A 115904-nucleotide genomic window follows, 5' to 3' on the forward strand; every position below is an offset into this window, starting at 1 on the left:
ATTACATACTCGCTGCGGTCGTTTAGACCGCAGCAAGTATGTAGTGTATGGGAACTGACAGGACCTGCCGGGCTCGCAGCGAGAATCTCGCTGCGAGCCCGCCCGTGTGAATATACCCTAAGTCTAGGAGTCTTAAAACATTGACTGGCAATGCTAAGCCAAAGAGTGTAGTAGATGTGATCTGCAGTCCTATGTAACAGCACAGATAACACAGTCATATCTCTAAGTACAGATAATGTAGTAGTTGTCACCTGCAGTCCTATGTAACAGCACAGATGACACAGTGATACCTCTGAGTACAGATAATGTAGATGTAACCTGCAGTCCTATGTAACACCACAGATAACACAGTGATACCTCTGAGTACAGATAATGTAGTAGTCACCGGCAGTCCTATGTAACACCACAGATAACACAGTGATACCTCTGAGTACAGATAATGTAGTAGATGTCCCTGCAGTCCTATGTAACACCACAGAGAACACAGTGGTATCTCTGAGTACAGATAACGTAGTAGATGTCACCTGCAGTCCTATGTAACACCACATAACACAGTGGTATCTCTGAGTACAAATAATGTAGTAGCTGTCACCTGCAGTCCTATGTAACAGCACAGATAACACAGTGATATCTCTGAGTACAGATAATGTAGTAGTCACCTGCAGTCCTATGTAATAGCACAGATAACACAGTGATATCTCTGAGTACAGATAATGTAGTAGCTGTCGCCTGCAGTCCTATGTAACAGCACAGATAACACAGTGATGTCTCTGAGTACAGATAATGTAGTAGTTACCTGCAGTCCTATGTAACACCACAGATAACACAGTGATATCTCTTGAGTACAGATAATGTAGTATATGTGACCTGCAGTCCTATGTAACACCACAGATAATGTAGTAGATGTCACCTGCAGTCCTATGTAACAGCACAGATAACACAGTGATATCTCTGAGTACAGATAATGTAGTAGTCACCTGCAGTCCTATGTAACAGCACAGATAACACAGTGATATCTCTGAGTACAGATAATGTAGTAGCTGTCGCCTGCAGTCCTATGTAACAGCACAGATAACACAGTGATATCTCTGAGTACAGATAATGTAGTAGCTGTCGCCTGCAGTCCTATGTAACAGCACAGATAACACAGTGGTATCTCTGAGTACAAATAATGTAGTAGCTGTCACCTGCAGTCCTATGTAACAGCACAGATAACACAGTGATATCTCTGAGTACAGATAATGTAGATGTCACCTGCAGTCCTATGTAACACCACAGATAACACAGTGATATCTCTGAGTACAGATAATGTAGTAGTCACCTGCAGTCCTATGTAACATCACAGATAACAGTGATATCTCTGAGTACAGATAATGTAGTAGATGTCACCTGCAGTCCTATGTAACAGCACAGAAAACACAGTGATATCTCTGAGTACAGATAATGTAGTAGTCACCTGAAGTCCTATGTAACAGCACAGATAACACAGTGATATCTCTGAGTACAAATAATGTAGTAGATGTGACCTGCAGTCCTATGTAACAGCACAGATAACACAGTGATATCTCTGAGTACAAATAATGTAGTAGCTGTCACCTGCAGTCCTATGTAACACCACAGATAACACAGTGATATCTCTGAGTACAGATAATGTAGTAGTTACCTGCAGTCCTATGTAACACCACAGATAACACAGTGATATCTCTTGAGTACAGATAATGTAGTAGATGTCACCTGCAGTCCTATGTAACACCACAGATAATGTAGTAGATGTCACCTGCAGTCCTATGTAACAGCACAGATAACACAGTGATATCTCTGAGTACAGATAATGTAGTAGTCACCTGCAGTCCTATGTAACAGCACAGATAACACAGTGATATCTCTGAGTACAGATAATGTAGTAGATGTCGCCTGCAGTCCTATGTAACAGCACAGATAACACAGTGATATCTCTGAGTACAGATAATGTAGTAGTCACCTGCAGTCCTATGTAACAGCACAGATAACACAGTGATATCTCTGAGTACAGATAATGTAGTAGCTGTCGCCTGCAGTCCTATGTAACAGCACAGATAACACAGTGGTATCTCTGAGTACAAATAATGTAGTAGCTGTCACCTGCAGTCCTATGTAACAGCACAGATAACACAGTGATATCTCTGAGTACAGATAATGTAGATGTCACCTGCAGTCCTATGTAACACCACCGATAACACAGTGATATCTCTGAGTACAGGTAATGTAGTAGCTGTCGCCTGCAGTCCTATGTAACAGCACAGATAACACAGTGATATCTCTGAGTACAGATAATGTAGATGTCACCTGCAGTCCTATGTAACACCACAGATAACACAGTGATATCTCTGAGTACAGATAATGTAGATGTCACCTGCAGTCCTATTTAACACCACAGATAACACAGTGATATCTCTGAGTACAGATAATGTAGTAGTCACCTGCAGTCCTATGTAACATCACAGATAACAGTGATATCTCTGAGTACAGATAATGTAGTAGATGTCACCTGCAGTCCTATGTAACAGCACAGAAAACACAGTGATATCTCTGAGTACAGATAATGTAGTAGTCACCTGAAGTCCTATGTAACACCACAGATAACACAGTGATATCTCTGAGTACAAATAATGTAGTAGATGTGACCTGCAGTCCTATGTAACAGCACAGATAACACAGTGATATCTCTGAGTACAAATAATGTAGTAGCTGTCACCTGCAGTCCTATGTAACACCACAGATAACACAGTGATATCTCTGAGTACAGATAATGTAGTAGTCACCTGCAGTCCTATGTAGCACCACAGATAACACAGTGATATCTCTTGAGTACAGATAATGTAGTAGATGTCACCTGCAGTCCTATGTAACACCACAGATAATGTAGTAGATGTCACCTGCAGTCCTATGTAACAGCACAGATAACACAGTGATATCTCTGAGTACAGATAATGTAGTAGTCACCTGCAGTCCTATGTAACAGCACAGATAACACAGTGATATCTCTGAGTACAGATAATGTAGTAGTCACCTGCAGTCCTATGTAACAGCACAGATAACACAGTGATATCTCTGAGTACAGATAATGTAGTAGCTGTCACCTGCAGTCCTATGTAACAGCACAGATAACACAGTGATATCTCTGAGTACAGATAATGTAGTATATGTCATCTGCAGTCCTATGTAACAGCACAGATATCACAGTGATATCTCTAAGTACAGATAATGTAGTATATGTGACCTGCAGTCCTATGTAACACCACAGATAATGTAGTAGATGTCACCTGCAGTCCTATGTAACAGCACAGATAACACAGTGATATCTCTGAGTACAGATAATGTAGTAGTCACCTGCAGTCCTATGTAACAGCACAGATAACACAGTGATATCTCTGAGTACAGATAATGTAGTAGTCACCTGCAGTCCTATGTAACAGCACAGATAACACAGTGATATCTCTGAGTACAGATAATGTAGTAGCTGTCGCCTGCAGTCCTATGTAACAGCACAGATAACACAGTGATATCTCTGAGTACAGGTAATGTAGTAGCTGTCGCCTGCAGTCCTATGTAACAGCACAGATAACACAGTGATATCTCTGAGTACAGATAATGTAGATGTCACCTGCAGTCCTATGTAACACCACCGATAACACAGTGATATCTCTGAGTACAGGTAATGTAGTAGCTGTCGCCTGCAGTCCTATGTAACAGCACAGATAACACAGTGATATCTCTGAGTACAGATAATGTAGATGTCACCTGCAGTCCTATGTAACACCACAGATAACACAGTGATATCTCTGAGTACAGATAATGTAGTAGTCACCTGCAGTCCTATGTAACACCACAGATAACACAGTGATATCTCTGAGTACAGATAATGTAGTAGTCACCTGCAGTCCTATGTAACATCACAGATAACAGTGATATATCTGAGTACAGATAATGTAGTAGCTGTCACCTGCAGTCCTATGTAACACCACAGATAACATAGTGATATCTCTGAGTACAGATAATGTAGTAGTCACCTGCAGTCCTATGTAACACCACAGATAACATAGTGATATATCTGAGTACAGATAATGTAGTAGATGTGACCTGCAGTCCTATGTAACAGCACAGATAACACAGTGATATCTCTGAGTACAGATAATGTAGTAGATGTGACCTGCAGTCCTATGTAACACCACATAACACAGTGATATCTCTGAGTACAGATAATGTAGTAGATGTCCCTGCAGTCCTATGTAACACCACATAACACAGTGATATCTCTGAGTACAGATAATGTAGTAGTCACCTGCAGTCCTATGTAACAGCACAGATAACACAGTGATATCTCTGAGTACAGATAATGTAGTAGTCACCTGCAGTCCTATGTAACAGCACAGATAACACAGTGATATCTCTGAGTACAGATAATGTAGTAGCTGTCGCCTGCAGTCCTATGTAACAGCACAGATAACACAGTGATATCTCTGAGTACAGGTAATGTAGTAGCTGTCGCCTGCAGTCCTATGTAACAGCACAGATAACACAGTGATATCTCTGAGTACAGATAATGTAGATGTCACCTGCAGTCCTATGTAACACCACCGATAACACAGTGATATCTCTGAGTACAGGTAATGTAGTAGCTGTCGCCTGCAGTCCTATGTAACAGCACAGATAACACAGTGATATCTCTGAGTACAGATAATGTAGATGTCACCTGCAGTCCTATGTAACACCACAGATAACACAGTGATATCTCTGAGTACAGATAATGTAGTAGTCACCTGCAGTCCTATGTAACACCACAGATAACACAGTGATATCTCTGAGTACAGATAATGTAGTAGTCACCTGCAGTCCTATGTAACATCACAGATAACAGTGATATATCTGAGTACAGATAATGTAGTAGCTGTCACCTGCAGTCCTATGTAACACCACAGATAACATAGTGATATCTCTGAGTACAGATAATGTAGTAGTCACCTGCAGTCCTATGTAACACCACAGATAACATAGTGATATATCTGAGTACAGATAATGTAGTAGATGTGACCTGCAGTCCTATGTAACAGCACAGATAACACAGTGATATCTCTGAGTACAGATAATGTAGTAGATGTGACCTGCAGTCCTATGTAACACCACATAACACAGTGATATCTCTGAGTACAGATAATGTAGTAGATGTCCCTGCAGTCCTATGTAACACCACATAACACAGTGATATCTCTGAGTACAGATAATGTAGTAGATGTCACCTGCAGTCCTATGTAACACCACAGATAACACAGTGATATCTCTGAGTACAGATAATGTAGTAGATGTCACCTGCAGTCCTATGTAATACCACAGATAACACAGTGATATCTCTGAGTACAGATAATGTAGTAGATGTCGCCTGCAGTCCTATGTAACAGCACAGATAACACAGTGATATCTCTGAGTACAGATAATGTAGTAGATGTCACCTGCAGTCCTATGTAACAGCACAGATAACACAGTGATATCTCTCTGAGTACAGATAATGTAGTAGTCACATGCAGTCCTATGTAACAGCACAGATAACACAGTGATATCTCTGAGTACAGATAATGTAGTAGATGTCACCTGCAGTCCTATGTAACACCACAGATAACACAGTAATATCTCTGAGTACAGAAAATGTAGTAGTCACCTGCAGTCCTATGTAACAGCACAGATAACACAGTGATATCTCTGAGTACAGATAATGTAGTAGCTGTCACCTGCAGTCCTATGTAACACCACAGATAACACAGTGATATCTCTGAGTACAGATAATGTAGTAGTCACCTGCAGTCCTATGTAACAGCACATATAACACAGTGATATCTCTGAGTACAGATAATGTAGTAGTCACCTGCAGTCCTATGTAACAGCACAGATAACACAGTGATATCTCTGAGTACAGATAATGTAGTAGTCACCTGCAGTCCTATGTAACAGCACAGATAACACAGTGATATCTCTGAGTACAGAAAATGTAGTAGTCACCTGCAGTCCTATGTAACACCACAGATAACAGTTATATCTCTGAGTACAGATAATGTAGTAGCTGTCACCTGCAGTCCTATGTAACACCACAGATAACACAGTGATATCTCTGAGTACAGATAATGTAGTAGCTGTCACCTGCAGTCCTATGTAACACCACAGATAACACAGTGATATCTCTGAGTACAGATAATGTAGTAGTCACCTGCAGTCCTATGTAACACCACAGATAACACAGTAATATATCTGAGTACAGGAAATGTAGTAGTCACCTGCAGTCCTATGTAACACCACAGATAACACAGTGATATCTCTGAGTACAGATAATGTAGTAGTCACCTGCAGTCCTATGTAACACCACAGATTTCAGTGATATCTCTGAGTACAGATAATGTAGTAGTCACCTGCAGTCCTATGTAACACCACAGATAACATAGTGATATCTCTGAGTACAGATAATGTAGTAGATGTGACCTGCAGTCCTATGTAACAGCACAGATAACACAGTGATATCTCTGAGTACAGATAATGTAGTAGATGTGACCTGCAGTCCTATGTAACACCACATAACACAGTGATATCTCTGAGTACAGATAATGTAGTAGATGTCCCTGCAGTCCTATGTAACACCACATAACACAGTGATATCTCTGAGTACAGATAATGTAGTAGATGTGACCTGCAGTCCTATGTAATACCACAGATAACACAGTGATATCTCTGAGTACAGATAATGTAGTAGATGCCACCTGCAGTCCTATGTAACAGTACAGATAACACAGTGATATCTCTGAGTACATATAATGTAGTAGCTGTCGCCTGCAGTCCTATGTAATAGCACAGATAACAGTGATATCTCTGAGTACAGATAATGTAGTAGTCACCAGCAGTCCTATGTAACAGCACAGATAACAGTGATATCTCTGAGTACAGATAATGTAGTAGTCACCTGCAGTCCTATGTAACAGCACAGATAACACAGTGATATCTCTAAGTACAGATAATGTAGTAGTCACCTGCAGTCCTATGTAACACCACAGATAACACAGTGATATCCCTCTGAGTACAGATAATGTAGTAGTTACCTGCAGTCCTATGTAACAGCACAGATAACACAGTGATATCTCTGAGTACAGATAATGTAGTAGTTACCTGCAGTCCTATGTAACAGCACAGATAACACAGTGATATCTCTGAGTACAGATAATGTAGTAGTCACCTGCAGTCCTATGTAACAGCACAGATAACACAGTGATATCTCTGAGTACAGATAATGTAGTAGTCACCTGCAGTCCTATGTAACACCACAGATAACACAGTGATATCTCTGAGTACATATAATGTAGTAGATGTCACCTGCAGTCCTATGTAACACACTGTGACACATGATATGAGTATGAGTTGTGCTGAGGGCTGGCTGGGAGTTGTAGTCCATGTATGGAGTGGGTGACACTCCCCGTGCAGGTGGTGTGCAGTGTTTACCCAGCAGCGGAGTGGGAGGGGGCACAGGTACAGGCTATTCTGTACTGACAGGACGGGCAGGTCTGACTTCATTCCCATTGGCATTGTGGGTATTCTGTAATGTTGTATCTGACACTCGGGGTTCTGCAGCCGATTACATGGGGGGAGCCGACACAGACGCCCGCCACACACACAGGTAAGACCCCCAGGTACACAGGTAAGACCCCAGGTACACAGGTAAGACCCCAGGTACACAGGTAAGACCCCAGATACACAGGTAAGACCCCAGGTACACAGGTAAGACCCCCAGGTACACAGGTAAGACCCCAGGTACACAGGTAAGACCCCAGATACACAGGTAAGACCCCAGGTACACAGGTAAGACCCCCAGGTACACAGGTAAGACCCCAGGTACACAGGTAAGACCCCAGATACACAGGTAAGACCCCACACACACAGGTAAGACCCCAGATACACAGGTAAGACCCCACACACACAGGTAAGACCCCAGATACACAGGTAAGACCCCAGGTACACAGGTAAGACCCCCCACACACAGGTAAGACCCCAGATACACAGGTAAGACCCCATGTACACAGGTAAGACCCCACACACAGGTAAGACCCCACACACACAGGTAAGACCCCAGATACACAGGTAAGACCCCACACACACAGGTAAGACCCCAGATACACAGGTATGACCCCAGGTACACAGGTAAGACCCCACACACAGGTAAGACCCCACACACACAGGTAAGACCCCAGATACACAGGTAAGACCCCAGATACACAGGTAAGATCTCCCACACACAGGTAAGACCCCAGGTACACAGGTAAGACCCCACACACACAGGTAAGACCCCAGATACACAGGTAAGACCCCAGATACACAGGTAAGACCCCACACACACAGGTAAGACCCCAGATACACAGGTAAGACCCCACACACAGGTAAGACCCCAGGTACACAGGTAAGACCCCCCACACACAGGTAAGACCCCAGATACACAGGTAAGACCCCAGATACACAGGTAAGACCCCACACACACAGGTAAGACCCCCAGATACACAGGTAAGACCCCACACACACAGGTAAGACCCCCCACACACAGGTAAGAGCCCCCACACACAGGTAAGACCCCACACACACAGGTAAGACCCCCCACACACAGGTAAGACCCCCAGATACACAGGTAAGACCCCACACACACAGGTAAGACCCCCCACACACAGGTAAGACCCCACACACACAGGTAAGACCCCACACACACAGGTAAGACCCCCAGATACACAGGTAAGACCCCACACACAGGTAAGACCCCCCACACACAGGTAAGACCCCACACACACAGGTAAGACCCCCAGATACACAGGTAAGACCCCACACACACAGGTAAGACCCCCCACACACAGGTAAGACCCCAGATACACAGGTAAGACCCCACACACACAGGTAAGACCCCACACACACAGGTAAGACCCCAGGTACACAGGTAAGACCCCAGGTACACAGGTAAGACCCCACACACACAGGTAAGACCCCCAGATACACAGGTAAGACCCCAGATACACAGGTAAGACCCCCCACACACAGGTAAGACCCCACACACACAGGTAAGACCCCACACACACAGGTAAGACCCCCAGATACACAGGTAAGACCCCACACACACAGGTAAGACCCCCCACACACAGGTAAGACCCCACACACACAGGTAAGACCCCACACACACAGGTAAGACCCCCAGATACACAGGTAAGACCCCAGATACAGAGGTAAGACCCCACACACACAGGTAAGACTCCACACACACAGGTAAGACCACCAGGTACACAGGTAAGACCCAAGATACACAGGTAAGACCCCCCACACACAGGTAAGACCCCAGGTACACAGGTAAGACCCCACACACACAGGTAAGACCCCAGATACACAGGTAAGACCCCACACACACAGGTAAGACCACCAGATACACAGGTAAGACCCCCAAATACACAGGTAAGACCCCAGGTACACAGGTAAGGGGCAGCCATGTAGGAGCCTGAGCACCGCACACCTGTACACACTCTACCTGTGTATATATGGGGCTGTTTCTGCAGCACGTGTATATATATATGTGTGTGTGTGTGTGTTTGTATATGTGTGGGTGTGTGTATATACTGTATGTGTGTGGTATATGTATATGTATATATATATGTAAACACTGTAGCTGAAAAGCTGTATACTCCCCCCTACTGTACAGGCTGGAGGTGACAGGGGTCACATGTGTCATGTAGGTAATTACAGGTGACATCAAACCCTGCGACCTGCTGCAACACGTCACTGTACAGGTGATATATACAGGATTGTACAGATGACGTTCACATGGATGTATATATTGTACAGATATGATTGTACAGATGAGATACATATGGTTGTATAAATTGCACAGATATGATTGTTAATATTGTACAGATGACATATTGTACAGGTTTGGTTGCACAGATATGATTGTACAGGTGATATATATATATATATATATTTTATATATATATATATATATATATATAGTTGTATATATTGTACAGATATGGTTGTACATGTATATATATATGGTTGTATATATTGTACAGATATGGTTGTACATGTATATATATATATGATTGTATATATTGTACAAATATGGTTGTATATATTGTACAGATATGGTTGTACATGTATATATATATATATGGTTGTATATATTGTACAAATATGGTTGTGTTGATGTGACATACAGTGCAGCTTTGCATGTTCTGGCTGTTGTGTTTGGTAATAATAATCTGTAGGGTCCCCCCTTATATCTCCTACCTATCCTCAGGGGCGGTCTTGGCATTTCTGGGGCCCCAAGCGAAGTTATGTCCGGGGCCTCCCCCCCCTCGACACGCGTTCCAAAACAATAGACCGCTGTGTGTTGCCCCCAGTAGTATATACCCCTTGTGCGCTACCGCCAGTAATATATACTCCTTGTGTGCTGCCCCCAATAGTATATACCTCTTGTGTCCTGCCCCCAGTAGTATATACCCCTTGTTTGCTTCCCCCAGTAGTATATAGACCCCTGTGTGCTCCCTCAGTTATATATAGCCCCCCGTGTGCTCCCCAGAAGTATATAGACCTCCTGTGTGCTGCCCCAGTTGTATATAGACCCCCTGTATGCTTCCCCACTAGTATATAGCCCCCCTGTGTGCTCCCCCACTTGGATATAGACCTCCTGTGTGCTCCCCCACTTGGATATAGACCCCTGTGTGCTCCTCCAGTAGTATATAAACCCCCTGTGTGGTTCCCCCAGTAGTATATAGACCCCCTGTGTGCCCCACCAGTATTATATAGACCCCTTGTGTGCTGCCCCAGTAGTATACAGACCCCTGTGTGCTCCCCCAGTTATATATAGACCACCTGTGTGCCTCACAAGTAGTATATAGACCCCCTGTATGTTCCCCCAGTAGTATATAGACCCCCTGTGTGCCCCACCAGTAGTATATAGACCCTTGTGTGCTCCCCCAGTAGTATATAGCCCCCCTGCGTGGTCCCCCACTTGGATATAGACCTCCTGTGTGCTCTCCAAGTTGTATATAGACCCCATTCTGCTGCCCCAAGTAGTATATAGATCCACTGTGTGCTGTTCCCAGTAGTATATAGACCCCTTGTGTGAAGCCCCAGTAGTCTATAGCCCCCCTGTGTGCTCCCCCTGTTATATAGCCCCCCTGTGTGCTCCCCCTATTTATATAGCCCCCCTGTGTGCTCCCCCTATTTATATAGCCCCCCTGTGTGCTCCCCCTGTTATATAGCCCCCTGTGTGCTCCCCCCATTTATATAGACCCCCGATGTGTGCTCCCCCAGTTAAACAGACCCCTGTGTGCTCCCCCTCCCATATAGTATATAACACAATAAAACAAACACTTATACTCACCTGGGTCCGGGCGTCTCCTCTTCTCTTCACTCTTGTGGCCGCAGGAAGGGTTGTCCCTGCGGTCACAAGAGGCCGCACATCCCTTGTCCTGGCGCCGATGCTCCAGTGATGTCACTGGAGCGCCGGCACCACAAGGACAAGGCTGCCACTTGTGACCGCAGGGAAAACCCTTCCTGCGGCCACAAGAGTGACTGACAGGAAGGGAGCCAATGTCTCCCGCCCTGTCAGTGCTGCTGCATGTAACTATGAGCGCTCATTACGACTGCTCATAGTTACAGTTCAGATGGCAGCAGCGAGCGGGGCAGCGGCCCTGTCCAGCGGACTTGAGTACAAGAGCGGGCAATGGGGGCCCCCCTGGATGTTGGGGGCCCCAAGCGATCGCTTGGGGTGCTTGGTGTCAAAGACCGCCACTGCCTATCCTCTGTGGGTGCAGATTACACAGCGCTGATAAGTTGGGCAATTGCCTGAGTCCCTCCAGCATTAGGGGCATCTACCCCCCTGCCCCCCCCCCCCCCCCACACACACACACGCACACACTTGTCTCCTGGCGCTGACTGTGGTCACTGCACCGGGTGGCGGCATTATGTAGCTCTTATATGTTCCTGTTCCATGAGTAGTGACTGGCAGTATTATAAGGGCGCTGTGCAGCACTGTATGTATTATAGACGTATCATGTGGATGTAGCCACTATATGGTACTATAATTAGTAGTCAGGCGATATATGATAATGTTCTGTGACACATACATGACCATAGTATAGGCATGCTGTATGTGACCGTTATTTACCACTATATAATGCTGTCCAATTGTTTGGTAGTGTATGGTACTGTATCTGTATAGTGATGTTATTTCAGCAGTGGATGGCGGTATTATATAGGCAGTGTATAGTACTGTATCTGTATAGTGATGTTATTCCAGCAGTGGATGGCAGTATTATATAGGCAGTGTATGGTACTGTATCTGTATAGTGATGTTATTTCAGCAGTGGATGGCGGTATTATATAGGCAGTGTATGGTACTGTATCTGTATAGTGATGTTATTCCAGCAGTGGATGGCGGTATTATATAGGCAGTGTATAGTACTGTATCTGTATAGTGATGTTATTCCAGCAGTGGATGGCAGTATTATATAGGCAGTGTATGGTACTGTATCTGTATAGTGATGTTATTTCAGCAGTGGATGGCGGTATTATATAGGCAGTGTATGGTACTGTAACTGTATAGTGATGTAATTCCAGCAGTGGATGGCGGTATTATATAGGCAGTGTATGGTACTGTAACTGTATAGTGATGTTATTCCAGCAGTGGATGGCAGTATTATATAGGCAGTGTATGGTACTGTATCTGTATAGTGATGTTATTCCAGCAGTGGATGGCAGTATTATATAGGCAGTGTATGGTACTGTATCTGTATAGTGATGTTATTCCAGCAGTGGATGGCGGTATTATAGAGGCAGTGTATGGTACTGTATCTGTATAGTGATGTTATTTCAGCAGTGGATGGCGGTATTATATAGGCAGTGTATGGTACTGTATCTGTATAGTGATGTTATTTCAGCAGTGGATGGCGGTATTATATAGGCAGTGTATGGTACTGTATCTGTATAGTGATGTTATTCCAGCAGTAAATGGCGGTATTATATAGGCAGTGTATGGTACTGTATCTGTATAGTGATGTTATTCCAGCAGTAAATGGCGGTATTATATAGGCAGTGTATGGTACTGTATCTGTATAGTGATGTTATTCCAGCAGTAGATGGCAGTATTATATAGGCAGTGTATGGTACTGTATCTGTATAGTGATGTTATTTCAGCAGTGGATGGTGGTATTATATAGGCAGTGTATGGTACTGTATCTGTATAGTGATGTTATTCCAGCAGTGGATGGCGGTATTATATAGGCAGTGTATGGTACTGTATCTGTATAGTGATGTTATTTCAGCAGTGGATGGCAGTATTATATAGGCAGTGTATGGTACTGTATCTGTATAGTGATGTTATTTCAGCAGTGGATGGTGGTATTATATAGGCAGTGTATGGTACTGTATCTGTATAGTGATGTTATTTCAGCAGTGGATGGCGGTATTATATAGGCAGTGTATGGTACTGTATAGTGATGTTATTTCAGCAGTGGATGGCGGTATTATATAGGCAGTGTATGGTACTGTATAGTGATGTTATTTCAGCAGTAAATGGCGGTATTATATAGGCAGTGTATGGTACTGTATCTGTATAGTGATGTTATTCCAGCAGTAAATGGTGGTATTATATAGGCAGTGTATGGTACTGAATCTTTATAGTGATGTTATTTCAGCAGTGGATGGCGGTATTATATAGGCAGTGTATGGTACTGTAACTGTATAGTGATGTTATTCAAGCAGTAGATGGCGGTATTATATAGGCAGTGTATGGTACTGAATCTTTATAGTGATGTTATTTCAGCAGTGGATGGCAGTATTATATAGGCAGTGTATGGTACTGTATAGTGATGTTATTTCAGCAGTGGATGGCGGTATTATATAGGTAGTTTATGGTACTGTATAGTGATGTTATTTCAGCAGTGGATGGCGGTATTATATAGGCAGTGTATGGTACTGTATCTGTATAGTGATGTTATTCCAGCAGTGGATGGCAGTATTATATAGGCAGTGTATAGTACTGTATCTGTATAGTGATGTTATTCCAGCAGTGGATGGCGGTATTATATAGGCAGTGTATGGTACTGTATCTGTATAGTGATGTTATTCCAGCAGTGGATGGCAGTATTATATAGGCAGTGTATGGTACTGTATCTGTATAGTGATGTTATTCCAGCAGTGGATGGCAGTATTATATAGGCAGTGTATAGTACTGTATCTGTATAGTGATGTTATTCCAGCAGTGGATGGCAGTATTATATAGGCAGTGTATGGTACTGTATCTGTATAGTGATGTTATTCCAGCAGTGGATGGCGGTATTATATAGGCAGTGTATGGTACTGTATCTGTATAGTGATGTTATTCCAGCAGTGGATGGCAGTATTATATAGGCAGTGTATAGTACTGTATCTGTATAGTGATGTTATTCCAGCAGTGGATGGCGGTATTATATAGGCAGTGTATGGTACTGTATCTGTATAGTGATGTTATTCCAGCAGTGGATGGCGGTATTATATAGGCAGTGTATAGTACTGTATCTGTATAGTGATGTTATTCCAGCAGTGGATGGCGGTATTATATAGGCAGTGTATAGTACTGTATCTGTATAGTGATGTTATTCCAGCAGTGGATGGCAGTATTAGGCAGCGTTGTGAATTCCATCTCAGTTTATACCCATGGCTTCTTTTACAATGGGTAAAGGTCACATTCCGCTCCCTGTATAGCGATAGCTTGGCGGTGTAGCAGAGAGGATGTGGTTGTCAGGACGGAGCTGTCAGGTGTGTAGGTGCCCAGCCATGAGACCTGATCCCAGGTGAGTCCTGTCTCATCTCTTATATTGACCTCTATCATATACAGGAAATCTCCCTATTATCCTGCACTCAGTGGCCGATAGCGACAACGGTCGGATATATCTGATTGCCGCAATATCTGACAATAACAAAGAAAGGTGAAACAACAAGCGTTCCCTGTGATGTACAGCTATGTCATGTGTTCAATGAGTTCTCCATGGTGCTGAACACTGAGCTCAGCGCTGGATCCAATCCTTAGGAACTTTTCATCAGTTTTGAGCCTTAAATAATATTGCAAATTTGACCTGCGGCAATCGATTTCCAATACAGCCCTTATCTTCTCTCATCTGCTACATTACCAGCATCACACTGGCAAAAACCTGCCCATATCCAAGATGGCGGCATTCATGATGTTACTGGTGTAATTTATCACATATATGTGGGGAGCGATGATGTCACTGCTGTAATATATCACTTATATGTGGGGAGCGGTGATGTCACTGTAATATATCACTTATATGTGGGGAGTGGTGATGTCACTGCTGTAATATATCACTTATATGTGGGGAGCGGTGATGTCACTGTAATATATCACTTATATGTGGGGAGCGGTGATGTCACTGCTGTAATATATCACTTATATGTGGGGAGCGGTGATGTCACTGCTGTAATATATCACTTATATGTGGGGAGCGGTGATGTCACTGTAATATATCACTTATATGTGGGGAGCGGTGATGTCACTGCTGTAATATATCACTTATATGTGGGGAGCGGTGATGTCACTGTAATATATCACTTATATGTGGGGAGCGGTGATGTCACTGTAATATATCACTTATATGTGGGGAGCGGTGATGTCACTGCTGTAATATATCACTTATATGTGGGGAGCGGTGATGTCACTGCTGTAATATATCACTTATATGTGGGGAGTGGTGATGTCACTGCTGTAATATATCACTTATATGTGGGGAGCGGCGATGTCACTGTAATATATCACTTATATGTGGGGAGCGGTGATGTCACTGTAATATATCACTTATATGTGGGGAGCGGTGATGTCACTGTAATATATCACTTATATGTGGGAAGCGGTGATGTCACTGCTGTAATATATCACTTATATGTGGGGAGCGGTGATGTCACTGCTGTAATATATCACTTATATGTGGGGAGCGGTGATGTCACTGCTGTAATATATCACTTATATGTGGGGAGCGGTGATGTCACTGCTGTAATATATCACTTATATGTGGGGAGCGGTGATGTCACTGTAATATATCACTTATATGTGGGGAGCGGTGATGTCACTGCTGTAATATATCACTTATATGTGGGGAGCAGTGATGTCACTGCTGTAATATATCACTTATATGTGGGGAGCGGTGATGTCACTGTAATATATCACTTATATGTGGGGAGCGGTGATGTCACTGTAATATATCACTTATATGTGGGGAGCGGTGATGTCACTGTAATATATCACTTATATGTGGGGAGCGGTGATGTCACTGTAATATATCCCTTATATGTGGGGAGCGGTGATGTCACTGTAATATATCACTTATATGTGGGGAGCGGTGATGTCACTGTAATATATCACTTATATGTGGGGAGCGGTGATGTCACTGTAATATATCACTTATATGTGGGGAGCGGTGATGTCACTGTAATATATCACTTATATGTGGGGAGCGGTGATGTCACTGCTGTAATATATCACTTATATGTGGGGAGCGGTGATGTCACTGAAATATATCACTTATATGTGGGGAGCGGTGATGTCACTGTAATATATCACTTATATGTGGGGAGCGGTGATGTCACTGCTGTAATATATCACTTATATGTGGGGAGCGGTGATGTCACTGCTGTAATATATCCCTTATATGTGGGGAGCGGTGATGTCACTGTAATATATCACTTATATGTGGGGAGCGGTGATGTCACTGTAATATATCACTTATATGTGGGGAGCGGTGATGTCACTGCTGTAATATATCACTTATATGTGGGGAGCGGTGATGTCACTGCTGTAATATATCACTTATATGTGGGGAGCGGTGATGTCACTGAAATATATCACTTATATGTGGGGAGCGGTGATGTCACTGTAATATATCACTTATATGTGGGGAGCGGTGATGTCACTGCTGTAATATATCACTTATATGTGGGGAGCGGTGATGTCACTGCTGTAATATATCCCTTATATGTGGGGAGCGGTGATGTCACTGTAATATATCACTTATATGTGGGGAGCGGTGATGTCACTGTAATATATCACTTATATGTGGGGAGCGGTGATGTCACTGCTGTAATATATCACTTATATGTGGGGAGCGGTGATGTCACTGCTGTAATATATCACTTATATGTGGGGAGCGGTGATGTCACTGAAATATATCACTTATATGTGGGGAGCGGTGATGTCACTGTAATATATCACTTATATGTGGGGAGCGGTGATGTCACTGTAATATATTACTTATATGTGGGGAGCAGTGATGTCACTGCTGTAATATATCACTTATATGTGGGGAGCGGTGATGTCACTGTAATATTTTACTTATATGTGGGGAGCGGTGATGTCACTGTAATATTTTACTTATATGTGGGGAGCGGTGATGTCACTGCTGTAATATATCACTTATATGTGGGGAGCGGTGATGTCACTGCTGTAATATATCACTTATATGTGGGGAGCGGTGATGTCACTGTAATATATCACTTATATGTGGGGAGCAGTGATGTCACTGCTGTAATATATCACTTATATGTGGGGAGCAGTGATGTCACTGCTGTAATATATCACTTATATGTGGGGAGCGGTGATGTCACTGCTGTAATATATCACTTATATGTGGGGAGCGGTGATGTCACTGTAATATATCACTTATATGTGGGGAGCGGTGATGTCACTGTAATATATCACTTATATGTGGGGAGCGGTGATGTCACTGCTGTAATATATCACTTATATGTGGGGAGCGGTGATGTCACTGCTGTAATATATCACTTATATGTGGGGAGTGGTGATGTCACTGTAATATATCACTTATATGTGGGGAGCGGTGATGTCACTGCTGTAATATATCACTTATATGTGGGGAGCGGTGATGTCACTGCTGTAATATATCACTTATATGTGGGGAGCGGTGATGTCACTGTAATATATCACTTATATGTGGGGAGCGGTGATGTCACTGTAATATATCACTTATATGTGGGGAGCGGTGATGTCACTGTAATATATCACTTATATGTGGGGAGCGGTGATGTCACTGTAATATATCACTTATATGTGGGGAGCGGTGATGTCACTGTAATATATCACTTATATGTGGGGAGCGGTGATGTCACTGTAATATATCACTTATATGTGGGGAGCGGTGATGACACTGTAATATATCACTTATATGTGGGGAGCGGTGATGTCACTGCTGTAATATATCACTTATATGTGGGGAGCAGTGATGTCACTGTAATATATCACTTATATGTGGGGAGCGGTGATGTCACTGTAATATATCACTTATATGTGGGGAGCGGTGATGTCACTGTAATATATCACTTATATGTGGGGAGCGGTGATGTCACTGTAATATATCACTTATATGTGGGGAGCGGTGATGTCACTGTAATATATCACTTATATGTGGGGAGCGGTGATGTCACTGCTGTAATATATCACTTATATGTGGGGAGTGGTGATGTCACTGTAATATATCACTTATATGTGGGGAGCGGTGATGTCACTGCTGTAATATATCACTTATATGTGGGGAGCGGTGATGTCACTGCTGTAATATATCACTTATATGTGGGGAGCGGTGATGTCACTGGTGTAATATATCACTTATATGTGGGGAGCAGTGATGTCATTGCTGTAATATATCACTTATATGTGGGGAGCGGTGATGTCACTGTAATATATCACTTATATGTGGGGAGCGGTGATGTCACTGTAATATATCACTTATATGTGGGGAGCGGTGATGTCACTGTAATATATCACTTATATGTGGGGAGCGGCGATGTCACTGTAATATATCACTTATATGTGGGGAGCGGTGATGTCACTGCTGTAATATATCACTTATATGTGGGGAGCGGTGATGTCACTGCTGTAAGATATCACTTATATGTGGGGAGCGGTGATGTCACTGCTGTAATATATCACTTATAGGTGGGGAGCAGTGATGTCACTGCTGTAAGATATCACTTATATGTGGGGAGCGGTGATGTCACTGCTGTAATATATCACTTATATGTGGGGAGCGGTGATGTCACTGCTGTAATATATCACTTATATGTGGGGAGCGGTGATGTCACTGTAATATATCACTTATATGTGGGGTGCGGTGATGTCACTGTAATATATCTCTTATATGTGGGGAGCGGTGATGTCACTGTAATATATCACTTATATGTGGGGAGCGGTGATGACACTGTAATATATCACTTATATGTGGGGAGCGGTGATGTCACTGCTGTAATATATCACTTATATGTGGGGAGCGGTGATGTCACTGTAATATATCACTTATATGTGGGGAGCGGTGATGTCACTGTAATATATCACTTATATGTGGGGAGCGGTGATGTCACTGCTGTAATATATCACTTATATGTGGGGAGTGGTGATGTCACTGTAATATATCACTTATATGTGGGGAGCGGTGATGTCACTGCTGTAATATATCACTTATATGTGGGGAGCGGTGATGTCACTGCTGTAATATATCACTTATATGTGGGGAGCGGTGATGTCACTGGTGTAATATATCACTTATATGTGGGGAGCAGTGATGTCATTGCTGTAATATATCACTTATATGTGGGGAGCGGTGATGTCACTGTAATATATCACTTATATGTGGGGAGCGGTGATGTCACTGTAATATATCACTTATATGTGGGGAGCGGCGATGTCACTGTAATATATCACTTATATGTGGGGAGCGGTGATGTCACTGCTGTAATATATCACTTATATGTGGGGAGCGGTGATGTCACTGCTGTAATATATCACTTATATGTGGGGAGCGGTGATGTCACTGCTGTAAGATATCACTTATATGTGGGGAGCGGTGATGTCACTGCTGTAATATATCACTTATAGGTGGGGAGCAGTGATGTCACTGCTGTAAGATATCACTTATATGTGGGGAGCGGTGATGTCACTGCTGTAAGATATCACTTATATGTGGGGAGCGGTGATGTCACTGCTGTAATATATCACTTATATGTGGGGAGCGGTGATGTCACTGCTGTAATATATCACTTATATGTGGGGAGCGGTGATGTCACTGTAATATATCACTTATATGTGGGGAGCGGTGATGTCACTGTAATATATCACTTATATGTGGGGAGCGGTGATGTCACTGTAATATATCACTTATATGTGGGGAGCGGTGATGTCACTGCTGTAATATATCACTTATATGTGGGGAGCAGTGATGTCACTGTAATATATCACTTATATGTGGGGAGCGGTGATGTCACTGCTGTAATATATCACTTATATGTGGGGAGCGGTGATGTCACTGCTGTAATATATCACTTATATGTGGGGAGCGGTGATGTCACTGCTGTAATATATCACTTATATGTGGGGAGCGGTGATGTCACTGGTGTCACATGACTCATGTCGGTGATATATATCCTTCCATAAGTTCAGCTGATGGCAGCTATTACAGGTGGCGGGTGATGTACGGGGTGAGCGGTCAGGGTCACATAATGAACAGGTTCTTTTATCATTGGATTTGCAGTAATTTCTGAGCCGCTTCCAATGAATTATTGATTGTTTGATCTGTAAACAGACAATGAAGGAGCAGAGATTAATGTGCAGCTGTGCCAGGTCATGCTGAGTGATGTCTGTGCCTGTATCATATGATTAGAAGGTTTTATACTGGTGTGTACTGGGGGATCTGGGGGGAATAATTATATTAATTTAATAATAACTCTTAAAATAAAATGTACAGTTGTATGTGGTACCAGGGGCCCCAGGGGGTGCAGTTGATTGGCGGATGCTCTATGGGCCCCCGGGTCTACCAGGACTCTATCAGGGGCCCCAGGGGGTGCAGTTGATTGGCGGATGCTCTATGGGCCCCCGGGTTGTACCAGGACCCTCAGGGGTCTATCTCTCTCTCTATGTATGTGTGTTACTTATGTGTATACAGATATGTTTCGGTATTTGTCCGTGTTTGTGTGTACGCCGGGGCTGTAGGCTGGGACGGTTCTTTTACCTCCTCCATTGTACCGTACTGTGCACAGAGGTGGCGGCTTGTGGTGGTGAATGTGGGGGATCTGGTTCTGTGGTATTCACTATGACAGGTCACAGACAGGTGGGAAGAGTATGGCGGGGGGAGAGGCCTGCATTGTCAGCAGACTGTGACCGACACCACATAACTCCCACTATATGGGGGGGGGGGGTCATATATAACTGTTATATAACATACTAATATGGCTGCCGAGGGGTGACTGGGAGGTCAGATGGGACACAGACGGCTCTGCTATTCCTTCACTTGTGGCCCTGTTGTGTACTCAGCACAGGTATATATGTATACAGGCTGATGCTTGTTCGGGCCTCTCTCATACCGGGCAGATGTACAGACATGAGCTGGCCTGACTGTAAACCATGGGCGTCAGCCGCTCTCATTGTGTATGATGGGCTGAGATACATGAGTCAGGCCTGAGATACAAGAGTTAGGGCTGAGATACATGTGTCAGAGCTGTGATACATGATTTAGGGCTGAGATACATGAGTCAGGGCTGAGATACATGAGTCAGGGCTGAGATACATGAGTCAGGCCTGAGATACATGAGTCAGGGCTGAGATACATGAGTCAGGGCTGAGATACATGAGTCAGGGCTGAGATACATGAGTCAGAGCTGTGATACATGAGTCAGGGCTGAGATACATGAGTCAGGGCTGAGATACAAGAGTCAGAGCTGAGATACATGAGTCAGAGCTGAGATACATGAGTCAGTGGTCTCAGCCTGTAGAGTTAGATAATCCAGAGTCGGACATTACTGCTGTGTATAGTGATGAGGAGATATGATGGTGGGGGACTGTAGCTGGTGGATTGGCCGTCACATAGATACTAGGCCTGGCCTGAAGCCCATGAAGGTCCTGGTACAGTGAACGTTACTCCCCACTCTGGAGAAGAATCACTGATTTTAAATCAACGGGTGTCAGAAAGTTATACAGATTTGTAATTTACTTCTATTTAAAAATCTTCCAGTACTTATCAGCTGCTGCATGTCTTGTAGGAAGTGATGTATTCTTTCCAGCCTGACACAGTGCTCTCTGCTGCCACCTCTGTCCATGTCAGGAACTGTCCAGAGTAGTAGCAAATCCTCATAGGAAACCTCTCCTGCTCTGGACAGTTCCTGACATGGACAGAGATGGCAGCAGAGAGCACTGTGTCAGACAGGAGAGAATACACCACTTCCTGCAGGACATACAACAGCTGATAAGTACTGGAAGACTGGAGATTTTTGTATAAATCTGTGTAACTTTTTGACACCAGTTGGTTTGGAAATGTTTTTTCTCTCCAGAGTGCCCCTTTAAGGCAAACGATTCCCTGGAGATGCATCTTATTTTTTCCACCCAGGAGCTGCAGGGTTAAGTAGACGGCGACCCAGAATTAGTGAGAACATTCCGGGGCCCTCCAGGTTGAGCTCGGGGTATGAATATTACATGAGCTGTGAGAGTAGTGATCTGGAAGGCCGCCCCGTGCACAGTCATCATGGAGAGGTGTAATACCCCCATTATCCGCTGCTAGACAAAGCACAATGGGAAATTCCAATAATCCAGAGCGGCACGGCGAGAAGCTTCCAGATTATCAGGCGGATACATCATGCAGAACAATCACTCATGTCGAATATTCTGTAAAGGAATGTGACTGTGTGCGGGCGCTGTCTCCGCCGTGTATGTCATGTGATCTCACCCATGCTTCAGGTTAAAGGTCACTGCTGAATGTAAATACGGGAGACTGAATGAAATGTTTACCTGGGTTATGTCACCTTATATAACACGGCCGCGGCCGACCATAGACTGACATACTGCTGCCACTTATATCCGATTCCATGACTGCAGAGGAGGCAGACATATTATACTATAAGCTATCAGCTGTACTGACAGGGGCGGGGCTGTGACTACCTCTATATACATGATATACAGGGGGCGGGGCTGTGACTACCTCTCTATACAGGGGGCGGGGCTGTGACTACCTCCCTATACACATGATATACAGGGGCGGGGCTGTGACTACCTCTCTATACACATGATATACAGGGGGCGGGGCTGTGACTACCTCTCTATACACATGATATACAGGGGGCGGGGCTGTGACTACCTCTCTATACTCATGATATACACTGGGAGGGGCTTTGACTACCACTCTATACACATGATATATAGGGGGCGGGGCTATGACTACCTCTCTATACACATGATATACAGGGGGCAGGGCTATGACTACCTCTCTGGCTGGTTGACAGCAGTAATAATGTTACCCGTTTTCTCCCGCTCTCCAGATGAATAGACAAGGACTAGATCCGTCCATCATCCAGACAGACTGGGGCTCGGCCATGTTCCCGGGGTATGAGGAGGACAGTAACAGCAGCTGTGGGTCTCTGGGGGTCTCCACATTGAACCTCAGGACAGGAGAGAGTGAAGACAATGACCCCGACGCTGAGGAGAGACTGTGCTCTGTGTGCGGGGATAAGGCCAATGGCTACCACTTCCATGTCCTGACCTGCGAGGGCTGTAAGGGATTCTTCAGGTAAATTAAAGTGATAATGTTACGGTGTATGGTATTGTATTATAGCATGGTATGTCTGTATTACATCATGTTATTGTACGGTTATATTACAGTGATAATGTTACGGTATATGGTATTTTATTATAGCACAGTATGTCTATATCATGTTATTGTACGGTTATATTACAGTGATAATGTTACGGTATATGGTATTGTATTGTAACACCCCCTAATGGAGATTCCAGTGTAAGGAGGGGGGTTTTGGTTTGTTTCACCTTCTCACTCAGCGCAGTGCCTCCACCTGAGTCTTGACAAGAGCTTGCTTGGTATGCAGGAGGTTGTCACTCTTCTGCCAGGGGCTGACTCAGGAAACCCCCACCTAGCTCGGTACACACTCAATACACTATAAGTGATATACTCACAGAGAGAAGTAACATGGAAACAGGAACCAATTTAATGCTTGGTAAAATCAATACTGGGCTTGACAATGGGGTATGAATAAACAGGGAATGGATATGACATAAAAATAAATGTGGCAACACAGAACTCTCCCCCTGAAAGTTGAACACTTTATTTGCAAGAAGGGGGGTTGTTTGGTAAAAAGGGTGACAAGTGTGAGCACTACAACAATTTAGACTCTAGGAGGTGACTCTCATCACACACAGTCACTGCACACCAGGCCGCCGGCACATACATCCACACTGACTATATGTAATAAGTGAGGCTGCAGCCATATAGTAAGATAAATGTCTATACGCTGGGGCCCAGTTGCCGCGGACGTTGGCGCGCTTTAGAAGTTGTTGGTGCACTTAATAACAAAGGAGTTGTATCTGGAACAATCCACCAGGTCACAGCTCTTGTGAACAGAACAGATCCAAGAAGTTCTAAGCTGTGGATCTTTATTTGTCACTGTCCAGTCACAGCTTCACCAGCCAGGATACAAAGGGTTACTCACTCTTTTGCTGCTGATCTACACACCAGGCTCAGTCCAGGTTTCCAACATGGAGCAGCAGCATTTAGGAAGGATCTCACGGGGGGGGGGGCAGGATCCTCCTCACTGGACACACAGGAGCTGGGGGGTCCTGTCTGGGCTCAGTCCTTCCTCTCTCAGCTGTCAGGTCTCTCTCTGTTACCTCTGACACATCCCCGCAGCCCGCCGGCCGCCGCTGAGAGCATACATTACCTGCTCCTCGGCGCAGCTGCTGGGATGATGCGGGCGGGCTGTGAGGATGATTCGGGATGCGGGCGGCGATCGGGGATGCGTGCGGGCTGCAGGGATGATGGGGGATGCGGGCGGGCGGCGATCAGGGATGCGTGCGGGCTGCAGGGATGATGGATGTCAATCCCGCTGCGGGTATGTGCTAGCATTAAGGTGAATGGTACCAGATCCGCAGTGGATCTCGCTCCGAATTCGCAGAAGTGAGATCCGCTGCTGATCCGGTAGGTGTGAAGGCACCCATAATGTTTCGGTATATGGTATTGTATTATAGCATGGTATGTCTGTATTATATCATGTTATTGTACAGTTATATTACAGTGATAATGTTACGGTATGTGGTATTGTATTATAGCATGGTATGTCTGTATTATATCATGTTATTGTACGGTTATATTACATTGATAATGTTACGGTATATAGTATTGTATTATAGCATGGTATGTCTGTATTACATCATGTTATTGTACGGTGAGTTATATTACAGTGATAATGTTACGGTATGTGGTATTGTATTATAGCACGGTATGTCTGTATTATATCATGTTATTGTACGGTTATATTACATTGATAATGTTACGGTATGTGGTATTGTATTATAGCACGGTATGTCTGTATTATATCATGTTATTGTACGGTGAGTTATATTACAGTGATAATGTTACGGTATATGGTATTGTATTATAGCACGGTATGTCTGTATTATATCATGTTATTGTACGGTTATATTACAGTGATAATGTTACGGTATATTGTATTATATTTTATGTATGTCTGTTCCTCCATGTTTTCCTCAGGCGCTCCATGACTAAAGGATTGTCCTTCACCTGTCCCTTCACCCGCTCCTGCCCAGTCACCAAAGCCAAGCGGAGAAGGTGCCAGGCCTGCCGCCTGCAGAAATGTCTGGAGGTGGGGATGAGGAAAGACAGTAAGTTCTCCGGGGCGGGTGGATACCCCCCTCCCCATAGGGAAGACATGATGGACCTTAAAGGGGTTATCCAGCGCTACAGAAACATGGCCACTTTCCACCTACTGTTGTCTCCAGTTTGGCTGGGGTTTTGGAACTCAGTTCCATTGAAGTAAATGGAGCTTAATTGCAAACCGCACCTGAACTGGAGACAACAGTAGGGGGAAAGTGGCCATGTTTTTGTAGCGCTGGATAACCCCTTTAGGCTGGGTTCACACACAGTATATTTCAGGCAGTATTTGGTCCTCATGTCAGGTCCTCATAGCAACCAAAACCAGGAGTGGATTGAAAGCACAGAAAGGCTCTGTTCACACAATGTTGTAATTGAGTGGATGGGCGTCATTTAATGGCAAACAACAGCTTTTGTATTGAAATAAAAGCAGTTAATTACTGTTATATGACGGCCATCCACCCAATTTCAACAGTGTGTGAACAGATCCTTTCTGTGCTTTCAATCCACTCCTGGTTTTGGTTGCTATGAGGACCTGACATGAGGACCAAATACTGCCTGAAATATACTGTGTGTGAACCCAGCCTTAAAGTGACTGTACCACTAGGCCCAGGCTGAAGCATCGGAGGCGGCCGACCCACCCTTAGTAGGAAGAAACTCCAGCCCCTCCATGACATGACTCCTTTAGAATCAATGGAACCCTATCATAGAGGGGCTAGGGTTTCCTCCCACTAAGGGTGGGTCGGCTGCCTCCAGTGCTTCAGCCTGGGCCTGGTGGTACAGTCACTTTAAAGGGGTTATCCAGCCCTACAAAACATGGCCACTTTTGCACCACTCTTGTCTCCAAATTGGGTGGGTTTTGAAACTCAGTTCCATTGAAGTAAATGGAGCTTGGAGACAAGAGTGGGGCAAAAGTGGCCATGTTTTTGTAGCGCTGGATAGCCCCTTTAGGAAAATGTTTTCCTGTGTAATCAGCCAATGAACAAAGATATACTGTCATCAACTGATCACATGGTGTAGAGGCCTACAGATCCTCAGCTGATCACATGGTGTAGAGGCCTACAGATCCTCAGCTGATCACATGGTGTAGAGGCCTACAGATCCTCAGCTGATCACATGGTGTAGAGGCCTACAGATCCTCAGCTGATCACATGGTGTAGAGGCCTACAGATCCTCAGCTGATCACATGGTGTAGAGGCCTACAGATCCTCAGCTGATCACATGGTGTAGAGGCCTACAGATCCTCAGCTGATCACATGGTGTAGAGGCCTACAGATCCTCAGCTGATCACATGGTGTAGAGGCCTACAGATCCTCAGCTGATCACATGGTGTAGAGGCCTACAGATCCTCAACTGACCACATGGTGTAGAGGCCTACAGATCCTCAGCTGATCACATGGTGTAGAGGCCTACAGATCCTCAGCTGATCACATGGTGTAGAGGCCTACAGATCCTCAGCTGATCACATGGTGTAGAGGCCTACAGATCCTCAGCTGATCACATGGTGTAGAGGCCTACAGATCCTCAGGAAATGGTGGGAGGGGGTGCAGGATCATTATAATGTTATTGCTCTCAGGCAGAAGATCCCAGCTTAGTGCAGAAATGAGTGAAGTATTGATGTGAGGGTTTATCCCAGGACATGTCCCGGCCTGAGCAGCGTTATATAATGATTGCAGTAGTTATAGTCCAGGATTACACAATGATCTGCATGTTATAACAATAGAAAGTCTAAAGGCAAGACGTATGATGAAGGCAACAGCGACATAATACCAGAAGTAACATAATAAGGGTAAAAATGTAAAAACAACAATATAAAATAATAAGATATAGATACTGAAAACAATTGCAGTGTCCTACTACGCGGACAGGCGTGTTGGTTGTCAGATATTCGCCTTTATTATGAATGCTTTAAAGGGGTATTCTGGGCGGACAGCTGCTTCTGCCCTGTTCTGTGTGTAGTCTGGGTGGGTGCTGATCACGGGGGTGCTGGATGTCGGCATCTCGCTGATCAGTGACCAATGACCTATCCTGAGGACAGCTCATCCGTCTGTTTTTTTCCGGTACAAGGTGTAAAGTACAAGGTGTGTGATGTGGAAGCATACGTGAAAAACCAAGGTGTATAAAAGGGGATTATGGATTCAGTATGGAGTCTCCCTTTAAATATATGTCATCTCTCCATGGTGTGTGATTCACAGTGATTCTGTCGGAGGACGCATTGATGGCGCGACGTGAGCTGAGAATGAGGAAGAAGCAGGAACGTTTGAAGAGGATACCGCAGGTGGAGGAGGCGAAATCCCTGAGCGAGGAGCAGAATCAGCTGATCTCAATCCTCATTGACGCTTACAGGAAACACTTTGATACCAGTCTGGAAAATTTTGTGGATTACAGGGTGAGGGGCGCTGCGTGCTGAACCAGTGTATCTAATCCTGCTGAACCAGTGTATCTAATCCTACTGAACCAGTGTATCTAATCCTATCATGTGTGATAACGTCTGCAGAACTGCTGTATCTAAGGCCGGGGTAACACATAGTATCTTTAAACCAAACCAGGATTGGGTCCTAACCCCAGGAACAGGGCTGATCTTTCCATTATAGTTATATATAGTTGTCTCTGTGTGGGTTTCTCTCCTGGTTTTGGCTAAATACTGATCAGCGTGTTATATGTGACCGTAGCCCCAGACTTCTATGCTACTTCATGGTGCCGCCCTCCATATCTGCCACCCGCTCACCCAGCACGACCTTTGAGCTTGTGTGATATCGTGTAGAAACCTTCATCGGTAATCAGTAACCCAGGAGCAATTTCTTGGCAGGAACATTGAGTACAAATCGGTGGCACTAGGCGACCACAGCCAGATGGCACAGGATCCTCCATCTCCACTATGTGACTTATTAGCTGGAGATTGGGAGATAACCTGACCCCGTTTGCTGTTATAACAGATGGGAATCTCCACCCGACTTAAAGGGGAAAATCATCTGACTTTTTAAAGTGTATTTTCAGCAGCAGATGTTGTGTAGAGCTCCGCATGTACGGGAATCCACAGAGATGCCCTCTATTACCGCACACTGGCAGGATTTCAGGGTAGTGCCATGGTCAGTGGGAGCGGCCATTGTGCTGTGAGATTGTTTGTATGATACATTCAAGAAAATCTCCATCTAGTGGATGACAATCAGTATTACATGTATATCTTTTTCAGCCACAGCCTATTTTAAGGGTCGAATGGGAAAACTTTAAGCAGAATGGGTCGTTGTCCTCTCGGGAGTCTAGTCCGGGGGCCGTGGATCAGTCTCCCACCCCACAACACATTTCTGGCTGCGTCATTGAAGGGGAAACTCTGAAGGAGGTCCCACATTTTGCAGACCTCAGCACTTATATGATTCACCAAGTCATCAATTTCGCCAAGGAGATCCCGGACTTCCGGTGAGTCCTCATAGTCTGCACGTGGGTTCAGTGTACAGAGCGGGACTTTATAAAGTAATATAATAGATCATATTACATTACTATATACTATATTATTATAATAGATAATATTACATTACTGATCCTGAGTAACATCCTGTATTATACTCCAGAGCTGCACTCACTATTCTGCTGGTGAAGTCACTGTGTACATACATTACATTACTGATCCTGAGTTACATCCTGTATTATACCCCAGAGCTGCACTCACTATTCTGTTGGTGGGGTCACTGTGTACATACATTACATTACTGATCCTGAGTTACATCCTGTATTATACTCCAGAGCTGCACTCACTATTCTGCTTGTGAGGTCACTGTGTACATACATACATTACTGATCCTGAGTAACATCCTGTATTATACTCCAGAGCTGCACTCACTATTCTGCTGGTAAAGTCACTGTGTACATACATTACATTACTGATCCTGAGTTACATCCTCTATTATACCCCAGAGCTGCACTCACTATTCTGCTGTCGGAGAGGCTGTGACAACCTCTTACACTCATCTCCTCCAGGACATTCATTATATGACCTTCTCTCCTATCAGAGCTTTGACCATAGACGACCAGATCTCTCTGCTGAAAGGAGCCACAATGGAAGTCTCCCACTTGCAGTTTAACACAGTCTTCAACCTGGAGACCAACATATGGGAGTGCGGACGTATTAAGTTCAGCATAGAGCTCGGTGTCATGAGTAAGTATGTGCCATCTGGAGGTGCCCATAGTCATACCATTCACTTACAGTGGGGGAAAGAGTATCTGATCCTCCACATAGAATGGAGAGGTAGGTATATACACACTCATAAGGGGGGGGGATGTTGGCGCTTATATTTATGGTCGGTAACTTCTCTTCTGAGGGAGAGAATCTATAGAACATTCCAGATAATCACATTGTAGGGTTTATAAATAATTATTCTGCATTTTATTCCGTGAAATAAGGGGGTGATACAATAGAAGAAGAGAAGTTGCTATTTGGTGCAGAAAGATTTGTGTGCAGTTACAGAGGTCGGACGTTTCCTGGGGGTCTTGACCAGGTTTGCAGCAGGGATTGTGTCCCCCTCAATACACATCTTCTCCACATCTTTGCGGTTTCTGGACCGTCACTGGGCAACATTGAGTTTCAGCGCCTTCCAAAGATTTCAGTTGTGGAGATCGGCTAGGCCACTACAGGACCAAGAAATGCTTCTGGAACTGCTCCTTAGTTGTCCCGGCTGTGTGTCTCCTCCTTGGTTGTCCCGGCTGTGGGTCTCCTCCTTGGTTGTCCCGGCTGTGGGTTTCCTCCTTGGTTGTCCCGGCTGTGGGTTTCCTCCTTGGTTGTCCCGGCTGTGGGTTTCCTCCTTGGTTGTCCCGGCTGTGGGTTTCCTCCTTGGTTGTCCCGGCTGTGGGTTTCCTCCTTGGTTGTCCCGGCTGTGGGTTTCCTCCTTGGTTGTCCCGGCTGTGGGTTTCCTCCTTGGTTGTCCCGGCTGTGGGTTTCCTCCTTGGTTGTCCCGGCTGTGGGTCTCCTCCTTGGTTGTCCCGGCTGTGGGTTTCCTCCTTGGTTGTCCCGGCTGTGGGTCTCCTCCTTGGTTGTCCCGGCTGTGGGTCTCCTCCTTGGTTGTCCCGGCTGTGGGTCTCCTCCTTGGTTGTCCCGGCTGTGGGTCTCCTCCTTAGTTGTCCCGGCTGTGGGTTTCCTCCTTGGTTGTACTGGCCGGTGGTTTCCTCCTTGGTTGTCCCGGCTGTGGGTTTCCTCCTTGGTTGTCCCGGCTGTGAGTTTCCTCCTTGTTTGTCCCGGCTGTAGGTCTCCCCTTTGGTTGTCCCAGCTGTGGGTCTCCTCCTTAGTTGTCCCGGCTGTGGGTTTTCTTCTTAGTTGTCCCAGCTTTCCTGTGGGTTTCCTCCCTGGTTGTCCTGGCTGTGGGTCTTCTCCTATGTTATCCCGGCTTTGGGTCTCCTCCTATGTTGTCCCGGCTGTGGGTTTCCTCCTTGGCTGTCCCGGGCGTGGGTCTCCTCCTTGTTTGTCCCGGCTGTGTGTCTTCTTCTTGGCTGTCCCGGATGTGGGTCTCCTCTTTGGTTGTCCTGGCTGTGGGTCTCCTCCTTGGTTGTCCTGGCTGTAGGTTTCCTCCTTAGTTGTCCCAGCTGTGTGTTTCCTCCTTGGTTGTCCCGGCTATGTGTCTCCTCCTTAGTTGCCCCGGCTGTGGGTTTCCTCTTTGGTTGTCCCAGCTGTGTGTTTCCTCCTTAGTTGCCCCGGCTGTGGGTTTCCTCTTTGGTTGTCCCAGCTGTGGGTTTCCTCCTTAGTTGTCCCGGCTGTGTGTTCCCTCCTTAGTTGTCCCGGCTGTGTGTTTCCTCCTTAGTTGTCCCGGCTGTGTTTTTCCTCCTTAGTTGTCCCGGCTGTGTGTTTCCTCCTTGGTTGTCCCGACTGTGTGTTTCCTCCTTGGTTGTCCCGGCTGTGTGTTTCCTCCTTAGTTGTCCCGGCTGTGGGTTTCCTCCTTAGTTGTCCCGGCTGTGGGTTTCCTCTTTGGTTGGATCGGGTCAGCTGGAAGACGGATAAAATCTCACCTACATGTCTCACCCATCCTCCCTTCTTTAGATTGCAGTTGCCCTGTCCCCCTTAGCAGAAAAGAACCTCCCCCCCCCCCCAATGCTTCACAGTTAGGACTGTGTTCTTGGGGTTGTTCTCATATTTCTTCTTCCTCTAAACACGGCAAGTGGATTTGATAATAAAGTCGTAGTTGTATTTTGGTCTCATCTGATCACATGACCTTCTCCATGTCTGCTGTGGATCATCCAGATGGTCATTGGTGACATCACCCGGGCCTGGACATGTGCTGGTCTGAGGGCGGGGGCTGGTGTGCCCTGCAGGATTATAATCCATGACAGTGTACTGTGTCACCAACAGTAATTTATAAGACTGTGGTCCCAGCTCTCTTCAGGTCAGTGACCAGGTCCTCCCGTGCAGTTCTGGGCTGATTCCTGATCTTTTTCAGAACCCTCCTTACCCCACGAGGCGAGATCCTGCATGGAGCACCAGACTGCGGAAGATTGACAGTCATCTTGTGTTTCTTTGATTTTCTAATAATTGCGCTAGTTGTTGTCTTCTCACCAAGCTGCTTTCCTATCGTGCTGTAGCCCATCCCAGCTTTGTGCAGGTTTGCAGTTTTGTCCCTGGTCTCCTTAGACAGCTCTTTGGTCTTGGCCATGGTGGAGAGGTTGGAGTGTGATGAATGTGTGGACAGGTGATTATTATACAGATATATACAAGATAAAACAGGTGCAGGTAATCCAGGTTATGAGGGCGGAGTAGGAGGAGCTTCTTATAGAGAAATAACAGCTCTGTGAGAGGCAGAATTCTTGCTGGTCAGTCGTGCTGATCAAATCTTTATTTCATGTAATAAAATGCAGAATAATTCTTTGTAAAACCTACAATGTGATTATCCGGAATGTTCTATCGATTCTGTCTCTCAGGTGACGTTACCGACCAATATTACACCTGGGTAGGTGGGAAAACTTGCAAAATCGGCAGCATATCAAATACTTCTTTTCTCCACTGATATAGACAGTACTGCACTGGTGTGTCCAGTTGCGCTTTCCGTATTATCACATGTTCGTATACAGTGGTGCCTTCAGACCTGTGGACTGTCATACACTTTACTCTTAGCCTGATCCTTGCTGTTGGACCCCTCCCGGAATAATAGCCTAGAACGTCCCCCATGTGTGCCCCATGGGTGGAGTCCAGACCCTTTAGCGATGGTTTGTTATCACTTGTTCCTGATCAGCATGGACAAGTCTTTCATCTCTTTGGTCACTTTACCTTCAGGACCTCCATCTTGGGGGAGGCAATGTGATTACAGGACGCCCCCGATACACTTCTCTAATACCAGTATCCTCTCTCCCGTTTCTCGCACACAGCCGGCTTCCAGCGCGTCTTCTTGGAGCCGCTACAGAAATTCCACATCACCCTCCGCAAGCTAATGCTTCACGAGGCCGAATACGTCCTGATGCAGGCGCTGGCGCTCTTCTCCCCAGGTATATAGAGCAGAGACTCAGGTGTATACAGCACATGGTGCCAACTATACACTGGGTGTGGTGGGCTGGGAACCGGGCGTAGGTGGAGACCACCATGTGAGATCTTACAGTCTGGTCTATTATATATCCCATCCTCTCTCTACAGACCGGCCGGGCGTCATTGAACACAACCATATTGATAAGATCCAGGAGACGATAGCCATGACCCTGAAGTATTACATCGATTACCACCACCAGCTACCGGGCAGCAGGTAACACACTGGCATGTGGGAGGAGCCTGGCTATGGAGGTGACTGCCCCGGCTGGTGCCCCATCATTGTGCCCATAGCCCCTAAAACATCTATGACAGGCAGGACCTCCGTATTGTCACCCTCCACAGACAGTGCCCCCTATTGCTCTAGTCTAGTCACATACTGCTCTGCCATTACACAGATTCTACAGGCCCACATTGTGGAGGGGGTCCCATAGACTGTGTCCTGTGCCCCCCAGGCCTATATACCCTGATAACCTCTCCCTCTGCTCTCAGATAATGGACGCCATCTCGGCTTTGTGTCCTGGGACGCTTCTCTCCTGTACAGTTACTGCTGGCGGGAATATTCTGCATTATCCTGATCCATTCCAGCTCAGCGGGCAGTGATGTGTGTGAGGGGCTCTGTGTGCCCGAGACCCCCACCCACTATATAATACAATAACAGTGCAATCACTGAGCTGCACATCATCCTCTCCTGGCTATGTGTCAGAGAATATAAGAAGAAAATATTATTCTATAAATAATGCCATCCAGGGGGCGGGGCTGTGACTACCTCTCTATACACATGATATACAGGGGGCGGGGCTGTGACTACCTCTCTGTACACAGGATATACAGGGGGCGGGGCTGTGAGTACCTCTCTATACACATGATATACAGGGGGCGGGGCTGTGACTACCTCTATACACATGATATACAGGGGGCGGGGCTATGACTACCTCTCTGTGCACATGATATACAAGGGGCAGGGCTGTGACTACCTCTATACACAGGCTATACAGGGGGCGGGGCTGTGACTACCTCTCTATACACATGATATACAGGGGGCGGGGCTGTGACTACCTCTCTATATACATGATATATAGGGGGCGGGGCTGTGACTACCTCTATACACATGATATACAGGGGCAGGGCTGTGACTAATATCAGTGTTGGCTCCTCCCCCTAGGTTCCTGTTTGCTAAGCTCCTGTCCATGTTGGCAGAACTCCGCACCTTGAATGAAGAGAATGCCAAGCAGATGGTCCACATACAGAACGTTATGGAGGACGCCATGACGCCCCTCATGAAGGAGATTTTCAGTTGAGAAGTGGCAGACAAAACAGGAACTGATCATGTGACCGCCCATGTGACACACAATGGACAACTCGCGGCAGTGGCGCCTGTAAGGAATGAACACATTAGGTTTTATACCTTCTCCCATTTATCCCAGACCCGGAGCCCTGGGCCGATGTCTGGTGGGGGGAGACACCAAGATGGCGACTCGGCCTTCAGTATTATCTCCCCAGCCTTTAGGGCTTCTTAGTAATCGTACATAGACTCGGTGACCTGTGATGTCCTCTATCACCCCCGGATACCGACCTCAGCCATGGACATCTATTATTCTCTGCTATCAGCCACTTAATACTCAGGAAGCCATTTCTCAGGGGAAGAAAAGACTTATAAATGGCGGCCATCAGTGCCGCCTCCTTGTACAGAGTTTAGTTGCTGGTTGATTCCACCAATCAAATCTTTTTATCTTGTACAATCAGATTGCTGGCGCAGCCGCCACACCGCACAATGTACACAGAGCTGGAGGCAAAGCCGAAACGTTAGCTATAAGAGGCAGAGACCGATCAATGGTTTCACCTTGGAGGCATCACCACCGGGGTGCGGCACATGCACATTTTGTTGCAATACCTATAAAGCTTTTGTTAAAAAAAAAATAGCACCTTAAATTGACCTGTATTCTCTGTAAATAGATTTATCAGGGACCCGCCTATTAAACATGGCCGCTCCCAGCATGTGTGGTCATATTATTCATGAGCGGCGATGATCTGATCACACTATACTGTACAGGCGGTAAGAATGGTTATCTGCTGCCATCTGGTGGCTGTAGGTAGGTACTGCATTGAAGTCAATAACACAGAACATATAGTATATATCCTATACAACTCCATCTGGGGTTATCATCCATGTTACCTGCAGTATATCACTGCTCACCAGACAGAATACAAGGGAGGCTAAAGTCTGGGAAAGAACAGCTTTATAAACATGAACAACGCCTCCAACAGGCCAAACAGATCTCAGAACAGAAATACAAGAAAACACCACATGGATGAAACGAGGAAGGATTTCTGGCTATGGACCCTGTTACCGTGGCCGCTGGAGGGCGTATTAAGGGGGATGAGGCCCTGAGACATTAAGGCCTGAGAGTGTACAGATAACCGCGTGCTCAACGTGCAGTGCCTTGTCTCACCACTAGGGGCAGCAGCATCCTCTGTCCCACAGAGTCATTCCCCACCTCAGAGCAACAATAATTTATATAGACAGTATAAGGGCAGTGGACCCACGCCGGCCCATGTGGGAGAGCGCTCAGCCATCTGTAGTGCGGAGGTGGGTGGGGGAGGGGCGAGGCACCATCATCCTCATCCCACCATGATGCTGAACCCGCAGTGAAATTTATTCTTCCAGTGGTTCATAAAAGCCCCAAGGGCCAAGGTGACCGGCAGAGGGGGCAGCTTCTTCTCCAGGACGCCCCCCACACACCACGAACTGTCCACAGACCCTTTAAATACCACATTGGCCTTGGGGATAATCAGGTGGTAACCAAAGGCGAAGGACGTCTCCTGCAGCCGGGTATTGGCTTCAAACTCCACCCCGACCTGGATCTGGAGAGAGGAGAAGGATATATTATACCAGCTCATATCCATATAGTACTATATAGGCTCCTATAATATAAAATATCTAATATAACATAGTGTCATAGTATAATACAGTGTCAGCTAGTATAGTATAATACAGTGTCAGCTAGTATAGTATAATATAGTGTCAGCTAGTATAGTATAATATAGTGTCAGCTAGTATAGTATAATATAGTGTCAGCTAGTATAGTATAATATAACAGTGTCAGCTAGTATAGTATAATATAGAGTCAGCTAGTATAGTATAATATAACAGTGTCAGCTAGTATAGTATAATATAACAGTGTCAGCTAGTATAGTATAATATAATATAAGTGTCAGCTAGTATAGTATAATATAGTGTCAGCTAGTATAGTATAATATAACAGTGTCAGCTAGTATAGTATAATATAACAGTGTCAGCTAGTATAGTATAATATAATATAAGTGTCAGCTAGTATAGTATAACATAGTGTCAGCTAGTATAGTATAATATAGTGTCAGCTAGTATAGTATAATATAGTGTCAGCTAGTATAGTATAATATAGTGTCAGCTAGTATAGTATAATATAGTGTCAGCTAGTATAGTATAATATAGTGTCAGCTAGTATAGTATAATATAGTGTCAGCGAGTATAGTATAATATAGTGTCAGCTAGTATAATATAATATAACAGTGTCAGCTAGTATAATATAATATAGTGTCAGCTAGTATAGTATAATATAGTGTCAGCTAGTATAGTATAATATAACAGTGTCAGCTAGTATAGTATAATATAACAGTGTCAGCTAGTATAGTATAATACAGTGTCAGCTAGTATAGTATAATATAGTGTCAGCTAGTATAGTATAATATAGTGTCAGCTAGTATAGTATAATATAGTGTCAGCTAGTATAGTATAATATAGTGTCAGCTAGTATAGTATAATATAGTGTCAGCTAGTATAGTATAATATAACAGTGTCAGCTATTATAGTATAATATAGTGTCAGCTAGTATAGTATAATACAGTGTCAGCTAGTATAGTATAATATAGTGTCAGCTAGTATAATATAATATAGTGTCAGCTATTATAGTATAATATAGTGTCAGCTAGTATAATATAACAGTGTCAGCTAGTATAATACAATATAGTGTCAGCTAGTATAGTATAATATAACAGTGTCAGCTAGTATAGTATAATATAACAGTGTCAGCTAGTATAGTATAATATAGTGTCAGCTAGTATAGTATAATATAGTGTCAGCTATTATAGTATAATATAGTGTCAGCTAGTATAGTATAATACAGTGTCAGCTAGTATAGTATAATATAGTGTCAGCTAGTATAGTATAATATAGTGTGTGCTAGTATAGTATAATATAACAGTGTCAGCTAGTATAGTATAATATAACAGTGTCAGCTAGTATAGTATAATATAGTGTCAGCTTGTATAGTATAATATAGTGTCAGCTAGTATAATATAATATAGTGTCAGCTAGTATAGTATAATATAGTGTCAGCTAGTATAATATAATACAGTGTCAGCTAGTATAGTATAATATAACAGTGTCAGCTAGTATAGTATAATATAGTGTCAGCTAGTATAGTATAATATAGTGTCAGCTAGTATAGTATAATATAGTGTCAGCTAGTATAGTATAATATAGTGTCAGCTAGTATAGTATAATATAGTGTCAGCTAGTATAGTATAATAGTGTCAGCTAGTATAGTATAATATAACAGTGTCAGCTAGTATAGTATAATATAGTGTCAGCTAGTATAGTATAATATAACAGTGTCAGCTAGTATAGTATAATAGTGTCAGCTAGTATAGTATAATATAGTGTCAGCTAGTATAGTATAATATAGTGTCAGCTAGTATAGTATAATATAGTGTCAGCTAGTATAGTATAATAGTGTCAGCTAGTATAGTATAATATAGTGTCAGCTAGTATAGTATAATATAGTGTCAGCTAGTATAGTATAATATAGTGTCAGCTAGTATAGTATAATATAGTGTCAGCTAGTATAGTATAATATAGTGTCAGCTAGTATAGTATAATACAGTGTCAGCTAGTATAGTATAATATAGTGTCAGCTAGTATAGTATAATATAGTGTCAGCTAGTATAGTATAATATAGTGTCAGCTAGTATAGTATAATACAGTGTCAGCTAGTATAGTATAATATAGTGTCAGCTAGTGTAGTATAATATAGTGTCAGCTAGTATAGTATAATATAGTGTCAGCTAGTATAGTATAATATAACAGTGTCAGCTAGTATAGTATAATATAACAGTGTCAGCTAGTATAGTATAATATAGTGTCAGCTAGTATAGTATAATATAACAGTGTCAGCTAGTATAGTATAATATAGTGTCAGCTAGTATAGTATAATATAGTGTCAGCTAGTATAGTATAATATAGTGTCAGCTAGTATAATATAATATAGTGTCAGCTATTATAGTATAATATAGTGTCAGCTAGTATAGTATAATATAACAGTGTCAGCTAGTATAGTATAATATAACAGTGTCAGCTAGTATAGTATAATATAGTGTCAGCTAGTATAGTATAATATAGTGTCAGCTATTATAGTATAATATAGTGTCAGCTAGTATAGTATAATACAGTGTCAGCTAGTATAGTATAATATAGTGTCAGCTAGTATAGTATAACACAGTGTCAGCTAGTATAGTATAATATAGTGTGTGCTAGTATAGTATAATATAACAGTGTCAGCTAGTATAGTATAATATAGTGTCAGCTAGTATAGTATAATATAGTGTCAGCTAGTATAGTATAATACAGTGTCAGCTAGTATAGTATAATATAGTGTCAGCTAGTATAGTATAATATAGTGTCAGCTAGTATAGTATAATATAGTGTCAGCTAGTATAGTATAATAGTGTCAGCTAGTATAGTATAATATAGTGTCAGCTAGTATAGTATAATAGTGTCAGCTAGTATAGTATAATAGTGTCAGCTAGTATAGTATAATATAACAGTGTCAGCTAGTATAGTATAATATAAAAGTGTCAGCTAGTATAGTATAATATAACAGTGTCAGCTAGTATAGTATAATATAAAAGTGTCAGCTAGTATAGTATAATATAGTGTCAGCTAGTATAGTATAATATAGTGTCAGCTAGTATAGTATAATATAGTGTCAGCTAGTATAGTATAATATAGTGTCAGCTAGTATAGTATAATATAGTGTCAGCTAGTATAGTATAATAGTGTCAGCTAGTATAGTATAATATAGTGTCAGCTAGTATAGTATAATATAACATAGTGTCAGCTAGTATAGTATAATATAACAGTGTCAGCTAGTATAGTATATAGTGTCAGCTAGTATAGTATATAGTGTCCGCTAGTATAGTATACTAGTGTCAGCTAGTATAGTATAATATAGCTGTCAGCTAGTATAGTATAATATAGTGTCAGCTAGTATGTATACTATAGTGTCAGCTAGTATAGTATAATATAGTGTCAGCTAGTATAGTATAATATAACAGGTCAGCTAGCTTATAGTATCACAGTGTCAGCTAGATAGTATAATATAGTGTCAGCTAGTAGTATAATTAGTGTCAGCTAGTATAGTATAATATAGTGTCAGCTAGTATAGTATAATATAGTGTCAGCTAGTATAGTATAATATAATATAGTGTCAGCTATTATAGTATAATATAGTGTCAGCTAGTATAGTATAATATAGTGTCAGCTAGTATAGTATAATATAACAGTGTCAGCTAGTATAGTATAATATAGTGTCAGCTAGTATAGTATAACATAGTGTCAGCTAGTATAGTATAATATAGTGTCAGCTAGTATAGTATAATATAGTGTCAGCTAGTATAGTATAATATAGTGTCAGCTAGTATAGTATAATAGTGTCAGCTAGTATAGTATAATATAGTGTCAGCTAGTATAGTATAATATAGTGTCAGCTAGTATAGTATAATATAGTGTCAGCTAGTATAGTATAATATAGTGTAGCTAGTATAGTATAATATACAGTGTCAGCTAGTATAGTATAATATAGTGTCAGCTAGTATAGTATAATATAGTGTCAGCTAGTATAGTATAATATAGTGTCAGCTAGTATAGTATAATATAGTGTCAGCTAGTATAGTATAATATAGTGTCAGCTAGTATAGTATAATATAGTGTCAGCTAGTATAGTATAATAGTGTCAGCTAGTATAGTATAATATAGTGTCAGCTAGTATAGTATAATATAACAGTGTCAGCTAGTAGTATAATATAACAGTGTCAGCTAGTATAGTATAATATAGTGTCAGCTAGTATAGTATAATATAGTGTCAGCTAGTATAGTATAATACTAGTGTCAGCTAGTATAGTATAATATAGTGTCAGCTAGTATAGTATAATATAGTGTCAGCTAGTATAGTATAATATAGTGTCAGCTAGTATAGTATAATAGTGTCAGCTAGTATAGTATAATATAGTGTCAGCTAGTATAGTATAATATAACATAGTGTCAGCTAGTATAGTATAATATAACAGTGTCAGCTAGTATAGTATAATATAGTGTCAGCTAGTATAGTATAATAGTGTCAGCTAGTATAGTATAATAGTGTCAGCTAGTATAGTATAATATCAGTGTCAGCTAGTATAGTATAATATAGTGTCAGCTAGTATAGTATAATATAAGTGTCAGCTAGTATAGTATAATATAGTGTCAGCTAGTATAGTATAATATAAGTGTCAGCTAGTATAGTATAATATAGTGTCAGCTAGTATAGTAATAATATAGTGTCAGCTAGTATAGTATAATATAGTGTCAGTGCTAGTATAGTATAATATAACAGTGTCAGCTAGTATAGTATAATATAACAGTGTCAGCTAGTATAAGTATAAATATAGTGTCAGCTTAGTATAGTATAATATCGTGTCAGCTAGTATAGTATAATATAGTGTCAGCTAGTATAGTATAATATAGTGTCAGCTAGTATAAGTATAATACTAGTGTCAGCTAGTATAGTATAATATAACGTGTCAGCTAGTATAGTATAATATAGTGTCAGCTAGTATAGTATAATATAGTGTCAGCTAGTATAGTATAATATAGTGTCAGCCTAGTATAGTATATATAGTGTCAGCTAGTATAGTATAATAGTGTCAGCTAGTATAGTATAAGTATATAACAGTGTCAGCTAGTATAGTATAATATAGTGTCAGCTAGTATAGTATAATATAGTGTCAGCTAGTATAGTATAATATAGTGTCAGCTAGTATAATATAATATAACAGTGTCAGCTAGTATAGTATAACACAGTGTCAGCTAGTATAGTATAATATAGTGTCAGCTAGTATAGTATAACATAGTGTCAGCTAGTATAGTATAATATAGTGTCAGCTAGTATAGTATAATATAGTGTCAGCTAGTATAGTATAATATAGTGTCAGCTAGTATAGTATAATATAGTGTCAGCTAGTATAGTATAATATAGTGTCAGCTAGTATAGTATAATATAGTGTCAGCTAGTATAGTATAATATAGTGTCAGCTAGTATAGTATAATATAGTGTCAGCTAGTATAGTATAACATAGTGTCAGCTAGTATAGTATAATATAGTGTCAGCTAGTATAGTATAATATAGTGTCAGCTAGTATAGTATAATATAATATAGTGTCAGCTAGTATAATATAATATAGTGTCAGCTAGTATAGTATAATATAGTGTCAGCTAGTATAGTATAATATAGTGTCAGCTAGTATAGTATAATATAGTGTCAGCTAGTATAGTATAATATAACAGTGTCAGCTAGTATAATATAACATAGTGTCAGCTAGTATAATATAACAGTGTCAGCTAGTATAGTATAATATAGTGTCAGCTAGTATAGTATAATATAGTGTCAGCTAGTATAGTATAATATAGTGTCAGCTAGTATAGTATAATATAGTGTCAGCTAGTATAATATAATATAGTGTCAGCTAGTATAGTATAATATAACAGTGTCAGCTAGTATAGTATAATATAGTGTCAGCTAGTATAGTATAATATAGTGTCAGCTAGTATAGTATAATATAGTGTCAGCTAGTATAGTATAATATAGTGTCAGCTAGTATAGTATAACATAGTGTCAGCTAGTATAATATAACATAGTGTCAGCTAGTATAATATAATATAGTGTCCAGCTAGTATACTATAATATAACATAGTGTCAGCTAGTATACTATAATATACATAGTGTCAGCTAGTATAGTATAATATAACAGTGTCAGCTAGTATAGTATAATATAGTGTCAGCTAGTATACTATATATAACAGTGTCAGCTAGTATAGTATAATATAGTGTCAGCTAGTATAGTATAATATAACATAGTGTCAGCTAGTATAGTATAATATAGTGTCAGCTAGTATAGTATAATATAATATAGTGTCAGCTATTATAGTATAATACAGTGTCAGCTAGTATAGTATAATACAGTGTCAGCTAGTATAGTATAATATAACAGTGTCAGCTAGTATAGTATAATATAGAGTCAGCTAGTATAATATAATATAGTGTCAGCTAGTATAGTATAATATAGTGTCAGCTAGTATACTATAATATAACAGTGTCAGCTAGTATAGTATAATATAGTGTCAGCTAGTATAGTATAATATAACATAGTGTCAGCTAGTATAGTATAATATAGTGTCAGCTAGTATAGTATAATATAATATAGTGTCAGCTATTATAGTATAATACAGTGTCAGCTAGTATAGTATAATATAACAGTGTCAGCTAGTATAGTATAATATAGAGTCAGCTAGTATAATATAATATAGTGTCAGCTAGTATAGTATAATATAGTGTCAGCTAGTATAGTATAATATAATATAGTGTCAGCTAGTATAGTATAATATAGTGTCAGCTAGTATAGTATAATATAGTGTCAGCTATTATAGTATAATATAGTGTCAGCTAGTATAGTATAATATAACAGTGTCAGCTAGTATAGTATAATATAGTGTCAGCTAGTATACTATAATATAGTGTCAGCTAGTATAATATAATACAGTGTAAGCTAGTATAATATAACAGTGTCAGCTAGTATAGTATAATATAGTGTCAGCTAGTATAGTATAATATAGTGTCAGCTAGTATAGTATAATATAGTGTCAGCTAGTATAGTATAATATAGTGTCAGCTAGTATAATATAATATAGTGTCAGCTAGTATAGTATAATATAACAGTGTCAGCTAGTATAATATAACATAGTGTCAGCTAGTATACTATAATATAACATAGTGTCAGCTAGTATAATATAACAGTGTCAGCTAGTATAGTATAATATAGTGTCAGCTAGTATAGTATAATATAGTGTCAGCTAGTATAGTATAATATAGTGTCAGCTAGTATAGTATAATATAGTGTCAGCTAGTATAATATAATATAGTGTCAGCTAGTATAGTATAATATAACAGTGTCAGCTAGTATAGTATAATATAGTGTCAGCTAGTATAGTATAATATAGTGTCAGCTAGTATAGTATAATATAGTGTCAGCTAGTATAGTATAATATAGTGTCAGCTAGTATAGTATAACATAGTGTCAGCTAGTATAATATAACATAGTGTCAGCTAGTATAATATAATATAGTGTCAGCTAGTATACTATAATATAACATAGTGTCAGCTAGTATACTATAATATAACATAGTGTCAGCTAGTATAGTATAATATAACAGTGTCAGCTAGTATAGTATAATATAGTGTCAGCTAGTATACTATAATATAACAGTGTCAGCTAGTATAGTATAATATAGTGTCAGCTAGTATAGTATAATATAACATAGTGTCAGCTAGTATAGTATAATATAGTGTCAGCTAGTATAGTATAATATAATATAGTGTCAGCTATTATAGTATAATACAGTGTCAGCTAGTATAGTATAATATAGTGTCAGCTAGTATAGTATAATATAACAGTGTCAGCTAGTATAGTATAATATTACAGTTTTAGCTAGTATAGTATAATATAGAGTCAGCTAGTATAATATAATATAGTGTCAGCTAGTATAGTATAATATAGTGTCAGCTAGTATAGTATAATATAATATAGTGTCAGCTAGTATAGTATAATATAGTGTCAGCTAGTATAGTATAACATAGTGTCAGCTAGTATAGTATAATATAGAGTCAGCTAGTATAATATAATATAGTGTCAGCTAGTATAGTATAATATAGTGTCAGCTAGTATAGTATAATATAGTGTCAGCTAGTATAGTATAATATAACAGTGTCAGCTAGTATAGTATAATATAACAGTGTCAGCTAGTATAGTATAATATAACAGTGTCAGCTAGTATAGTATAATATAACAGTGTCAGCTAGTATAGTATAATATAACAGTGTCAGCTAGTATAGTATAATATAGTGTCAGCTAGTATAGTATAATATAGTGTCAGCTAGTATAGTATAATATAGTGTCAGCTAGTATAGTATAATATAGTGTCAGCTAGTATAGTATAATATAGTGTCAGCTAGTATAGTATAATATAACAGTGTCAGCTAGTATAGTATAATATAGTGTCAGCTAGTATAGTATAATATAGTGTCAGCTAGTATAGTATAATATAGTGTCAGCTAGTATAGTATAATATAGTGTCAGCTAGTATAGTATAATATAGTGTCAGCTAGTATAGTATAATATAATATAGTGTCAGCTAGTATAGTATAATATAACAGTGTCAGCTAGTATAGTATAATATAGTGTCAGCTAGTATAGTATAATATAGTCAGCTAGTATAGTATAATATAGTGTCAGCTAGTATAGTATAATATAGAGTCAGCTAGTATAGTATAATATAGTGTCAGCTAGTATAGTATAATATAGAGTCAGCTAGTATAGTATAATATAGTGTCAGCTAGTATAGTATAATATAGTGTCAGCTAGTATAGTATAATATAATATAGTGTCAGCTAGTATAGTATAATATAGTGTCAGCTAGTATAGTATAATACAGTGTCAGCTAGTATAGTATAATATAGTGTCAGCTAGTATAGTATAATATAACAGTGTCTGCTAGTATAGTATAATATAGTGTCAGCTAGTATAGTATAATATAGTGTCAGCTAGTATAGTATAATATAATATAGTGTCAGCTAGTATAGTATAATATAGTGTCAGCTAGTATAGTATAATATAGTGTCAGCTAGTATAGTATAATATAGTGTCAGCTAGTATAGTATAATATAACAGTGTCAGCTAGTATAATATAATATAGTGTCAGCTAGTATAGTATAATATAGTGTCAGCTATTATAGTATAATATAGTGTCAGCTAGTATAGTATAATACAGTGTCAGCTAGTATAGTATAATATAGTGTCAGCTAGTATAGTATAATATAGTGTCAGCTAGTATAGTATAATATAGTGTCAGCTATTATAGTATAATATAACAGTGTCAGCTAGTATAGTATAATATAGTGTCAGCTAGTATAGTATAATATAGTGTCAGCTAGTATAGTATAATATAGTGTCAGCTAGTATAGTATAATATAGTGTCAGCTAGTATAGTATAATATAGTGTCAGCTATTATAGTATAATATAACAGTGTTAGCTAGTATAGTATAATATAGTGTCAGCTAGTATAGTATAATATAGTGTCAGCTAGTATAGTATAATATAGTGTCAGCTAGTATAATATACACAGTCTACCGCCATGTGATATCATTCTGTATACCATGAAGTATGGCGGGCAGCACTGTGCACATCCAGCATGATGTGACTGGTGTCTTATATCCCTGTATTATTAGGGGTTAGTGGCCCTTTAATCCCAGGTCTCACCTGTTCGTTTGCTTTATGATAGTAGCTGGCGTGGGCTCCGCCATATCCGATATTCAGAGTTGCCACCCAGTTCTGGGCTAGAGGTAAACACAAGAGGAAAGTCACATGGGGACAACCCGTGTATCAATGACCGATATCTGAGGCAGCGGCAAATCCTCCTGCACAACGTCCAATAGTCAGCCTCGGCCCAGCGCCCTGACTGCTGCTCTCCCGCTCTTCCCATAGGGCGGCAGGACCTCTCCCTCACAGGGCACCGGACCATCAGGATTTTGTCACCACTATTTCATGCAATATTAAAGTGTTTCTGTCATATAAAAGGCTTTTGATGTATCACTCCAGTCTTCCAGTACTTATCAGCTGCTGTATGTCCTGCAGGAAGTGGTATATTCTTTACAGTCTGACACAGTGCTCTCTGCTGCCACCTCTGTCCATGTCAGGAACTGTCCAGAGCAGGAGAGGTTTTCTATGGAAATTTGCTGCTGCTCTGGACAGTTCCTGACATAGACAGAGGTGGCAGCAGAGAGCACTGTGTCAGACTGGAGAGAATACACCACCTCCTGCAGGACATACAGCAGCTGATAAGGACTGGTAGACTGGAGATTTTTAAATAGAAGTAAATTACAAATCTCCGGCACCAGTTGACTTGATTGGTGAAATTAGGGAGAAGCACTCGGCTAAGCGCTTTTCTCCTCGCTGCAGAGGACGGGCTCATAGACTTTTTATAGAATCCAGAGGAGAAATGCACCACGACCTCACAGGAGAAACCCGCACCCCGACCTCACAGGAGAAACCCGCACCCCGACCTCACAGGAGAGAAACCCGCACCCTGACTCGAAACTGACATTTCAAAAGCTGTAAATGACACCAACACTGTACGGCCGTGTTCACACATCGTCAAAATGACTGATTGTTATAAAGTAATGGACGTCCATAGCCATAATATATCAGACATATTGCACTGATCACATGACCAGGTCTCCCTTTATCTATTACCGTACCGGAGTATTTTCCTGCTAAAGTCAAGATGGCTCCTTCTTCTCCCATCCGCTGGTGATAGACCAGCTCTCCGCCCAGGACCAGCTGGGGAGTGATGCTCTGAAGGAAATGTGTCACCAGGATCACTGCCAGCAAAGAGAGGACAAGTGAAGGTGAGTCCTGGAAATGGTGGACGGAACAAGGGTAATCAGGGATGGGGAACCTCCAGCCCGCCAGCTGCTGCAAGACTACAACTCCCATCATGCCTGGAGGGGGGGAGGTTCCTCATCGCTGGTCTAATCCTGGTAACCCTGCCACCTGCTGATACAATACAGCAATGGGAGCGGGAGGCTGGATGGGACTGGTCACCTGATTCGTTGAGGATGTCGGGGTTCCCCAGGGTCAGGGTCCCCGTACAGTCGTCCCCCCTATACTCTGCGTCAACTTGCCAGGTAAGGAATTTGGAGTGATGAGTCTGCAAAAAAAAAAAAAACAAAGCCACAATTCACACCCATCACCCAGCTTTCCTAGACTTCTGAAAGGCAAATCTACCCAGTCCTATAGTCCCTACTCTCTTATATAGAAGAGTGAGAAAGCATGGCGGCCTTGCAAGTCTGTGTCACCCAGCTTTACCATCATCTTGATTCAGAAGAGCTGGGTGACACTGCAGAGGCAGTATTATGGCAGCCATATTGGTTTTCAGATGACTTGTCAGGGTTACACCTGGATTACCTGGAACACGGCTTTGGATCGGACGCGCTCGGCCAAGAGACAGGCGGCCTGTGCGTTGAGGCTTCCTGCGTTGTCCATATCTCCGGTCAGCAGAGGGAATGTCTGGAGGAAGAGAGAAAGGGACGTCTCATCATCCTGGCCTCTGATTGGCTGGCACGGTGACCCCTGATTTTATATATATATATATATATATATATATATATATATATATATATATATGTATATATATATATATATATATATCTCTGTACCTCGTTGGTGCCGGGTTGGGCGTCTCCAATGTACTTGGTGATGAAGTGATAGCCGGAAAGGCCGATGGTGCTCATGTGAATCTGATGGCTGACCTGAGGGCAGAAGAGGGTTAATCACAGCATCCTCCTTAAAGGGGATCTCTACTTTCTTGCAACTAAAAAGTTCTGCATTCCTCTAATATTCTAAGCGATTGTCAGGATCCCTGTCCGCTGTCTGTGGCGGCAGCGGTACTGATCATGTGATCGTCTGCACTGAACGCGTGTAACAAACCATCCAATGTGAGAAGTATTGGGGTTGCCATTCACTGACAGCAAGAGGAGGATCTAGAAAATGGGGAAGAGATCAAGGAGCAAGTCTGTAAGAAAGTCATCAGGTACCTGAAAGTGGCTGCTGAGGTTCTTATTGATGATCAGCTTCATCCCCTCCATCTGCTGCGGGAAAACCTCTGCAGGAGAAAGACAGGACTGATCGACTCATCCACATCCATGAGGAGCTCCCCTTTAAGGACTGTGTAATCCCCCCATCTCTGTGCAACTCTCATCTAAGTTTTATGTAGTATTTTCCCTCATGTGAAGCTCCCCTTTAAGCTTCAAGTAGTTCCCCTATCATTCATGAGCTTTTAAAGTGTCGCTGCCGTTTACATATATATATATATATATATATATACACACTGTATATATATATTATTTATTTTTTATTTTTTTGCAGAAATCAATAGTCCAGGCGATTTTAAGAAACGTTGTAATTGGGTTTATTAGCCGAAAAATTCATTTTTATCATGAAAAAGCAGTTTGAAGCTCTCCCCCTGTCTTCATGGTTTTCTATGGAGAGGGGAGGGGTGGAGGGAGATGAGGAACCAAAACAGGACAACAAAGAGTTAATTTACAGCTACATCACTGGGCTATCTCCTCTAAAGTCAGCACTAACCTCTCTGACCTCTGAATACCAGCTTTCACACGGCTCCTACTGTGTAATCCTTTGTTCTCTGCTCTCTGCTGGTGACTAATCTCCCTCCTCCCCCCTCCCCTCTCCATAGGTTACACCGGGCCCGACTGATGTAAAAGAGTCGGGATTTCCTGATAACGAGCAGTGAATGAGAGAGAGAGGAGGGAGGGGGGGGGGGGGCCTGGGGAAAGTCTTTTTGAATGCAGATAATGGCATATTTGCCTAATAAACCCAATTACAAAGTTTCTTAAAATCGCCTGGACTATTCATTTCTGCAACAACAACAACAACAAAAAAAACCGACAGTGACACTTTAAAGGAAAAGTCCGGCGGAAAGTTATAAATGGGGGAACATATAAAGACTTATACTCCCCCGTCCTCATGCCCCCGCAGTGCTGCTATACCGCTCCTGGATCCCCACCGGACTTCTGCAGCTCCTGACCCTGTAATGTCACCACTCGGCTATGTGGGTCATACGATGTAGGAAATGGAGGAAAACAGGAAGCGGTAGGCTGTCAGGATGCTGGCGGTGCTGCAGCTGCGGGGGCACAGGTAAGTATGCTTCTTTAGAGCAAATGTACCATCAGTAAATTAGCTTTAAGGTTTCCACATGGATAGAACGGCGCTGATGCAGAGAAGCCGCAGACGCTGTCCTTTTATTGAACTGCAGCCCGTTTCCTGCGTATGGCGTCGTTCTATTAGAATCAGTGGAGCCGCATCATAGAGGGGTGGGGGTTTCTTACCACTGGGGGCGTCTGGCTCGCCTCCATGCTTCACCCCTGTCTGATCCCTAGGAATAGAACGGCGCTGTAAAGTGAATGTACTGATGTTACATTCGCTTTAATATGTTTCCACCAGCCCCTGCCTGCCTGTGATTTTAAACCTTCAGACAGAGTTCCCCTTTAAGCCTTGTGCAGTTTCCCTCTCAATCAGTCGCAGGAACGGGGGAACTATCTACACTGTATGGGTATATGCACATGGAGTAATTCTGGCAGAAAACTCGCCTCCCTCTCCGCCGGCTCCATAGACTCCATTATACGGTCGGACAGATTTCGCTGTCCGGCCAAAGAACTGACATGACAATTCTTTAGGTGGACGACGGTATATGCCCGACCATATAATGGAGTCTATGGAGGCGGCGCAGAGGGAAGCAGGAGCGCGCTGAGTTTTCCGCCAGAATTACTCCGTGTACATATACCCTATGAATACAGAGGTGGCACCATGCAAATGTGCCCATTGCTTCATTTCAACGGGGGACACCTGTTCTGATGGTAGTCCCCTGTGGAGCCCCCCTTTAAGCCCAGTGGACATTACCTTTGCAGTTCTTGTGCAGCTCATCAAAGCTCCCCGGGTTAGGTAAAGCGGCCCGCCTCCGCCTCATCCACCAGGAGTAACTGGGGGGCGGCAGAGCAAAGACGTTGCCCATGGCGGTATTATTGCGTCCAGTGTAGAGTGAGGGTGTGGTGCGCTGGTCACTGCTCAGGCCGCTCCTGATAACAGCTTGCTGGTACCCATAAACGGGAGGGGGTCCCCAACATGTTCACCTCCACCAGAGCGAAGAAGAGACCTGCAAGAAGAGAGATAAATGGTGAAAACCAATCCTAACAAGAGACAATGGTAAAAAACAATCCTAACTAGGGAAACGAATGGTGGAAACCAATCCTGCCGAGAGACAAACGGTGGAAACCAATTCTAACAAGGGAGCGAATGGTGGAAACCAATCCTAACAAGGGAGACGAATGGTGGAAACCAATCCTAACAAGGGAGACGAATGGTGGAAACCAATCCTAACAAGGGAGACGAATGGTGGAAACCAATCCTAACAAGGGAGACGAATGGTGGAAACCAATCCTAACAAGGGAGACGAATGGTGGAAACCAATCCTAACAAGGGAGACGAATGGTGGAAACCAATCCTAACAAGGGAGACGAATGTTGGAAACCAATCCTGACGAGAGACAAACGGTGGAAACCAATTCTAACAAGGGAGCGAATGGTGGAAACCAATCCTAACAAGGGAGACGAATGGTGGAAACCAATCCTGACGAGAGACAAATGGTGGAAACCAATCCTGACGAGAGACAAATGGTGGAAACCAATCCTGACGAGAGACAAATGGTGGAAACCAATCCTGACGACAGACAAATGGTGAAAACCAATCCTGACGACAGACAAATGGTGGAAACCAATCCTGACGACAGACAAATGGTGAAAACCAATCCTGACGACAGACAAATGGTGGAAACCAATTCTAACAAGGGGGCGAATGGTGGAAACCAATCCTAACAAGGGAGACGAATGGTGGAAACCAATCCTAACATGAGATAAATGGTGGAAACCAATCCTAACAAGGCAGACGAATCGTGGAAACCAATCTTAACCAGGTAGATGAATGGTGGAAACCAATTGAAACGAGGAAGCGAATGGTGGAAACTAATCCTGACAAAAAGCGTGAGTCAATATGGCGGCATCAGTATCGTCCCGTCACCCTGGTAACCTGCACAGGGAATAGTGCACGGATATAAGGGCCTAAACCCATGATGTAAAAATAAGCTGGCGGTAATTCCATATACCGGCTCAGGTACGATACTCCCCAAGTCCTTTATTCCATCTCACGCATTGCCTGAGGGTGTGCGGAGCCATAACACCTTCCCCTGAAGGATAACCGGTAATAACTTCTAATAACCATGTGTCTGATATCCCAGGAGAGCGCTGGCCGGTCACCACTGAGGGGGCTGCTCCTCCATAGGCTTCTCCTGCCCTCACTTTCCTCCAATTCATGTCACCAGAGTGATAGCAGCCATTGGAACTCCTGGCAGACTCCGACGGGAGTGACGTCACGAACAGCACGGCGGCCATGTCTAGTGTGGGCAGAAGGTTAAAGTGAGAGCTGTTGTCCTGACAACCGAGTTATTGGAAGGAGGAAGAGGGTGTCCGGGGACCATGAATTAAAGATGAGGGAGTCCCTTCTGCCCATGAACTAGGTAAAGGGGGCGGGTGCTGCCATGGCAACAAGTTAGAACGCGTGATCAGGAAGGTCACGTGATCCGCTACGCCCCTGGAGATGTGGCCTAGCCCTTTAAGAATGTTCCGCCCACACTTGACGTATCGGGGCTGTGATTGGTTGTTCCCGTCAGACCCCTTACTTCCGGTTTTGGGGCAGGCAGGTGGTGGAGCAAGGTGTCCCCGGGAAGAGAGGGTGGAGGAGCGGCCGGAGCTGGTCAGGACAGTGCCGGGGCTGAGGCCTGGACGGACGGAGAGCTGACGGAGCCGGGGGAGGTCATAGGCTGTGCTCATCATCTGTATCTCTGAGGAACTACAACTCCCGGCATGCCCTGCCGCTGTAAGGTAGCACATCCCGTGTATGGTCTCTGCTATAGCCGTACAGGGCCCGGCCATTGGCTGCCAGGTTATGCTGAGCCTTGTGGTGTCTGCCGTCTGTCACTCTGCTGCTGTGTGTATATAACTCATGTATGTTTATTATACGTGTATAACTGATGGGCTGCCTGTGTATCCAACTCATGTATCTAAGCTCTTGGGTTATTATACGTGTATAACTGATGGGCTGCCTGTGTATCCAACTCGTGTATCTAAGCTCTTGGGTTATTATACGTGTATAACTGATGGGCTGCCTGTGTATCTAAGCTCTTGGGTTATTATACGTGTATAACTGATGGGCTGCCTGTGTATCCAACTCATGTATCTAAGCTCTTGGGTTATTATACGTGTATAACTGATGGGCTGCCTGTGTATCCAACTCATGTATCTAAGCTCTTGGGTTATTATATAGGTATAACTGATGGGCTGCTTTGTGTATCTAAGCTCTTGGGTTATTATTATATAGGTATAACTGATGGGCTGCTCTGTGTATCTAAGCTCTTGGGTTATTATATGTGTATAACTGATGGGCTGCTCTGTGTATCTAAGCTCTTGGGTTATTATATGTGTATAACTGATGGGCTGCTCTGTGTATCTAAGCTCTTGGGTTATTATTATATAGGTATAACTGATGGGCTGCTCTGTGTATCTAAGCTCTTGGGTTATTATGTATAACTGATGGGCTGCTCTGTGTATCTAAGCTCTTGGGTTATTATTATATAGGTATAATTGATGGGCTGCTTTGTGTATCTAAGCTCTTGGGTTATTATATAGGTATAACTGATGGGCTGCTCTGTGTATCTAAGCTCTTGGGTTATTATATAGGTATAACTGATGGGCTGCTTTGTGTATCTAAGCTCTTGGGTTATTATTATATAGGTATAACTGATGGGCTGCTTTGTGTATCTAAGCTCTTGGGTTATTATTATATAGGTATAACTGATGGGCTGCTCTGTGTATCTAAGCTCTTGGGTTATTATTATATAGGTATAATTGATGGGCTGCTTTGTGTATCTAAGCTCTTGGGTTATTATATAGGTATAACTGATGGGCTGCTCTGTGTATCTAAGCTCTTGGGTTATTATATAGGTATAACTGATGGGCTGCTCTGTGTATCTAAGCTCTTGGGTTATTATTATATAGGTATAGCTGATGGGCTGCTCTGTGTATCTAAGCTCTTGGGTTATGTATAACTGATGGGCTGCTCTGTGTATCTAAGCTCTTGGGTTATGTATAACTGATGGGCTGCTCTGTGTATCTAAGCTCTTGGGTTATTATTATATGTGTATAACTGATGGGCTGCTCTGTGTATCTAAGCTCTTGGGTTATGTATAACTGATGGGCTGCCCTGTGATTCCACCAGGTGACGGCTTTGCTGGGGAAGATGTGGCAGCGTTCACCTGAGGATGGTGGTCTGTGAGAGGTCGGTGGTCTGTGAGAGGTCGGTGGTCTGTGAGAGGTCGGAGCCCCAGGAGAGGTGAGTGTACCGCAACTGTCTGTGATACAATGTATATAATCACTGCATTGCCTTAGATCCCCTTAAGACCGGTCACTGGTCTGGGGCTCTTCAGCTTCTAGCCGTTTGTGTCAGGGCATGCTGGGAGTTGTAGTTCTTCAGCAGTTGAGAGTTCTATGTGTATCTGGGGCCCCCAGCTCTGCCCCCCTCCCCCATAGAAGCTGGAGGTAAATATTGATTCTTGTTTTGCCCCCCCCCCCCCCCCCCCCCCCCCCCGATTTGCATTCCTGAGGGCAGTTCCTGAATACAATAGCCCCTTATGATAATCCTTTCCTGTGTGCTACAGAGGAAGTGTCCATCAGTCACACATTCTTAAAGGGTTAATCAGAGCAATGTACAGGATCACCAGCCTTAAAGGGATTCCTGGCTCCTGGACACCTAGATGAGACGCCTCAGATAATGCAGAGCCGGAAAAGCTACATAGGAGAGAAGTGACGCTGGAATAGGTTACTCATAAGCCGAGCAATGTGCTCATCACCGGCCTATAACCTGGAGCAGGACCGGCCAGTTCCCTCCTGATGGGGAGCGTGTCATGTGTATCCATGTATACAGGATAGCAGGACTGGGGATATATACCAGCATGCTCCATATCACTGTATACAGGAGATATATAGATAGATCGATCTATCTTGTACAAGCTTGCTCCTTATCACTGTATACAGGAAACATCCCGGTTGTACCAGCTCTGTATATACACTGCTCAAAAAAAATACAGGGACCCATCAGATAACCCCTCCTCGATCTGAAAAAAAACTTCTCAGTGATACTTTGTTCTGTAAAAAGCTGAATGTGCTGACACCAACATCCCACACACATAATCACTGTAATCCCATGTATTACCCAATGGCGGCCTGGAGGTGGCGTCACACACAGAATGACAGTATATATATATAAAATATAATATATATATATATATGTGTGTGTGCAGCTTCCACCTGCCTGTATGACCTCCCTACAAGGCCCGGGCATGCTCCTGATGAGGTGTCTGTATGACCTCCCTACAAGGTCCGGGCATGCTCCTGATGAGGTGTCTGTATCACCTCCCTACAAGGCCCGGGCATGCTCCTGATGAGGTGTATGACCTCCCTACAAGGCCCGGGCATGCTCCTGATGAGGTGTCTGTATGACCTCCCTACAAGGCCCGGGCATGCTCCTGATGAGGTGTCTGTATGACCTCCCTACAAGGCCCGGGCATGCTCCTGATGAGGTGTCTGTATGACCTCCCTACAAGGCCCGGGCATGCTCCTGATGAGGTGTCTGTATGACCTCCCTACAAGGCCCGGGCATGCTCCTGATGAGGTGTCTGTATGACCTCCCTACAAGGCCCGGGCGTGCTCCTGATGAGGTGTATGACCTCCCTACAAGGCCCGGGCATGCTCCTGATGAGGTGTCTGTATGACCTCCCTACAAGGCCCGGGCGTGCTCCTGATGAGGTGTCTGTATGACCTCCCTACAAGGCCCGGGCATGCTCCTGATGAGGTGTCTGTATGACCTCCCTACAAGGCCCAGGCATTCTCCTGATGAGGTGGCTGTATGACCTCCCTACAAGGCCCGGGCATGCTCCTGATGAGGTGTATGACCTCCCTACAAGGCCCGGGCATGCTGCTGATGAGGTGTCTGTATCACCTCCCTACAAGGCCCGGGCATGCTCCTGATGAGGTGGCTGTATCACCTCCCTACAAGGCCCGGGCATGCTCCTGATGAGGTGGCGGATGGTCCCCTGAGGGATCTCCTCCTGGACCTGGACTAAAGCAGCCGCCAACTCCTGGACAGTCTGTGCTGCAATGTGACGTTGGTGGATGGAGGAGACATGATGTCCCCGACGTGCTCAATGGGATTCAGGTCTGGGGAATGGGCGGCCAGTCCATAGCCCCACTGCCTCCATCTTGTAGGAACTGCTGACACTCCAGCCACATGAGGTCTAGCATTGTCCTGCATTAGGAGGAACCCCAACCGCACCAGCATATGGTCTCACAAGGGCTCTGAGGGTCTCCGTATCTAATGGCAGTCAGGCTACCTCTGGCAGCACATGGAAGGCTGTGCGGCCCCCAAAAGAAATGCCCCCCCACACACCATTACTGACCCCCTGCCAGACCGCTCATGCTGCAGAATGTTGCAGGCAGCAGATCGCTCTCCATGGCGTCTCCAGACTCTGTACCATCTGTCACATGTGCTCAGTGTGAACCTGCTCTCATCTGTGAGGAGCACAGGGGGCGCCAGTGGTGAATCTGCCAATCCTGGTGTTCTCTGGTAAATGCCAAGCGTCCTGCACGGTGTTGGGCTGTGAGCACAACCCCCATCTGTGGAGGCCGGGCCCTCATACCCTCCTCATGGAGTCAGTTTCTAATTGTTTGTGCAGACACATGTACATTAGTTGCTGCTGGAGGTGATTTTGCAGGGCTCTGGCAGAGCTCCTCCTGTCCCTCCTTGCACAAAGGTGGAGGTAGCGGTCCTGCTGCTGGGTTGTTGCCTCCTTCATGTCTTCTTGTGTACCGGCCTGTCTCCTGGTAGTGCCTCCAGCCTCTGGACACCACACTGACAGACACAGCAAACCACCTTGCCTCAGCTCGCATTGATGTGCTATCCTGGATGAGCTGCACTACCTGAGCCACTTGTGTGGGTTGTAGAGTCTGCCTTATGCTACCACAAGTGTGAAAGTAGCAACATTCAAAAGTGACTGAAATATCAGCCAGAAAGCCCAGGTAGTGAGAAGTGGTCTGTGCTCCCACCTGCAGGGCCCTCCGTTATAGAGGGGGTCTTGCTAATTGCAGGTGACAGTGATTGTCAGTCAGTGCTGCTTCCTCAGTGGACAGTCTGATGTCACAGAAGTTTGACTTACTTGGAGTTATATTGTGTTAAGTGTTCTCTTTATTTACTTTTTTTTTTGAGCAGTGTGATTGATATATATACACAGGAGATCTACACAGGAGATCCCCAGGTTATACCAGCTGTACATATATAATTATATACAGTATATACCCAGGTTATACCAGCTGTACATATATAATTATACACAGGAGATACCCAGGTTATACCAGCTGTACATGTATAATTATATACAGGAGATCCCCAGGTTATACCTGCTGTACATATATAATTATATACAGTGTATACCCAGGTTATACCAGCTGTACATATATAATTATATACAGGAGATCCCCAGGTTATACCAGCTGTACATATATAATTATATACAGTATATACCCAGGTTATACCAGCTGTACATATATAATTATATACAGGAGATCCCCCAGGTTATACCAGCTGTACATATATAATTATATACAGTATATACCCAGGTTATACCAGCTGTACATGTATAATTATCTGTAGGTTGTATGTGGGGTCTGGGCTGTTCTCTGTATATAACCGCTGTGTCTCTGCAGGTGTAAAGGTCTCATCTGATGGGAAACATGGAGGACAAGAGGAACATCCAGATCATAGAATGGGAGCACCTGGATAAGAAGAAGTTCTATGTGTTTGGGGTGTGTATGACCATGATGATCCGGGTCAGCGTTTACCCCTTCACTCTCATCCGGACGCGGCTTCAGGTGCAGAAGGGGAAGAGTCTCTACAACGGGACGTTTGACGCCTTTGTGAAGATCCTGAGGTCGGAGGGAGCGGCCGGACTGTACCGCGGTTTCCTGGTCAATACGTTCACCCTGATCTCGGGACAGTGCTACGTCACCACCTATGAACTCACCCGCAAATACGTGTCCGGCTACAGCAGCAGCAACACTGTGAAATCTCTGGTGGCGGGAGGCTCAGCCTCGCTGGTGGCACAGAGCATCACCGTGCCCATCGATGTGGTGTCCCAGCACCTGATGATGCAGCGGGTGGGCGAGAGTATGGGGAGGTTCCGGGTCAGAGCCGCCGACAGGAAACAGGCTGTGATGTTCGGACAGACCAAGGATATCATCGTCCAGATCTTCAGGGCAGATGGTCTGAAGGGATTCTACCGAGGTTACGTGGCCTCACTGCTCACCTACATCCCAAACAGCGCCGTCTGGTGGCCGTTCTACCATTTCTACGCAGGTAGGTCCTAAGGACAGTACACAGTAATTTATAACAGTGATGACATCACGAGATCAGCGGTGACATCACTGAGAATACAGCCTATCCATCACTAGAGATCAGTGACATCACTGAGAATACAGCCTATCCATCACTAGAGATCAGTGACATCACTGAGAATACAGCCTATCCATCACTAGAGATCAGTGACATCACTGAGAATACAGCCTATCCATCACTAGAGATCAGTGACATCACTGAGAATACAGCCTATCCATCACTAGAGATCAGCAGTGACATCACTGAGAATACAGCCTATCCATCACTAGAGATCAGCGGTGACATCACTGAGAATACAGCCTATCCATTACTAGAGATCAGTGACATCACTGAGAATACAGCCTATCCATCACTAGAGATCAGTGACATCACTGAGAATACAGCCTATCCATCACTAGAGATCAGCGGTGACATCACTGAGAATACAGCCTATCCATTACTAGAGATCAGTGACATCACTGAGAATACAGCCTATCCATCACTAGAGATCAGCGGTGACATCACTGAGAATACAGCCTATCCATCACTAGAGATCAGCGGTGACATCACTGAGAATACAGCCTATCCATCACTAGAGATCAGCGGTGACATCACTGAGAATACAGCCTATCCATCACTAGAGATCAGCGGTGACATCACTGAGAATACAGCCTATCCATCACTAGAGATCAGCGGTGACATCACTGAGAATACAGCCTATCCATCACTAGAGATCAGCGGTGACATCACTGAGAATACAGCCTATCCATCACTAGAGATCAGCGGTGACATCACTGAGAATACAGCCTATCCATCACTAGAGATCAGCTGTGACATCACTGAGAATACAGCCTATCCATCACTAGAGATCAGTGACATCACTGAGAATACAGCCTATCCATCACTAGAGATCAGCAGTGACATCACTGAGAGTACAGCCTATCCATCACTAGAGATCAGTGACATCACTGAGAATACAGCCTATCCATCACTAGAGATCAGTGACATCACTGAGAATACAGCCTATCCATCACTAGAGATCAGCGGTGACATCACTGAGAATACAGCCTATCCATCACTAGAGAGCAGTGACATCACTGAGAATACAGCCTATCCATCACTAGAGATCAGTGACATCACTGAGTATACAGCCTATCCATCACTAGAGATCAGCAGTGACATCACTGAGAATACAGCCTATCCATCACTAGAGATCAGCAGTGACATCACTGAGAATACAGCCTATCCATCACTAGAGATCAGCAGTGACATCACTGAGAATACAGCCTATCCATCACTAGAGATCAGCAGTGACATCACTGAGAATACAGCCTATCCATCACTAGAGATCAGCGGTGACATCACTGAGAATACAGCCTATCCATCACTAGAGATCAGCGGTGACATCACTGAGAATACAGCCTATCCATCACTAGAGATCAGTGACATCACTGAGAATACAGCCTATCCATCACTAGAGATCAGCAGTGACATCACTGAGAATACAGCCTATCCATCACTAGAGATCAGTGACATCACTGAGAGGCTCCGTTAAGCCAATGCTGTGCTGTATGATGCAGGTCGCGTTCGGTCAGTGACTCACTCTCTCTGTCTCTTTCAGAGCAGTTATCCCGCCTGTCCCCTAAGGACTGTCCTCACCTCCTGCTCCAGGCCATCTCCGGCCCACTGGCAGCGGCCACAGCATCCACCATCACCAATCCAATGGACGTCATAAGGGCGCGTGTTCAGGTAATGTTATGGTGCCAGGGACTCTTTTACTTGGGGCAGTCTAATAAATCTGCAGTCATGAATGTGGTAGAGATCCCCGCCCTGTGTGATCACTGACTAAGTAATACGTATATAATACCATTCTGCTGATCCTAAGCTACAGGATGTCCTCTATTCCAGTCACATCCACAGCTGGATTCATAATTCACCATATTATCTGCTTAGTGCTGATGAATATCTAGCAGAACTAGGAGTGCAGCTCTGGAGGATGTGACTGGAGTGTAATACCTGGTAATGTGACTGATCATAATACAGTTGAATCTGCAGTTGACTTCTCCTCTATCGCCCCCCAGATGTCTCTTCGTTATATTTACCAGTTTGTGGATTAAACACCATACACCTCACCAGGGTCCAAAGTCCCAGATCACTGACATTTATCCTGACACGTGATGTTTACACCAGGAGGGGGCACTACAACCCCCCCCCCCCCCAAATATACACCCAACAGCACTAGATGGAACTGTGTTCATGTACGATATACTACATAGGAGCAGTATTATAGTAGTTATATCCCTGTATATAGGAGCGGTATTATAGGAGTATATCCCTGTATATAGGAGCAGTATTATAGTAGTTATATTCCTGTATATAGGAGCAGTATTATAGTAGTTATATCCCTGTATATAGGGGGCAGTATTATAGTAGTTATATCCCTGTATATAGGGGGCAGTATTATAGTAGTTATATCCCTGTATATAGGAGCAGTATTATAGTAGTTATATCCCTGTATATAGGGGGCAGTATTATAGTAGTTATATTCCTGTATATAGGGAGCTGTATTATAGTAGTTATATTCCTGTATATAGGAGCAGTATTATAGTAGTTATATCCCTGTATATAGGGAGCAGTATTATAGTAGTTATATTCCTGTATATAGGGAGCAGTATTATAGTAGTTATATTCCTGTATATAGCGGGCGGTATTATATTAGTTATATCCCTGTATATAGGAGCAGTATTATAGTAGTATATCCCTGTATATAGAGGGCAGTATTATAGTAGTTATATTCTTGTATATAGGAGCAGTATTATAGTAGATATAGTCCTGTATATAGAAGCAGTATTATAGCAGTTATATTCTTGTATATAGGAGCAGTATTATAATAGTTATATTCCTGTATATAGGAGCAGTATTATAGTAGTTATATCCCTGTATATAGGGAGCAGTATTATAGCAGTTATATTCTTGTATATAGGAGCAGTATTATAATAGTTATATTCCTGTGTTTTTTCTTTCCCTCCTCGTGCAAGCCCTCGGAGAGGTAGGGGGGTAGGGTGAAGGGTTCTGTGTGATACAAATAAAGTTGCCCTTTTAGTGTAGAGGTAGGATGGGGAGGGGAAGGGAATAGGGTGGGTGTTATACTTTGTATTAATGTGGTTTTCATTGTCTGGATAACTTTATAATGTTTTAAATTTTTATTTTGATTACAAAAACATGTTTACAAGGATGACAAGTTATGAAATTTACCTGAATAAATGACACTTAACCAAAAAAAAAATATATATATGTTTTTCTGATTGCAGGTGGAAGGTAAAAGCTCCATTATAAGCACGTTTCGGCAGCTCATGGCTGAGGAGGGTCCCTGGGGTCTGACCAAAGGCCTCTCTGCTCGGATTATCTCGGCCACCCCCTCCACCATTGTTATAGTAGTGGGCTATGAGACTCTGAAGAAGCTGAGCCTACGCCCTGAGCTGGTGGACTCTAGACATTGGTGACTGTGTATATAGGGGTGGTACTATATCTACGTGTATATTTGGGTGATGCACCCATGATAGATGCTGGATCTGCAGGACTGATGAAAATCCACTGGAGTGTACACAACATGTGTATATATTTATTTTCTGTAATGTGCACAAGGACGGTATATTGTACAGTGTGGATATGGGGGCGCTCTCTGATCATGAACACCACTTCTTCTCCTGCACTGGGGCTGCCGGCCGTCCCCTGGGATTGCACCACCACCCACCTGCATCCACTTGGGGAGGTTCCAGTATGGTCATGTCCATCGCTGCCCTGCGGGATCATGGATTATGGGACAGCCAGTGGCTGCCTGAGCCACTTTTTTTATTCCTTTATTTAAACAGAAGAGAAATGTTATGTTTTTAGAAGGATCTATAGATTTTTATACAGAGCTCTATTCAAGTTTTATTTAATTTTTATGTGATTTTGCCAAATCTGGGGGACGAGTTTACACGAGGTCAGCGAGGGCTTCACCTCCTCTACTGATACAATTATTATTCTATTGGTTTCCATCCATGTATAAGTTTATTTTTTTAAAATGGTTATGTAATAATTGGCCGCGCGGCGGGGTCTGCGGGTTAGTAAACCTGAGGTTGATCAGATAATTGTGGAGGGATTGATAAGCTCCGTACCTCATGTGACCCCTTCTTGTACCTGTCTGTGAGGTGATTGGCTATATGTATACTAATATTGTGAGTTGTGTACATACTGTGAGCGCTCCATATACTGTGACACTGACGGGAGAGCTGGATGTTCTACAAGGGAATGACCTGGTTACCCGCACATCCCATTAACCCTTTATCTTGTGTTGCCTAAGGTGAACCCTTTTTCAGTGCGTTATTAAATGTAACTACAAGAAAAGGCTAAAAAAGTTTTAGAATTTTTTTTTTGGCACATATAGCGTTACCTGCAATATACTCTTATATATATATATGTTACACATATAGCGGTATAGTGCTCCACGCTCCCTCTGTACCAATATTTGTTCTTTTCTCTGGTCAAAGAACGAGACCAAACACTGGAAGTCTACGGCCTTTAGGGTCCTTTTACACTGAAAGATTATCTGACAGATTATCTGCCAAAGATTTGAAGCCAGAGCCAGGAATGGATTTGAAAAGAGAAATCTCAGGCTTTCCTTTATTACCTGATCTCTGTTTATAGTCCATTCCTGGCTTTGGCTTCAAATCTTTGGCAGATAATCTGTCAGATAATCTTTCCTTGTAAAAGGGCCCTTAGTCCCAGCACTCACACAAGGAAAGACTGCTGTTCATCAGGCAGCTTGTATATCAGCTAAGGGCTAATTCTATTATCAGCTCCGCAGCTTACTAGGAGACAATGCTCTGTGTTAGGTTATGTTCATACCTAGCAAAAGTGGTGGAATTTTCTCTTGCGGAATGCCGCCAGCCTCCGTCATAATGGCAGTCTATGGGAGCCTCACGTGGCTCCTTTCTCTGCGTTGAAGAATTCCACCACTTTTGCTGCGTGTGAATGTAGCCTTATGTATAATGTCATTGTGTGGTTATAGAAGTTTTGGTTCTGTGTGACAGGAGAGCTGACCATACAATGCAAGCACCCCCAGGATTCTCTGCTCCTGAATGTGGATGTGTAGTAAAGAGAGACACCTAGTGGCCATATGTATAATGTTGCTTTAAACAAAAGATAAAAAGTTAAAAGGAAGTGAGTATATTGCAGAACTACTTGCAACTACAACTCCTGTTTTCTTTGTCATAAATATTTTTATTTTTTATTTTTAGTGTTTCTTTAACCCCTTAAAGACAGTAATTGTACAGCATGTGTCCTCTCCCAGGATTCAGAGAGAGGCTGTGCCGCCATCCCGCTCTGTATCCCGCCGCTACTGGCTGCTGTCAGTGCCTGCTAATTAAGACTGTTGCCTCTGATCGCCCGATCCCTGGTGTCTAGTGGCGGGTTCACCACAGCCACCCTCCCCCTCCCCTTGATGCAAACATAGAGAGCAGATCTCTTCTGAGCCGTCCGGGCCTCAGCGTCTGACACTGACACTGTATCTGGTCTGCTGCAGCTCAGAGTATTACAGCACTGATCTAGTTGCCGATCATTGTAATCTTATTGACTCAAGGAACACAGATAACATGTCATTTTCACATAGGGAAAATGGCGTAGACACAACCCCGCCAAATAAAAAAAAAAAAAAAAAATTTCTATTTTACCATGTAAAAAATTTTGTTTTGAAGCATATTTACAGTATATCATTGCAAAGTACAATTATTGTCGCAAGAAATAAGGGCTCATGTGGGTCTGTGGGTGGAAAAATGCAGGTGCTATGGCCTTTTAAGAATGAGGAGAAAAAAATGGAAGTGCAAAAGCCAAAATTGGCTCCGTCCTTAAGGGATTAAATTTTTTACTTTTACTACACCCCAACCAGCACCAAAACAAGAGGCTGAGTATCTATCGTCCTCTCCATCTACTGATGTCACCTGTAACTGTAATTCTATACAGATCACTTTCCAGCAGCCTCCTCTTTATCATCACAGACAGGACAGGGGAGTCACAGCCTAGTTTTAGGATTACTGATGACAACAAAAACTACAGAAAACGGAGAAAGAAAAATCCCAGAAAATTCTTTAAAATATAATGGGTCAATTCTGATGACATTCCCTTTAAGCTTAAAGAGTTTGGTGTGTAAGAATAATCTACTGCACCCCTAATCAGCAGTGTCCGGAAATGGGTATCTCTGAAGTAACCCTACTAAAGGGGGTACTCCAGTATTAGAAAGTTGTATATAAAATGATCTCTGCTGCCCCCTCTGTCCATGTCAGGAACTGTCCAGAGCAGCAGCAAGTCTCCATAGAAAACCTCTTCTGCTCACCAGACTGAAAAGAATACCACTTCCTGCAGGGCATGCATCAGCTGATAAGTACTGGAAGACTGGCCTGTTTTGTTTTTTTATGGACGTAAATTACTAATCTCTAGTCCCGCCCCCTGAGTGATGTCACTCCCCCTTACACCTCCTCTCTGTGATATACACAGATACATATAAGCAGGTGTGGGGGGATGGGCTGGAAGATGCCTGCCTCAGATTGTATAAGGAACCTTTCAAACATGTGAGGAGATCCCTACTAAGTCCCTGTCACTGTGTGAGGAGATCCCTACTAAGTCCCTGTCACTGTGTGAGGAGATCCCTACTAAGTCCCTGTCACTGTGTGAGGAGATCCCTACTAAGTACCTGTCACTTTATCAGGAGATCCCTACTAAGTCCCTGTCACTGTGTGAGGAGATCCCTACTAAGTCCCTGTCACTGTGTGAGGAGATCCCTACTAAGTCCCTGTCACTGTGTGAGGAGATCCCTACTAGGTCCCTGTCACTGTGTGAGGAGATCCCTACTAGGTCCCTGTCACTGTGTGAGGAGATCCCTACTAGGTCCCTGTCACTGTGTGAGGAGATCCCTACTAGGTCCCTGTCACTGTGTGAGGAGATCCCTACTAAGTCCCTGTCACTGTGTGAGGAGATCCCTACTAGGTCCCTGTCACTGTGTGAGGAGATCCCTAAGTCCCTGTCACTGTGTGAGGAGATCCCTACTAGGTCCCTGTCACTGTGTGAGGAGATCCCTACTAAGTCCCTGTCACTGTGTGAGGAGATCCCTACTAGGTCCCTGTCACTGTGTGAGGAGATCCCTAAGTCCCTGTCACTGTGTGAGGAGATCCCTACTAGGTCCCTGTCGCTGTGTGAGGAGATCCCTACTAAGTCCCTGTCACTGTGAGGAGATCCCTACTTTCGCCATGTCCTAGGGAAGACATAATTTTCTAGGATTCTAGTGTTTTCTCTCAGAATTTATGTCACGGATGTAACGGGGTTTATTATGACGTCATTTCTGTCTTTCCCGCCAATACGAATAACGCGTCAGGAGAGAAATCTCCCGCCCTGTTCTCATTTCAGGCACGGTAAAAAGAGGGACGTGGTTGCTAGGCGACCGCTACGCGTCTCCATCTTCGCTATCAACCAGGTGGGGACACTGAAGCTCCGCCCTCTTTAGGGCGCGGATTGAAAAACCCCAGTCCTGCAATTTGTGGAGTCCGGGTGGCTTCAGCCAATCATATCCCAGTAATGAGGCGGGTCTGATGAGTGACAGCTGGAATAACTAATGAGGAGGTAGAATTGGGTTGGCGGGAAAAGGTGATGGCGGACAAGATGGAAGCTGAGGAGGGAGCCTCGTCCTCTGAGGATGCGGGAACCTCGCAACCGGCGGCCGACACCGGAGCCGCGCCCGCTCAAACCGGGCGACTGCTCATCTTCAACATGCTGGTGGAGAAGTTCTTGAAGGGGCTGGTGGAGGCGGGAAGGTAAGAGGCAGGATCGCGTCCTGATTGGTGGAGCAGCGCGGACTTTTTGATCTGATTGGCTGCTTTATAACGCCCCCTGTCATGTGATTGGTACACTACAACTAAGCGCTCATTGGTTTTCTGTTGAGCTGCGGGCGCACCTGATTGGCTGTATCGGCTAAGTGGCGGTCTGTGATTGGTTGTAATTCGGTGTCCTTCATTTCATTGGCTGCTGCTGTTACTTCATCAGCCACAATACATCTGTAGCCTGAAGAGCTGACAATCTCCACCAGCTGTGTCAGGGAAAGCTGAGTGATAAATAATATGGCTGCCACTGAGGGTTACACCACCGCAATGACAGGGTTTCCCTGCAGATTCCTAATGATGGGGTTACCCTGCAGGCCGGCCATATTGCCTATCACCCAGATACCCCTATAACATTTGGGGTATATGTAATGTGTGTATATGAGTATTGTGCCGCCATGAAGTGCTGGATTATAAAATGTTAACCCTTTCTTCTCTCCGCAGTTACCAGAGATTCGCTCGCTGTTACCGGAAGTTCTACAAGATACAGCCGGAGATCACCCGCAGCATCTACGACCAGTTTGTGTCCCAGCTGCACGCCTCCATCAATGTAACTGTCCTGCTGGTACAGGGGGGTAAAGGGTAAATGGTGTCCTGATTTATCCGCCATAGTGGTCCAGTCTACAGACACGTCACATGACAGGAGCTCCAGTCTACAGGCACGTCACATGACAGGAGCTCCAGTCTACAGACACGTCACATGACAGGAGCTCCAGTCTACAGACACGTCACATGACAGGAGCTCCAGTCTACAGACACGTCACATGACAGGAGCTCCAGTCTACAGACACGTCACATGACAGGAGCTCCAGTCTACAGACACGTCACATGACAGGAGCTCCAGTCTACAGACACGTCACATGACAGGAGCTCCAGTCTACAGACACGTCACATGACAGGAGCTCCAGTCTACAGACACGTCACATGACAGGAGCTCCAGTCTACAGACACGTCACATGACAGGAGCTCCAGTCTACAGACACGTCACATGACAGGAGCTCCAGTCTACAGGCACGTCACATGACAGGAGCTCCAGTCTACAGGCACGTCACATGACAGGAGCTCCAGTCTACAGGCACGTCACATGACAGGAGCTCCAGTCTACAGGCACGTCACATGACAGGAGCTCCAGTCTACAGACACGTCACATGACAGGAGCTCCAGTCTACAGGCACGTCACATGACAGGAGCTCCAGTCTACAGGCACGTCACATGACAGGAGCTCCAGTCTACAGGCACGTCACATGACAGGAGCTCCAGTCTACAGGCACGTCACATGACAGGAGCTCCAGTCTACAGGCACGTCACATGACAGGAGCTCCAGTCTACAGGCACGTCACATGACAGGAGCTCCAGTCTACAGGCACGTCACATGACAGGAGCTCCAGTCTACAGGCACGTCACATGACAGGAGCTCCAGTCTATAGATACGTCACATGACAGGAGCTCCAGTCTATAGACACGTCACATGACAGGAGCTCCAGTCTATAGATACGTCACATGACAGGAGCTCCAGTCTATAGATACGTCACATGACAGGAGCTCCAGTCTATAGATACGTCACATGACAGGAGCTCCAGTCTACAGGCACGTCACATGACAGGAGCTCCAGTCTACAGGCACGTCACATGACAAAAGCTCCAAGCTACAGACACGTCACATGACAGGAGCTCCAGTCTACAGGCACGTCACATGACAGGAGCTCCAGTCTACAGGCACGTCACATGACAGGAGCTCCAGTCTACAGACACGTCACATGACAGGAGCTCCAGTCTACAGGCACGTCACATGACAGGAGCTCCAGTCTACAGGCACGTCACATGACAGGAGCTCCAGTCTATAGATACGTCACATCACAGGAGCTCCAGACTACACATACGTTACACTACACATCACGGGTGTTACACCGCCATCACAGGGAGCGGTATTAGTGGTCCCTGGCAATATTACCACTCCCTGTATTAATATTTAATTAAAACAGCAAATTTTTGTTCTCATATTGCTATTTTTTGTTAACAATAGCAAAACTGAAAGGAAAAATGCTGTTTCGAATAAATATACTGTAAATAAATATGATGCCAATAAAAAACGAGAGATCATGGCACAAAAAAAGATAATAAAACCAATAAGTAATATGACACCCAGAATGGGGCCATTAAAATGTACCTATTGTCCTGCAAAAAACGAGCCCTCATCCGGCGATGTGGATGCCAGACGGGTTCTTCCTCCTCCTCCTAGGGGGATATGTAATGAGGATTTGTTCTCAGCATGACCTGTTTGTTCTCAGATCTTCCATCATGGCGGACTGTAATAGTGAGATCCCCTCTGATCTGGGACTATGTGTCTCCTGCTGTTTCCGGAGGATCAGGGTCAGTGTTGGGACTACAACTCTCAGTCTACACATCTCTTATGGTTTTACAGGCTGAGATTCAGGATATAAAGGATGAAGGGAACCTGGAGGCGCTGCTGGAGTCTCTAGACAAACTGGAAAGAGAGGCCGGGGATAGGAGCGAGCCGCAGTGGTGAGTGCCGGCCACAACCTTGTCAAATCCATTACCTCATAGTGATTCAGACCTGGCTTGGTGTCTCTGAATTATTGTTAACAAAGTACAATACAATCCAGTATGGACCTACTTCTCACGGCTTAAGGTTTAGTACAGTTTAGGGTGTAATCTAATATCCATATTGACCGAAAGTGTGAATGCGCCCATATGGGGGGTCCACACTACAGAAACCGCGCAAATAAGTTCTGGCGGAGTCTGTCGCTCGTAACCGTTCAGGCGGATTCCGCCTTCCACTGAAAGAACTGTTGTGTCAATTCTTTCAGGGGAATCGCCCGGCCATGGAATGGTGTCTATGGCATGGGCGGATATGCACGCGGCCGTGAGCTGGTACGAGCAACGGAATCCACCGGAACTTATCCGCGCAGATTCCGTAGTGTGAACTCACCCTTAGTCTATGTTCACACAACGTACATTTTATGACTAGAATGGCCGTTCTTTTCATAGTGAAATGGGTTGCATTGAAGTCAATGCAAACAGTGGCCGTTGTTGTATACGGCTATTAAAATCTGTCTTGATTTCAATGCAATTTTTTTGCAAACAACGGCCATTGTTTGCGCATTGTGTGACCGTAGCCTTAGTGTGTACAATCCTCTGTAAGGCAGACACATCAGCAGCACACACCTCTTTTCCCCCAGTTTGTTACAGTGTGTCAGTCAGGGGGATTATGGTGGAGTGTGTGGAGCCCCCCCAGCATGGGCTATATTGGGAGTTTTGTGAACTTGTCTTTTCTGCTTCCCTACCAGGCGTCCTAGCGGAATCCCAGAAGAAGACTTGTGCAGCCATCTTGTGCCATACCTCCTCCAGCAGCGGGAATACCTGCGCAAGCTCTTAAAGGAGAAACAGCAGGAGAATGCTGGGCTGGCGGTGTCCGTCTTGGCCAAGAGGGAGAAGATAGAGATGATGAGGAGGGAGATCGAGAAGAGGCAGAAGGCCTGGCAGGTACTCTGATGATGATGATGATGATGTCCTGTCCCATGGTGATGCTATGATGCTGTCCCGTGCTGATGCTAATGCTGTCCCATGGTGATGCTGAGGTCCTGTCCCGTCCCATGGTGATGCTGAGGTGCTGTCCCGTCCCAGGGTGATGCTATAATGCTGTCCCATGGGGCACCCCTCCTGCTGCTACAAAACTACAACTCTCATTGTGCCCCGGCAGCCAAAGTTGTAGTTTTGCAGCGGTAAGCCGCTGGTTGGGGACACTCCTGTAAGGGGGAGAAAGCACAGCATGTGGTGTGAAGGTCATATTACACGCAGTGATTGTATGTTGAATCAGGCACATATCGCCTTGTGTCCTAAAGACAACGATCAGCTGTGGTGTCAGCAGTTCTTTGCCTAGTCAATTGATCTTTTTCTTTCAAGAAGTTTCCAAATCATCGACCCCCCCAGCCGTGCACCGCTCCGCGTAATAGGTGAAGCACAGCTGTGTCTCTGGGCCCCTGATAACCACAGTCACTGTTGAAACTTCCACAGATGAACCCATCTCTATGGTGACCGCCGCTCAGCCAATCACTAACCGAGATGGGACAGTGCTGCAGCCTGTGATTGGCTCAGCAGGCTGTCACTGCAGAGATTGGTTTGTCTGTGAAAGTGGCGGTCAGCGCAGGACCGAGAGACACAGCAGGAGGAAACCAGGGGAGCGTGGAGAAATAAGCACAACACCTTTATTTTTTTTATTTATTTTTTTTAAATTCTCAATTTTATTCATTTTTCAAATTTATAACCAGACCAACAGTAACTCGTCGCACCTGCAGGGTGCAATGACATGACATTGTGACAACAGAAACATAAACAAGTGCAAGTTAACAGCAGACTATAGCATAATCCGTGGCAATCCGCAACTCCCGGTAGGGTGGCTAGACATGAAAAGAGTCAAATAGCTCGGGAGCGAGCTCACGCTCAAATAGCAACCAAGAAAAGGAAGAGAAGAATAAAAATAGAAAACGAAGAAGGGAAGGGGAAGCAAGAGAACACAAGGAGGAAGGATAGGGAAAAGGGGGGGCGGGGTAGGGGGAGACCGGTCCTCACTGAACCAGAAGAGACCGAAATTCAGTTGATTCAGTAAACTGATCCCAGTAGTACCAGGTGCGAAAGAAACAAGCATTGCGATTATACAATTGCGCCGTCAGATCCTTCAGGTGCTTGAGATCCTCCACTTTGCTGAGCCACAGGGAGACACTCGGGGGGTCAGGTTGGCGCCACAGGGCAGGAATGCACGGACGAGCAGCATTAACCAGATGTCGGAGCACAGAGCGACGGTAAGTCTTCAGAGGGATCTCCGACAAGTGCAGAAGGAAGAATGATGGAGAGAAGGGGAGCTGGTGGTCGGTAAAAGTGGAGGAGATACGCCATACCGCTCTCCAAAAAGGCTCCAGTTTAGGGCAGCTCCAGAAAGTGTGAAGGAGGGAGCCCTTTCCACCACAGTTCCTCCAGCAGAGCTGGGAGACCTCGGGGAAAATCCGATGAAGTCGAGTAGGCACTCGATACCACCGCGAGAGGATTTTGTACCCCACCTCCTGGAGACGGGAGGCGATAGATGAGGAATGTGTGCACACAAGGACGCGTTCCACCTCCGGTGCAGAAAAAGTAACGTTAAGGTCCGCTTCCTATGCGGTAAGAAAAGGAGGCGGAGGCTGCTCAGGAGGTGAGCCCAGCATGGCATAGAGGAGAGAAAGAATATGGCGGAGCGGGCCGGAGCCCAGGCAAAGAGACTCAAACTGAGTGGGTGACCGTGCAAAGCAGGAAGGTAGTGGCAGGGAAAGGAGGAAGTGATGGAGTTGCAACAACCGCCAGAACCCCAGGGGTGAAGGGTCCGTGAGGATAGAGGTAGCCAGCCTGACCCGCTAAGGAAAGAGGAAGCACGGAAGGTGCCCGCGCGGAACTATATACGGAACACTGGGTCCTCCATGCCGGGCAAAAAGGAGGGATTGCCCAGAACCGGAAATAGGGGGGAGGGGTGTGGGTCCAGGAAACCGGAGGAGAGATGCTTTTGGCACATCCTCAGGGTCGGAGCAATGGTGGGGTGTCGGGCAAGTCGACGGTAGGCGTCTGGCATCCATGGCGCCGCCAGCAGCGCTATGGGGGAAAGTGCCATCTCCAGGCCTACCCAGATTTTTGTGAAGGCATGGCGATGCCAGTCTACCACTCTGGAAAGATTGGCAGCAGCATAGTAGTGATAGAGGTTTGGGAGTCCAAGTCCCCCTCTCGATTTTGGGCGCTACAGGACTGCCTTCGCCAGACGAGGCTGCTTATGAGCCCAGATAAATTTGGTGAGGATCGTTGAGAGGTGTCTAAAGTAGGACAGGGGCACTGTCACTGGGAGGGCCTGGAAAAGGTACAAGAGGCGAGGTAGGACATTCATTTTGAAGATAGCACAGCGCCCAAACCAGGAGAAGGTGCCCCTGTGCCACCTCAGCAAGTCTGATTCGACACGTTTCAACATTGGCAGATAATTCGCCGAAAAGATGTCTGCAACTGACGGCGTCAGCTGGATCCCCAGATAGGTTAAGAATGAGCGTGTCCAACGAAAGGGGAAAGAGGCCTCAAGGGTGGCCACCACAGGAGGGGGAAGGGAGAGATTGAGCGCCTCGGATTTTTGCAAGTTTATCTTATAATTGGAGAGAGTTTGGAACCTGGAGAGTTCAGAAAGAAGATTAGGAAGGGATACAGAGGGTTGAGTAAGAAAGAAGAGCAGGTCATTTGCATACGCCGCTACTTTCTGCTCCAGTCGCCCCACACTCACCCCAGAGATATTTACATTATTCCTGATGTGTCTAAGAAAAGGTTCAAACGTCAGAACAAAGATAAGAGGGGACAGGGGACAGCCCTGCCGTGTGCCGTTAAATATGGGGAACGGGGTGGAGAGAAGGCCATCGACCGAGACCTGGGCAGAGGGACACGAGTACAGAGAACTGACCCACGCCAACATATGTGGACCGAGGCCTATATGTCGGAGTGTAGCGAAGAGAAAGGGCCAGCTGACTCGGTCAAAGGCCTTCTCCGCGTCGGTGGAGAGGAGCATGGACGGCAGGGCTGAGGACCGGACATGGTGGATGATATTGATGGCCCTGGTGGTATTGTCCTGGGCTTCCCTCGTGGGTAAGAAACCTACTTAGGCTAAATGTATAAGGGGCTGGAGGAAAGGTGTCAAGCGGGCCGCTAGTATTTTGGAGAAGAACTTGAGATCTAAATTTAGAATGGAGATGGGACGGTAGTTCTGACAGTGAGAGGGGTCTTTACCCTCTTTAGGGATTACAGAGATGTGGGCCCGTAGGGAATCTGGGGGGAGTGAGGAGCCAGTGGAGACCACGTTGTATGCAGACAGGAAATGTTCCTTCAGGAGGGGACCAAAGACTTTGTAATAGGGCAGGGTAAACCCATCGGGGCCAGGGGCTTTACCCGAGGGGGTGGATTTAATCGCCCATTCCGCGTCAGTGATTCCATGGAGGCAGCGCTCTCCTCCGGCAAAGAGGGAAGACCCGAGTCCCGCAGGTAAGCCGAGATGGTGGAAAGGAGGGAATCAGAGCTGGAAGGACTTCCTGGCGCGGCAAGTCAGCAATTTGGAGGTTCAAGGAGAGCTTGGAACCGGAGGCAGAGGAGATATGAGGAACAAAGGAGCGAGCTCTTTGTGTTCGCAAAGCCCGTGCTAGGGTCTTGCCTGGTTTATTACCATGTTCATAATAGTGACGGCGGCAGCGCGCTAGGGCGGCCTTAGCATTCGCAAAGGTAAGGTCTCGCAGCGCAACCCGAAGGGCTGCCAGCTCTGCTCCAGTGGCCACCGCCAATGTCCTCTTATGCTGTTTATCTAGAGTCGCAATTTTGGAGACGAGGGTGAGTATCTTGGCAGAGCGTTCCTTCTTAAGGCGTGTGGCTAATTTAATGAACGAACCGCGAATGAAACTTTTATGGGCTTCCCAGACCACCAGAGGAGAGGAATCCGCCGTGACATTAGTCGCAAAATAGTTGGTTAAGTCCGAGCGTACTTCGGCAAGGACTCCGGAGTCCCTAAGTAAGGAGTCGTTAAGATGCCAACGCCAGGTCCACGGTTGGGGAGGGGAGAACGATAAGGAAAGAGCGATCATCGCATGGTCAGAGAAGGATATGGGATCAATAGAAGCAGAGATTACAAGGTCCAAGTGAGAGTGTGCAAGAAAGAAGTAGTCAAGGCGCGAGTAGAGATTATGAGGATTGGAGAAAAAGGTGGGTCGCGTGGGTGAAGGAGTCTCCATACATCCATCAGCTGGTAGGAGTGTAAGGTTTGCTTGGCACGCCGAAGGGAAGAAAAAGAAAGAGAAGAGTGACCCGAAGAGGAGTCTAAAAGGGGGTCAAGAGCCATGTTGAAGTCACCTCCGAGAACCACCACTCCCTCTAAAAAGTCATCAACCTCCGCGAGACAGCTTTCGAGAAAGTTCACTTGTCCAGAATTGGGGAGGTATATTGTACCAAATGTGCAAAGGGTACCGGCCATCTTACCTTAAACAAAGAGATAACGGCCCTCTGAGTCCGACATCTGGGCAATGTACTCCCACAGTGCAGAGCGGGCAATTAAAATAGACACCCCTTTCGTTTTAGAGTTGGGCGAGCAACTGTGAAATACATCAGGAAAATTACGATCTGACAGGTTCTGAACCTGATCCTTACGGAAATGGGTCTCTTGAATGAATGCAATCGCGGCACGCTTAGCCCACAAGAGGCGCAAGAGGGAGGAGCGTTTTTCAGGGATGTTCAGGCCCTGCGCGTTAATAGACACACACAGTACCGAGGACATGTTCAGTGAGGAGCGGTCTAGGGGAAGGGAAAGAGACAGGGGAGGGGAACGACCAGCAACTGAAGGGGGACTAGAACACCAAGGGGAGGTCCGTGCAAAGGAGGGAAAGAGGGGGAGAAGAAAAAGACTAGAGGAAACAAAGACTGGTATCAAAGACCCAGACACTAGGTGTGGCAGGGACACCCGGTCACCAGCCAGGAACCCGTGCAAGAACACCACACGGAGGAGCGCGGAATGGCAGACCAAGAGAGGCAGCTCGGGCAAAGAGCTCCAGGTAGAGAAGAGAGGAGGTCAGTGGGGAGTACACATGGAGAGCAAAGTGTGTGAAGGGGAACTACAAGAAGAGACAGACGAAGGGAGAGAGAAAGAAAGAGAGAGACTACGTCTAGAGGTCGCGTAGAGATAACCACGGGCTGGAGAGTACAGGCACACCTATGGGCGGCCGCAGCTCCAGACGTATTCCTAACACGGTGCCAACCCGACCAGAGGAGCGGAGGAGTGTCACCCTTGCCTGAGAGGGAGCCCAAGGGATCACTAAACAACACATAGGGACTGGCGGGCGGAGGGGAGGGGGGGTATAGGGAGGGTAATGGGGGCAGCATGTTGAGGGGCGAGGCAGGGGGGGAGGGGGAGAAGGGCAGGAGGGAGGGGGTGACGGGAGGGACCAAGGGTGGGAGGGCCACTGTAGTAACTAGGACAAGAGTCGTAGGGGAGGAGATAACTGTACATACAGCTATCACAGCCCTGGTACTGCAACTCTTCCTCGTGTATTGGGTGAGCAGTGCCAGTAGGCGTACTGTATAGGCAGGCCGTAGACTGGGATCAAACTGGCTGTTGGTTTGTGGCAACGGGGAACACATGGAAAGAACTAGGCAGACGGGAGGTGGGGGTGGAGAGGGGAGACAGGGTCAGGGGGGGTCGGGGAGGAGAACATTCCTGCCGGGCCTGTGTATACAGGCTATCCACAGTTCTGGGAGGGCACTCACAGGGCAACAAACATGATTGATATCTGAACCAAAAAACTGTACATATCAAACCTAGCAACCCCAAACTAACCATTCCTTAGGAAAAGCAAAAACACCCACCCACCTCCCCCTTATTACTTAAACAACCCCAAGTCCCTCCAACTATACGAACAGTTCCAGTCTCCGGAGCACTGATGAAGGTTCAATGCAGTCCATCACGCTCCCGGCAGGAGCAGACAACTGGCAAGACTTTGCCGCTGTGGGGGGAAAGAGAGAGTGACAGGGAGGAGGGGGAAGGGGGGAAGAAGAAAAGGGGACCATAGGGAGGCACTGAAGGGGTATAGGGCACCACCCGGCGACGGAGTAGCCCAGGAGAAAGGCACAACGTGGTAGCTCCGCTGTAACAGTCGGTCCGGCCAGGTTGTGTAGCATGGGAGTCAAGACAGGTCTTCACAAGTCGTGACGGAGTCTCAGGGTCCAACGGAGGCAGCGGATAGGTAGAACTGCAGAATCCCGCTTCAGTGGGCATCGGTCGGCTGCCTGGGCGGAGAGTGCAGGTCCCGGGGGCGGGGAGAACAGGGGCCTCTTCGTAGCGGCAAACGGGATCTTCGGGTCTCTGTACGAGGGGAGCGGCCACCAGATGGCAAACCCGACACAGGAAGCGGAAGTACCGGGAGAGTCCAGTCAGGCAGATGCAGATGGCCATGATCCAACAGTTGGCGTGCCCCCGGTAAATCCGCAGGGGTGCGCAGGATGTAGGAGGTGTTCCCTTTCCGGATGATAAGATGGAAGGGGTAGCCCCACCTATAGGAGGCATCCGAGTTGCGGATGACGTCCAATAGCGGCTTTAGCAGCCGGCGCATGGCCAGGGTGCGTCTGGATAGGTCGGGCAATAGAGTAATTTCGGCGCCCTCAAAGTCCAGTGGACCCAGTTCCCAGGCGCGCTGGAGCAACGCCTCCTTCTGTTGGAAATAGTGAACGCGACAGAGGACGTCCCTGGGGCGATTTCTGTCCTGTGGACGTGGGCCCGTCACTCTGTGCGTGCGGTCCATTTCAATATAAGTGTCCTCAGGGTCCCCCAGATATTTATTAAAGATGTATCTCACCGTCCCCACCAGGCGATCAGGGCCAATCTCCCCCGGGAGGCCACGTATTTTTATGTTGTTCCGGCGACCCCGATTTTCAAGGTCGACGATATGGAAGATGAGGTCAGGGAGAACAGCCTCCTGCGCATCCACGCGGGGGGTCAGAGTAGATACCTGCTGGTCCAGCGCGGCATGGCGGGTCTCCAGGCCGGTGACAGCGGCGGCAACCGCCGTAATAGAGGACTTGATTTCCGCCATGTCTCCTGCATGCCTCTCCTCCATGTGAGCCAGCTGTGCTGTGAGGTCATCTCGGGTCGGGAGAGCCTGCAGTAAGGACCGGACCTCTGTCAGGAGGCTAGCCGGGGTGAGAGAGGAATGGGGGTCCCGGTCGGAGACGGCCAGTGAAGCCGGGTCAGTTTCACCGGGAGTCCGCAGAAGCTCCGGTAAGGATTGGCTCAACTCTGGAAAGGCAGGAGCCGTCTTCAGGGCAGTGCTCCTGGTCACAGGCACAGCGGCCATCTTGTTGCGCTGCTGGGCCGCGTGTGGATGTCGCTGATCAGAATGGGCAAAACGGGCCAGAAATGCTTGGGGTGATGCCTCAGGGGTAGAGGGGGTCCTCCGAGACCCGGTGGGCATAACGGGCAAAGAAGGTGCAAGTTAAAGTCCCGGTAATGCGGAGCTGTGCCCGGAGCTCAGAGCCAGCACGTCCTCACACGGCCATGCTCAAACCACGCCCCTCACCTTTATTATTTTCTATATACTGATGCTGGAGTTTCCATTTAAAGCAAGGACTGCACGGACATCACTAACAATATACATACATCCCTGAGCTGTGTAATATCTAGCAGATCGGTGCTCGCTTTCCCCGTGGATCGGGCTGTGTAATGCAGCCCTAGGTCTCTGAGAACCAAGCAGAAATGATGGGGGTCAGAGCCATCAGTGGGGGGCTCGGCACCTGGACCTGATCTGATCAAGACTTTTGGCATCAGAGGTTTGTTATAAGTTTAGGTACACGTTAAAGGGGTATTCCAAGATAAAACTTAACTTGTCTCTCAGACTGTTCCATAGAGTGGATAGAACGGCCGTGGAGGGCCAAGTAGGAATGAATAGAGCTGCGGGTCACATGCCGCACCCACAGCTGTATATAAAACTATGGAGCTGCGGCCCGAAATAGAGATCCCTGAGGGGTACAGAGGTTGGATCCCCCCATCCAAGTTAGTTTTATCTCGGAATACCCCTTTACTCTAACCAGGAAATGTTCCTCCATTATTCCTGAGTTGCACAATTACCATTCAGTCTCTTTATTTCTGTAGGATCTGGGTCAGTCGCAGAGGGAACTCGTCCTTTCCCTTCAGGGGTCGGGGGACACGATGTGACACTCCCATCTTATCCTGCTCTCCGTCCTTCTGGATTCCTTCTCCATATTGTGAGACAAGCGTTTATTTGATGTTGTATTTTGTCGCCTTTCATGTTATTAAAGTTGTAATATTTTATCCCATTTGCTGCAGACTTTTCTTCCTGTAAGAGGATATATATCACCCAGGGGCAGATTGTGCTGGAAACCCTTCTGTTCCTGCCGCTTGCTGTGCTGCTCCTGTGTATATAGTATATACCTGCTGTCATGACTCTCCTGGGTGAGGGATGAGGATGATGGGGTTGGTGGTTGTTTGCTGTGATTTTCAGACACCATGTTTTTTCCAGCTCAGCCTGTAAACAAAGTGTCTGTGGTTTAAGGCAGCGACCGCGGTCTCCTGTGAACTCCGTCCCCTCATCACCGAGCCTGTGGTAAAGAGATCCGGCCAGCCTGACCTCAGACAGCGGTCATCTATCACATCACCCCAAACCAGAGCCCAGGGGTGCAGGATAGTGACACTTGGGGTGCAGGATAGTGACACTTGGGGTGCAGGATAGTGACACTTGGGGTGCAGGATAGTGACACTTGGGGTGCAGGATAGTGACACTTGGGGTGCAGGATAGTGACACTCGGGGTGCAGGATAGTGACACTTGGGTGCAGGATAGTGACACGCTGACACTTGGGGTGCAGGATAGTGACACGCTGACACTTGGGGTGCAGGATAGGGACACGCTGACACTTGGGGTGCGGGATGGTGACACTTGGGGCGCGGGATGGTGACACTTGGGGCGCGGGATGGTGACACTTGGGGCGCGGGATGGTGACACTTGGGGTGCGGGATGGTGACACTTGGGGTGCGGGATGGTGACACTTGGGGTGCAGGATAGTGACACGCTGACACTTGGGGTACAGGATAGTGACACTTGGGGTGCAGGATAGTGACACGCTGACCCTTGGGGTGCAGGATAGTGACCCTTGGGGTACAGGATAATGATACTTGGGGTGCAGGTTAGTGACCTTTGGGGTGCAGGATAGTGACACGCTGACCCATGGGGTACAGGATAATGACACTTGGGGTACAGGATAGTGACTTGCTCACACATTGCCATTCAGGAGCCTGGGGAAGCTGTGTGTTGTCTCCTCTGCAGCAGGTTGTGGGGTCGGAGCAGTCAGTGGTCTCAGCCAGGATGGGACAGGTTAACCTCTTGTGGTATATCTGGGACACCCCAGGACACGACGTGGCTCCGGCAGCCCCAGGTCACTGAGTCCACCCGCCTCCCCGCTGTGGTCAGACCACTGGTGGAAATGTTTCCTTGCTCGTGTTAATAGCAGAGAGAGGAAAACAAGGAGCGGTAATTCTATGGTGCTTCTGTGGCTTCCGCACTATTATAATACTCCAGTCTCTTAACCCTTTAGCAAATGTGCAGTAGAAGGGTCAGTCTGTCATTGTGGGCAGCATGGCTATAGTTATGGGGTGCCATTGATCGCCCTGTTAATCTAGGTGTGCCCCTTTGAAGAGATTTCTAAGGAAAGCTGGAAATAGAATGCTCTTAAAGATCTTCTCCTTATTTCAGGCTAGAATGTCTCCTCGTCTGACCCCTGTTACCTGATGGACTGTGATTGGTATGTGGGGTCCCAGTCCATTGCACAGTATGACTGTGACCCCTCTGAGAGGTGAGGGGCGGCTGCTGCTGTCCAGGCAGGGGTTAATCTTCAGGCCTGGTGTTTGGCGCAGGGACTGGTAAGTGTAGGCTTCTGGGTGCCAGCGGACTGCAGGATTGCCAGGTGCTGTAATCCCCCTGGCACTGAGTTGGACCCCTCCTTAGCCGGAGGCTGCCAGGTGATGGGGTATAAGTATATGGACTGATGGCTGCCAGACATCAAGTGGAAGAAGAAGAAGACGACAGCGACACAAGAGCCTCAGCCATGAGACTGATCATCTTGGCCGTTCTCTTTGGGTTGGTTGCCCTGGCTCTGGCCCTGGGCCGCCGAGGTACGTGCATTACCCTATAATATTATTACTCTTAAAGTATTGGGGGGTACAGGGGTACATGCATTACCCTATAATATTATTACTCTGATAGTATTGGGGGGTACAGGGGTACATGCATTACCCTATAATATTATTACTCTGATAGTATTGGGGGGTACAGGGGTACATGCATTACCCTATAATATTATTACTTTGATAGTATTGGGGGGTACTTAGCTCATAGCCTATATCCTATCCTATAGCACAGACACAGTATGGAACTTATTAACCTCAATTTCTTTGTGTTTCTAGATCCTGATCGCAGCAATGTGGCCGATTCTCGCAGCACAGAAGGTGGGTTCCTCTCTCCCAAATTCCTGTTCTATGGCTCTAAATACACAGTCTGTATAATGCTCTAGTAGATCTCTCACATTCAGCATATAAAGCTTGAGAGGTGGTATTATGCAGTGTCCATATATACAGAATAAGAGAAGTGGTACTGTGCAGTGTCCATACCTACAGAATAAGAGAAGTGGTACTGTGCAGTGTCCATACCTACAGAATAAGAGAAGTGGTACTGTGCAGTGTCCATACCTACAGAATAAGAGAAGTGGTACCATGCTACCAGACCACATGCCCCAGCCTGTATAAGAAGTATTCCCCCCCCCCCCCCCCCGTCTCCCTCCTCTTCATGTCAGGTCTCCGCCCCTTCCTCTGTCTCCTATCAGGTGTTCCCTTCTTCCTCTGTCTCCTGGCGGGTATCCCCTTCCATGTCGCCTGCCAGGTACCCCCCCCATGTCTCCTGTCGGGTATCCCCCCCCCCCCCCCCCCCTTCCCCTCTGCCTCCTGCCAGGTACCCCCCCCCCCTTCCCCTCTTCCTCCTGTCGGGTATCCCCCCTCTGTCTCCAGCTATGACCCTCTGTCTCCTGTCGGGTATCCCCCCTCTTCCTCCGGCTATGACCCTCTGCCTCCTGTCGGGTATCCCCCTTCCCCTCTGCCTCCTGTCGGGTATCCCCCTTCCCCTCTGCCTCCTGTCGGGTATCCCCCTTCCCCTCTGCCTCCTGTCGGGTATCCCCCTTCCCCTCTGCCTCCTGTCGGGTATCCCCCTTCCCCTCTGCCTCCTGTCGGGTATCCCCCTTCCCTTCTGCCTCCTGTCGGGTATCCCCCCCTCTTCCTCTGGCTATGACCCTCTGTCTCCGGGTATCCCCCCTCTGTCTCCAGCTATGACCCTCTGTCTCCTGTCGGGTATCCCCCCCCCCCCCTCTATCTCCAGCTATGACCTTCTGCCTCCTGTCGGGTATCCCCCCCACTGCCTCCAGCTATGACCCTCTATCTCCAGGTATGACCCCCTGTCTCCTGTCGGGTATCCCCCCCCCTCTATCTCCAGGTATGACCCTCTGTCTCCTGTCGGGTATCCCCCCCCTCTGTCTCCAGCTATGACCCTCTGCCTCCTGTCGGGTATCCCCCCCCACTGCCTCCAGCTATGACCCTCTATCTCCAGGTATGACCCTCTGTCTCCTGTCGGGTATCCCCCCCCCCCCTCTATCTCCAGGTATGACCCTCTGTCTCCTGTCGGGTATCCCCCCCCCCCCCTCTATCTCCAGGTATGACCCTCTGCCTCCTGTCGGGTATCCCCCCTCTGTCTCCAGCTATGACCCTCTGTCTCCTGTCGGGTATCGACCCCCCCCCCCCCCTCTATCTCCAGCTATGACCCTCTGCCTCCTGTCGGGTATCCCCCCTCTTCCTCCAGCTATGACCCTCTGCCTCCTGTCGGGTATCCCCTTCCCCTCTGCCTCCTGTCGGGTATCCCCTTCCCCTCTGTCTCCTGTCGGGTATCCCCCCCTCTTCCTCCGGCTATGACCCTCTGTCTCCTGTCGGGTATCCCCCCCTCTTCCTTCGGCTATGACCCTCTGCCTCCTGTCGGGTATCCCCCCTCTGCCTCCTGTCGGGTATCCCCCCTCTGCCTCCTGTCGGGTATCCCCCCTCTGCCTCCTGTTGGGTATCCCCCCTCTGCCTCCTGTCGGGTATCCCCCCTCTGCCTCCTGTCGGGTATCCCCCCCTCTTCCTCTGGCTATGACCCTCTGTCTCCGGGTATCCCCCCTCTGTCTCCAGCTATGACCCTCTGTCTCCTGTCGGGTATCCCCCCCCCCCCTCTATCTCCAGCTATGACCTTCTGCCTCCTGTCGGGTATCCCCCCCACTGCCTCCAGCTATGACCCTCTATCTCCAGGTATGACCCTCTGTCTCCTGTCGGGTATCCCCCCCCCCCCCTCTATCTCCAGGTATGACCCTCTGTCTCCTGTCGGGTATCCCCCCCCCCCCTCTATCTCCAGGTATGACCCTCTGTCTCCTGTCGGGTATCCCCCCCCTCTGTCTCCAGCTATGACCCTCTGTCTCCTGTCGGGTATCCCCCCCCCCCTCTATCTCCAGGTATGACCCTCTGTCTCCTGTCGGGTATCCCCCCCCTCTGTCTCCAGCTATGACCCTCTGCCTCCTGTCGGGTATCCCCCCCCACTGCCTCCAGCTATGACCCTCTATCTCCAGGTATGACCCTCTGTCTCCTGTCGGGTATCCCCCCCCCCCCCTCTATCTCCAGGTATGACCCTCTGTCTCCTGTCGGGTATCCCCCCCCCTCTATCTCCAGGTATGACCCTCTGTCTCCTGTCGGGTATCCCCCCTCTGTCTCCAGCTATGACCCTCTGTCTCCTGTCGGGTATCGACCCCCCCCCCCCTCTTCCTCCAGCTATGACCCTCTGCCTCCTGTCGGGTATCCCCCTTCCCCTCTGCCTCCTGTCGGGTATCCCCTTCCCCTCTGTCTCCTGTCGGGTATCCCCCCCTCTTCCTCCGGTTTTGACCCTCTGTCTCCTGTCGGGTATCCCCCCCTCTTCCTTCGGCTATGACCCTCTGCCTCCTGTCGGGTATCCCCCCTCTGCCTCCTGTCGGGTATCCCCCCTCTGCCTCCTGTCGGGTATCCCCCCCTCTGTCTCCAGGTATGACCCTCTGTCTCCTGTCTGGTATCCCCCTTTCCCTCTGTCTCCTGTCAGGTATCCCCCCCCCCCCCCCTCTGTCTCCAGGTATGACCCTCTGTCTCCTGTCGGGTATCCCCTCCCTCTGTCTCCAGGTATGACCCTCTGTCTCCTGTCTGGTATCCCCTCCCTCTGTCTCCAGGTATGACCCTCTGTCTCCTGTCGGGTATCCCCCTTTCCCTCTGTCTCCTGTCGGGTATCCCCCTTTCCCTCTGTCTCCTGTCAGGTATCCCCCCCCCTCTGTCTCCAGGTATGACCCTCTGTCTCCTGTCTGGTATCCCCCTTTCCCTCTGTCTCCTGTCGGGTATCCCCCCCCCCCCCCCCCCCCCCCCCTCTGTCTCCAGGTATGACCGCTTTCATCCTCTCTCCACAGCTTTCATCTCTAGACAGGATTCTGCTAATTTCGCCAGAAGACACAGACGCAGCAACATCCACAGTCTGTAAGTACAGGAACCGACCATGTGATCACATACTTACCTGTGTATCTAAGCCTATGTGATACTGTGTGCTGAGCCACCATATCTAGACCCATCGTGTTGTATAGTTTCTGATTAGTTTCTTCTGTATATAATATCATGTGTGCTACTGTCTGCCTACTCTGTGTGTATAATCCTGTTATCAATGTCTGCTGAGCTGTGTATCTAATCCTATCCTGTCTGATACTGTCTGCTAAGCCACTGTATCTAATACTATCATGTTTCATACAGTCTGCTGAGCTGATGTATTCTGTATGACATTGTTGAGCCAGTGTATCTAAGCCCACCCTGAGTGACATTTCTGAGCCATTGTGTATCTAAGCCCACCCTGAGTGACATTGCTGAGCCATTGTGTATCTAAGCCTACCCTGAGTGACATTTCTGAGCCATTGTGTATCTAAGCCCACCCTGAGTGACATTGCTGAGCCATTGTGTATCTAAGCCTACCCTCAGTGACATTGCTGAGCCAGTGTATCTAAGCCTACCCTGAGTGACATTTCTGAGCCATTGTGTATCTAAGCCCACCCTGAGTGACATTGCTGAGCCAGTGTATCTAAGCCTACCCTGAGTGACATTGCTGAGCCATTGTGTATCTAAGCCCACCCTGAGTGACATTGCTGAGCCATTGTGTATCTAAGCCCACCCTGAGTGACATTGCTGAGCCATTGTGTATCTAAGCCCACCCTGAGTGACATTGCCGAGCCAATGTGTATCTAAGCCCACCCTCAGTGACATTGCTGAGCCATTGTGTCTAAGCTATCATGCGTGATACTGTCTGCTTACCCTGTATACCTAATCCTATTGGTTAAATGCCATCTGCTGAGCCAGTGTATCTAAGCCTTTTATATGCGATACTGTCTGCTTATCCTGTGTAGTTAAGCTTACACTGAGTAACATTGCTATCAGTATCAGGTGTATCTAAGCCTTTATTGAGTGACATTGCTAAATATCCAGTGTATCTAATCCTATAGTCAGTAACATTGCTGAATATTCAGCGTATCTAAGCCTATCCTGAGTGACATTACTGAGTATCCAGTGTATCTAAGCCTTTCCTGAGTGACGTTTTTTGAGTATCCAGTGTATCAGAAATGTCACTCAGGATAGGCTCAGATACATTGGATACTCAGAAACATCACTCAGGAAAGGCTTAGATACACTGGATACTCAGAAATGTCACAGGATAGGCTCAGAGTAACCAGTGTATCTAAGCTTCTCATGTATCTTCTGTTTGGCCTCCTAGGAGATCTGGGATCGTAGTGAGATCCCCCCTAGAAGCTAAGCGAGAGGTGTGTGAGCTGAACCCGGACTGCGATGAGCTGGCCGATCACATTGGATTCCAGGAAGCTTACAGAAGATTTTACGGCCCAGTGTAACGGATCCCAGGATGACTACAACCCCCATCATGGTGCTCGCTGGGTCCCCGGTAGCTGAAGCCCCTGCTGTCTGTATCTTTATCTATAGGAGACCTCTACATGTAAGGCTGGAGCTGGACGCTGTCAGCCATCTTTAGCCCCGCCTTCTGCCATAGTGCCTGCACAGTCCGGCGGGCAGCCATAGTGCCTGCACAGTCCGGCGGGCAGCCAGCACATACGTGATCCAGCTCCAGCCTTAAGATAACATGGAAACTGCCTATTACCCCTCTGCATGTGTTTTTGCTGTTGGCGCCCCCTGGTGGAGCTGACAGTGGATGCAGGATTCCAGTCTAGTCTGATCCCCTCCTTATTACTATATGTGAGCGCTCCAACTCCCTATGTAGTAACCCCTTCCTTACTGGCAGAGAATGATGTCACATATCACTGTCCGCCCGTAGGCTTGGCAGCCTCATGTTTTTACTGTACGTCACTTATACGATGATGTCATAAGCTTCTCCTCTACCTGTCACTGTGGTTATTAATGCAGATTGCAATAAACGTTGGGAAGATCCCCAGATGGCCGTGGTTTTTATATCACAGACGTGGGAAGATCCCCACATGTCGGTGGTCTTTACATCACAGACACGGACGCGGGACGTTCATCACTCGTTTAATGCCCACCGTTATTTCCATTATCAACTTCTGTCAGCAAAGACATTGTTACACAGATAGATGATTACAAGGCACCTGGGTATATGGGGGAGGGGGAGCCCAGGCATCAAAGGGTTAACAAGGCAGCTACCAGTGGGTTCCAGTTATTATTACATTAATGATTAGATACCAGGGCATCCCCATGTAAGAGTTACTGGGGTGTGTATATATATATATCTCTCCTGAGTTACAATACAGACTGATGGAGTCTCCGCCCACCACACAACTCCTCCAATCAGGGTTAAGATCGTCCAGGATAAGTAAACATGGGTGCCTCTCTTTTTTTCCCAAAAAAGGCAGCCATTTCTAACACCATGCAACCATTTAAAGGTGAACTCTAGATGATTTACTTTTAGTTAAAAATCTCCAGTCTTCCAGTACTTTTCAGCTGCTGCATGTCCTGCAGGAAGTGCTGTATTCTCTCTAGTCTGACACAGTGCTCTCTTCTGCCACCTCTGTCCATGTCAGGAACTGTCCGGAGCAGCAGAGGTTTTCTATAGGGATTTGCTGCTGCTCTGGACAGTTCCTGACATGGACAGAGGTGGCAGCAGAGAGAAATGTGTCAGACTGGAGAGAATACACCACTTCCTGCAGGACATACAGCAGCTGATAAGTACTGGAAGACTGGAGATTCTTTTAATAAAAGCAAATTACAAATCTATATAACTTTCTGACACAAGTTGATTTTCCAAAAAAAAAAAAAAAAAAAAGTTCCAGAGTTCCCCTTTAAATCCCTTGTTATTGGGGGAAGACATGGCTTCTGCTTTATATTCCACATGATGGGATTGTAATTTAGCAACTGGAGGGCGCAGGTTTCCTATCCCCGGACAAAAAATTACCAGAAATGTTGCCTCCTATGGTGAATTTAGCTTAATTTAAAGTGGTTGTACTACAACTCCCAGCATGGCACAGTCTGTGAGTATACAGGAGTATAGCCATGTATTGCTTACTTTAGTAGTGATTTAGTGGCACAGAGCCCTCTCAGCCAATCAGAAGAGGCAAGTGCAGGCATACATGTCACATGACTCCTCTGGACACGTCTGATTGGCTGGGAGGTCCCACACGTGCGCTATATACAGATATTGCTCCCTTGTACACGGCGTTATTATAAGGGTCCTGCCCTGGGTGGAGACGCCCTTTAATATCAGCTAATATTACAGTAGTCAGCAGATAATCCTCCTTTATATACATTCTATGACACCAAAGCAGATATGAAGGCGAAGGCCTCTGGAATGTGAAACCCGACCCTAGAAATCAAAGGGTTAATCATCGGCAAAGAAAGCGCCATATTCTTACAAAAATAAATTGTGTTAGAAAAATTAATACAAAAAAAGACATTATAGGCAAAAAGGTGACCGGAAGGACTGTCGCTATAGGGTTATACATTCAGCTGTATATGGAGGAGGCACCGAAGGGTAGACTGCCCCCTAGAGGCACCAAAGGGTCTAGAGGATAGACTGCCCCCTAGAGGCACCAAAGGGTAGACTGCCCCCTAGAGGCACCAAAGGGTAGACTGCCCCCTAGAGGCACCAAAGGGTCTAGAGGATAGACTGCCCCCTAGAGGCACCAAAGGGTCTAGAGGATAGACTGCCCCCTAGAGGCACCAAAGGGTCTAGAGGATAGACTGCCCCCTAGAGGCTCTGAAGGGGAGACTGCCCCCTATTAGCACTGAAGGGTCTCCGCTAGAGGATAGACTGCCCCCTAGAGGCTCTGAAGGGGAGACTGCCCCCTATTAGCACTGAAGGGTCTCCGCTAGAGGATAGACTGCCCCCTAGAATCACTGAAGGGTCTCCGCTAGAGGATAGACTGCCCCCTAGAGGCAGGAAAGCTTGGGGACATACACTAAAACCGACACCTCAAAAGATCTAGAAAGTTCTAGAATTTGTCCAGATGAAACAAATAAGACCTGATGCATCTGCACTTGGGTGGTCGGTTATTACGCACATCCCGTCTTATAATACATCGGTAACCCTCCGGGAGTTTAGCGACCTGTTACGGTAAGAAGCAGCAGATTCAGAAGAGTTTTAGGAATTAATAGCAGCATTGCGTAGTAGCCACATGGATAGCGGTATATGTCCATGAGGAAGAGGAAGGAAGTGTAGGGTCTACTCAGTGTCACTGTCCATAGTGGCAGACAGCAGCAGTACTGCTCTATAAGCACTGGATGGCGCCAGAGCAGCGGCTTTAAGATTGGTCTCGTGGTATATAGCTTCTATATAAGGGCTGACTCAGTAGCGTAGCGGTATATTCAGGTATATAGGGGGCTTTTGCCACTTGTACTATAACTGAATTGTTATGGAAAATCCCTTTAAATTTCTTCTTCACAAAAATCCTTCTCAATATAATTTGACTCTAAAACTCACATGCAAAATAACCTACCTACTTGTCCGAAAGTCCTGAGCAAACCTCCCAGTCAGTGAGAGAGTTTAACTGAAGCGGCCCCAGGACCGATCGCCCATGACAACACACAGTCCTTTTCCCCCATGACAACACACAGTCCTTTTCCCTCATGACAACACACAGTCCTTTTCCCCCATGACAACACACAGTCCTTTTCCCCCATGACAACACACAGTCCTTTTCCCCCATGACTATCAAACATCCCAGGTTCCTCCACTTTCTCTCCCATTCCTCCAGCTCCTTCCAGGAAGCCGCCTGGCTTTATCCTATGCACCCTGAAGCACGCCCACAAGATTCAGCGTCCTGTTCTATACATCCACAGCCCAAATACATATCTACTCCACTACTCCCCATCCGAGCAGCCGACAGTGCAGAATATTTGGGATAGGATCAGAAAGGAGGCAAGGAACTAACGTAAAGATAAAGATCCCGGACGAGCCCCCAATATTTAAAGATCCCGGGCGAGCCCCCAATATCTAACACAGAAGCCCTAAAGGTCCTGGAGGAGCTCCCAATCTTTAGAAATCCCAGAGGTGCCCCTAATGTTTTAAAAGATACTCCCAAAAAAAACCTGTTCTTTCAGATCAACCGGTGTCATAACGTTTATATAGATTTGTAATTTACTTGTATTTAAAAATCTCCAGTCTTCCAGTACTTCTCAGCTGCTGTATGTCCTGCAGGAAGTGGTGTATTCTCTCCAGTCTGACACAGTGCTCGCTGCTGCCACCTCTGTCCATGTCAGGAACTGTCCAGAGCAGCAGCAAATCCCCATAGAAAACCTCTCCTCGTCTGGACAGAGGTGGCAGCAGAGAGCACTGTGTCAGACTGGAGAGAATACACCACTTCCTGCAGCACATACAGCAGCTGATAAGTACTGAAAGACCGAAGATTTTTAAATAGAGGTAGTTACAGATCTATATAACTTTCTGACACCAGTTGATTTGAAAAAATGAAATAAAAAAATAGCCCCCTGATATCTAAGGATCCTGGACAAGCCCCCAATAATTAAAGATCCCAGACAAGACTGCTGTCTTAGAGATCACAGAAGGGACAGCAATGTTTACAGATCCCACACGGGCCCCCGGTCTTTACAGATCCCACACGGGCCCCCGGTCTTTACAGATCCCACACGGGCCCCCGGTCTTTACAGATCCCACACGGGCCCCCGGTCTTTACAGATCCCACACGGGCCCCCGGTCCTTTACAGATCCCACACGGGCCCCCGGTCTTTACAGATCCCACACGGGCCCCCGGTCTTTACAGATCCCACACGGGCCCCCGGTCTTTACAGATCCCACACGGGCCCCCGGTCTTTACAGATCCCACACGGGCCCCCGGTCTTTACAGATCCCACACGGGCCCCCGGTCTTTACAGATCCCACACGGGCCCCCGGTCTTTACAGATCCCACACGGGCCCCCGGTCTTTACAGATCCCACACGGGCCCCCGGTCTTTACAGATCCCACTCGGGCCCCCGGTCTTTACAGATCCCACACGGGCCCCCAGTCTTTACAGATCCCACACGGGCCCCCAGTCTTTACAGATCCCACACGGGCCCCCAATATATAGATTGTACAGGAGAAGAACACTTTTCCAGTATTAATCCTATAAGGATCACCAGGAGTCCTGGCTATATCCCCAGTATTATCTCCATCCAGTCCCTCAGTCAAACATTAAGGGGTATTATTCATATTTTCATATGTTGCTGCCCATGGTGAGACTAAAAATTCCTTTTATACTTGTTATTATCTATTTAGTCTCCTTCCCTCAGTTCTCAGCTGCTGCTTTCTGCTGATTACACAAAAATCTGTGTGTGAGCTTTTCTCTCTGTCTCCCCCCACCCTTCTGAGGAGGCTGATGTTAACAAGTCCCTGGCAGGCTTTATCTGCAACATTGTAGCTTCTTTGTAATGCTAGGAGGCATCATCACAGTGAGATCATCAGCAACTTGACCTCCAAATAACCCTCCCAGCATTACAAAGAAGCAACAAAGTTGCAGATAAAGCCTGCCAGAGACTTGTTTACTAGAGATGAGCGAACCTCAAGCATGCTCGAATCCATCCAAAACCGATCGTTCAGCATTTGATTAGCGGTGGCTTCTGAACTTGGATAAAGCTCCAAGGTTGTCTGGAAAACATGGATATAGTCATTGGCTGTATCCATGTTTTCCACATAGCCTTAGGGCTTTATCCAAGTTCAGCAGCCACCGCTAATCACATGCTGAACGATCGGGTTCGGACGGACTCCAGCATGCTATCTCTATTGTTTACATCAGCCGTCTCATAAGGGAGGGTGGAGGAGGGGGAGACAGAGAGAAAAGCTCACACACAGATTTTTGTGTCTTCAGCAGAAAGCAGCAGCTGAGAACTGGGGAAAGGAGACTGAATAGATAATAACAAGTATGGAAGGAACTGTTAGTCTCACCATGGGCAGCAACATATAAGAAGTTTTGTTTGAGTGGAATACCCCTTTAAGACGTCTGTATCAGCAACATATTCTACCCGACCAGAGTAGGACCGTACACTTCCATAGATTTGAGGGGCGGGGGTCAATAACCATGTGTTCTTGTACTGCTGTTAATTTCCATTTTTCTTTTTTCCTATTTTCTTCTGCACAAACTACCTCTGAAGCGTCAGCCCTTTAGTTCAGGATGAGCACCAATGAGAAGACCCGTGGTGCAGAGACAGCAAGGTCCTGGTATGGCTGTTATTACTGAGATCGCCCCCTTGCATACAGTCCTTCCTCAGTTCCTACATGGGGCCGGCGGTCAGTGCTCCTTCATCCGGGCCTCCCCTGGGATGTAATTCTGGAGAATAGAGTTGGCTCGGGGAGACCATAGTAAGGTAGCCGTGAAGAAAAAGATGAGAATGATGTTTCCAATGACTGAAGTGGCCACCACCCCCAGGGTGCTGGCCAGCGTGTCGGCTTGAGAATGTAAACTGAGCCAGGCCTGGCGAGATGACCTGTCCGTGAGAACGGCCTCCATCTGGAAGTGTGTGCCCAGGACGGCGCATACATGGAAGAGCTGGTGGCTGTGACCTACAGGAGAGAAGGGGAACATTAGTATCACAGACAGGAGGACAGGACACCAGTATATAGATAACACAGACAGGAGAACAGGACACCAGTATATAGATAACACAGACAGGAACATTAGTATATAGATAACACAGACAGGAGGACAGGACACCAGTATATAGATAACACAGAAGTACAGTGACACTAGTATATAGATAACACAGACAGGAGCACAGGGACACCAGTATATAGATAACACAGACAGGAGAACAGGACACCAGTATATAGATAACACAGACAGGAGGACAGGACACCAGTATATAGATAACACAGACAGGAGAACAGGACACCAGTATATAGATAACACAGACAGGAGCACAGGGACACCAGTATATAGATAACACAGACAGGAGAACAGGACACCAGTATATAGATAACACAGACAGGAGGACAGGACACCAGTATATAGATAACACAGACAGGAGAACAGGACACCAGTATATAGATAACACAGACAGGAACATTAGTATATAGTTAACACAGACAGAAGTACAGTGACACCAGTATATAGATAACAAAGGAGTACAGTGACACCAGTATATAGATAACAGACAGGAGCACAGGGACACCAGTATATAGATAACACAGACAGGAGGACAGGACACCAGTATATAGATAACACAGACAGGAGGACAGGACACCAGTATATAGATAACACAGACAGGAACATCAGTATATAGACAACACAGACAGAAGTACAGTGACACCAGTATATAGATAACACAGACAGGAGCCCAGTGACAGGTGACACCAGTATATAGATAACACAGACAGGAGCGCAGGGACACCAGTATATAGATAACACAGACAGGAGCGCAGGGACACCAGTATATAGATAACACAGACAGGAGCGCAGGGACATCAGTATATAGATAACACAGACAGGAGGACAGGACACCAGTATATAGATAACACAGACAGGAACATCAGTATATAGATAACACAGGCAGAAGCATAGGGACACCAGTATATAGATAACACAGGAGTACAGTGACACCAGTATATAGATAACACAGACAGGAGCGCAGGGACACCAGTATATAGATAACACAGACAGGAGGACAGGACACCAGTATATAGATAACACAGACAGGAACATCAGTATATAGATAACACAGACAGAAGCATAGGGACACCAGTATATAGATAACACAGGAGTACAGTGACACCAGTATATAGATAACACAGACAGGAGCGCAGGGACACCAGTATATAGACAACACAGGAGTACAGTGTCACCAGTATATAGATTACACAGACAGGAGCCCAGTGACAGGTGACACCAGTATATAGATAACACAGACAGGAACATCAGTATATAGATAACACAGACAGAAGTACAGTGACACCAGTATATAGATAACACAGGCAGAAGCATAGGGACACCAGTATATAGATAACACAGGAGTACAGTGACACCAGTATATAGATAACACAGACAGGAGCGCAGGGAAACCAGTATATAGAGATAACACAGACAGGAGGACAGGACACCAGTATATAGATAACACAGACAGGAACATCAGTATATAGATAACACAGACAGAAGCATAGGGACACCAGTATATAGATAACACAGGAGTACAGTGACACCAGTATATAGATAACACAGACAGGAGCGCAGGGACACCAGTATATAGACAACACAGGAGTACAGTGTCACCAGTATATAGATTACACAGACAGGAGCCCAGTGACAGGTGACACCAGTATATAGATAACACAGACAGGAGCGCAGGGACACCAGTATATAGATAACACAGGAGTACAGTGACACCAGTACATAGATAAGACAGACAGGAGCACAGGGACACCAGTATATAGATAACACAGGAGTACAGTGACACCAGTATATAGATAACACAGACAGGAGCACAGTGACAGGTGAAACCAGTAGATAGACAGGATCAGGCCATTCACAGTCAGTGATGGTCAGAGCTCACCCCACCCCCTCCCTGCACAGATCACAGAGCATGCCTTAAAGTGTCACTGTCGTTAACATTTTTATTGCAGAAATCAATAGTCCAGGCAATTTTAAAAAACTTTGTAATTGGGTTTATTAGCCGAAAAATGATTTTTTATCATGAAAAAGCAGTTTGAAGCTCTCCCCCCGTCTCCATGGTTTTCCTATGGAGGGAGAAAGTAAAAGCAGCAAAACAGGACAACAAAGAGTTAATTTACATTCACACGCGGGCTCTCTCCTCTGACAGCCACCACTGACCTCTCTGACCTCTGAATAGCTCCCCCACTGAGGATTCCTTTGTTCTCAGCTCTCAGCTGCCCGCTAATCTCGCTCCTTCCCCCTCCCCCCTCCCCTCTTCATAGACCAGACAGATCCGACTGATGAAAAAACAGTCGAGATTTCCTGATTCTGAGGAGTGGATGACAGAAAGGAGAGGAGGGGGGGGGCTGGGAAAAGGCTTTTTACATGCAGATAATGGCAGATTTGGCCAATAAACCCAATTACAAAGTTTCTTAAAATCGCCTGGACTATTGATTTTAAACAATTTTAAAGGGGTACTCCTTGTTGTTTTTAAATTTAGAAGGTTATAAAGATCTGTAAATTACTTCTATATAATCTCCAGTCTCCCAGTACTTATCAGCTGCTATATGTCCTGCAGGAAGTGGTGTATTCTCTCCAGTCTGACACAGTGCTCTCTGCTGCCACCTCTGTCCATGTCAGGAACTGTCCAGAGCAGGAGAGGTTTTCTACGGGGAATTGCCGCTGCCCTGGACAATTCCTGACATGGACAGAGGTGGCAGCAGAGAGCACCTCCGGAGTTCCCCTTTAAAAACATTTTCGCCAGTCTAATTTTATTCTTATTGCCCTTCAGATCACTTTTACCAAAATAGTCGAAACGTCCGGGAGCCAGGCGTTCCGGCAGGTGAGAAGCAAAGAGGAATCCGGTCAGGAAGGCGAAGAAGAGATGATAGAGGTGGAGAGGGATGGCCGCGTTCCAGTTACAGTCGTCTCCGAAGCAGAAGAGGAGCTGCAGAGCAGAGAGGCCGACATGAGTACAGTCCATCAATCTAGCATAATCCAGCAGCGGCCGTGCAGTAAGGAGGAGTCCTGTAGCATCTCTGCCCCTGCTGGCAGATCTCGGTACTGCACCTCACTAGGGAGAAATGTATCTTACCCGATAAAACAGCGGGATGTTGTCAAACACAAAGGGGTGAACAAAGGCGGCTGTGCGTAGGACTTTACTGATCGCCGGCCGATCGACCTCCAGGAACCTGTAATAAAGAGCCACATAAGTGAGAGAGAAATGAGCGCGGAGGTCACATGACACGCGCAGGCGTCTCTCCTTACCGCGAGTAGCAGGACAGGCCGGTGCAGATGAAGGTGTTAAACGCAGCGATGGGAATGTAGTATCGGTGGAAGACGCCATTTATCCAGCGATCCGGCATAACATAAGCTCCATAGGTGAAGGCGCAACCTGCAGGTATCAGCACAGTATGACACAACACTATAGGGTATATAGAGGTACAGCACAGAGTATACCCAGTATATAAAGGTACAGCACAGAGTATACCCAGTATATAAAGGTACAGCACAGAGTATACCCAGTATATAGAGGTACGGCACAGAGTATACCCAGTATATAGAGGTACGGCACAGAGTATACCCAGTATATAGAGGTACAGCACAGAGTATACCCAGTATATAAAGGTACAGCACAGAGTATACCCAGTATATAGAGGTACGGCACAGAGTATACCCAGTATATAGAGGTACAGCACAGAGTATACCCAGCATATAGAGGTACAGTACAGAGTATACCCAGTATATAGAGGTACAGCACAGAGTATACCCAGCATATAGAGGTACAACACAGTGTATACCCAGTATATAGAGGTACAGCACAGACTATACCCAGTATATAGAGGTACGGCACAGAGTATACCCAGTATATAGAGGTACAGCACAGAGTATACCCAGTATATAGAGGTACAACACAGTGTATACCCAGTATATAAAGGTACAGCACAGAGTATACCCAGTATATAGAGGTACGGCACAGACTATACCCAGTATATAGAGGTACGGCACAGACTATACCCAGTATATAGAGGTACAGCACAGAGTATACCCAGCATATAGAGGTACAGCACAGAGTATACCCAGTATATAGAGGTACAGCACAGAGTATACCCAGTATTTGGAGGTACAGCACAGAGTATACCCAGTATATAGAGGTACAGCACAGAGTATACCCAGCATATAGAGGTACAGCACAGAGTATACACAGTATATAGAGGTACAGCACAGAGTATACCCAGTATATAGAGGTACAGCACAGAGTATACCCAGTATTTGGAGGTACAGCACAGAGTATACCCAGTATATAGAGGTACAGCACAGAGTATACCCAGTATATAGAGGTACAGCACAGAGTATACCAAGTATATAGAGGTACAGCACAGACTATACCAAGTATATAGAGGTACAGCACAGAGTATATCCAGTATATAGAGGTACAGCACAGACTATACCAAGTATATAGAGGTACAGCACAGAGTATACCCAGCATATAGAGGTACAGCACAGAGTATACCCAGTATATAGAGGTACAGCACAGAGTATACCCAGTATATAGAGGTACAGCACAGAGCATACCCAGTATATAGAGGTAAAGCACAGAGCATACCCAGTATATAGAGGTACAGCACAAAGTATACCCAGCATATAGAGGTACAGCACAGAGTATACCCAGTATATAGAGGTACAGCACAGAGTATACCCAATATATAGAGGTACAGCACAGAGTATACCCAGTATATAGAGGTACAGCACAGAGTATACCCAGTATATAGAGGTACAGCACAGAGTAAACCCAGTATATAGAGGTACAGCACAGAGTATACCCAGCATATAGAGGTACAGCACAGAGTATATCCAGTATATAGAGGTACAGTACCTACCCAGGCTGTAAAGGCTCAGGGCTCCATAGTCCAGAAAGTAGCAGATGTGACGGGCGTGGGCGGACATGCTGCTGAAGGTGTGGGCAAAGCTGGAGGTGAAGGGGTACAGACAGACCAGCATCATGTAGACCAGGAGCGGCCAGTTATAGCCCTGCCCCCAGAAGTCCAGAGAGTAGGAAAGCAGCAGGAACCTCCAGAGGAAATACCTGGAAGAGAAGAAGAGCATGAGAGGAGCGGGGACACCTGTCTACAGACATAGGAATATAACCACTAGATGGCGCTGCTGCTGCTGTAGTGTATACAGACATAGAAATATAACCTCTAGATGGCGCTGCTGCTGCTGTACTGTATACAGACATAGGAATATAACCTCTAGATGGCGCTACTGCTGCTGTAGTGTATACAGACATAGGAATATAACCTCTAGATGGCGCTGCTGCTGCTGTGTATACAGACATAGGAATATAACCTCTAGATGGAGCTGCTGCTGCTGTGTATACAGACATAGGAATATAACCTCTAGATGGCGCTGCTGCTGCTGTGTATACAGACATAGGAATATAACCTCTAGATGGAGCTGCTGCTGCTGTGTATACAGACATAGGAATATAACCTCTAGATGGCGCTGCTGCTGTAGTGTATACAGACATAGGAATATAACCTCTAGATGGAGCTGCTGCTGCTGTGTATACAGACATAGGAATATAACCTCTAGATGGCGCTGCTGCTGTAGTGTATACAGACATAGGAATATAACCTCTAGATGGCGCTGCTGCTGCTGTAGTGTATACAGACATAGGAATATAACCTCTAGATGGCGCTGCTGCTGTAGTGTATACAGACATAGGAATATAACCTCTAGATGGCGCTGCTGCTGCTGTAGTGTATACAGACATAGGAATATAACCTCTAGATGGCGCTGCTGCTGCTGCTGTAGTGTATACAGACATAGGAATATAACCTCTAGATGGCGCTGCTGCTGCTGTAGTGTATACAGACATAGGAATATAACCTCTAGATGGCGCTACTGCTGCTGTAGTGTATACAGACATAGGAATATAACCTCTAGATGGCGCTGCTGCTGTAGTGTATACAGACATAGGAATATAACCTCTAGATGGCGCTGCTGCTGCTGTAGCGTATACAGACATAGGAATATAACCTCTAGATGGCGCTGCTGCTGCTGCTGTAGTGTATACAGACATAGGAATATAACCACTAGATGGCGCTGCTGCTGTAGTGTATACAGACATAGAAATATAACCTCTAGATGGCGCTGCTGCTGCTGTAGCGTATACAGACATAGGAATATAACCTCTAGATGGCGCTGCTGCTGCTGTAGTGTATACAGACATAGGAATATAACCTCTAGATGGCGCTGCTGCTGCTGCTGTAGTGTATACAGACATAGGAATATAACCTCTAGATGGCGCTGCTGCTGCTGTAGTGTATACAGACATAGGAATATAACCACTAGATGGCGCTGCTGCTGCTGTACTGTATACAGACATAGGAATATAACCTCTAGATGGCGCTGCTGCTGCTGTAGCGTGTACCAGGACAATATGTCAAATTACAAACCTAATTCATTGACATCAAAGCATGGACTACAGTGTGTAGGCTTAGATACATTGGCTCAGCAGACAGTATCACTCATGATAGGATTAGATACCCCAGCTCAGCAGTCAGTATCACAGATGATAGAATTAGATACAGTGGCTCACCAGACAGTATCACTCATGATAGGATTAGATACAGCAGCTCAGCAGACAGTATCACACATGATGGGATTAGATACATAGCTCAGCAGACTGTATCACACATGATGGGATTAGATACACAGCTCAGCACACAGTATCACACATGATGGGATTAGATACACAGCTCAGCTGACTGTATCACACATGGTAGGATTAGATACACAGCTCAGCAGACTGATTCACACATGGTAGGATTAGATACAGTAGCTAAGCAGACAGTATCACACAGGATATGATTAGATACAGCAGCTCAGCACACAGTATCACACATGATGGGATTAGATACATAGCTCAGCAGACTGTATCACACATGATGGGATTAGATACATAGCTCAGCAGACTGTATCACACATGATGGGATTAGATACATAGCTCAGCAGACTGTATCACACATGATGGGATTAGATACACTCACCATGTTGGTAGAAAGTGGGTCCAGATATTGACAGTCTCATTGGTCATCTGGAAGGAGCTGAGCAGACAGTCCAGGGCGGAGCTCTTAGGGTGCCGGTACCCCGACATGATGCCATCCTCCCAGAACACCTGATACAGGACACAGAGCATGACTGATACCACCAGCTGCAGAGTATTACACCCCACACCAATACATAGTGAGATATCCTGCAGAGTATTACACCCCACACCAATACACAGGTATCCTGCAGAGTATTACACCCCACACCAATACACAGGTATCCTGCAGAGTATTACACCCCACACCAATACATAGTGAGATATCCTGCAGAGTATTACACCCCACACCAATACATAGGTATCCTGCAGAGTATTACACCCCACACCAATACACAGGTATCCTGCAGAGTATTACACCCCACACCAATACATAGTGATATATCCTGCAGAGTATTACACCCCTCACCAATACATAGGTATCCTACAGAGCATTATACCTTAGACTTCTCTACAGATCTGCAGAACATCACTCTGTCCCCTCCACCCCCTGATACATAGTGATATATCCGGCAGATTATTACACCCCTGACCTCTCTACAAATCTGCAGAACATCGCTCTGTCCTCTCCTCCTGATACATAGTGATATATCCTGCAGATTATTACACCCCTGACCTCTCTACAAATCTGCAGAACATTGCTCTATCCTCTCCTCCTGATACATAGTGATATATCCTGCAGATTATTACACCCCTGACTTTTCTGCAGAACATTGCTCTGTCCTCTCCTCCTGATACATAGTGATATATCCTGCAGATTATTACACCCCTGACCTCTCTGCAGAACATCGCTCTATCCTCTCTACCTCCTGATACATAGTGATATATCCTGCAGATTATTACACCCCTGACCTCTCTGCAGAACATCGCTCTGTCCTCTCTACCGCCTGATACATAGTGATATATCCTGCAGATTATTACACCCCTGATCTGCAGAACATCACTCTGTCCCCTCCACCCCCTGATACATAGTGATATATCCTGAAGATTATTACACCCCTGACCTCTCTGCAAATCTGCAGAACATCGCTCTGCCCTCTCCTCCTGATACATAGTGATATATCCTGCAGATTATTACACCCCTGACCTCTCTGCAGAACATCGCTCTGTCCTCTCCTCCTGATACATAGTGATATATCCTGCATATTATTACACCCCTGACCTCTGCAGAACATCGCTCTGTCCTCCCTTCCTCCTGATGCTTTGGGGTTGGGGTGATTTCTTGCTTTGCTCTGGATCAGGTGAGTCTCTCTAGTTGGTATTATAATCCCGGGCACTATGTCAGGGTGTCATTCTCACCACAATGGGATTATATGGTGGAGCTCTGCCCCCTGCAGCACCCAGACAGGTCTCTGTAGTGTTTCTACTGAAGGTATACAGTGTGGTGCGCTTAATGTTGTGTACTGTGTGCAAGTGTAGCATAATGTTATGTACAGTACCATGCTGTTGTATAGCAGTGTAGTATACTGTAGTGTAGTGTTGTATCGTATAGTGTTCTCTAATGTGTTGTTCGAGGGAGAGAAGATACTTGATAACAGGGGAAGAAAACATTTTTGTCTGGTAAGATATATTACAAAGTTTCCTATATTCACTTTCACTATTGAACTATCCAAAGTTTGTTGTAGCAACAGATTTAAACTCTTTTACATACTATGCAGTATTATAGTAGATATATTCCTGTATATAGGGGGCAGTATTATAGTAGTTATATTCCTGTATATAGGGGGCAGTATTATAGTAGTTATATTCCTGTATATAGGGGGCAGTATTATAGTAGTTATATCCCTGTATATAGGAGCAGTATTATAGTAGTTATATCCCTGTATATAGGAGCAGTATTATAGTAGTTATATCCCTGTATATAGGAGCAGTATTATAGTAGTTATATTCCTGTATATAGGGAGCAGTATTATAGTAGTTATATTCTTGTATATAGGAGCAGTATTATAGTAGATTCCTGTATATAGGAGCAGTATTATAGTAGTTATATCCCTGTATATAGGAGCAGTATTATAGTAGATTCCTGTATATAGGAGCAGTATTATAGTAGTTATATTCCTGTATATAGGAGCAGTATTATAGTAGTTATATCCCTGTATATAGGAGCAGTATTATAGTAGTTATATTCCTGTATATAGGAGCAGTATTATAGTAGTTATATTCTTGTATATAGGAGCAGTATTATAGTAGTTATATTCCTGTATATAGGAGCAGTATTATAGTAGTTATATCCCTGTATATAGGGGGCAGTATTATAGTAGTTATATCCCTGTATATAGGAGCAGTATTATAGTAGTTATATTCCTGTATATAGGAGCAGTATTATAGTAGTTATATCCCTGTATATAGGAGCAGTATTATAGTAGTTATATTCCTGTATATAGGAGCAGTATTATAGTAGTTATATTCTTGTATATAGGAGCAGTATTATAGTAGTTATATTCCTGTATATAGGGAGCAGTATTATAGTAGTTATATTCCTGTATATAGGGGGCAGTATTATAGTAGTTATATTCCTGTATATAGGAGCAGTATTATAGTAGTTATATCCCTGTATATAGGAGCAGTATTATAGTAGTTATATCCCTGTATATAGGAGCAGTATTATAGTAGTTATATTCCTGTATATAGGAGCAGTATTATAGTAGTTATATCCCTGTATATAGGAGCAGTATTATAGTAGTTATATTCCTGTATATAGGGGGCAGTATTATAGTAGTTATATCCCTGTATATAGGAGCAGTATTATAGTAGTTATATTCCTGTATATAGGAGCAGTATTATAGTAGTTATATCCCTGTATATAGGAGCAGTATTATAGTAGTTATATTCCTGTATATAGGAGCAGTATTATAGTAGTTATATCCCTGTATATAGGAGCAGTATTATAGTGGTTATATTCCTGTATATAGGAGCAGTATTATAGTAGTTATATTCTTGTATATAGGAGCAGTATTATAGTAGTTATATTCCTGTATATAGGAGCAGTATTATAGTAGTTATATCCCTGTATATAGGGGGCAGTATTATAGTAGTTATATCCCTGTATATAGGAGCAGTATTATAGTAGTTATATTCCTGTATATAGGAGCAGTATTATAGTAGTTATATCCCTGTATATAGGAGCAGTATTATAGTAGTTATATTCCTGTATATAGGAGCAGTATTATAGTAGTTATATCCCTGTATATAGGAGCAGTATTATAGTAGTTATATCCCTGTATATAGGAGCAGTATTATAGTAGTTATATCCCTGTATATAGGAGCAGTATTATAGTAGTTATATTCCTGTATATAGGGAGCAGTATTATAGTAGTTATATTCTTGTATATAGGAGCAGTATTATAGTAGATTCCTGTATATAGGAGCAGTATTATAGTAGTTATATCCCTGTATATAGGAGCAGTATTATAGTAGATTCCTGTATATAGGAGCAGTATTATAGTAGTTATATTCCTGTATATAGGAGCAGTATTATAGTAGTTATATCCCTGTATATAGGAGCAGTATTATAGTAGTTATATTCCTGTATATAGGAGCAGTATTATAGTAGTTATATTCTTGTATATAGGAGCAGTATTATAGTAGTTATATTCCTGTATATAGGAGCAGTATTATAGTAGTTATATCCCTGTATATAGGTGGCAGTATTATAGTAGTTATATCCCTGTATATAGGAGCAGTATTATAGTAGTTATATTCCTGTATATAGGAGCAGTATTATAGTAGTTATATCCCTGTATATAGGAGCAGTATTATAGTAGTTATATTCATGTATATAGGAGCAGTATTATAGTAGTTATATTCCTTGTATATAGGAGCAGTATTATAGTAGTTATATTCCTGTATATAGGGAGCAGTATTATAGTAGTTATATTCCTGTATATAGGGGCAGTATTATAGTAGTTATATTCCTGTATATAGGAGCAGTATTATAGTAGTTATATCCCTGTATATAGGAGCAGTATTATAGTAGTTATATCCCTGTATATAGGAGCAGTATTATAGTAGTTATATTCCTGTATATAGGAGCAGTATTATAGTAGTTATATCCCTGTATATAGGAGCAGTATTATAGTAGTTATATTCCTGTATATAGGGGGCAGTATTATAGTAGTTATATCCCTGTATATAGGAGCAGTATTATAGTAGTTATATTCCTGTATATAGGAGCAGTATTATAGAAGTTATATCCATGTATATAGGAGCAGTATTATAGTAGTTATATTCCTGTATATAGGAGCAGTATTATAGTAGTTATATCCCTGTATATAGGAGCAGTATTATAGTGGTTATATTCCTGTATATAGGAGCAGTATTATAGTAGTTATATTCTTGTATATAGGAGCAGTATTATAGTAGTTATATTCCTGTATATAGGAGCAGTATTATAGTAGTTATATCCCTGTATATAGGGGGCAGTATTATAGTAGTTATATCCCTGTATATAGGAGCAGTATTATAGTAGTTATATTCCTGTATATAGGAGCAGTATTATAGTAGTTATATCCCTGTATATAGGAGCAGTATTATAGTAGTTATATTCCTGTATATAGGAGCAGTATTATAGTAGTTATATTCTTGTATATAGGAGCAGTATTATAGTAGTTATATTCCTGTATATAGGGAGCAGTATTATAGTAGTTATATTCCTGTATATAGGGGGCAGTATTATAGTAGTTATATTCCTGTATATAGGAGCAGTATTATAGTAGTTATATCCCTGTATATAGGAGCAGTATTATAGTAGTTATATTCCTGTATATAGGAGCAGTATTATAGTAGTTATATCCCTGTATATAGGAGCAGTATTATAGTAGTTATATTCCTGTATATAGGAGCAGTATTATAGTAGTATATTCCTGTATATAGGGGGCAGTATTATAGTAGTTATGTTCCTGTATATAGGGGGCAGTATTATAGTAGTTATATTCCTGTATATAGGGAGCAGTGTTATAGTAGTTATATTCCTGTATATAGGAGTAGTATTATAGTAGTTATATTCCTGTATATAGGAGCAGTATTATAGTAGTATATTCCTGTATATAGGGGGCAGTATTATAGTAGTTATATTCCTGTATATAGGAGCAGTATTATAGTAGTATATTCCTGTATATAGGGGGCAGTATTATAGTAGTTATATTCCTGTATATAGGAGCAGTATTATAGTAGTTATGTTCCTGTATATAGGAGCAGTATTATAGTAGTTATATTCCTGTATATAGGGAGCAGTGTTATAGTACTTATATTCCTGTATATAGGAGCAGTATTATAGTAGTTATATTCCTGTATATAGGAGCAGTATTATAGTAGTCATGTTCCTGTATATAGGAGCAGTATTATAGTAGTTATATTCCTGTATATAGGGAGCAGTGTTATAGTACTTATATTCCTGTATATAGGAGCAGTATTATAGTAGTATATTCCTGTATATAGGGGGCAGTATTATAGTACTTATATTCCTGTATATAGGAGCAGTATTATAGTAGTTATATTCCTGTATATAGGAGCAGTATTATAGTAGTTATATTCCTGTATATAGGAGCAGTATTATAGTAGTTATATCCCTGTATATAGAGAGCAGTATTATAGTAGTTATATTCCTGTATATAGGAGCAGTATTATAGTAGTTATATTCCTGTATATAGGGAGCAGTATTATAGTAGTTATATTCCTGTATATAGGAGCAGTATTATAGTAGTTATATCCCTGTATATAGGGAGCAGTGTTATAGTAGTTATATCCCTGTATATAGGGGGCAGTATTATAGTAGTTATATTCCTGTATATAGGAGCAGTATTATAGTAGTTATGTTCCTGTATATAGGGGGCAGTATTATAGTACTTATATTCCTGTATATAGGAGCAGTATTATAGTAGTTATATTCCTGTATATAGGAGCAGTATTATAGTAGTTATATTCCTGTATATAGGAGCAGTATTATAGTAGTTATGTTCCTGTATATAGGGGGCAGTATTATAGTAGTTATATCCCTGTATATAGGGAGCAGTCTTATAGATCAGCATGAGATCAGTAGATGACAGCACTAGATAATAATAATAATACTATAATTTCTGAGTTGACTCACCCGGGGCATCTGGTGGACGCTGAGGAGTTGGGGCAGCTTTATGGTCAGCATCTTGCTCCCTGGTCAGTCCACTTCAGGGATGAAGCCGCCCGGAGCTGCCTCTGTAACCTGCGATACAAGCTCCGGGCCGTGACCACACATCCGCTCTGTAAGACAGATTCACAGTGGAGGAAGTCAGGTCCCTGCCAGCGAGTGTCAGCGAGAGGATGAGAGCGGGGAAGATTCACAGGGAGAGAGCGGGCTTCCCTGCCAATATGTCAACTACACAAACATCATTCCCCGGCACCTCCCTCACTGGCCACAGCCAAGTATGAATTCCAGATGTTGTAAGCCCTGTGATCCCTGGAATCAGAAGAGGGGGCGCTCTACCCTGCTGCACACACTGCCCTGGCCTCCTGAATACAGCTGGCTGACAGCCACTACTGACAGCCATAACAAGGCACATGGGCAGTCACCCAGCTGTACCCCAGGGGATAGGAGACTCTCCACCGGCTCCCATTATATTGCTGCTCTGCCTGTGGAGGCCAGTCTTCTGTGTCACATTGGGAATACAGTGCAGTCTGCGGCCACCATGGTATACAGCAGAAGCAGACTGGTATACAGGAGGGGGGGGATGCTTCAGGTAAATCTCTGCTCATTCTGGGCTATGTAGCCATGTGGGCGGTGCTAATAAGTGATTGACAGCTGTCTATATACACACTTACACACTGAGTAGAACCGCCCACTTGACTACAGATTTACATGAATAAGTGAAACGTTATCCTTTCAGGAATTAAGCTCATTCACCAGGAAGATCTGGATGAATACAATACCCCCAATAGGTTTAAAGGGATAGTTCACAAAAAAAATTCCTTTCAAATTAATTGGTGCCTGAAAGTGCAAGAGATTTGTAATTTACTTCTATTAAAAAATCTTGAGTCTTCCAGTACTTATCAGTTGCTATATGTCCTGCAGGAAGTGGTGTATTCTCTCCAGTCTGACACAGTGCTCTCTGCTGCCACCTCTGTCCATGTCAGGAACTGTCCAGAGCAGGAGAGGTTTTCTATGGGGATTTGCTGCTGCTCTGGACAGTTCCTGACATGGACAGAGGTGGCAGCAGAAAGCACTGTGTCACACTGGAGAGAATACACCACTTCATGCATAACATACAGCAGCTGATAAGTACTGGAAGACTGGAGATTTTTTTAATAGAAGAATATTACAAATCTCTGGCACTTGCTAGCACCAGTTGATTTGAAAGAGAAACATTTTTGGTGAGCAAGCCCTTTTACACTAATGAAAGTCATGCGACAGGTAAGTGCCCCCCAATATTATAGCCCCCAAGGTCCCCGAAGCGTAATAGGAAGGAGATAAGTCTAGAGATTAGGAACCTCCATCATGTGCCTGACACAAGGCTCCCAGCTCATATGTATAATCTGCAGGAGGGAGATATCTCCATATTACATTACAGGGAGAGCCGCACCCTGATCACCCGCCTGACACCACAATATGAGAGAGCTGGCTGCATTCTTAAAGGACACTGCCATTACTTTAATGCTGCCCGAAACATGCATGATCAGGGGGATCCGGGAGGCTTCTACCTGCCTGCCAGCCTTTATATAGAGAGCTCTCCATATACCCCAACAATGACAATACCTATCAATCCAGTCTGGTGGGGCAGGAGGAAGCTGCAGGATAATGCTGCAATGACTTGTGGTGCAGGCAGCATGAAAGTGATAACAGGTTCCATGTAAGAGTACAGTAACCTTACAGAAGTTACAGTACACTGTAGTAGTTATATACTAGTGCCCTCTCACCAGTGATGTATATACAGTGATATCACTGCTCTCTATATATACAGGTGTGTAGTACTGATCACTATACTAGTCACCTCTCACCAGTGATGTATATACAGTGATATCACTGCTCTCTATATACAGGTGTGTAGTACTGATCACTATACTAGTGCCCTCTCACCAGTGATGTATATACAGTGATATCACTGCTCTCTATATCCTGGTGTGTAGTACTGATCACTATACTAGTGCCCTCTCACCAGTGATGTATATACAGTGATATCACTGCTCTCTATATCCTGGTGTGTAGTACTGATCACTATACTAGTGCCCTCTCACCAGTGATGTATATACAATGATATCACTGCTCTCTATATCCTGGTGTGTAGTACTGATCACTATACTAGTGCCCTCTCACCAGTGATGTATATACAGTGATATCACTGCTCTCTATATATACAGGTGTGTAGTACTGATCACTATACTAGGGCCCTCTCACCAGTGATGTATATACAGTGATATCACTGCTCTCTATATATACAGGTGTGTAGTACTGATCACTATACTAGTGCCCTCTCACCAGTGATGTATATATACAGTGATATCACTGCTCTCTATATATACCGGTGTGTAGTACTGATCACTATACTAGTGCCCTCTCACCAGTGATGTATATACAGTGATATCACTGCTCTCTATATACAGGTGTGTAGTACTGATCACTATACTAGTGCCCTCTCACTAGTGATGTATATACAGTGATATCACTGCTCTCTATATCCTGGTGTGTAGTACTGATCACTATACTAGTGCCCCCTCACCAGTGATGTATATACAGTGATATCACTGCTCTCTATATCCTGGTGTGTAGTACTGATCACTATACTAGTGCCCTCTCACCAGTGATGTATATACAGTGATATCACTGCTCTCTATATACAGGTGTGTAGTACTGATCACTATACTAGTGCCCTCTCACTAGTGATGTATATACAGTGATATCACTGCTCTCTATATCCTGGTGTGTAGTACTGATCACTATACTAGTGCCCTCTCACCAGTGATGTATATATACAGTGATATCACTGCTCTCTATATACAGGTGTGTAGTACTTATCACTATACTAGTGCCCTCTCACCAGTGATGTATATAGTGATATCACTGCTCTCTATATACAGGTGTGTAGTACTGATCACTATACTAGTGCCCTCTCACCAGTGATGTATATACAGTGATATCACTGCTCTCTATATCCTGGTGTGTAGTACTGATCACTATACTAGTGCCCTCTCACCAGTGATGTGTATACAGCGATATCACTGCTCTCTATATACAGGTGTGTAGTACTGATCACTATACTAGTGCCCTCTCACCATTGATGTATATACAGTGATATCACTGCTCTCTATATACAGGTGTGTAGTACTGATCACTATACTAGTGCCCTCTCACCATTGATGTATATACAGTGATATCACTGCTCTCTATATCCGGTGTGTAGTACTGATCACTATACTAGTGCCCTCTCACCAGTGATGTATATACAGTGATATCACTGCTATATCCTGGTGTGTAGTACTGATCACTATACTAGTGCCCTCTCACCAGTGATGTATATACAGTGATATCACTGCTCTCTATACCCTGGTGTGTAGTACTGATCACTATACTAGTGCCCTCTCACCAGTGATGTATATACAGTGATATCACTGCTCTCTATATATATATACAGGTGTGTAGTACTGATCACTATACTAGTGCCCTCTCACCAGTGATGTATATACAGTGATATCACTGCTCTCTATATCCTGTGTAGTACTGATCACTATACTAGTGCCCTCTCACCAGTGATGTATATACAGTGATATCACTGCTCTCTATATCCTGGTGTGTAGTACTGATCACTATACTAGTGCCCTCTCACCAGTGATGTATATATACAATGATATCACTGCTCTCTATATCCTGGTGTGTAGTACTGATCACTATACTAGTGCCCTCTCACCAGTGATGTATATACAGTGATATCACTGCTCTCTATATACAGGTGTGTAGTACTGATCACTATACTAGTGCCCTCTCACCAGTGATGTATATACAGTGATATCACTGCTCTCTATATATACAGGTGTGTAGTACTGATCACTATACTAGTGCCCTCTCACCAGTGATGTATATACAGTGATATCCCTGCCCTCTATATATACAGGTGTGTAGTACTGATCACTATACTAGTGCCCTCTCACCAGTGATGTATATACAGTGATATCACTGCTCTCTATATACAGGTGTGTAGTACTGATCACTATACTAGTGCCCTCTCACCAGTGATGTATATACAGTGATATCACTGCTCTCTATATACCCCGGTGTGTAGTACTGATTCCTATACTAGTGCCCTCTCACCAGTGATATATATACAGTGATATCACTGCTCTCTATATATACAGGTGTGTAGTACTGATCACTATACTAGTGCCCTCTCACCAGTGATGTATATACAGGGATATCACTGCTCTCTATATCCTGGTGTGTAGTACTGATCACTATACTAGAACCCTCTCACCAGTGATGTATATACAGTGATATCACTGCTCACTATATATACAGGTGTGTAGTACTGATCACTATACTAGTGCCCTCTCACCAGTGATGTATATATACAGTGATATCACTGCTCTCTATATACAGGTGTGTAGTACTGATCACTATACTAGTGCCCTCTCACAAGTGATGTATATATACAGTGATATCACTGCTCTCTATATACAGGTGTGTAGTACTTATCACTATACTAGTGCCCTCTCACCAGTGATGTATATACAGTGATATCACTGCTCTCTATATATACAGTTGTGTAGTACTGATCACTATACTAGTGCCCTCTCACCAGTGATGTATATACAGTGATATCACTGCTCTCTATATCCTGGTGTGTAGTACTGATCACTATACTAGTGCCCTCTCACCAGTGATGTATATACAGCGATATCACTGCTCTCTATATATACAGGTGTGTAGTACTGATCACTATACTAGTGCCCTCTCACCAGTGATGTATATACAGTGATATCACTGCTCTCTATATCCTGGTGTGTAGTACTGATCACTATACTAGTGCCCTCTCACCAGTGATGTATATACAGTGATATCACTGCTCTCTATATCCTGGTGTGTAGTACTGATCACTATACTAGTGCCCTCTCACCAGTGATGTATATACAGTGATATCACTGCTCTCTATATCCTGATGTGTAGTACTGATCACTATACTAGTGCCCTCTCACCAGTGATGTATATACAGTGATATCACTGCTCTCTATATACCCCGGTGTGTAGTACTGATTCCTATACTAGTGCCCTCTCACCAGTGATGTATATACAGTGATATCACTGCTCTCTATATATACAGGTGTGTAGTACTGATCACTATACTAGTGCCCTCTCACCAGTGATGTATATATAGTGATATCACTGCTCTCTATATCCTGGTGTGTAGTACTGATCACTATACTAGTGCCCTCTCACCAGTGATGTATATACAGTGATATCACTGCTCTCTACATATACCGGTGTGTAGTACTGATCCCTATACTAGTGCCCTCTCACCAGTGATGTATATACAGTGATATCACTGCTCTCTATATCCTGGTGTGTAGTACTGATCACTATACTAGTGCCCTCTCACCAGTGATGTATATACAGTGATATCACTGCTCTCTATATACAGGTGTGTAGTACTGATCACTATACTAGTGCCCTCTCACCAGTGATGTATATACAGTGATATCACTGCTCTCTATATCCTGGTGTGTAGTACTGATCACTATACTAGTGCCCTCTCACCAGTGATGTATATACAGTGATATCACTGCTCTCTATATATACAGGTGTGTAGTACTGATCACTATACTAGTGCCCCCTCACCAGTGATGTATAATACAGTGATATCACTGCTCTCTATATATACAGGTGTGTAGTACTGATCACTATACTAGTGCCCTCTCACCAGTGATGTATATATACAGTGATATCACTGCTCTCTATATATACAGGTGTGTAGTACTGATCACTATACTAGTGCCCTCTCACCAGTGATGTATATATACAGTGATATCACTGCTCTCTATATATACAGGTGTGTAGTACTGATCACTATACTAGTGCCCTCTCACCAGTGATGTATATATACAGTGATATCACTGCTCTCTATATCCTGGTGTGTAGTACTGATCACTATACTAGTGCCCTCTCACCAGTGATGTATATATACAGTGATATCACTGCTCTCTATATCCCGGTGTGTAGTACTGATCACTATACTAGTGCCCTCTCACCAGTGATGTATATACAGTGATATCACTGCTCTCTATATATACAGGTGTGTAGTACTGATCACTATACTAGTGTCCTCTCACCAGTGATGTATATACAGTGATATCACTGCTATATCCTGGTGTGTAGTACTGATCACTATACTAGTGTCCTCTCACCAGTGATGTATATACAATGATATCACTGCTCTCTATATATACAGGTGTGTAGTACTGATCACTATACTAGTGCCCTCTCACCAGTGATGTATATATACAGTGATATCACTGCTCTCTATATATACAGGTGTGTAGTACTGATCACTATACTAGTGCCCTCTCACCAGTGATGTATATATACAGTGATATCAGTGCTCTTTATATACCGGTGTGTAGTACTGATCACTATACTAGTGCCCTCTTACCAGTGATGTATATACAGTGATATCACTGCTCTCTATATATACAGGTGTGTAGTACTGATCACTATACTAGTGCCCTCTCACCAGTGATGTATATATACAGTGATATCACTGCTCTCTATATATACAGGTGTGTAGTACTGATCACTATACTAGTGCCCTCTCACCAGTGATGTATATACAGTGATATCACTGCTCTCTATATCCTGGTGTGTAGTACTGATCACTATACTAGTGCCCTCTCACCAGTGATGTATATACAGTGATATCACTGCTCTCTATATATACAGGTGTGTAGTACTGATCACTATACTAGTGCCCTCTCACCAGTGATGTATATACAGTGATATCACTGCTCTCTATATCCTGGTGTGTAGTACTGATCACTATACTAGTGCCCTCTCACCAGTGATGTATATATACAGTGATATCACTGCTCTCTATATATACAGGTGTGTAGTACTGATCACTATACTAGTGCCCTCTCACCAGTGATGTATATACAGCGATATCACTGCTCTCTATATCCTGGTCACGTTGTGCCATATACGCTTCATCCTGACACGCCGTTCTCCTGCAGATACAACTGTGCATTCTACACATATATATCACATGCATTATACCTATAGGCAGCTCGATAATGAGTGTCAGCTCTTTGGTCCAGGCATGTGGGTATCAGTCAGTATACTACAGCCATACATTAGAGCAGGTGAGACCATATACTGCAGCACATACAGAAGCCTGGGCATGGTTGGCAGTGCCAGCATGGTGCCCCCTCCCCCCCACTGACCTGGCTGTGACTGCTGCCACTGTCATGGGTCCCCGGCGGCCGCTCTGCTGTGGGTGCTGTGACTGTTTTAGGACAGAATGGATCTGCTTTCACTGACTGCTTTTTTCACTACATTCCTTGGCTGGACTCCTGGACCACCGCCAACCCCCCCCCCCAGTCTCTCCCATTGGTCAGATGCTTGTAGTCAGGAGACCCAGGCTCTGTAAGACAGTCCTTTGTATTACCCTGAAGCGGCCCCGCAATGTCCCCCCCGTGTACACACCCACCATTGTAAGCCCCACAGCATCCAATTCCCCGGAACAATCCGGGGGCCAAGGAACATAAGACATGTCCCATTATACGGTGACACTAAGTACGGCCGCCCGCCGGGGCCTCATCAACTCCATCCACAGAGATGGCAGCAAAGCAAGGGTTAACTTCCTGTATATCCAGGTAACTGAGCCTCAACAGGTGCACATGGCGGATACAGTGATATATCCTGCAGATTATTACACCCCTGACCTCTCTACAGATCTGCAGAACATTGCTCTGTCCTCTCTACCTCCTGATACATAGTGATATATCCTGCAGATTATTACACCCCTGACCTCTGCAGAACATCGCTCTGTCCTCTCTGCCTCCTGATACATAGTTATATATCCTGCAGATTATTACACCCCTGACCTCTCTACAGATCTGCAGAACATTGCTCTGTCCTCTCTGCCTCCTGATACATAGTGATATATCCTGCAGATTATTACACCCCTGACCTCTCTACAGATCTGCAGAACATCGCTCTGTCCTCTCTACCTCCTGATACATAGTGATATATCCTGCAGAGTATTACACCCCTGATCTCTCTACAGATCTGCAGAACATTGCTCTGTCCTCTCTACCTCCTGATACATAGTGATATATCCTGCAGATTATTACACCTCTAACCTTCCTCCAGAACATCGCTCTGTCCTCTCTACCTCCTGATACATAGTGATATATCCTGCAGATTATTACACCCCTGATCTCTCTACAGATCTGCAGAACATCGCTCTGTCCTCTCTACCTCCTGATACATAGTGATATATCCTGCAGATTATTACACCTCTGACCTTCCTCCAGAACATCGCTCTGTCCTCTCTACCTCCTGATACATAGTGATATATCCTGCAGATTATTACACCCCTGATCTCTCTACAGATCTGCAGAACATCGCTCTGTCCTCTCTACCTCCTGATACATAGTGATATATCCTGCAGAGTATTACACCCATGATCTCTCTACAGATCTGCAGAACATTGCTCTGTCTTTTCCACCTCCTCATACATAGTGATATATCCTGCAGATTATTACACCCCTGATCTCTCTACAGATCTGCAGAACATCCCTCTGTCCTCTCTACCTCCTGATACATAGTGATATATCCTGCAGATTATTACACCTCTGACCTTCCTCCAGAACATCCCTCTGTCCTCTCTACCTACTCATACATAGTGATATATCCTGCAGATTATTACACCCCTGATCTCTCTACAGATCTGCAGAACATTGCTGTGTCCTCTCTACCTCCTGATACATAGTGATATATCCTGCAGATTATTACACCCCTGACCTCTGCAGAACATCGCTCTGTCCTCTCTGCCTCCTGATACATAGTGATATATCCTGCAGATTATTACACCCCTGATCTCTCTACAGATCTGCAGAACATCGCTGTCCTTTCCACCTCCTGATACATAGTTATATATTCTGCAGATTATTACACCCCTGACCTCTGCAGAACATCGCTCTGTCCTCTCTGCCTCCTGATACATAGTTATATATCCTGCAGATTATTACACCCCTGACCTCTGCAGAACATTGCTCTGTCCTCTCTGCCTCCTGATACACAGTGATATATCCTGTAGTTTATTACACCCCTGACCTCTGCAGAACATCGCTCTGTTCTCTCTGCCTCCTGATACATAGTGATATATCCTGTAGATTATTACACCCCTGACCTCTGCAGAACATCGCTCTGTCCTCTCTGCCTCCTGATACATAGTTATATATCCTGCAGATTATTACACCCCTGACCTCTGCAGAACATCGCTCTGTCCTCTCTGCCTCCTGATACATAGTGATATATCCTGTAGATTATTACACCCCTGACCTCTGCAGAACATCGCTCTGTCCTCTCTGCCTCCTGATACATAGTTATATATCCTGCAAATTATTACACCCCTGACCTCTGCAGAACATCGCTGTCCTCTCTGCCTCCTGATACATAGTGATATATCCTGTAGATTATTACACCCCTGACCTCTGCAGAACATCACTCTGTCCTCTCTGCCTCCTGATAGTGATATATCCTGTAGATTATTTTACCCCTGACCTCTGCAGAACATCGCTCTGTCCTCTCTGCCTCCTGATACATAGTTATATATGCAGCAGATTATTACACCCCTGACCTCTGCAGAACATCGCTCTGTCCGCTCTGCCTCGATACATAGTGATATATCCTGCAGATTATTACACCCCTGACCTCTCTGCACAACATTTCTGTCCTCTACCCCCTGCTACAGTGATATATCATGCAGATTGTTACACTCCTGACTTATCTGCAGAACATCACTCTGTCCTGTCCTCCTGATACATAGTGATATATCCTGCAGTTTATTACACCCCTGACTTCTCCACAGATGTGCAGAACATCTTCTCTCCCTCCTGATACATAGTGATAGCCTGCAGATTATTACACCCCTGACCTCTCTTCAGAACATCGCTCTGTCCTCTCTACCTCATACATAGTGATAGCCTGCAGCTTATTACACCCCTGACCTCTCTTCAGAACATCGCTCTGTCCTCTCTACCTCATACATAGTGATAGCCTGCAGCTTATTACACCCTTGACCTCTCTTCAGAACATTGCTGTCCTCTCTACCTCATACATAGTGATATATCCTGCAGATTATTACACCCCTGATCTCTCTGCAGAACATTGCTGTGTCCTCTCTACCTCATACATAGTGATAGCCTGCAGCTTATTACACCCTTGACCTCTCTTCAGAACATCACTATATCCTCTCTACCTCAAACACAGTGATATATCCTGCAGATTATTACACCCCTGACCTCTGTATGTCATTTCCTGGGTGATGGTGTTCTGGTTCTTGGCTCTGGACAATAGACGGGCGATGTTCTGGCTGTGGCTCTAGGACAGAGCGGGGTCAGTGACAGTGCAGTACGGTTCCCTTTGTTCTCTGTGAATGATGCGATTCCCCTCAGTGTCCGTCCTGTACCATCCATCTGCCTGTGCTGGGGGGCAGCACATATCCAGCGGGGGGCTGCTTGTTCTGACTACAGCTCCTGCCCAGTTAGTATAGATTCGGAAGCACGGCCTGTAAGAAATCTTCATGGTTATGGAGTTACTTGCACAATTAACATTTTACATAATTGGCAGCAAAATCCGCAACCTTCATCCTGTGGCCATCAGCAGGGACTCCATCTTACCTGCCCGGACCCCTCCACCACCCCTCCAGGATACGGATGAGGACAGGATTTCTAGCTATAAAACTCAGGTGCGTACAAAGCACTGTAAAATTATCAAACTAGCTGACATGACGGAAATCCCCTAAAGGGGTGTCAGAAAGTTATATAGATTTGTAATTTACTTTTATTAAAAATCTCCAGTCTTCCAGTACTCATCAGCGGCTGTATGTCCTGCAGGAAGTGGTGTATTTTCTACAGTCTGACACAGTGCTCTCTGCTGCCACCTCTGTCCATGTCAGGAACTGTCCAGAGCAGGAGAGGTTTTCTATGGGGATTTGCTGCTGCTCTGGGCAGTACCTGACATGGACAGAGGTGGCAGCAGAGAGCACTGTGTCAGACTGGAGAGAATACACCACTTCCTGCAGGACATACAGCAGCTGATAAGTACTGGAAGACTGGAGATTTTTTTTAAATAAAAGTAAATTACAAATCTATATAACTTTCTGACACCCGACGATCAACCCCCCCAAAGCCCATTTAGGCTGAGTGTTGAGACTGCGACCAATCAGGACAGGAGCTCTGTCTGTGAGTGAGACAGCCCCATAGACTTATATTATACGGCCATCATACTCACGAGACGGCCTGAACACTCAGACACGGACCAAAAAAAAGAGAACTTTAGATCTCTCTCTATGACATACTAAAACCAGTTTTTGTGGCAATGCCCATTTAAAGGTTAAAGGTTTTGATTGTTTGGGGTGTGAGTGTTCAGACCTGTACCGATTGTGAGAACGAGCCAGAAGTGAAACGAGTTGGGCCCATAGACTTCCATTAGGGTGCGTTTACACAGAGATTTATCCGACAGATTTCTGAAGCCAAAGCCAGGAATGGATTGGAAAAGAGGAGAAATCTGAGGCTTATCGTTATGTCCTGGCTTTGGCTTCAAAAATCTGCCAGTTAAATCTATGTAAAGACACCCCTGAGACCTACTCATCAGCTGAGTGTGGATTTCTCTGAGTGTGGTCATGCTCGAAGCGTTGCTGTACCTGTCGCTGTAAATAAAGCCTTGACTCCTTTACTGGGATGCTGTCAGACCTGTATCTCACGTCCCTCTGAGGGTCCGTTCATAGAATCAGCGGGGACTCAATTCTTTGGGTGGATGGCGGAGTGCGGGTGAGACATCCTATTGAACCAGTGGTACGGGCGGAACGTCACATGCGCTGATTCCGTAGTGTGAACAGACCCCGACATGTCAAGTTTTATATAGCGACAGCGACACTTTAAAACCTTAGTAGGTAAAGATTTTTAAAATAATATTTTGTTAACTTTTCTTGTTTTAAACAGATTAGTCCCTCTAAATTAGGGATGGTGAACCTGCCGCCCTCCAGCTGAGGCAAAACTACAATTCCCATCATGCCTGGACTGACGGGCAATGGTCTACTGAGCGCACACTCACTACAGGGTTACACACTAATCTGCAAAAATCACACAG

At 44.9% G+C, this 115904-nt stretch overlaps 7 protein-coding genes across 13 annotated transcripts; 5 read left to right on the forward strand and 2 right to left on the reverse strand.

The window, feature by feature from the left end:
• Positions 1-7578: 7578 nt before the first annotated feature.
• LOC138771166 (nuclear receptor subfamily 1 group I member 3-like) lies at positions 7579-34748 on the forward strand. 2 transcript variants are annotated; one of them, XM_069950696.1, is made up of 9 exons: positions 7579-7687; positions 23404-23651; positions 25644-25774; positions 27959-28152; positions 28957-29180; positions 29771-29916; positions 33105-33221; positions 33367-33472; positions 34421-34748. In XM_069950696.1, exons 2-9 carry the CDS (start codon positions 23404-23406, stop codon positions 34554-34556), a joined length of 1302 nt encoding a protein of 433 aa, XP_069806797.1. In that variant the 5' UTR covers positions 7579-7687; the 3' UTR covers positions 34557-34748. The 2 variants fall into 2 exon arrangements, with proteins under 2 accessions (XP_069806797.1, XP_069806796.1); XM_069950695.1 differs by lacking the exon at positions 7579-7687 and adding an exon at positions 14785-14873.
• A 713-nt stretch (positions 34749-35461) lies between these two features.
• Positions 35462-51793, reverse strand: TOMM40L (translocase of outer mitochondrial membrane 40 like). Its single transcript, XM_069950701.1, has 9 exons — positions 51512-51793; positions 50141-50393; positions 48259-48326; positions 47881-47973; positions 47630-47731; positions 47267-47372; positions 46921-47043; positions 45923-45999; positions 35462-36120 (listed from the first exon to the last, which is right to left on the reverse strand). The coding sequence occupies exons 2-9, from the start codon at positions 50250-50252 to the stop codon at positions 35878-35880; spliced, it is 924 nt and encodes a 307-aa protein (XP_069806802.1). The 5' UTR covers positions 50253-50393; positions 51512-51793; the 3' UTR covers positions 35462-35877.
• On the forward strand, positions 51736-62189 carry SLC25A44 (solute carrier family 25 member 44). 4 transcript variants are annotated; one of them, XM_069950700.1, is made up of 5 exons: positions 51736-51809; positions 53567-53680; positions 57106-57754; positions 59394-59521; positions 61084-62189. In XM_069950700.1, exons 3-5 carry the CDS (start codon positions 57124-57126, stop codon positions 61273-61275), a joined length of 951 nt encoding a protein of 316 aa, XP_069806801.1. In that variant the 5' UTR covers positions 51736-51809; positions 53567-53680; positions 57106-57123; the 3' UTR covers positions 61276-62189. The 4 variants fall into 4 exon arrangements, with proteins under 4 accessions (XP_069806801.1, XP_069806798.1, XP_069806799.1 ...); XM_069950697.1 differs by lacking the exon at positions 51736-51809 and adding an exon at positions 51959-52173; XM_069950698.1 differs by lacking the exon at positions 51736-51809 and adding an exon at positions 51959-52168.
• A 3018-nt stretch (positions 62190-65207) lies between these two features.
• Positions 65208-77550, forward strand: PMF1 (polyamine modulated factor 1). The gene is made up of 5 exons (XM_069950007.1): positions 65208-65616; positions 66124-66229; positions 68101-68201; positions 68987-69182; positions 77371-77550. The coding sequence occupies exons 1-5, from the start codon at positions 65453-65455 to the stop codon at positions 77431-77433; spliced, it is 630 nt and encodes a 209-aa protein (XP_069806108.1). The 5' UTR covers positions 65208-65452; the 3' UTR covers positions 77434-77550.
• Positions 77551-78326: 776 nt separating this feature from the next.
• BGLAP (bone gamma-carboxyglutamate protein) lies at positions 78327-84786 on the forward strand. The gene is made up of 4 exons (XM_069950235.1): positions 78327-79405; positions 79697-79738; positions 82783-82849; positions 84126-84786. Exons 1-4 carry the CDS (start codon positions 79279-79281, stop codon positions 84256-84258), a joined length of 369 nt encoding a protein of 122 aa, XP_069806336.1. The 5' UTR covers positions 78327-79278; the 3' UTR covers positions 84259-84786.
• A 3618-nt stretch (positions 84787-88404) lies between these two features.
• Positions 88405-88917, forward strand: LOC138771373 (uncharacterized). Its single transcript, XM_069951020.1, has one exon. The coding sequence runs from the start codon at positions 88405-88407 to the stop codon at positions 88915-88917; it is 513 nt and encodes a 170-aa protein (XP_069807121.1).
• Positions 88918-89543: 626 nt separating this feature from the next.
• On the reverse strand, positions 89544-114303 carry PAQR6 (progestin and adipoQ receptor family member 6). 3 transcript variants are annotated; one of them, XM_069950001.1, is made up of 8 exons: positions 114056-114303; positions 103668-103813; positions 97524-97651; positions 95349-95554; positions 93736-93862; positions 93563-93659; positions 93271-93415; positions 89544-90386 (listed from the first exon to the last, which is right to left on the reverse strand). In XM_069950001.1, the coding sequence occupies exons 2-8, from the start codon at positions 103716-103718 to the stop codon at positions 90115-90117; spliced, it is 1026 nt and encodes a 341-aa protein (XP_069806102.1). In that variant the 5' UTR covers positions 103719-103813; positions 114056-114303; the 3' UTR covers positions 89544-90114. The 3 variants fall into 3 exon arrangements, with proteins under 3 accessions (XP_069806102.1, XP_069806101.1, XP_069806103.1); XM_069950000.1 differs by lacking the exon at positions 114056-114303 and adding an exon at positions 110969-111052; XM_069950002.1 differs by lacking the exons at positions 97524-97651; positions 114056-114303 and adding an exon at positions 110969-111052.
• Positions 114304-115904: the final 1601 nt, after the last annotated feature.

Source organism: Dendropsophus ebraccatus, chromosome 13 (genome assembly GCF_027789765.1).
Source record: "Dendropsophus ebraccatus isolate aDenEbr1 chromosome 13, aDenEbr1.pat, whole genome shotgun sequence".
In the NCBI taxonomy this organism is placed as follows: Eukaryota; Metazoa; Chordata; class Amphibia; order Anura; family Hylidae; genus Dendropsophus; species Dendropsophus ebraccatus.

Coding starts and splice junctions, on each gene's coding strand:
- TOMM40L (XM_069950701.1), bottom strand. CDS start 50,252: ATGGGCAACGTCTTTGCTCTGCCGCCCCCCAGTTACTCCTGGTGGATG. Junction 47,044..47,266: donor CGACATCCTCAACGAATCAG/GTGACCAGTCCC, acceptor CTTTGCTGGCAG/TGATCCTGGTGACACATTTC. Junction 46,000..46,920: donor TTTAGCAGGAAAATACTCCG/GTACGGTAATAG, acceptor GTTTACCTCTAG/CCCAGAACTGGGTGGCAACT.
- PMF1 (XM_069950007.1), top strand. CDS start 65,453: ATGGCGGACAAGATGGAAGCTGAGGAGGGAGCCTCGTCCTCTGAGGAT. Junction 68,202..68,986: donor GATAGGAGCGAGCCGCAGTG/GTGAGTGCCGGC, acceptor CTTCCCTACCAG/GCGTCCTAGCGGAATCCCAG. Junction 69,183..77,370: donor AGAGGCAGAAGGCCTGGCAG/GTACTCTGATGA, acceptor TTATTTCTGTAG/GATCTGGGTCAGTCGCAGAG.
- LOC138771373 (XM_069951020.1), top strand. CDS start 88,405: ATGTTTACAGATCCCACACGGGCCCCCGGTCTTTACAGATCCCACACG.
- SLC25A44 (XM_069950700.1), top strand. CDS start 57,124: ATGGGAAACATGGAGGACAAGAGGAACATCCAGATCATAGAATGGGAG. Junction 57,755..59,393: donor GTTCTACCATTTCTACGCAG/GTAGGTCCTAAG, acceptor TGTCTCTTTCAG/AGCAGTTATCCCGCCTGTCC. Junction 59,522..61,083: donor TCATAAGGGCGCGTGTTCAG/GTAATGTTATGG, acceptor TTCTGATTGCAG/GTGGAAGGTAAAAGCTCCAT.
- PAQR6 (XM_069950001.1), bottom strand. CDS start 103,718: ATGCTGACCATAAAGCTGCCCCAACTCCTCAGCGTCCACCAGATGCCC. Junction 93,863..95,348: donor CCTGAGCCTTTACAGCCTGG/GTAGGTACTGTA, acceptor TGATACCTGCAG/GTTGCGCCTTCACCTATGGA. Junction 93,416..93,562: donor ACATCCCGCTGTTTTATCGG/GTAAGATACATT, acceptor TCTGCTCTGCAG/CTCCTCTTCTGCTTCGGAGA.
- BGLAP (XM_069950235.1), top strand. CDS start 79,279: ATGGCTGCCAGACATCAAGTGGAAGAAGAAGAAGACGACAGCGACACA. Junction 79,739..82,782: donor CGATTCTCGCAGCACAGAAG/GTGGGTTCCTCT, acceptor CTCTCTCCACAG/CTTTCATCTCTAGACAGGAT. Junction 82,850..84,125: donor CGCAGCAACATCCACAGTCT/GTAAGTACAGGA, acceptor TTGGCCTCCTAG/GAGATCTGGGATCGTAGTGA.
- LOC138771166 (XM_069950696.1), top strand. CDS start 23,404: ATGAATAGACAAGGACTAGATCCGTCCATCATCCAGACAGACTGGGGC. Junction 29,181..29,770: donor AAGGAGATCCCGGACTTCCG/GTGAGTCCTCAT, acceptor CTCTCCTATCAG/AGCTTTGACCATAGACGACC. Junction 29,917..33,104: donor CATAGAGCTCGGTGTCATGA/GTAAGTATGTGC, acceptor TCTCGCACACAG/CCGGCTTCCAGCGCGTCTTC.